This window comes from Schistocerca gregaria, chromosome 5 (assembly GCF_023897955.1).
Source record: "Schistocerca gregaria isolate iqSchGreg1 chromosome 5, iqSchGreg1.2, whole genome shotgun sequence".
NCBI classification, from domain to species: Eukaryota; Metazoa; Arthropoda; class Insecta; order Orthoptera; family Acrididae; genus Schistocerca; species Schistocerca gregaria.
The window spans coordinates 335,924,262-336,068,440 of record NC_064924.1 but is presented as its reverse complement, the minus strand read 5'-3'; positions in this window follow the sequence as shown (position 1 = coordinate 336,068,440).

Here is a 144,179-nt window from a genome sequence, read left to right as displayed (position 1 = left end):
TTGGAATCTTTCCTCATGTCAGCACGTTGCAGGTGTTGCCACCGGTGCCAACCTTGTGTGAATGCTCTGAAAAGCTAATCATTTGCATATCACAGCATCTTCTTCCTGTCCGCTGAATTTCGATTCTGTAGCACGTCATGTTCCCGGTGTAGCAATTTTAATGGCCAGTACTGTATAAACACGTCGTTCTACTTGGTGATGACTGAGATACTATACAAAGTACCTTCAGGTATAGTAAGACATTCTTTTCAAATAATTATTTGCTCTTTATTATTGAATTATTCATAATTTCAGATTGATAATATTTGGAAAGTAATCTACGCCCGAAAAATCTTTTATGTAAACAGCACGGCTCACCTGAAAGAACAGTACCACGAAATCACCAAAAGCTACTGTCATGTGTACTTATTTATAGGCAACCAATATCAGTCAAGCCCCGATCTCCAAGATACCGACTTGTTAACGGAAATGTATAAGGAATAGCAAAAACATCAGATTATTCGTTTGTTGGTTTATGATACTATTTTCGTGACACAGAATGTGGTACAGTGCAATGGACTGCCAATTTTTGCAATGAGTGAGTAACACAAAAATTGACAAGAGAATTGACACATATATAAGAGACTGACACTCGACTGACGTTTGTGTGTATCTGTTACGTGATATGCATGTGTAGTAAGTTTTCACAGTCTTTGGGCCTATTGTGCTTTTCACTACTTAATTTAGTTGGAGCAACTAATTATGGCTGTATGCTTGACGAGAAGGAAACTTCCTTTAACCTACTGTATTTGTATAAATTAATATTCCTATATGCAATAGCCCATTTTAGTTATTTTGACATGTACTATTTCTTATACATTTCTGTTCAAGCACTATGTGATATGAAGTATATGGACCCATATTAGTGGCCATTATTATGTGACGTATCCAGTGCTTGCCTTTATGACGGCTCGGGTGTGATTACAGCACATTCACTTACGTGTCTTAAATATCTGTGGATGACTGGCAGCCGTTTCTTCCTCAAGAACCGAAACCAGAGAATGTAGTGATGTTGAACACTGGGGTCCAGAGCGACGCCGAGAGTGCAACTCACCTCGCAGGTGTTCCATTGGGTTCAACTCTTGGAGTGTGGTCAGGCCAGACCATTTCAGGTATGTTATTGTCTACAAACTGTTGTCTCATATATACCGCTTTATGACAAGGAGTACTGTCATGTAGACACAAACAACGATCGCCTTGGAACTGTTTCTCTGCTGCGCGCAGCGCACAACGCTGTAAAGTTTTTTCACATTGGTTCGCATTTAGCCTTTCTTAAACGCAGTAAGAGTATCACACCCCATCCACGAAAAACACGCCAATTACGTAATACTACCTCCTCCATACTATACAGCTGGCACTAGAAACATGACCGATAACATTCTCCAAACATTCGCCAACCCAAAACTTTCCACCGGATTGTCAGAGAATTCGTCGCTTCCAGACTGTACACCTCATCAAGCGTCCATTCGCAGTGGTTACAGAAATGTGTTGTTTCTTAAGACCTTCTCGACCACTGTAGTCAATTTCTTTGAAGTCCCTACACACAGTCACTGCGCAAGCTGGACTGCCGGTAGCACTTCGAGACTCTTGAATGATTGTCCTCAAAGCTTTACAGTTCCGCATTTCTCTACATTACCTGTCCGTTAGTATATGACGTTTGCCTGGTTTTGGTTAAACTGTCGTTTCTTCACTTTTGTCGCCTCACGGTCACATCACCAAGAGTCGACACGGGTAAATTTACAAGTGTTGAAACGAACGTGATCGGTTTGCTTCTCACTGTGCCATCCAATGCCTAGTTCACGTTTGATGTCTATGAGCTATACTGACCGGACCATAAAGCTGTTACTTTTTCACTAAATGCGACACAAAACCCTCTGTCTCCTATTATACTGGCGCCTCCGCCTCTCGTCAAATCTAGCGGTCAATTCTGAATTACATAGGGGTGTCAAATGCTTCAAATGGCTCTAAGCACTGTGGGACTTAACATCTGACGTCATCAGTCCCCTAGATTTAGAACTACTTAAACCTAACTAACCTAAGGACATAACACACATCCATGCCCGAGGCAGGATTCGAACCTGCGACTGTAGCAGCAGTGTGGTTCCGGACTGAAGGGGTTAGAGCCGCTTGGCCACAACGGCCGGCATAGGGGTGCCGGATACTGTTCATAAGATAGTCACTGTAGGTGACATGAAAATAGTAACCAGGACGAAATTGTTTGTAAATAAATACATTCACTTTAAAGAAGATTTTGAGGTTTCGTAATATGGTGTTTCTCCATGCATTAGTTACCACGCCAGAACAGATTACGATATTTTCAGAGGTGAGTACGGCTTAAAATTAGGAGAAGTTTTGCTCTTCGACTGCAATTTTTCTCGTTCAGTACTAGTTTCAGCATATCAACTTACAGATGCTTACAATCTTATACTTCCATCCACACTTACATGTGCAGGTTCCTTGGTATAACCAAGCGTATTGTGTGTAGTAGTGAGGCGACAATGTTCGTACCTAATAATTCAGTGGTGAACTGTCAACGGAAGTGACAAGTTCGTACATAGACAATAAGAAAAAGAAGTAGTGGATCATTGTCTTTTATTGAAATTTTAGCAGCGTATTCAACCAACAGACGTGAGGTAAAGGAGCAGTTGCGTTCAGGTATAGAATGGAATAATAGTATGATATTCTTCATTGATACGTAGTGATGGAAAGAGTCTAAATGTATTTTTTTCCATAATGGATGCTTTTAACTGGTCCTTGAAAGGGTGATGTTGAATAAAATCTGCTACCACTCACAGCTAAGGATGGTGTATTGAATTCACAACTGATTTAGAGTTTAATCTCATCTTCAGGTGATTATACATTCAGCTTTATATTTCCGCACTTAATGTTAGATTACAGCGTATTCAACCAACAGACGTTAGGTAAAGGAGCAGTTGCGTTGAGGTATAGAATGGAATAATAGTTTGATATTCTTCATTTATATGTAGTGATGGAAAGAGTCTAAATGTATTTTTTTCCATAATGGATGCTTTTAACTGGTCCTTGAAAGAGTGATGTTGAATAAAATCTGCTACCACTCACAGCTAAGGATGGTGTATTGAATTCACAACTGGTTTAGAGTTTAATCTCATCTTCAGGTGATTATACATTCAGCTTTATATTTCCGCACTTAATGTTAGATTACGTGATGTTGAAAAGGGGCACGTAAATGAAAGCATCAAATTGTAAACACTCTGGATGCTGCGGGTTCAAGTGTCATCTAAAGTTAATAACATTCTGTGTTGCATTTTGTGCAAATATCGAAATGTTGTGCTTCAAATAATTACGTTTCTGACAATGCACAGTTGTATTTGGATACTCCATCTAATGTAAGTACATTCTACGCTAATCAGTCTGCCGCTTCCAACAGTTTCTCCTATGCCTCCCGTTTCAAAAATGGCTCTGAGCACTATGGGACTCAACTGCTGTGGTCATTAGTCCCCTAGCACTTAACTACTTAAACCTAACTAACCTAAGGACATCACACACATCCATGCCCGAGGCAGGATTCGAACCTGCGACCGTAGCAGTCGCACGGCTCCGGACTGCGCGCCTAGAACCGCGAGACCACCCCGGCCGGCTATCTCCCTCTTCAATTTGAAATATTTGGTCTTCAAGAATGAACAGTGAACTTTAACGTTAAATGTGGAAACATGAAACTGAATGTACACCTAACGATAGGCATAAACCCGAAACCGATTTTAATTTAAATAAACCACCTCCATTTATGACTGGTACCGCCTTTTACACAAAATTACCCTTGCAAACTGATTATCTGAACGAGTTTCAGCATACCATTATGACAACTAAATGGAAATTACACAAAAAATTCGTAATGCTATCATTTCCGCAAAATATTTTCGCGCTAGCACCGGTATGAACACGATGAAAACCCACTTGTGACACAGTCGTTCATCACGGCTAAAATTAATGTACATTATCTTAAGCGAGATCGATTACTTTTATTGGTTTCCCAGTAAGTCATGCCCAGAGGCCTGTCTGTCCCAGTGTTAAAGGCTGCATTTTCTCAGTAGTGAAAACTATACCTGCAAGGCTCTTCATTACTCTCTTGGAATCCGTGCCACGTTCGTGTTATGTACTGATAGCTATTAGAGAGCCCTAATTACAGCTGCGGCAGCTCTTTATCTGGTGAACACGTTGAGTACTTATGTCGAGACTCACATAGACAGATATTCCTCGTTACCATGGTTAGGTCGAGACTCACATAGACAGATATTCCTCGTTACCATGCTTAGGTCAGGACCCACATAGGCAGATATTCCTCGTTACCATGGTTACGTCGAGACTCACACAGACATATATTCTTCGTTACCATGGTTACTGCAGTCCTGCACAATGCTTGAAGTAATGCTCATTATAATTAGCTGAGAGGGATGCTGTGTCATAAACAAGTTTTCACCGTTCTTAGTCCAGTGACACAAAAGAAATGTACGGTTTTATATGGAATCAAACTGAACAGAATGTTTGTCTTCACAGAATATGGAACTGCAAGTCCTGTTCTCAGATTTATTTAGACAGTAAAATTTAACCATATATTTATTTCAGGCCAGGACCCCCCTTACATCCAACGAGGCATCATTAGTCACTCGGTATTACGTGTAGTACACAGACAATTTAAAGTAATTAAAATAGTAATGATAATATTTACAGTGATAAATATGTGGAGTCGAAAAATATCGGTCTTACAATAACTAAGGGAAGTTCCTCATTTCGTACTTGTTGAATGTGAGTAATGAAATCTGACAAACGCTTAACAACTGCACAGAAGGAACCAGTGTGGAGAGATGAAGTTGGCTGCGCAGAGGATTACGAGATGAAATGGAAGGCAGGAAATTATAATCGAAAGGTATGAGAAAATCGTTTAACAGAGATGCTGATTCGTTGCAGGACAGAAAGTAAAATCTGCTATATGCCAAGAGCTTGGGAAGTTTTGCGATGAAAAGAGATCAGCCTGAAATCTCCATTTGATTGCTGAGTGGTTTTGGATGAAATTAGAGAATAACCTATTCCACAGTCGTATGCCTGTAATGGAGAAGAAGATGCAGAACGGTTAGCGTCATGCAGAAGTACAGTCAAGGCGCTAGGCGTATCCGATCCGATACTGCATTTATGGAATGAAGATAGGTATTTCGTACGTGAGAAGTTGTGCTAAGATTACCAGTGACTAACAAACAACAAAATAAACAGAGTGTGTAAAAATTGTTCCCCGTATATGTTCACTTTCAGCCTAACTGAGTATTGGAAGGACTGATATGCTTAAACATACGTCACGCAAGTGTTAATTAATATCACGTTTTCGCTGGTGATAGTATGCTGAGGTACAGCACAGTAATAATGATAATGGAAGATTAAAGACAGAACTATTTATTGCTCGATGCTAGGTGAAATCTTCTTCCAAGCTTTTGGACTTCTTGCAGGCAGGAGAGAGATATTTTCTTCATGGTGCTGTAGTTTGTTCTTCCAAACTTCGATCCTCCTCCAAGATTACGCCAAGGCCCTTTACTGCTTTACGAAACGGTAACCGGATAAAGTTAAGGCATAATGGAAAAACTGTCTCACAAAAATGTGCGGAGTTTCATTTTCGATTTTAGGCCCAGGATTTTATGACCTTCGTAATAGCATAAAAAGGTAGTCATTCACACAGGATGTGATAGCAATAATGTCCTTAGATACGTGAGTATCGTTAGCTTGTAAGTGCGCCTACCCCCGTCGGAGGTTAGAATTCTCTCTCGGGCATGGCTGTGTGTGTTGTCTTTAGCGTAAGTTACTTTAGGTTAGATTAAATAGTGTGCAAGCCTAGGGACGATGACCTTAGTAGTTTGGTCCCATAGGAACTTACCACAATTTTTTTTTTCAGCTGTAAGTGGTAGTCACAAGAACGAAACACGGATGAAATATCACCGGTATACGGCGAGAAGTATAATGGACCAAGAATGCAACGTTGGTGACTCCAGGGAGCACGTTTTCCCAAGATGACCTCTCCATCCGTAGATGACTCCTAGAAAACTGTTTCTGAGGTGTTCTCTTGGAGAAAATCAGTTTTTTTTATTTTAATAAGTAATATATCGAGTTCGAGGGTGTCAAAAACATCAGTGAAACCAAGTAGCATCAAAATTGTGGCTTCACGTCTGTCAGTGACGTGTTTTATGTCGTCGCGCATTTCGATTAATGTATTTGCTATCCTCTGATACTTTCTGATGCCTCATTGACACTGATCTTGAAGTTTTCAGGTAAGCAGTCAGCTGTCCATGAAAAATTTATTTAAAGAAATTATATTCTGCGTGTAATACGCTGATCAGAATAGACACCTCATGACTTTGGGCGATTATTCTTGGGTAGTGGTTGAATTAAAGTTTTACTTTATAGTTTGTGTACAACTAGGGAGAGATAGACTGGATATTCATGTGAGAAATATAATTACGGTACCAACAACGTTTTACATCTCATGTATGCTAGTTCCATAGTTGATTGAATCCATCATAGTGAACCAAGTTAAGGGGCTATTTTTCATCATATTTGTGGCACTATAAAATGAAGGAAGCTCACAGCACGACCACTTGGCGGCGCCAGATATAGCAAGACAAGTTGCTATCTTCTGTTGTTACTGCAGATTACTCCAGCGAAAGCTAGATGAATGGCGAATTTGTCCAGATGTGACCGGTCCTGTGTTAAGTCCAGCGCCTTTTGCCTCCACTGCTCTTTTCTGTCACTGTTGTTTACTTCTCTTTACACCGAGAAAAATCTTAAGGCACAGGGCACTAATCCGACTTAGACTTAAAGCGAGTTTCCACAGGCGTGAATTTCTTACACATGCATCCTCCCACTTCCACTCTCACATGCAAGTTAACTTTTCTACACGCCGAAGTTGGAAACGTTGCTTGCGTAACTTTCAGGAGCGAAGTTATTAGTTAGGCAGTTGAGCTGCTTTTAGCCACAGAGGCTACAGTGACTTTTACGAAGAACAAACTGACGCACAAACGTTAAGCAGTTACATTGGTATCTCGTATAATTTTTTGTTTTTGCAGTCATTCAATAAGCTAAGAAGGGAGCTACCTGCCAAGAAATACTTTTCGTTCGAAATTCATTTTCGAAGAAGTAAAATCAATTTTGAAATCCTTTTGAAGTACATTTTTAGCTCTGTATGTACAATTTTAACATACAAATGTGAACACCGTGCCAGTTCACTTCAATTTATAACTAACAGTGCGAAATCTAACAACTGGAGACACTGCAGTACGGATATCGCATTCAGAAGAGCTATATTTACAAATTTTTATCTTATCTGCAAGACAGTGAAGGTCCGCCGGATAGTAAGGTTTTGGAGGTACTTCACAAAGTCGTAGTTGTATGTCAACACTGCTACTTCGGTTTTCTTTTTAGAGTTAGTCACAGGTGCTGAAAATATAACGTTTTCTGTACCGATATAGTACTTAGCTAAGTAACCAAACTTTGTACTACCTTGCAGAACAGTGATGACTCAATCATAACGCTTACATCAATACTGTTGTATTTTCATAGGTTTTTAATGAGGGTCAAGAGCAACTAGAAATCTCTCAAACCACAAATAAATTTCCATTTCAGAAGAAAATTGTTATTATACTGGAACAAAATATTCTGTTCCAATATTACAAGTTCTGCAACAATATAAACCTCAGTACATCCAACTTTCAGCAGCAATACTTTGAAAGTCTGTTTCGTCAATTCACGATGGTGTGTTATTCTACTACAGAGTGAATACACTGATGTTGCAGAAGTGGTGGGATTCGTCTCATTATCTTGCCGGATCTCCTTTGCCTCGGCGTAGAGCAGCAGCTCGACGTGTCATGGAATCAACAACTTGTTGGAAGTCCCCTGCAGAAATAATGAGTCACGCTAACTCCATAACCAGCCATAACTGAGAACGTCTTGTCGGTGCAGGATTTTGTGCACAAAATTACCTCTCAATTATGTCCCGTAAATGTTTTATTGAATTTATGTCAGGCGATCAGGATGGTGAAATCAGTTTCTCGCGTTGCCTAGAGGTTCTTCAAACCAATCGCGAGGAATTGTGGTCCAGTGACACGGTGCATTCTCATCCATTAAAATGACCTCTTTTTGTAGTACCTTGCATTCCATGAATGGTTGCTAATAGTCTCCAAGTCGTCAGTCATAACCATTTACAGCCAATGATAGTTTTAACAAGACCAGAGGACCAAATATATTCCATGTAAACAGCCCACAACATTATGGACCCACATTGGCTTCTACAGGGCCTTGTTGACAACTCGGGTCCATGGCTTCGTGTGGTCTGGGGCCACACTCGAATAATACCATCACTTGTTGTTGTTGTTGTTGTTGTTGTGGTCTTCAGTCCTGAGACTGGTTTGATGCATCTCTCCATGCTACTCTATCCTGTGAAAGCTTCTTAATCTCACAGTACCTACAGCAACCTACATACTTCTGAATCTGCTTAGTGTATTCATCTCTTGTCTCCCTCTACGATTTCTACCCTCCACTCTGCCTTCTAATACTAAATTGGTGATCCCTTGATGCCTCAAAAAATGTCCTACCAAACGGTCCCTTCTTTTTGTCAAGTTGTGCCACAAAACCTCTTCTCCCCAATTCTATTCGATACTTATGTGATGTACCCATCTAATCTTCAGCATTATTCTGTAGCACCACATTTCGAAAGCTTCTATTCTCTTCTTGTCCAAACTATTTATCGTCCATGTTTCACTTCAATACATGGCAACACTCCATACAAATACTTTCAGAAATGACTTCCTGACACTTAAATCAATACTCGATGTTAACAAATTTCTCCTTTTCAGAAATGCTTTCCTGGCCATTACCAGTCTACATTTTATATCCTCTCTACTTCGACCATCATCAGTTATTTTGCTCCCCAAATAGCAAAACTCCTTTACTACTTTAAGTGTCTCATTTCCTAATCTAATTCCCTCAGCATAACCCGACTTAATTCGACTACATTCAATTATCCTCGTTTTGCTTTTGTTGATGTTCATCTTATATCCTCCTTTCAAGACACTGTCTATTCCGTTCAACTGCTCTTCCAAGTCCTTTGCTGTCTCTGACAGAATTACAATGTCATCGGCGAACCTCAACAATTTAATTTCTTCTCCATGGACTTTAATACCTACTCTGAAATTTTGTTTTGTTTCCTTTACTCTACTTACTCAATATACAGATGAATATCATCGGGGAGAGGCTACAACCCTGTCTCACTCCCTTCGGAACCACTGCCTCCCTTTCGTGCCCCTCGACTCTTATAACTGCCATCTGGTTTCTGTACAAATTGTAAATAGCCTGTCGCTCCTTGTATTTTACCCATGCCACCTTTAGAATTTGAAAGAGAGTATTCCAGTCAACATTGTCAAAAGCTTTCTCTAAGTCTACAAATGCTAGAAACGTCGGATTGCCTTTCCTTAATCTTTCTTCTAAGATAAGGCGTAAGGTCAGTATTTCTACGGAATCCAAACTTATCTTCCCCAAGGTCGGCTTCTACTAGTTTTACCATTCGTCTGTAAAGAATTCGTGTTAGTATTTTGCAGCTGTGGCTTATAAAACTGATGGTTCGGTAATTTTCACATCTGTCAACACCTGCTTTCTTTGGGATTGGAATTATTATATTCTGCTTGAAGTCTGAGGGTATTTCGCCTATCTCATACATCTTGCTCACCAGATGGTAGAGTTTTGTCAGGACTGGCTCTCCCAAGGCCGTCAGTAGTTCCAATGGAATGTTGTCTACTCCGGGGGCCTTGTTTCGACTCAGGTCTTTCAGTGCTCTGTCAAATTCTTCACGCAGTATCGTATCACCCATTTCATCTTCATCTACATCCTCTTCCCTTTCCATAATATTGTCCTCAAGTACATCGCCCTTGTATAGACCCTCTATATACTTCTTCCACCTTTCTGCCTTCCCTTCTTTGCTTAGAACTGGGTTTGCATCTGAGCTCTTGATGTTCATACAAGTGGTTCTCTTTACTCCAAAGGTCTCTTTAATTTTCCTATAGGCAGTATCTATCTAACCCCTTGTGAGATAAGCCTCTACATCCTTATATTTGTCCTCTAGCCATCCCTGCTTAGCCATTTTGCATTTCCTTCTTACCAACTGAAAACGGGGCTCATCCGAACAGGACACAGTCGACTAGGATCCAACCGACATGGTCACGAGCCCAGGAGAGGCGCTGCAGGTTGTGTCAAGCTGTTAGCGAAGGCACACGCGTCGGTCGTCTGTCGCCATAGTCCATTAATGCCGAATTTCTGCCGCACTGTCCTAATGGATACATTCATCGTACATCCGATATTGGCTTCTGTAGTTATCTTAGGCACTGTTACTTGTCTGTTAGAGCCGACAGCTCTTCGCAAACGTCGCTACAATGCCATAACGTTGTCTGATGTGAGAGGTAATGCCTTTTGGTATTCTCGGCACATTCTTGACACTGTGGATCTCGGAATACTAAACTCCCCAACGATTTCCGAACCGGAATGTCCCACGACTCTAGCCCCCACCACTATCCCCCGTTCAAAATTTGTTAATTCGTGTCAAGGGGACACAATCACTTATGCACGAATGACAGCTCCGGCAATGCACTACTCTTTTGTAGCATGTGTACGTGATACTGCCGCCATCTGTATATGTGCGTATCGCTTACGCACGGTTTTGTCACCTCTGTGTATAAGGAATCACTTAAGTCAAAATTTTAGAAATTTTTGTCACTTAACAAAGTATTTACTTACGTAGTTGGTGAGTAAGCATTGTTAGTGTTGTATGACGCCAGCTTTTTCACGTACATACATGATGCAAGATCAGTGCTGTCGACCAAGTCAGAGCAGAATGAGAGGATATCCACCTGGATATAGTTACTGAAATTTGTAGGTGCGGACATCGTACAAGAAAGTTAAACGCACTTTAGCTTTCGTAGCTTACGGGCAAGTTGGTATGACAGTAGTGTTCCTTTTCTGTACGTTCACCTATTAGCGTAGTAGTAACGGAAACTATGTGTAGGTAATTCGACCCTGTGGAAATCAGGCTTCAGAGTTGTATCACGAAACCTGTAAGCTTCCCTCTGCTAGCTATTCTTGTATCCACTGCGGTATTGTTCTTAAAAGAACATTTCTTCTTTTCAATTAACCTTCAATTTCTTCTTAATTATCATGTAATGGAGTCATTAACCTTGTCAAATGGTTCAAATGGCTCTGAACAATATGGGACTTAACATCAGAGTTCATCAGTCCCCTACAACTTAGAACTACTTAAAGCTAACTAACCTAAGGACATCACACACAGCCATGCCCGAGGCAGGATTCGAACCTGCTACCGTAGCGGTCGCGCGGTTCCAAACTGAAGAGCCTAGAACCGCTAGCCCGCACCGGCCGGCATTAACCTTGTCCAAACAACATTCGTTGATGAATGAAATTTTCACTCTGCAGCGGAGTGTACGCTGATATGAAACTTCCTGGCAGATCAAAACTGTGGGCCGGACCGAGACAGGAACTCGGTACCTTTGTCTTTCGCGGGCAAGTGCTCTACCAGGAGAACTTCTGTAACGTTTGGAAAGTAGGAGACAAGGTACTGGCAGAAGTAGAACTGTGAGAACGGGGCCTGAGTCGTGCTTGGGTAGCACGTTGATGGAGCACTTGCCCGCGAATGGCAAAGGTTCCGAGTCTCGGTCCGGCACACAGTTTTGATCTGCCAGGAAGTTTCAACATTCATTGATACTTTACACGGACCTAACTGAAATAATGATTACGTCTACTTCATTCAGATACTAATAAAAAATGTTAGATTCAGGAAGAATGGTCGTTTGGAAAGACTTGACTGTGAAACATGACTGTAGAAGTGTATACAAGAAGAAGAGACAGTTTGCTGCTACTTAGATTTTGGTATCTGGGAATAGGTAACTGTCAACTGAAAAGAACAATAGAACGGAAACATGTTATGAGTGACACAGATTAGCAATGCAATCTGTAGTAACAAAGTAACTGGGTGTATAAGAAAAGATTAGCATATAAAGGTGTAGAATGCTGGAGAGGAATGATCGTAAAAGCCATATGACTTACTGATTTTAACTGAGTGTCTTGTGGTTTCTAGGGGCTCGGTGGCAACGTTATCAGCACTCTTACTAAAATTAGTAGAAACGAATGTACTTAAAATGTCTCAAATACTATAAAAGAAGTAATAGTAAATCTTCCACAAAATTTCACTCACTCTCTCCTAATCTTATTCACGTTCACGCGCACAATGACAGTATCTCGCTTTCTTTATGATGCTATAAATTTGGTAAAATCTTCTATAAAATTTAATAAAAAAACGTGTAACAGCAGAAGAAAGCTAAAATTGATCCTTAAGTCTATCTTCCTGGCTAGACACTTGTATAAATGAAGCATGAAAGGCAAGCGGGGTAATACATTTAAAACTTTTCCCTAGAGTTTCTAAGACAACTTGGACTTTCACAGAATTTATAACTGGTAACAGGTTAGTTTCACTGTTAGTTATAATAGAGGGGACACCTGCAATTAAATTAACTGCTGCCCTTTTGTCCGAAGATAAAACAGTCAGCTAAGATGTGGGACTCTGTGACCTGACCTGTGCACCACAACCATACAACATTGCACGGTCTTCTCACTGAGGGTAGAAGCTAAGCATCATTGGCCTATGTCCTATGAAAAGACGATTGAGAAGAACCTCATCTTCTACGTTTTATTGGAAAGAGGTACACTATAGCCACGTTGTTGAATTTATTAGGTACAGCTTCTTCCTACATCTACATCTACATCTACATCTACATCTACATGACTACTCTGCAATTCACATTTAAGTGCTTGGCAGAGGGTTCATCGAACCACAATCATACTATCTCTCTACTATTCCTCTCCATAACAGCGCGCGGGAAAAAAGGAACATCCTAACCTTTCTGTTCGAGCTCTGATTTCTCTTATTTTATTTTGATGATCATTCTTAACTATGTAGGTTGGGCTCAACAAAATATTTTCGCATTCCGAACAGAAAGTTGGTGACTGAAATTTCGTAAAGAGATCTCGCTGCGACGAAAAACGTCTTTGCTGTAATGATTTCCATCCCAATTCGCGTATCATATCTGCCCCTATTACGTGATAATACAAAACGAGCTGCCCTTTTTTGACCCTTTCGATGTCCTCCGGCAGTCCCACCTGGTAAGAACCCCACACCGCGCAGCAATATTCTAACAGAGGACGAACGAGTGTAGTGTAAGCTGTCTCTTTAGTGGACTTGTTGCATCTTCTAAGTGTCCTGCCAATGAAACGCAACCTTTGGCTCGCCTTCCCCACAATATTATGTATGTGGTCCTTCCAACTGAAGTTGTTCGTAATTTTAACACCCAGGTACTTAGTTGAATTTGACAGCCTTGAGAATTGTACTATTTATCGAGTAATCGAATTCCAACGGATTTCTTTTGGAACTCATGTGGATCATCTCACACTTTTCGTTATTTAGCGTCAAATGCCATCTGACACACCATACAACAATCTTTTCTAAATCGCTTTGCCACTGATACTGGTCTTAGGATGACCTTACTAGACGGTAAATTACAGCATCATCAGCGAGCAACCTAAGAGAACTGCTCAGATTGTTACCCAGGTCATTTATATAGATCAGAAACAGCAGAGGTCCCAGGACGCTTCCCTGGGGAACACCTGATATCACTTCAGTTTTACTCGATGATTTGCCGTCTATTACTACGAACTGCGACCTTCCTGACAGGAAATCACGAATCCAGTCGCACAACTTAGACGATACGCCATAGGTCCGCAGCTTGATTAGAAGTCGCTTGTGAGGAACGGTGTCAAAAGCTTTCCGGAAATCTAGAAATACGGAATCAACTTGAGATCCCCTGTCGATAGCGGCCATTAATTCGTGCGAATAAAGAGCTAGCTGCGTTGCACAAGAGCGATGTTTTCTGAATCCATGTTGATTACGTATCAATACATCGTTCCCTTCGAGGTGATTCATAATGTTTGAATATAGTGTATGCTCCAAAACCCTACTGCAAAAACACGTCAATGAAATAGGTCTGTAGTTAGATGGATTACTCCTACTACCCTTCTTAAACACTGGTGCAACCTGCGAAATTTTCCAATCTGTAGGTACAGATCTATCGGTGAGCGAGAGGTTGTATATGAGTGCTAAGTAGGGAGCTATTGTATCAGCGTAATCTGAAAGTAACCTAATCGGTATACAATCTGGACCTGAAGACTTGCCCGTATCAAGCGATTTGAGTTGCTTCGCAACCACTAAGGTATCTCCTTTTAAGAAACTCATGCTAGTAGATGTTCGTGTTTCAAATTCTTCTTGCCATCTAGCCATGAGTGTGTCTGTCAACGGCAAGACGATAGCACATCCACACTGAACTATCTGTCACTACAGCCCTCCACGGCTGCAAAATCTCCTCGTCCGTTTCTCTTACTAACAACGTGCTCTGGTAAGCCAAATAGGGTCCTGGATATTTTCTATCACTTTATCCCCTGGATAATAGTGTTGTAGAGAGTGATTGTCACTCAGGGACATGGGATGGACGGTAAATTTAGCTGTGGCAACACATCTTATCTGTTCCAGTGCTCTCCCCTTTTCATACAATTCTGCATCGAAAACAGCGAAGTCTTTAGACATCCATATCTTGAAGACACGAACAGGGAAAACGACAGAGCTTCCACGGGAGTCCCCATGTTTAGGCTCATTAGTGAGTAAATAAACTGGAAGCACTCTTGATCGCAGAAGTTTTTTAATGTGGTGACCGGTTTCGATCGTTTATATGATCACCTTCATACCATGAATGTCTGCCGGAGGCGGTGGCGGATGGCAACCCTCTTGCTTGTGTACTGCAGTACACCACCAGACACAAGCAAGAGGGCTGCCATGCGCCACCGCCTCCGGCAGACATTCATGGTATGAAGGTGATCATATAAACGATCGAAACCGGTCACCATATTAAAAAAGTTATGCGATCAAGAGCGCTTCCAGTTTATTTATAATAATTAAAGATCGCTGTTTTCCTATATAAGAACAGTCCTTTAAAATGTAAAACTCATTGGTGAATATAGGGGAACAGTTGTGTTGCTCACTGAAAATGTAAAACCTATTAAAAACCACCGCACCAAGGCAGTCTCTCCTGTACCTCACTTAATCTAAAATTACTCTATACCTCTTGAGTATCCAGAGTGGCTGTGGACTCTAACCATGGATTTGTGCTTGCACTTGCCCCATAACACCACAACAGTTAACTCTACCTAATACATCACCGCCAATGGCAGGCTTATTGAACATGTCATAACTTAAATCCAAATATTTGTAGTGACGTTTACATGCTGAATGAAGTGTGTGCTCTCAATACTGTGTAACTAATTTACGGTTTTTATATAGTTCAATAACTGTCACCCGGTGTATTGGTTGTGCCCAGTAACGAGAAAATTGTTCATAACAGGTTGTGTTCAAGAAGACCACCGGCAGCCTCAGTACATGCTTACATTCTGGGTATGGAATGACTGCTGCACACGTACTAGCATTTCATCCGAGATGTCGGAGCAGGCTGCAATAATCCGTCGTGGCATATCATTGGGTGTAGTTGGTATTGTACAAGTGTTGGTGTGAGGACTTTCCAAAATACGATATACCGACGCTTCTGCAACAAACACCACCGACATTCTAATTTACCCAACTTTTAGTTAAGCGCTGTCGGGCGTGGTCGGCACTTGGATGGGTGACCATCAAGGCCGCCCTGCGCTGTTGCCATTTTTCGGGACGCACTCAGGCTCGTGATGCCAATTGAGGAGCTACTCGACCGATTAGTAGCGGCTTCGATCAAGAATACCACCGTAACGACCGGCAGAGCGGTGTGCTGACCCAACGCCCCTCCTATCCACATCCTCCACTGCGGATGACACAGCGGTCGGATGGTCCCAGTAGGCCAGTCGTGGCCTGAAGACGGAGTGCTTTTTAGTTTGTTAATGCCAATAGGTATTCTTCCATTTAAAAAAGAGTATGTCTGCACAAAAAGTACACTTTCCATGTCTTGTTAGAAACCTGTTGATTGACTAACAGTAAGAGCCCGTGACCATCAATCCAATCTGTGAAAGCTGCTCATCAATACCATTTTCCATTTCCGCAATATTTGTGGTGCAAGTTTTAGGTGGTCCAACCTGTATAAATAGGAGGAGACGGACTGTGTCCGCTCCCAAAGGCCTGTGGTTAGGGCACTTTAAGGTACTGGATATCTTTGCTATCTTTAGTTCATGTAATTTATGTGCGGATAACATGACGTTTGCGAATTAAAAACGTTGTCCTGAAAATTCTTGAAAATATAGAATGGTGTACCTCATATGGAAGTCAGGTAAAATAAAAATATGACGAGAAAGACTAAAATTAACTCACACAAGCATTTATCAGCAGAAAATTTGTAACCCATAGCGCTAAAAACGTGCTCGCCTACTGTTTGTGTTCGTCGATGATTTGGTCGAGTCTAGTTTTCCCCACTTTCCCCAATGTAGAATGCAGAGGGAACGCAGTACACCCATTAAAAAGTATTATCCTTTCTAACAGTGAATTGCTCCCATATTATCTCATGACACCGAATATACATAAAGTTTACATGCAGCCATTTTGGTTCAGAACTAAAAATCTAAGAACAGTACTTTCGATCAACAAACGTTACGTTACAATGAATGTCGTTCTCAGATACAGATAAATGTGTAAATTAGTCTCCAACACAGAACTGGAAAACTGTGAAATAACATCCAACAATGTAACTTAAAGCAAAGTGCGTGTCTTCATTTCATTTGTCAAGATATCTTTGATAAACAGTTTGAAGATAGTATTAAGTGGTGGTCAAACGCAACTTCCCTTCTCTGAAAGAACACACAACAGGAGAGTGAAGCATTATCTGAGTACCGGATGGAAACAATAAAAACTGCGTGAATAATACGAGGATGCAAACTTACATCACGAAAATATTGGAAAATAATTTCGACTAAAACAAAATTCCTGACCTGCAAACAGAATGAAGAATAACTAGCGAGGTACAGGAAAAAGAACAGTAATGTGGTTACAAAATTATATAACAAAACTAAGGGAGAGACAATGGCACTATAAATTCACATCTGATGTCTTTGCTGATCCACATGTCACTGATATCAACTACTTTACATTACATGTTCGATAATCATGACAAACTATCCTCCATAAGAAGGAGAGTCACAAAGTACTTGAACCATCTGATAGGAACAACTACCATTATTTCATAAATGTCTGTCCAGAGAACGATATTCATTTTGAAAACTGCAGAACTTGGCATAACACAAGATGAGTACTGGAATATACAGAGATCAGTTCAGTATGACAATCATTGCACTTCACAATGGAAACAAATGTTGCCTAAGTCTGAATTAGGGAACCAACAAATTAATTTGAAAAAATATGCTCTGAAATGCGCCACTAAAATGAATAAATACATGGAAATTCTTATGACAAGCAGACAACTGTATTTAATGAACAATAGGAAACAACATTACTAATTATATTTGGAAAATGAAGTGATTGGCTTATGGAAACACGGAAATCCAACGAGTGAGCATAAGCCCCCAACGTTAAAAGAAAAATTGACAATACGAAGTGCGGCACCAGCGTAATAACAGGATTACCACCGTCTAGTCGTCGGGAAATTACACATAACACGATTAAAAGTGACCGTGCGGATATACGTAGCCTCAACCTAAAGAGAAGGTTTTATTTTTGATATCGATCAAATAATAGTGCAATAGTAACATTCTGCGTGAGTTTAGTAACGTCTCGTACTACATAAAAGAGCGGGACAACGTAATGTTTATCATAACGGAATACGATGTTGGTCACACGGTATTTGATTCACTGTTTGTAACAGTTCTCAGATATTTCAACGTGATAAACCAACGATATGGTATGATCTGTCTATATAAACACAATGCGCTTCGAATTTACGCTTTTTTATATTATCTGTCATAAAACTCAGAGAACGTTTGGCTTGCACCTTATAGCTCCACGTTTCCATGAAATTCTGTAGGTATAAAGTTAGGTTTAAATGTGACAAGAATTAATTCACGTTGTAGTCAGCAGCATAATAATTATAATGAAGCGCATCTTTAGTAGTGATATTACATGAAACTCCCTTGTTCAGAATATTGATGGACCTGAGAATCGCTATTTTGAAAGACAAGATAAATTATGTAAGGCTCTTGCTAAAATTACGGACCTTCATTGTAAATGGCCTGATTAAAATAACCTGACACAGTCAAAATTTTATTTCTGGTAATTATAACAACGTAAAAAGCGCAACCCGATGACTCTTGAAAAAGCCTTTGCGGTAGGTGTCCTATTGTGTAAAATACAAATGGAATACATACAGCTAGCAGCCAAAATCCCCGGTGCGATTAACATGTTTTTAGTCCAGTGTGCCTGGAATCAATGTATCTCTGGGAAGAAAAGGGCATGGGTGTCTTGGGCGCATCTCCACTCTAAATGTCTGTAGTACGCAATCCCCAACTTTACATTTCATCAAAAACTGGTCAGAAGGGACATTGTTGACGTTCTACAGTCGACAGCGATTTTCGTATTACATTAGGAACGTAAGGCAGCGGTTCATGTCATAAAATGTTTGATGAGAAGTTGAGCATAATGCACGACTGCAAACGTTCGTGTAGGTACTCGTACTTTCAATAGTTAACCCCCACGTTATGGACGAATAGACTTCAACCGGTTTGGTGAAATGGCCGTTGACGCAACACGATCGCATTGTAAAGTAGGAGCGTACTAATGCATGTACAAGCAACCACATTATATTTTGCACTGTTTTCCCTTATACCTATTAATATGAATCCCACGATGGTCCCTTTGAGAAAGACTCTGTCAATCACTTTCTCACTTGCTGAGTTCTATTCGTAAAGACCCTTCCATCCGCAAAACGTTGGATGTCAAAGTGAAGAATCCAAGTCAGAGTCAACATTCATACTTATTGCTATCTTCTAAACTCTTATTCGCTACTTTAGTCATTTATCTGCATCTACATTTACAGTTCAGCGTGAATGTCGCCCTAACCGCCGTCTGCTTCACGTCTTCTGTGCAGCGAGCTACCTTAATCTAAGTATTATCTGTATTTTTCTTACTTGTCACTTCTTCTTCTGCGTGTTTTTGCTTTTAGGAAGCTTTAATAGTAGAGTGCTATTAAGTGTTCCATAGATCTCGTGTTTGTTTTAAATACAGTCAGAGAGTCCCTTTAGTCAGCCGTAGTGCTAGTAGTGCTAGTGTTTGTTTTCAATACCGTCCAGAGACAGGTAGTGCTATTTTCCTTGTTTCTACAAGAAGTGGTTAGCAATCACAGTTTAGTCAATAATCAACCGCCTTTAGTGAATTAGCAGTCTAGTTAAAAGCTGATTAACACTCTATAGTAAATTGATTTCTTAGGATGGCTAGGATGTGTGGCTGCTGTGTACGGACGCAGGAGGAGCTGGCCACTCTTCGCGAACAGCTGAGCGTGTTGATGGCCGCGGTCAGCCGTCTTCAGGCTGCTGCCTCGGAGTGTAGCGGCAGTGGGGAGTCTGGTGCGTCGCATGGTGCACCCCAGGTGTTAGATGCTTCACCCACTGTCCCTGCTGTCGAGACATCTTCGCGGGTACCGGGCGCGGTTGGGCCACCCTCTCCCCAAGGGGAGTGGCGGGTTCAGCGGCGTTCGCGGCGCACGAGGCGGAGGGTCAATGTGGAGGCTGGCCGTGTGGCATCGCCCGCTCTGCCTGTGAGTGGACATGTGGCTGCTCCTTCAGCAAGGTCCGAGCAGGCACACGGGGGGAGGGGTTTATTAGTTATTGGGAGCTCCAACGTTAGGCGGGTGATGGAGCCCCTTAGGGAAATAGCGGAAAGGTCGGGGAAGAAGGCCAGTGTTCACTCTGTCTGCTTGCCGGGGGGTCTCAACCGAGATGTGGAGGAGGCCCTACCGGCGGCGATAGAGAGCACTGGGTGCACCCGACTGCAAATTGTTGCTCATGTCGGCACCAATGACTCTTGCCGTCTGGGTTCAGAGGTCATCCTCAGTTCGTACAGGCGGTTGGCGGAGTTGGTGAAGGTGGAAAGCCTCGCTCGCGGGGTGGAATCAGAGCTAACTATTTGTAGTATCGTTCCGAGAACCGATCGCGGTCCTCTGGTTTAGAGCCGAGTGGAAGGCTTAAACCAGAGGCTCAGACGATTCTGCGGAGAGCTGGGGTGCAAATTTCTCGACCTCCGCTATCGGGTGGAGAAATGTAGGGTCCCCCTGAATAGGTCAGGCGTGCACTACACGCCGGAAGCGGCTACGAGGGTAGCGGAGTACGTGTGGAGTGCACATCGGGTTTTTTTTAGGTTAGAGAATTCCCTCCCTAGGCCCGACAAGACGCCTCCTGAGACGCGGCAAGGCAGGAGTAGGCAAAATGCAACAAGGAATAACAATATTAATGTGCTAATAGTAAACTGCAGGAGCGTCTATAGAAAGGTCCCAGAACTGCTCTCATTAATAAACGGTCACAACGCCCATATAGTACTAGGAACAGAAAGTTGGCTGAAACCAGACGTAAACAGTAATGAAATCCTAAACTCTGATTGGAATGTATACCGCAGAGATAGGCTGGACAGTGAAGGGGGAGGCGTGTTTATAGCGATAAGAAGTGCAATAGTATCGAAGGAAATTGACGGAGATTCGAATTGTGAAATGATTTGGGTGAAGGTCACGGTTAAAGCAGGCTCAGACATGGTAATTGGATGTCTCTATAGGCCCCCGGGCTCAGCAGCTGTTGTGGCTCAGCACCTGAAGAATAATTTGGAAAATATTTCGAGTAGATTTCCCCACCATGTTATAGTTCTGGGTGGAGATTTTAATTTGCCGGATATAGACTGGGAGACTCAAACGTTCATAACGGGTGGCAGGGACAAAGAATCCAGTGAAATATTTTTAAGTGCTTTATCTGAAAACTACCTTGAGCAATTAAACAGAGAACCGACTCGTGGCGATAACATATTAGACCTTCTGGTGACAAACAGACCCGAACTATTTGAATCAGTTAATGCAGAACAGGGAATCAGCGATCATAAAGCGGTTATTGCATCGATGATTTCAGCCGTAAATAGAAATATTAAAAAAGGTAGGAAGATTTTTCTGTTTAGCAAAAGTGACAAAAAGCAGATTTCAGAGTACTTGATGGCTCAACACACAAGTTTTGTCTCAAGTACAGATAGTGTTGAGCATCAGTGGACGAAGTTCAAAACCATGGTACAATATGCGTTAGATGAGTATGTGCCAAGCAAGATCGTAAGAGATGGAAAAGAGCCACCGTGGTACAACAACCGAGTTAGAAAACTGCTGCGGAAGCAAAGGGAACTTCACAGCAAACATAAACATAGCCAAAGCCTTGCAGACAAACAAAAATTACGCGAAGCGAAATGTAGTATGAGGAGGGCTATGCGAGAGGCTTTCAATGAATTCGAAAGTAAAGTTCTATGTACTGACTTGGCAGAAAATCCTAAGAAATTTTGGTCCTATGTCAAAGCGGTAGGTGGATCAAAACAAAATGTCCAGACACTCTGTGACCAAAATGGTACTGAAACAGAGGATGACAGACTAAAGGCCGAATTACTAAATGTCTTCTTCCAAAGCTGTTTCACAGAGGAAGACTGCACTGTGCTTCCATCTCTAGATTGTCGCACAGTTGACAAAATGGTAGATATCGAAGTAGACGACAGAGGGATAGAGAAACAATTAAAATCGCTCAAAAGAGGAAAGGCCGCTGGTCCTGATGGGATACCAGTTCGATTTTACACAGAGTACGCGAAGGAACTTGCCCCCCTTCTTGCAGCGGTGTACCGTAGGTCTCTAGAAGAGCGAAGCGTTCCAAAGGATTGGAAAAGGGCACAGGTCATCTCCGTTCTCAAGAAGGGACGTCGAACAGATGTGCAGAACTATAGACCTATATCTCTAACGTCGATCAGTTGTAGAATTTTGGAACACTTATTATGTTCGAGTATAATGTCTTTTCTGGAGACTAGAAATCTACTCTGTAGGAATCAGCATGGGTTTCGAAAAAGACGATCGTGTGAAACGCAGCTCGCGCTATTCGTCCACGAGACTCAGAGGGCCTTAGACACGGGTTCACAGGTAGATGCCGTGTTTCTTGACTTCCGCAAGGCGTTTGACACAGTTCCCCACAGTCGTTTAATGAACAAAGTAAGAGCATACGGACTATCAGATGAATTGTGTGATTGGATTGAGGAGTTCCTAGATAACAGAACGCAGCACGTCATTCTCAATGGAGAGAAGTCTTCCGAAGTAAGAGTGATTTCAGGTGTGCCGCAGGGGAGTGTCATAGGACCGTTGCTATTCACAATATACATAAATGACCTGGTGGATGACATCGGAAGTTCACTGAGGCTTTTTGCAGATGATGCTGTGGTGTATCGAAAGGTTGCAACAATGGAAAATTGTACTGAAATGCAGGAGGATCTGCAGCGAATTGACGCATGGTGCACGGAATGGCAATTGAATCTCAATGTAGCGAAGTGTAATGTGATGCGAATACATAGAAAGATAGGTCCCTTATCATTTAGCTACAAAATAGCAGGTCAGCAACTGGAAGCAGTTAATTCCATAAATTATCTGGGAGTACGCATTAGGAGTGATTTAAAATGGAATGATCATATGAAGTTGATCGTCGGTAAAGCAGATGCCAGACTGAGATTCATTGGAAGAATCCTAAGGAAATGCAATCCGACAACAAAGGAAGTAGGTTACAGTACGCTTGTTCGCCCAATGCTTGAATACTGCTCAGCAGTGTGGGATCCGCACCAGGTAGGGTTGATAGAAGAGATAGAGAAGATCCAACGGAGAGCAGCGCGCTTCGTTACAGGATCATTTAGTAATTGCGAAAGCGTTACGGAGATGATAGATAAACTCCAGTGGAAGACTCTGCAGGAGAGACGCTCAGTAGCTCGGTACGGGCTTTTGTTAAAGTTTCGAGAACATACCTTCACCGAAGAGTCAAGCAGTATATTGCTCCCTCCTACGTATATCTCGCGAAGAGACCATGAGGATAAAATCAGAGAGATTAGAGCCCACACAGAAGCATACCGACAATCCTTCTTTCCACGTACAATACGAGACTGGAATAGAAGGGAGAACCGATAGAGGTACTCAGGGTACCCTCCGCCACACACCGTCAGGTGGCTTGCGGAGTACGGATGTAGATGTAGATGTAGATGTAGAATGTCCTTTTGTTCCATTAAATTTGCGTGTTTTTCTCTGTGTACTTCATGATGTCTTGAGGGAGTGGAAGATGGAAGGATTAAGTCTTGTCTTTCTTCTCATTGTGAAGAAGATCAATTATAGGAAGATTACAGGCCTGTGTAATGACTCAATTCTTCACGAATTCTGTAAAAATTTGGAATCTTCATTCGTATTAATCTGCTTTTCGTTTTATCTATTTCTGATGAAATATCATCCTCAGTAGATTTTCCCTTCTTTACACCTCGTTTGTGATTCAGAGTGCCCTTTTGCTCTACATAAATATTTAAGAAATTTTTGACTGCTTGTAAAATTCTCTGAATTCCTGCAGTTATTGTGCCATCAGTCGTCTTAATGTATAAAATATGGTCTGCACCTAATGAACTGTTACCTTATTGTTTCCTTTACACATATTTTATTTCCCAAAGGTTACTTACGTCCTAACATGTCCCAAAAAGGACCATTCTAATTAGTTTAGCTTATTCTTTGATGTTCATACTAACGTAAGTTTCAAATTCTAACATTCTTTTTAGAAACCTCGTAGATATATTGGAAATTTGTTATTTTGTTTATTTTGCCAGAAGAGTTGTTATCTTTAAATTTTTGAATCTTCAAGTAACTTCTTGGCAGACTGTGCTCACTTCACCCTGTTTAATGGTAAAAGATCCCCATATCCCTTGCAGATTTGGATTGTTTAGTGAAATACTGTCGGTTTGATTTTCAGCTCGATTTCATCCTTCGCGAATATGGCTTTCGTTGGGTTCTTTTCCCAGGAGTATGGTAAAGACGTTCATATTTCTTGTCTCAGCATTTTCTACTAACATATGAAATCTTTTTTTTTTTTCTTTTATGAGAATCATGTTTCCCACTGGTTAATATTTCCATAAATTTTGTTCTTCTTTTACATAAAAACCTGCACTATCATGTAGAGGTTTGTGGTTACTTATCACCTTGTACAACTTTTCATAGGAGGAGACGAAACATCGACAAAAAAATCAAAGACTAAAGAAAAATGAAAGCTGTAGTTGTGGCAGTTACGATCATCGAACGAAAATAGGGGTAAAATGTAGCCAGGCGAATTGACGATGGACGAAGGGATTTCTTTGCTTCATGTTACGTGATAAAATTCCGAGATGCTAAGGAGATGCTTGGTTGATATGAAATTAAGAAACCAATAACACGGATGCGTGTCAGTGAAGAACGTCTTGCATAGAAGGATCTATAGCAGTCATTCTTACAACTAAAGATGCATATGTCGTATGAAATGTATGTATACAGCCACTTATTTGTTCACGGTAAAAAATTTTATTATAATGGGCACCACAGAAATATAATTTTATTGGACAAGTCATCTCGTTAAAGACACCCCAGCAAGAAAAATTATTTAGTTCACCAGGTTCTCGACTTTTTTAATGCTCTCCTCTATTTTTCCTGCGCAGTTATTTTTTTTCACTCATACGTAATTACGAGGCCAAGTGTTCTGTGTGTTGTGTGTATTACTTATTGTCTATCCGTACCGACATCCTCCTCCCTCTGTTGCCTTTTCTAGTGCCAAGTTAACCAATCTTCGATATCATAATGTCTCACTAACGTGTATTATATCTTGATTAGATTTCATTCCATACGTATTGAATTTAATACTCCACCATTTCGTACGCTATTTGTCCACTTAATTGTGAAAACGCTGCAAGAGCGCCACGTCTCATAATCTTTCTTTCCATTCTTCTCTGGATTTCCTACTTCAGATGTATACTTTCCGCAGTTATAAATTGCAAAGGGAAAGTATTAAATCCTGAAGCACAAGTCTGATATTTATCAAACTTTTTGCAGATTTTCATCAAGTTACAGGAATTAAAGGATTAGACTTCCACTCGAATTGGAAGTCATGTCCACCGTCAACATTATTGCGAATTGCCCCCACAAACGAATGAATATACTTTTGTATTCGTTTTTTATTGAGGCTAACAGCATCATAACGTTATCTTGAAGTGTTTCTCGTGCCTGAAGTACACGATGTGTTATTTTATGCAGATTTTTGCTGGATCGTGGTATTCCCATCACATTTCACACCTGCCCTGTGGATGACAGGAAAAGGGATCGGGCAGACCAGTAAAGCATCCTCACGTTTTTGAAGGCTTTTGTTCGTGAAGTGTGAGATTTTGTATTATCCTGCTTGAGTATGTCATTTCTTACTGTGGTTATGAAGGGTACGGCATAATGGCTTAGCAGTTTTACGACATACTAGGGAGCATTCAGCCTCCGCTCAACAATTACCAAATCAGTGCTGTCGTTATATCCAACAGCTCTCAGTACCTTGTTTCCAGGAGAGGGAGAGATATGGCTTTTAAGGATCACTCCTTCCTTTTACCTCTCACCAGGAAGTTCTACTGACAAGCTAGGATCTACCTGACCATCACAGACAAAAGCGAGACCTATCGAGGAACACCACAGAACGCTGAGCACACTTTTCTTTCCACTGCTTCACTTGGTCCCTAGTAATACCAGTTCACCTGTTTTAAAATATTTAGTTTTTTACACGTTTATGGCATAGTTCAACATAAGGTCACCATATAAATTTACTTTATTCGTAGTATTGACTTACACGAATACAAAATTAACAATGACACAATACTACGTATAATGTCCTTTGTAAGATGCAGTGAAGATGCGCTGATCCCGGCAAACATAAGTAAACGAACATTTTAAGGACAAGTGAACTATTGTTATGAGCAGCCGGACTAGGAAAATTTGCGTACCATGCGGGGTAGCCGCACGGTACCATGCACCTTGTCACGGTCCGTGTGGCTCCCTCCGTCAGAGGTTCGAGTCCTCCCTCGGGCATGGGTGTGTGTGTTGTCCTTAGCGTAAGTTACCTTAAGTTAGATTAAGCAGTGTGAAAGCTTAGGGACAGATGACCTCAGCGTTTGGCCCCATAAGGTCTTACAACAAATTTCCAATTTCCAAAAAATGCGTGCTCTTTAATGACCTAATGATCGCAGGTCTCCTGCGCGACTTAAATGCTAGAGAGCTGCTCCATAATCCAGTTGTCTTCTCTTGCCTGTGGTGTGAAATCCGTGCTAAAGGAAGCAACACTCTGCGTCTCTACACAGCGCCCAGTGGTCTGTTTCTGACGGTTTGCGGTGACACTCCAGGGGAACTTCCAAGGTGGAAATGTTGTTCATGGGGGAGATGACATCCCTAAAAATGATTTCAGTAGCAGCGTAAACGTCTTACGTGTACCAACTTCCGAATTTCGTAGTGAACTTCCATAGAATGAAGTAGTATGGGAACTAAGAAACTCAGAAATGCCCATGAATTATGCTGGGTGATTCCGTGACGTTGTTACAAACTTTCAGTGATCATGGAGAGGGATGAAGTACCGCTCTTAGGTAAGGGACCTGGTCCGGTAATGACTGAGTCGAAAGGTGTTAGTGAAAATCGTTCTATCGTTCTGATACCTCTGAGAGTGGCCTCTTCTACTGCAAACTCTTTGCTTTCATATTTTGGAAGAAGGTAGTACGGCATACAACAAGGAAATACTGGCTCCAAAATGCATGTCTAAAGAACTGTCAACACTTATTTAGTGAAGGAGATGTCTTTCACAGTAGCGAAGATGAGCACGTGCTCGTAGCTCTTAAGGTATGCACTTTAGAGCTCATGATTATGAGACATGTTTTCCTGCTTTGGTCTATACTACCTCCTCCGAAAATAAAATAAGCAAAGAGTTTGTAGGAGAAAAGGTTCAATGTCAGAGGTATCAGAACGTCTATCGCTTATTACTTTCTACTCGTCGTTTCCAGACCAGGGTCCCTTACCTCAAGTAGGTAAATTTACGCTTCTGCGCCGTCCCTGATAGTTTGTAACGTCATCAGGGAATGAACCTGTATGAATTAAAACATTCGTAAGTACAGGATACAGATGAATAGTATGCATTTCTCCATCATCTTTAAAGTTTGTAACATCATCACGGAATTATCTTGTATAAATTACAAGTTACAGATTAATTTTCCGTTGCTTTTGGAGGATCTGACCACGTGGGCGGACTTACTATGTTACCGGTAAAGTTGTGGCCAGATAAAGGAACACATTCTCACCTTGACTGTACCTTCACAGTTATAGTCAGACATTCTTCAATAAATGCTACACAGAGTTCTTGCTGCGTCAGATTTTTCAATCTCGAGCTTTCGGCGACATCCACCGTCTTCATCGCTAGGAGTAACGTAGTTCACTTACTCGAATTATGCCATGCAAACGTCACGAAATCACGGAACTTCTGTACCCAACAGGAGATTATATTATGTCTTTAGCTGAAGAGCAATGATAACGATGCTTACGTCGTTACATAATGGATGACTCGTGTGATTCCTCTATTGCCTCTGAGCATCAAGCGTCCGTTCCACGCGCCGCTAAAGTTGTAGTCACTGTCTCCGTTATTGTTACACATTCAGACCTTCAAACTAAAGAGATTCCTGTGATCGGTAAAAGACAAGTTTGGTCTCTGATTTCATGGAATTTATAAAACACGTTCTGAATGTGGTAGTAGTTCCGATCGTCAGTTCAAACGACTTCAGAACGCACGGACGCAACGTTAACTTCAGCGATTTCGGCAAATCTACTGTTGCCGAATACAGCCTCGTGAACAATCATACCTTTACGTTTCATGAAACGCAATTTACTCCCTAGCGTCTTACTGATGGGTTTCTGTCATAAGAAACCCTTTGACATCAGAATGTGTAACAACAGTTTTAAAAGAAACGGCTATGCCGTTAGTGGTGCAGGGAAACTGGGATTTTATGGTGAAAGGTAACAGAGAAATCAGCTGACATCCCCCATGCCACGAAATTAACACTAAATGTACCACGTGAGTCATTTTTGCCTCCCTCCATGATAGTCGCAGGACCAAATGCTCCCATGATTTTTCATTATTTATGAGGTTGTATGCCTCACAAAAATTTATCCCCCAAGCCCACGTAGAAGTATGAAACATTGACCTATTATGCCATTAATACCATGTGGATCATTTTAGAACCATACATTTTAACGCAATTTGCTATCAGTAACACTGATTTTCAGACACTAAATAGTTTCTTGACCTGCCTCGACATTATTCACGAGACGTTAGAGTATACAACGACACTTTGGGCCAAAAAGAAGTGGAAGAATGGGGAGGTTTAGCGACACTTTATATCAGCGCCGTTTTCTGTTTTCTGCCGACTGGTAACATGCAGGCCTAGGAAGTGACACTGAGAAATCACAGAATAACACATTACACAGTGGACCCCTGCTAATCGTTCACTTACACGACAGCAGACGTCAGGCGCGTCGCCCTTACGGAAGTTTCCTGTCAGTATGTCATTGTCTGTGGTCAGGCCAAGCTGGCTAACGCGGTCTTGACACCAGCGACGTGAGTTTGCAGTTCATTTTCCCAAGTTCGTGTCATGATGATACGACATAACCTTACAGAGGCCGAGATTCTCTACGGTCTGGAGAACGTTTCACCGATGCAATCGAGTGATGAACCCGGTAGGGAGACGAATGCAGAGGAGGACAACGATTCCGTTCCAATGGAAACTGTCGACCAAAATGATTCAGACGCATAAAACAGTCAGAAAGCGGAATCTAATCCATCTGACGACGACCTACCTCTTGTATAACGTATGTTTCAACCATTCTACCTACGTTTTTCAACAAATGGCCCACAGTCAACTGTATCGCTTTCTTTATTCTATAGGTGTCGGATTTACAGAGTCTACCTGGGGGCGTCATTGTCCCTCCAAATGACGAGCCAAACTCGGGTGCCACTCAGGTTGGGGCCTTCGAGGATGGCTGGTCGGAGCAGTTATTGGCCAGGTAACTGATGGAGTCGTTAGGTCACCGATAAAAATTCTTTACTGAAAATGCAAACGCAATGATCGAGGTGTTGTGAACGACTCACAAGGTGCCGACGGAGTGGCAGTCAGTGCAGCTGACGCGGTTGTAGCACACTCGGTGTCTGACGTGGCGCAGCTCATCATGGGCAGCGAAGAGGAAGCTCCACGTAGCCTCCATTCCCTGGCAAGAGGTGGACGGACTGAGCCAGGCGACAAATCAGGTAGGCGAAGCATCCAGCATGTGTTGTGGGAGATATCCAGGCCGAGAGGACGTGCCACAAACAAGTTGCAGACCACTCGTCAGTTTCTGCTTTGCAGCTAAATATCATCGGTGTGATCCTGAGCCGGACGTAGTGGTCGTGCGGTTCTAGGCGCTGCAGTCTGGAACCGAGCGACCGCTACGGTCACAGGTTCGAATCGTGCCTCGGGCGTGGATGTGTGTAATGTCCTTAGGTTAGTTAGGTTTAATTAGTTCTAAGTTCTAGGCGACTGATGACCTCATAAGTTAAGTCGCATAGTGCTCAGAGCCATTTGAACCATTTTTTGCGATACTGAAACTGATAGAAAAGCACACTGAGGAGGCTCACAGCACAGTTGGTAATCATGGGAATGAAAGAACTAAATGCTAGCATTGCATTCAAATGGTTCAAATGGCTCTGAACACTATGGGACTTAACATCTGAAGTCATCAATCCCCTACAACTTAGAACTACTTAAATCTAACTAACCTAAGAACATCACACACATGCATGCCCGAGGCACGATTCGAACCTGCGACCGTAGCGGTCTCAGGTCCCAGACTGAAGCGCCTGGAACAGCATGGATTACTCTATACTAGTGTAACATATGGTGCTCAGCGTATTTCATACAAAGACTTATGGAGCAAAAAGTGGGGACCTCGTCACTTTCAAAGGAACATGCCACGGAAAAGGTTTGCAGAAATATGCAGTAGTCTTAGGTTTAAATGTATCTCATCAAGAAGACAAAGTAAGAAAACTGATAAATTTTGCCTTGTTTCAGAATACTTACATTGCCTGCAACAAGCCAGGTGGGAACATGACTGTTGATTTGCAATTGTTCCTGCAACTGCAGGTGCCCACTCATACAGTACATGCCAAGTAAACGTAGTTAGTGTGGCATATTATACTGGCTTTTGTGTGATGCTTTCAAGCTCTACATCGTGCCAGGTTTCCTTTGCCTTCGAAAACATGACACTCATGATCCATTCAAGGGCCTTGGTCACCATGTTGTTATGAGACTAGCACAGTGATTCCTCAGGTGTGGTCATAACATCACAATTGAGATCTTCTTCACCTCCATGAAACTGGCGGATGAACTGAAACAGAAAGAAGGAAGTTTAGTTGGCACTCTTCAGACATCACTCAAAAAGGTTCCTCCTGCAGCGCAAAGTGGAGACAGTGAACTTTATGCTACACACTTGTACAGGTCAGATGACAATCTTCTCACCATATGAACTGGAATACCGAGAAGAAACTTGCAGAAAATATAACGTTTTATAATGAAACTAACAGTGGAGTTGATGTAGTTGATCAAATGTCTAGACACTACAGTGTCCGAGCTTGCACCCACCAATGGCCTGTGCGGGCCTTTTGCTATCTTCTGGACGTTGCCATGATCATAATCACACAGTTCTTAACTTACTTACCTTTGAGAAGATTTCTGGCATAGACTTTATCCTGACAGTAGCAGACGAGCTTCCTGACCCCTACAAACTGCAGAGTGGAGCTAATATTCCCTTCCAGGCAATCGATATCAGCTCTGGGCTCTATTGAAGCAGGTGGTGTTGTCAAATTCAGGTTTTGTGCAAGCAAAAAAAGGGGAATAAAACATAAAACGTAGACTTCAAGGGCAACAAGTATGTGTGCAATAGCTGCCTGCCAAGCAGAAACTCTTGTCAAATGGTAGAACCATGAGCCTGTCCCAGCTTACATAAATCTGTCAACTCTTTGTTCCTAAATATTTCGCAGTATTTATAATTATAGACTGAAGCTGTTTGTTTACATGTTTAGTTCCTTGACTTCAATAAGCTATACACATGCAGAGCATTTTATTCGCCTGCTGCGTTTTTGAGTCTTTCACAAATAGTTGGTACTTACCTCTTATGTCTGTAAAAGTAAAAGTACTAGTAATACACATATAAAAGGTATGTTTTTACTCTTTTTGACTTGTTTTAACGATGACTGATGAAAGACTGCGGCATTTATTCTGTAAAATTTTAAATTTAAATAAAAAGTTAATTTCTGAAAATTTATGTTTGAGAGTGTACTTTTCATTTTAGTGTCCAAATTATCTTTTGGTTTCACGTTAGAGTCATAATGAACCCATTGTCAGCATGGTGACATTAAAAACACTATCGAAATTGGAATTGTTGTGTACATTGTTCCACGTAGTCAGCATGTACACAACTCTCCCACAAGAGCGCGCCCTGCTAAGTACAAAAGCGCAGGCGCAGTGTTCGCTCATCTCCGCACTACGAGATGGCGCTGCCATAGAGATGGACCAAATTCTGCTTCCGCCGACCCGTTTATTAATATGTAATGCAGCCAATGAGATTGCTGCTAACGTAGAACCTTTTCTCCTCGCAGATCACTCTCACGCAGTGATACCTGAATGCCTGAGGTATTATAACGAGTGTACAGACCTCAGATAAGTCAATCTACATTTTTCTGTACCAGGCTATAGCCAAGTTTCAGTCTGCACCTAATAAGATTACCATATTCCTGTACATAGCCATGAAGATAAATATATAGGCACTTTTGTCAAGTATCAAAGATATATGTGAGAATAAGATTAACATACCAATACCAAAGGAACTTCAGATTGTCAATTGTAAATTGCATCCAGAACCAAGTTAAGGAATTTTTATGTTTGTTATTATTTTAATAAATGCATGTGAAAATTAATCAAGTTCTGTTTAAAGTTGGTCACCATCAATCTGCTACTCTAAGCGTGCAAGTGGCATTTCTATCGTCTGACCTAACGGCAAAAGATAAACATGTCACGATAAGACCACGAGTCATATTTCTGACACTCGCCTACTTCGTTAGAGTGACAACTCAAATAATCTGATGGTGTGTGTACTGAAGGTCTTACAGTACGCACACCACAGGAATAAAGCTGGGGTTTGATCCTGTGAGTCAGAAATGACCCATACAGTACTAATAGGGGTGTGGCGATGTCTGATACTTCTAGTGCTAATATCGCTGCTCATGTTCATCAGTCACAAATATCGACATACTCTCGGTAGCATATTGATGTTCTGAGACATCGTGAGGTCTCCATGACATAATCATTCCAACTAATGTACCTAAAAATCTACTGAAACCTCGTGATGGAGACGACGGAAGGTGTTGCCGAAAGATCGCGACTAACGAATCTGAAGCGACAAGTACTCCTTGAAGAACACATTCATTTATCTACTATTGGACTGTCTGGTCACATTAATAGGACCACATCTCACAAGCGTGAATAAACATCTCCCAGAAGAGTCAATAAGGTTCTGGAAGGTACAGACAGGGATGTGGAGCCATGCCAACCTGACTAACTGCTCTACGTTTATGGTTGAGGATTCATGGCATGAACGCTCCGATCAAGGTCGTCTCCAGGATTCCCAATTTGGTTTAAGCCTGGGAGGTTAGGTGAACAGGGAGTAGCATAAACTTATCCTGGTGTTCTCCAAGCTACACACTTGCACTACGAGTTTTGTAACATTTTTCATTGTCCTTCTGGTAAATACCATCATGGGATGAGATAAAACCGTATGCATATGGCGTTGGACGTTATACCCATGGATAGATGCACCCTTATATTGATTCAATGTGTCTCCCAGGATTACGAGATCAGCAAGGAAATTTACAGAAACATTCCCCAGACTGTAATGCCCTCTTCTCAGGCTTGGAAAGTTCTGACAATTGTTTCAGGTCCCTACACGCCAATGGCCATCTGTCCAATGGTGCATAAAACCTGATTCATCTAAAAGGTTATTTACAACCACGCAGCGAACATCCAGTTGCGGTACTGGCGTTCATATCCCAGGCGATGGAAAACGGTCAGCATGGGTGCTTGAACCAGGCTCTTTTGAACGTAAAATCATTCCCTCCTCTTTCGCGTTACGAGATAGAGTGCAGCGTTATCCACGGCCCCCTGCCACCCCTTACAAACCCTCCACTGCTCTTGTTGCCACCTGTCGTCTATGCTTGGTTATTGCAAATGACTTGGAAGATAGGCAGTGGTCATATTAATGAGGCGGGACTCTGTTTTAAGTTGGCACATTTTATATATTGAGAATTCCTGGCAAATAAAAATTGTGCTCAAGACTGGGAGTCTAACTATGCATTGGCAAGTGCTCTAGTGACTAGAGTTGTTGAAGCACTACTCACGATTCACCCTCACGAGTTCACTTCCTCCACTTCCTTATCCCCTACCTTGCAAACATCACTGAGCTATCGAAGCATGTCTCTTAGGTTTTAGGAGATGAGGTATTAGCAGAGGTGAAGCTGTGATGATGGGTCTAGAATGGCGCTTCGATTGCTCAGGTGGTAGTACACTTCTGCGCTAAAGATAAACATCCCAGGTTCGAGTTCCCATCCAGCGCACTCTTTAATTTGGGAGAAAGTTTCAAACTAGCTCATGGTCCTCTGCAGAGAGAGAATTATTTTGGATTTCACACATTACCCATATGCAGTTGGTAGTCCCCCATCACGAACGTTTCCGGGTGGTAGGTGGGGAAATGTCTCACAGATATAGTCGGTATCGAGGAAATCAAATACTCGCAGCGGACCAGGAATACCAGCGGAGTGGTAGATTGATCACCACAGTCTAGAAGCGAAGAAATCCACGAAAAAAAAAAAATCTGTGCGTCCTGGAAGAATCTTGGAGCGTTGAATCTGCACCTCATTTGTGGAAAATGATGTGCTTCCATTCAGTTTCTATCACAGATCTCATACAACAAGAATTGACAGACTACGACTTTTACTTTGGAAAACAACAGTTTTTCTTAGAATTTCGAATATTTGCAGGTTACTGACATGGCTATGTACGTAAGGATAATTGATAATTTCACATCACATAATGTCCTGTCAAATATACAGTACAGCTTTAGAAGTCGTTTAACAACTGAAAATGCAATATTCTCCTTTCTCTGTGAGGTACAGGATGAGTTACACAAAAGGTTTCGAGCACTAGGCATTTTTTATATTTTAACAAAGGCGTTTGATTGTGTTGATTGCAAAATATTGCTCCAGAATTTGAGCCATTACGGAATACGGGGAGTGGCTCACAACTGGTTCCCGTCTTACTTTAGCAACACACAGCAGAAGGTCGTTATTCACAGTGTTGAGAAGAACTGTGATATTGGGTCTGCGTGGGGTATTGTCAAATGATAAGGGGGGAGGGTCGTGGGGCGGGCGGGCGATGCCCCAGGGGCCGCTCCTGTTCTTTATTTATATAAATGATATGCCCTCCAGTATTATGGGTAACTCTAAAATATTTATGATTGCTGATGACACTAGCTTCGTAGTAGTGGATGTTGTGTGCAACATTGGCTTGGTTTCAAACAGTGCACTTTATGACCGAAGTTCACGGCTTTTAGAAAATAAACTAACGTTAAATCACAGTAGGACTTAGTTTTTTGGAATTTCTAACACATAATTCAGGAAGACCCGACATTTTTATTTCACAGAATGCGCATATGATTAGTGAAACTGAGCAGCTCAGATTTCTAGATGTTCAAATAGACAGTAAACTGTCGTGTAAAGCCCACATTCCAGATCATGTTGAAGGACTTAATAATGCCATTTTTACTATTTGAACGGTATCTGACGTAAGTGACCGTTCGACACGAAAATCAGTCTATTTTGCTGAATTTCATTCGCTAATGCCGTATGGTATTATATTGTGGGGCTACACTTTTTGCATTCCAAAAGGATTTTTTCGGCTCGGAAACGGGCAGTTGGGACAATAAGTGGTCTAAATTCTGAATGTCTTGTCGACTCCTATTTACTAGTCTGGGTATTATGACACGGGCCTCTTAATATATATACTCCTTTCTGTCGTTTCGTGTTAAAAATATCAGCATATTCCCAAGAATAAGTTGTATTCAGTCAGTTAATTCTCAGTAGAAATTCAACCTGCATTTCGATCGGACTTCCTTAACATTTGTACAGAAATGTGTGCAGTATACTGCTGGATCCACTTTCAAGAGGCTACCACAAGAATTAAAAAATCTTAACCGTAATCCACGCGCTTTTGAATCGAAACTGAAGAGTTTCCTCATAGGTGTATCCTCCTATTCTCTTGAGAATTTCCTCGAAAAATTAAGTGGATTCTTATGTTATATTGTTTACTACGTATACTGAAACTTATAGCTTGAGATTCATAAACGTTTTATTTATATCTGTTATTACTTTTATGTTGTAATTTCTTGTAATGACACGTTCCATGACCTTGAAGAAGGCTTGCTCATCAATTTGGTCCTACGGAACTTGACGTGTATATAAATAAACAATACAGCGATAAAATGTTTTACCTAAATAGGACCCAGAGTTAACATAGAAAGGACAGAAGATTCCACTCCTATGCACAAACACCTGAAACTAAGTCTTTTGGAAGCAGCAAGAGAAGCTTTTTGAAAGGGTGAATTTAATGAGATATATGTAAAAGAGTGTTCCAGTTAGCTGAGAGACACGACCCAGGAAAAGAGAAAGGCATGTATGAAATGATTAAGTGACATGATTTGGTTATTAAGAGACATATGTGTAAATATCGGACAACAGGTTCAGTGGGCGGAAAGGGGTAAACTCTGGGACAGCCTGTGTAGGAACATAGACGGGACAACAGGTTATAATAGGTCTATTGAAGACAGAACATTATTCAACATTATTACAGGAAAATAGGATGGATTACAGAGGAGAAGTTAAGATCATAGAAGAAAACAATATAGAATTAACGGAGGAGGATGTAAAAGAAGCGCTTCCGAAAGCAACAGTAAATAAAGCCGAAAGACAAGGCAATGTATGAATTGAACTTCCGGAGTGTGGAGGAAGTGTAGTTGCGGCATAACTACATGAAAGTTTTGGGAAAATGGAGGCGAGAGAAGATTCACCGATATTACGGAGTTTTCCATATATTAGATCATTATAAAAAAACGGGTGGCAACGGCGTACAATCAAATTACGGAGGAATAAGTGTTCTGCCTGAAACAATTTAGCTCTTCTCCGGTATTTTGAGTAAGAAAATAGAAAGCACTGTGATGGATTTAAATGAAGAACAAAATGGTTTTAGCCGAAGAGAATAACGTCTTTACAATATTCATAAAATCTGGGAGCTACTGGAAAAATGCAGCGAATACATTACCTTGATGCAAAAGACTTATGACTACTTTCTACAATAAAATTATGGGAAGCAGTGAGGATTAATCTGGTTAACAAGTTATACAAGAACACAAAAATAATGATTAAAATGTGAAAGAAATTTACCCGTAGTATTTTCGCCCTTGAAGGTCTAAAGCAAGGGTGTCGAATGTTATTTGCTCTGCGTAACATTCAGTTGGAATTAGCAGTGAATGGCTGGTACTGGAAATGCTCAGGCATGGGAATAAAGATTGGTGTCTAGACTCTCCTCTCTTACGGATGGCCAGGTAATATTCTCTCAAGATGAATAAAATGTGGAGTACATGCTGACTAAGCTTAAAGAGAAACATAGTGAATGCTGTTTGGGAATAAATATGGACACAACGCAGTGTATGCGTGTGGGATTAGATTTGATGAAAACTGACATAGATGATGGAGAAATAATGTCTTGCAGACGCTACAAATATATGGAAAAAATAGTACTTAACTCCGATACATGGAAAAAGCTGCTAAAGGAAAGGGTAATACAGAATAACAATACCTCTCACTACAGTAAGAAAAGAATATTTCATTTGATGGTGGAGAACATAGTTGTATAGGGAGCGAAGACGTGGCCTCAAACAAGGAAAGTTAAGGAGAAAATTACAACAGTGGAACTGGCGTATGTGAGAAGATGTCTGTAGTTAACGAGGCAAGACAGGATGCGGGATGAGGAGGTATGGAGGCGAATGGAGAAAATGTGCTCCGTGAGAACAGAGCGCCAACGAAGATTTCGTTGTGGGAGCCGTCCTGAAGGAAAAGCATAGGAAGGGCAGTGCTAAGATGGGGAAAGAGACAAAGAGGAAGTAATGGAAGACATTAATCTGTGGATGACTGGAACGAAAGAGGCCTGTGGATGTCGAAAGACTGTAACACCTGTAACACATCGGCAGGAAGGGTGGGGGGGGGGGGGGGGGTGGGGGGGGGGAAGAGTACACGCCGAAGAATAAGAGAAGATGTTGTTATTGATCTTATATTCATATGCGTCCGTGTTACGTTAAAAGCGTGGATAACCGCAAGTAATATTTTAGCGGAGACTAGGAGAGACAAAGCAGTGACGACCCTGGATCTGCGCCTGTTGTCACTACTACTGCAGCTTCTATCTAGGCATCAGCTGTTGCCAGCCACTAAGTCATCAGGGTCAAGTCGGAGAACGCCAAGCTAGGCTGCTATCCTCTCATCATGCACTCCTGGAAATCGAAAAAAGAACACTTTGACACCGGTGTGTCAGACCCACCATACTTGCTCCGGACACTGCGAGAGGGCTGTACAGGCAATGATCACACGCACGGCACAGCGGACACACCAGGAACCGCGGTGTTGGACGTCGAATGGCGCTAGCTGCGCAGCATTTGTGCACCGCCGCTGTCAGTGTCAGCCAGTTTGCCGTGGCATACGGAGCTCCATCGCAGTCTTTAACACTGGTAGCATGCCGCGACAGCGTGGACGTGAACCGTATGTGCAGTTGACGGACTTTGAGCGAGGGCGTGTCGTCTTCAGCGATGAGAGTCGCTTCTGCCTTGGTGCCAATGATGGTCGTATGCGTGTTTAGCGCCGTGCAGGTGAGCGCCACAATCAGAACTGCATACGACCGAGGCACACAGGGCCAACACCCGGCATCATGGTGTGGGGAGCGATCTCCTACACTGGCCGTACACCTCTGGTGATCGTCGAGGGGACACTGAATAGTGCACGGTACATCCAAAGCGTCATCGAACCCATCGTTCTACCATTCCTAGACCGGTAAGGGAAATTGCTGTTCCAACAGGACAATGCACGTCCGCATGTATTCCGTGCCACGCAACGTGCTCTAGGAGGTGTAAGTCAACTACCCTGGCCAGCACGATCTCCGGATCTGTCCCCCATTGAGCATGTTTGGGACTGGATGAAGCGTCGTCTCACGCGGTCTGCACGTCCAGCACGAACGCTGGTCCAACTGAGGCGCCAGGTGGAAATGGCATGGCAAGCCGTTCCACAGGACTACATCCAGCATCTCTACGATCGTCTCCATGGGAGAACAGCAGCCTACATTGCTGCGAAAGGTGGATATTCACTGTACTAGTGGCGACATTGTGCATGCTCTGTTGCCTGTGTCTATGTGCCTGTGGTTCTGTCAGTGTGATCATGTGATGTATCTGACCCCAGGAATGTGTCAATAAAGTTTCCCCTTCCTGGGACAATGAATTCACGGTGTTCTTATTTCGATTTCCAGGAGTGTATATTGCTTCTGGACGGTCCCGTGTCAACATCACTGTTGTCCTGAGTCCATCTCGAACCCATTCGCTATGCAGTTAATATACGACAGCCAGCTGTCATACGATCTGTGGCTATGATGCCCCCATGTCTCTCATCCCAATGTCTTATGACTAGGGCCTCTCGACGGATAGACTGTTTGCCGGGTGCAAGTCTTTCGATTTGACGCCACTTCGGCGACTTGCGCGTCGATGGGGATGAAATTATGACTATTACGACAAGACCACACCCAGTCCCTGAGCGGAGAAAATCTCCGACCCAACCGAAAATCGAACCCGGGTCCTTAGGATTGACATTCTGCCGCACTGACCACTTTTTTTCTTTATTTTGTTTTTAGATCTCAGTTTGTTCTATAATGTTCGTTGAATTTGTTCGGGGCGAATGTCCGAGGTTACCCGTTCATGTTCTTGGTTGATTCGTTCACTCTGTTTTTTTTTATTATTATTATTACAGAGGGTAGCTAACCCTCTGACCGAACACGCTGAGCTACCGTGCCGGCACCACTCAGCTAACAGGGGCGGACTATCATTCCAACGCTTTAACTTTTATCAAACTACGAAAAATAGTGGTAATCTGCACTTACACGTGCTAAGGAGAAATAAACTGAAGCATTTGATACTGTTTCGCCACTTCGCAACCAAAGTGTGGCTTTTAAACCTAACGTATGCTTAGACCTATGGTACTGATCGATTTTAAACCCCAACAAAGACTGCGTGTTCCCATTCCTTATCTCTGACATCTCACAACAAAGCTGTGTCCTGTCATCCGATATCTTGGCCTAAGCTACTCATTACTCTGTCGCCAGAACCAGCATTGAAAAATGTAAAATAGACGCAAGAAGCTATGCTGTCAGTATCCTGTGTTCTTCCTGTTGGCGCACGTATTACTAAATATACCACAATATCATCAACATCATTGTGTCACGTGATGAAACTGACATCCGATATCGCTAGGTTCAGCGGACCCCTCTGTGACTGCTGTGTTGCAGTTGTTACCCAAAACGATCTAGTAAAGTTAGTTTGAAAGATTGAAAGGTGACAGAATTGTCCTAAAGCTGTATAGAAGGCATAAGTTATTCCTACACTCAACACTCATCACGTACACTATTCGTCATCTTTAGGAATGGTTCGTATCTATAACCAAAACACGCTCGACTAAGCATTAATTTGAATAAACTTATCCCACAATCAGCGTCAGTTTAAAACGACATTTGACAAGAATAATGTTCTTTTGTTGTATTATTAAGGAAGAATGTTTCGCCTATGTTAATCTGCTAAGGTAGAACAGAGATACTGAAAAATTGCTGTTGTGACTGGCCATAATGATTGTGTGTGACAGTGTTGGAGACTGCGTTAGTCCGGTCTCGGCGCGAACCGTCCTTCTCAGGCGGCCTCTCGGGCGCAAGCGGCGAGTATGTACTTTGCGCCCGCATGGCGCGCCCGCATGCTGCCTTGCTGCCGGATTCAAGCCAATCAGAATGATCACACAGTGCAGGCGGCCATCAAAGGTTAACCGTCCATTACTGCCGCGGGCGGCGCTGTGCATTAGTCGCCGCGAAAGTGAATCCTGTAGCACGGCGTGCGGTGCAACGTGGCTGAGAGGCGCATGCGCGGTGGTGCGGTGGCGGCCGCTGGCCAGCACCTCTGCGCCCCGCTGGCGTGGCTGGCTGCACCCCTCCACCGGCCGCCAGCGAGCTTGCTCGTCCGTTTGCTGTGCGCACCAGGCCGGAAACTCCCCTGTCCAGCTGCTCTCCTTCTCTCCCCCTCTCTACCTGTGCTAAGAGTGATCGACCGTAAACACGCAGCGTCAGTGTAGATCTACGCGTTGGCCATTCTGTTTAGGTCGCAGCAGAAGGCAAGTGTTACAGAAATAATGCAGGAAACAGAACGACGGACGGACTACTTGTTTACGTTTCGTGGCAAAGTTTTTCCCAAACCGCTCTCACGTTAGGAGCCTCAAAATCCTGTTGGAGATAATTTCACAGGTACTATACAGAGTGTCCAGATAGGCAATGGACAATCAGAATGGTTTGAAACAAAAGGAAGTGCCCTATCACCTCTATTGTTTGTTATAGCAAAGAAGAAGATCCTAAAATGTATCAAGAAAATAGACAACGATCCAAATACCCCAGTTTTTGATCTTGATTTGGTAGTATGAGGACAGACAGAAGCTGAAGCCCAGAAGAAACTGATTGACTGAAACAACAAATTCAAAAATTTCGGAATAAAAGCTTCTATAACAAAGACAGTAGAAATGACCATCAACAGTCAAGGTGCAATCTCTAGCATATTTCTAGAAGGAGTCAAAGTACACTAGTGGCCATTAAAGTTGCTAACCCAAGAAGAAATGCAGATGATAAACGGGTATTCGTTGGACAAATATATTATAGTCCTACTAGAAGTGACACGTGTTTACATTTTCACGCAATTTTGTTGCATAGATCCTGAGAAATCAGTACCTGTAACAGCCACCTCTGGCTATAATAAAGGCCTTGATACGCCTGGGCATTGAGTCAAACAGGGCTTGGATGACGTGTACAGGTACAGCTGCCCACGCAGCTTCAACACGTTACCACAGTTCCTCACGAGTAGTTACTGGCGTATTGTGACGAGCCAGTTGCTCGGCCACCATTGACCAGACGTTCTCAATTGGTGAGAGATCTGGAAAATGTGCTGGCCAGGGCAACAGTCGAACGTTTTTGGGACAGGATCTGCAACATGCGGTCGTGCATTATCCTGCTGAAATGTACGGTTTCGCAGGGATCGAATGAACGGTAGAGCCACAGGTCGTAACACATCTGAAATGTAACGTCCACTGTTCAAAGAGCCGTCATTGCGAATAAGAGGTGACCGAGATGTGTAATCAATGGCACTCCATACCATTACGAAAGGTAACAGGCCAGTATGGCAATGACGAATACACGCTTCCAATGTGCTTCCACCGTGATGTCGCCAAACACGGATGCGACCATCACGTTGCTGTAAACAGAACCTGGAATCATCCGAAAAAATTATGTTTTGCCATTCGTGCACCCATCGTGCACACCATCGCAGGTGCTCCTCTCGGTGATGCAGCGTCAAAGGTAACCGCAGCCATGGTCTCCGAGCTGATAGTCCATGCTGCTGCAAACGTCGCCGAACTGTTCGTGCAGATGGTTGTTGTCTTGCAAACGTCCCCATCTGTTACTCAGGGATCGAGGCGTGGCTGCACGATCCGTTACAGCCATGTGGATAAGATGCCTGTCATCTCCACTGCTAGTGATACAAGGCCGTTCCGTATTACCCCCCTGAACCTACCGATTCCATATTCTGCTAACAGTCGTTGGGTCCCGACCAACGAGAGCAGTAATGTCGCGGTACGATAATCCGGAATCGCGATAGGCTACAATCCGACCTTTATCAGAATCGGAAACGTGATGTTTTCCTGCATTTTTCTTCCTTACAAGAGGCATACAACAACTTTTCACCAGGCAATACAGGGCAACTGCTGTTTGAGTATGAGAAATCGTTTGCAAACTTTCCACAGCACGTTGTAGGTGACGCCACCGGTACCAACTTTGAGTGAACGCTCTGAAAAGCTAATCATTTGCATATCACAGCATCTTCTTCCTGTCGGTTAAATTTCGCGTCTCTAGCACGTCAACTCCGTGGTATAGTAATTTTAATAGCCAGCAGTGTAGAATCGGTTTCCCATTTCAAGTAGCTAGGAAGTTTGATCTCGAAAGACAACATCATTAATAATTAAACACTCAGAAGGACTCAGAAACCATCAATTTTTACAGTCACATCAGACAGCTTCTCGAGGATGATAAAATGCTATGAAGTTAAGAAGGGACCATGTATCACACCTACTTCGCATCAATCCTAACTTATGTTAGCAACATGTACTCCACTAAACAAAGACCTCAGCAGTATTCATGCAGCAAAAATGAGAGTCTTTAGAACTGTGGACCAAACGACTAGAGAAGGCGAAATCAGGAATGAGGTGAATAGAAACGTAGCTGGTATTGAGGTTCATATTATAAGTGTCATAATGAAGCAGCTTCAGTGGTATGCGCACATAATCAGAATGAACAGCGTAAGAACTGCCAAAACGTATTTCAACCAGAATCTAGTAGGAAGGAGATCACGGAGACGATCAAGAGAACGATGGATACGGACTGTAAGATCAGTAAGATCAGATGTAGAGGCGAAAGGACACAAACTGGAAGTTATCCTGGAGCGGAAGGTGTATGAAGACAGAAGGGGATGGAAAGCGCTTGTACACCACACCACGGAAAGCAGAGAGTGTTCTCTGGTTGAAGAAAGAAGTGAAAGGTGTGGATTTAATTTAATTTAACCGCAGTACAGTGGTATGTCTATGCAGTACTGCAGTGCACTGCTAATTATAATTTTAAGTTAACGTTAAACATTGAATTTTAGAGTTTCTGTGAACAGTCGAGCAAGTTGTCTAACATAAACTGCTTCATTTCAGTCTTAAGAATCATCAAATTATCTAGACAATATTTCACCCATTAAGTGGCAGTCTTTTGTCTTCAATGTTCATTTATTGCTGGATTGCCTGACTAATGAAAAAAAATGAAAAAAAAGAAATAATCTTGAAGCAAAAGCTATATTTTAGTCGATCCTCAAATAGAAACCTGAAACATCACTCGAATCAGATTTTCATTCATAGACGGCCATATGACAACAGTAATCGCTTTGGGAACAGCACATGGCTACTATTTGAATCCGAATTTCATTGTTTTCAATCGAATGAATTTCTTTAGATAATAATGTCGGTAATATCGAACCATTAGCTCATCAGACTCAGACTACGAGAAAAAACTTTAAATTTTGTGAAATTATTATTCAGTAAATTCATCAACGGACATATTTTGACAGTTTATGCCTTTCCTCAGCTGGAATTCTGTTCAGATGTATACTGTCGCTGAATTAAAGGTTGCACCTGATTTCCAGATACCTGTTGCAGCTCATACACCGTCGTTAGCACATTCTCTCAAAGTCATCGTCTCTGTTCCATTATTACTGTTCGCGTGTGAGAGCGTGACATCCAGTGAAAAGCAGTATGCTTAAGAATATTCCCATGCATTTCTTGGATAACTCAAAACTGTGATTGTTCTTCTGTGCAGCATATTGGACACTGCCACTGGCAATAAACTTCAGTACTCTTTCTTAAAAACTTCTTCAAAGTACGAAACGGCAGACTTTTGTTTTAATTCTGCTACCAAATGACAATTAAACTGTTCAACTTCTGCTAGATGAGGGATAGGTTTTACTGTAAGCTGCACTTGCTGTTGGCCAATTAAAAATGAAATTAGCTTCCATTTATTCTTGTGATGACCTGAATGTTCTTTGTCCTCCCATTCTTCATTAATATCAACTTTCAAGGTGCCTGAAAGAGTATCTTCGATATCATCTTAGATATTTTCTCGGGCCGACTTGGAGGGATCTCGACATTGTCAATGGTCTCATTCACTTCACACTCATCATCAGAAAAAACCATGAAATTCTGATCATTTACAGCTTCTTCAATTTACGTAACAGAATATGCTTTATAGCGAATCGTTGTGGCTAGGAGAAAAGAGAAACAAAATTTTATTTTAGGCGAGATCTGCCATGAGTTCCAAATCGAAATCGAATTTCAGAAAGCCCTCGTGGGAAAATAAAATATGCGTTAGAAGTAAATAACAGATAAAAATCTTCTAAACCATAACACAACAAGCCAGCACACAGTGCTGTAAGTTATTTACATATTAATGTGATGACCTCAGCAGTTTAGTCCCTCAGGAATTCACACACTTACATAATAATGTAAATTACGCTGTTCCTCTTCATACAAATAATCCATTGCAGTCCAATCGTTCAACAATAACTGACTACCAATAAATATACCAACTTGACAAAGTTCTAGAGGAAAGTGCAAAGTACTCACAACTGCTCCCAAAATAATTACAAATACAAAATTTCTGTTACGAAGCCCCAGATGGGGCTGATGCCAGTTAATGGGCTACGTGCTCTGGTACACTGTGACACTAGCGACAGCTCCAACAATGAACTGACGGGCCAATCATTCAGGGAACACTTTTCTCGTAGCCACTGCAACTTTTCATTATTTGCGTCTCTCCTTCGTAGTAACTTTCATATCAGAAAAGATACTGACGACTCTCTGCCAACACTACATGAAGCAGATAGGGGAGGTGTCAGGACCGTTTTATAGTATATGGAGATTTACAACCATTTTAATAAACACCCAAAAAATATTTTGAACACTCAGGTGGAGTTGAAAAAAACAGTATTTAGAAAATTTCATACAACTTTGAAAACTTGCAATTTTAGGCTTGTAATGTAGTCTCCTACTATAAAAGTATGTAACATGAAACGTTCTATAATGTTGCTTCCTGCCGCAAGTGACTAGGATGTAATTATTGTCATTTATGCGGACCTTCCTGCGAAGAGTGCTATATGATTCCCAGGTACTTGAGGCAGCTATGTTTCATTGCGTTGTGTCCATATCTCCATCCATTTAATATTTTGGGAAGCTACCACGTAGAGACTATATGAAATCATCTAACTGTGGGTGTAATACATGCAATACCTAGTTGAAGCTCGAATTTGTTTTGTATCTTTTACGACACAATCGTAAAGTTAAATACACGGACAAATATGGCATTTGACTTTTAGACGTTGATCGTGTGATATGCAGTTATACTTTAAATGTGTACCAACAGATTTAATGAGGCTGGCGCTCGCACGGCGCAAAGACCCGCATAATGGTTGCAATTTGTCAGATTGAATTCTCATGTGCGTAAATAAGCTGTAACGTCATTTGATGGCGATAGCAAACGAAAGTCATATTATCACAGGGCAACTGTCTTCACTAATGATACGTATGCAAGTTGTGCCCGTTATCACTACGTCCATAGACAACTTTCATGTCAGGTAGAATCAAATGGAGCTTCTTCCACAATAATGCATGGAAAATAAGATATGTGCATATAGTATTCCACTGAGATGGAGGTGTGTAATAAATTATATGTAAATTTCTGACTGTTTTTCTATTCTTGAATCTGCAGTGACTTTCAACATTTATTTCACTACCAACAGTGGATCAGCAGTCGAGCTGAGTGGTATACCATGTCTGATTGCTTGGAATTCTTAGTGGCTATCACTATGTGGTTGACACACAATTGTTACGCCTTGAGTTCTGTCATTCAGATAAGATAAAACATGAACCTTATGCGGCTACTACTTTGTAATATTTTAACTTGTGCTATAGCATGAAACGTACCCTTTCGACAAATGTGATTACTGTGCTGGAAAACTTCTTACGTTATTTGATTTTCAAACAGCTTAGTAAAACTGTACGTACTCAGATGTCTCTCTCTGTACTTATTCTGATCATCACTAAACTGACACACAATATCTTTAGCGCAACGCAATCTGACTTACAATAATCCCCACAAAAGAACTGCCCTGACTAACAATAACCTATACTTTTCATGACTCACTTACTTCACAAAAATGTTTGTTACTCGAACTACTGCAATACAGCGAGCGCCACTACTGCCAGCCAAATAAAAGATTCTAACTACTGAAGGCACTAACTACTGATAGGCGGAGTTAACAAAAGAGAGATTTTGATAGAGAACAAACAATGTATTTATCTTAATAATGTTCAAAAGTCATCATATATATATATATATATATATATATCAATTCATGACGTCCATCTTCACAAAAATCCTTATTCAGGCGGACACACCTCCAGATCGTCCACTTACAGTAAACTCTCAAAACTCCGGCATCTCTCTCTCCACATCCACCACTGCTGGTGGCTCACCTCCAACTGCCCAACGCTACGTGTTGTTCACATCCGTCTGCCCAACACTACACAAGCGAATAGTCCAACACAGTCAGTGATTTTCATATAGAGCGCTACGTGGCGTTACCAACATAAAAACCTAAACAGCCTACTTACAAGCATATCATGGCTCACGCAATCAAATATCATACCAAAGTGCAAAAATATTTCCATTGATGGAATTTTATGATTTATTGGTTCTAACATATCAACTGTCAAGGCAAATACAGCCAGTTCAAGTTAACATTCCTTTATTTTTGAAATTCAACCGGGTTAGTATCGAATATGTTTTCCTGTGTTAAGTGGTAATACGCTAATTTGCAGGTTATCTCGAAAATTTTGGAAAAAAATTTATACTAATGAGATTCGTTGGTAATAATATAATGGCGTCTTCTCGTCCTTTTGTAAGGTTCTGTTTCGCCGTTTCCCTTTCAACGAAAGTGAGAGATTCATCTGCGGTTTCTGATTAATGGTGACCGTCTACTCTAATAAGCGTAATGAGAAACTGGCCATAAAACTTAATTAAATGGATGCGGCTCCGCCTTGCGTTTTACATCACGACCATCATCGTACTGAAAATTTTGCTATGGTCTGAGATGCATACAAAGCGGTAATTACCGTGCTTTATGCACAGTACTGTGGGCCTCTCATTTTTATACTGGAATCACATGATTCTTTTCTCTGAGTTTCTGATGTCTGTCTACTGGCAGGCTTTATCCGGTCCAGTAGGATCGCGTCCTTTATCTCAGGCTATTCATCTCCAAGTAGTACTTCCACCCAATTACCTCCTTTATTTGTTGGATATACTTTAATCTCTGTCTTCCTCCGCGGGTTTTACCCTCCACAGCTCCATCAGATACATGAAATTTATTCCTTAAAAGGAAGGTCAGCGTTGGTCGTAAAAATGTTGTTTTATTGATAGCAGAATCGTGATCATATTCAGACACTGGTATCAAGTTATCAATAACCAAAACTGAGAAGCGATTAATAAAACATCAATATTACGAGCAACTCTGATCTTCCTTTTAACATAACATATATGGTCGTGGTGCGCACAGCACTCCATGGAGTCCTGAATCAATTTATTCCTTGATATTTTATCACATGTTCTATAAATGTACTCCTTTTCCTTGTCGTGTTTCTCGCATATTCCTTTTCATCACATATTTTGCGGAGATTCCACTTACTTTCACCTTATCAGTCCATCTAATGGTCAGCATCAAGGTATAGAACCAAATCGCACGCTTCGCATTTCTTCGTCTTCGCTTCCCACAGTCAAGCATTCACTGTGATACAAAGCTGTGCTCCAGCCTTACATCCTCAGAAATTTCTTCCTTAAATTATTTAAGATATTTAATAATGAAAGATTTATTTTGGGCAGCAATGCCGTCTTTATCCGTCCTATCCTATTCTTTAGGTCTTCCTTGTTTTGTATGTCATGCGTTACATTGCTTCCAAGGTAGCAGAAGTCTGCCACATTGTGATCCTCAAATTTTATATAAAGTTTATCGCTAGCCTAGTTGCTGCTTTTTGTAAGTACTTTCTTGTGTCTTAGATTTGCTCTCAATCCATAGTGTCTTCTCACTTACACCGTTCATTCCATTTAATTGGGCCTGCAATTCTTCCTCACATTCTTTGAGAGTGACAATTTCATCAGCTAAGCTTGTTATTGATGTCCTTTCAACCTGAATTTTAATCCTTTTCCTGAATCTTTCGTTATACCCACCATTGCTTCTTAGATGTGTAGATTAAACAGTGTGGACGAAAGACTTCACCTCCGTCATATACCCTTTCTGGTCTGAGCACTTTGAAACGTCCCCTTAGAACAATTATACAAGACTGTGCTTAAACTGACACACAATAGTTTTTAGCGCAACGCAATCTGACTTCCAAAAATCCCTACGAAAGAATGGTCCTGACTAACATTAACCTATACGTTTCACAAATCACTTACCTCACAAAAATCTTCGTTACTCAAGCTACTGAAATACAGCGAGCGCCACTACTGCCAGCTAAATAAAAGATTCAAACTACTGAAGGCACTAACTACTGATAGGCATAGTTAGCAAATGAAAGATTTTAATAGAGAACAAACAATGTATTTACCTCACTAGTCATAATATATATAGCAGTTCATGACACCAATTCTTACAAATTTCAAAACTCCGCCATCTCTCTCCTCACGTCCACCACTGCTGGCGGCTCACCTCCAACTGCGCAACGCTACGCGCTGTTAGCATCCAGCTACCGCTGCCCAACACTACAATGGCGAGTATTACAACAATGCCAACCAGCCACAGACTGCACACGGCACAGCCAGTGATTTTCATACAGAGCGCTACGTGGCGTTACCAATAAGAAAACGTAAACAGCCTACTTACATAGCCCCCATGCTCCCCACAAAAAAATTTACAAATTGTTTTGGGCAGTGGCGAATACAGGTTTGAAAATTTTTTTTATAATTACAATAACAAAGAAATGAAATGCACACACTTATCGATACAATGTTGGTCAAAAGCTAAAATTTTCTCTCAGTCCATAAAGACAGTCCTGATCATTCATCAAAGTAAAATTGCAGTGTTTTTCTCAAAGTCTGAGCAGTAAAAGAAAATGCACTTGGAAGTAGTGGATTTCCATGCAGTCTTGAGGAAGTGTTGTCCTTCCAACAGAAATGCAGTGCTGACTCTTGATATGCAGACAGGTAATGGGCCACAACAGAGCAAACCCACAGCAGTGTCAGTCGAATTTGAAGACTATTGGTACTTAGGTCATCACAGAGCAGACCCACCATAGTCCTGGTAGAGATTATGGTATTGGTGGGTCATCATAGGTGTAGACCCACTGTAGTCCTTGTAGAGATGACCAGCAGCCACCTGTTTGACTGTGCAGGCGCACAATCACCATTGAAGAGTCTTGCGGATAACAGAGCAAGTCCATAACCCACTACTTGTCCACTCACAAAGTTTTTGGAATTGTCCTTAGAACCAGCAATGCTGTTAACCAGTCCCTTGCTGAATTATCAATACACTTTCAAACACTATCAATCCCTACTTCTCACATATTGTCCATATACTATGACCAACAGAAACGTGTGCAGTGAAATGTAATTTACATGTTACTTAATTTGATGAACTGGTGTCAATTACAATTTTATAACATAAGAATACAATAACAAAGGTACAAAAAATATCATTAAAGAACATAATAGTACAGATAACATTTGCTGTAATACAGACTTTACAAAAGAATCGAAATAACAAATACATACGTGTTACAGGAATTATGACATAAGTACATACATAAAAGATCAGAATAACTTTTGAAACATCAACTTCACACATGAGCATTAGAACAAAACAGAATAAATAATGTGTAAACATCTTTAAAAAGTAAATAACATGTCATTAACGCAAATTATATTTGAGGATAAAAGTATTACTCATCATACTGAATGTAGATTAGTATTAGAAAAATTCTGCAACATAAGTCTTATCAGATAAACATATAAAGCCAGGAAGAACATAAATACACAAGGGTACACAAACACATAGTGGGATAACACAAGGAAAGGACAGGGTTTGTTTTACTGCAGTATTTTGCAAACAAAACTTTCTTTACTTCTCTGAGATCTCCCTTCGTTCTTCATTATTTCCAAAAAGTCCTATCTATACCTGATTTCTGTACTTTTTTCGTATAACTTCTCAATGCATTTCTTCCAATCCATCGCAAATCATTCTCTTATATAGGCTACCCCCTCTTAAGCTAACTTAAATCTACTGAGCTCAGATGCTTAACTAAGGGATGAGGCAATGCAGCAGCACAAAACAGTTTACACAAACAGCAATGTTAAAAAATGGAAATTGGCAAAAAAGGCAGCAATATTAGAACTAATATAAGGCAATGCGCAGCAAACAAGAAAAATAAATCAGTAATAAAATTGGCTTAACCTAGTAATACAAAGTGACATTCAGTAGCACAATGAATGGCAAACAGCTGCAGCAAATGCTATAACTTATACCTAAACATGACAAAGCTCAATCAGAAAAAATGTTACACTAAAGACAACAATGCAGATAAGGACAATGTCTATTCACATATTAATGTCTATGCAATTAAAGTGGTGCACCACAAAAAATTATTGTAAAAAAATATTACCATGTACTTGAAAAGACAATTCTGTATGCAATTTCTGCGAAGGGAAATGTCTTTTTGTGCTACTTCGTTTTTTTTAAGTACATCATAAAGTTATTATTTACTGGATCTGTAGGCATAAAATATTTATATTAGTACATCCATAAAATTTATTTTAACCAATGCTTCAGTGCAGTTAGAAACTAGATATTAAACAAAATGAGTAAATAAATGCATAAAGCAAGCCACATGGCATTTCTCTCAACTAGCAGGACAATAGCCATGAAATGTTTCTCGTCGTTTCATTAGGCATTTTAGTAAGTATCATAAATTAAGAGCTCCACAGTGTAATCATATGCTTTCAAGTTTGGGCCCATAGTATTTGCGATGCTTTCTACAAAGGAATCTCAATAGCGAGGATCATGGCCTCTTTTTTTCCCTCCTGTGTCTCTGACAGGCACACACTAATGGCTTTCTTTTGTCAGGTGGTTGTCGCGCAGCTGGGTGCCCACGACGTATTACATGCTGGTGGTCACTTAACTGTCTTATCGAAATATTTACGACACAAGTTTCCGCTACAGTGGCAGTCTCATATAAAAAAAATTCACAGCTCAAGAATTTGCGTTACAAATCTGTAGAAATAAAATCATTTAAATATAATAGTGTCCAAAAATTTTTGCCAGCATAGTGATACATTCGCGCATATACACTCATTTCATAACTCTTAAAGTACGATTCTCGGTTTCCAACATTCTTTTTCACAAATGAGAGTCCCTAACCACTACTCATTATTTCTTACCTTATTACACATATATATATATATATATATTCGTCGACACTTCTTAAATATTTCAGCATAACAGATACGTAGCATAACCAAATAACTCATATAGCATCAGCTTAAACATACCTCAGCACCATAATTCACATCGTCGTCGTAATAATAACATCATAACACCACAGTCAAATTCTCAAAATCTCCGTAGCTTCCTCCAATAATTTCAAAACCTAAAAAAAATTCTCTGCTCATGTCAAAAGTGTCATCTACCTCAACCGTACTTTAAAAATCATGATCCCATACCAAATACGTCATTCAAAGCTCTCAAAGTATCACAATGGTTCTGGAAAAATATGAACAGTTCACAAAGTACAGACAAAATACAACTTCATAAGTGTGAAGTTATCCAATGATGTAATTACGTAAACATCTGTCACTGATGTAGTAAAGTAAATGTTTGTCTCTCTCAGTTAAATGATCAGATAGCTGTGTAATTTATGTGTTAGAGAAATATGGTACCGATGTGTAAAGTTGTATAAACAAATACCATATTAGCTATGGCTCCTTGTGCTTGCCAAACACATGGTACACAAAGTAAGCGTGTACCCCCCTGAGGATTAATGTAATTATATCTTCAGGTGTTACAGATTACAGCAATGGAATGAAATGTATCACAAAAAACTTTCTTTTTAATTCAACAATATTGATAAATAAATGGTTTAAGTACCAAATTAATCACTCAAATGCGTGCCCTGTAGTGCTAAATGTGCGTTTTGCTCTAAGATAATTCTGTGGAACTGTCGTAGTTACCGTCCTCTGTAAGCAAAGTTGTGCTGAAGTCAATGTACGTACCTCATCATAAACGAAGGTGAAATGCTTTCCGTATAGATATCGTAGTTATTACGTACCTTACCGCGATCAAGAAAGTACTATAATGGAACGTATTGCTGTGCTACAGTAAAGGCTGTCTCATTGTAGCTATACCACCAAAGTTACTACTAAAACATGTTTCAATTTCCAGAATAATACAGAAAAACTGTGCAGATATAAAACAGATAAACCGCAAAAGCAATAATGTAAATCGTGTCACATATTAGTATCGTCTTGATATAATCGTGTAGCTATTGGAGAAACCAAATGCTGAGTCATCTTTAATCTCACCGAATGAACTTCAAATAAAGAATGTGTTTTCAAGTAAACCAAAATGTTGCATTAAAATCTCATTAGCAGGACTGGTACATGTTCTAAGTATGTAAGCCTTATAGTCATTACGTAATCGTGCAACTAACAAGCAAGAATGTACACACACAATAACACTGTGACGTCTGTTCACTATAACAATGCACTCGTAAATACTGTCTAAATAAGTTCTCTAACTTCTAGACTGGATAGTTAACTTCAAAACATTGTTGCATGTTAACAGATTCTTAGTGTGACAAAGTATACCAGAAATGTGAAGTGAAATGTTTTATGGCAAAGACAAAGTTAAAAAGCAGATTATCATTCAATAGACGTTTTTTACATGTAAAATGTGGTGTAAAACTTTACTCTTCCTAGTAAGCAGACTGTCAACTGAAAAGCAATTATCATGTGATTACGTCGGTAAGGAACACTGGAATTCTGCTCAAGGTTAACTTCCGTTATTTTTCTCTGAGCCAGCCGGCGCACGCGGCTGCCTGCGGTGCGAGTCATTGTCTGTTTCTTTGTTGGCGCGCGTCGTTATTGGGATTAGGAGACCTAACTTCTACCAATTCACCTTGCCGAGAGGGCCCTGCTCTGTGTGAATCCCGCCAGTTCTGATGTAATTCAGGTCTGTCGTTACGATCATATCGTCTGTCGTCATGTCGGTAATTTCTGTAATTAATTTCTTGTCGGTCACGTGGTGGAGAATTTCTCCCTGAATCGTAACTGCGCGCTGGACCGTTGCGTCTGAAGTTATTCCGTCTACTTGATAATAATTATTTTGGTTCCCGTATTGTCTGTTTCTCTGATTGTCTCTGTGATATTCATTACTACGGAAATGCGATCTTTCTCTGTAACTATTATTCTGCCAGTGGTTGTCATACGGGTGGTGTCTGTTTTGGTCACGATTTGTGTTGTGAGAATAGCCTTGTCGTGTCCAGTTGTTATTTCTTTCATCGCGGAATTGCGACGGATGTGACCTGTAATTGTTGTGTTCCTGTTTTCGCGTTCCGCGATTGTCAGTATCAATTTCTAATTCTTGTAAGAGTCGCTGAAAAGCTTCAGTGTCGTCTTTGCAACGTCCTACCAACTTAATATTCCTTAAATGTTCCGGCAATTTCGTTAAGCAAATGCGGATGAGTTCTGAAGGGTTGTAAGGGTTTGAAAGGTATTGATTCTTATGCAACAAGTCTTAAAAATATTTGACGAGACTGGAAAATTCAGATTGTTCGAAATGTTTCATCATGATGATGCCATGTTTTACTCTGTCTTGTGTATCTTGAGACCAATATGATAAGAGGAAGGCGTGGTACAATTCTCCTTCACTGTGGCAATCGTGAATGACCGATCGCATTCTTACAGCTGGTTCATTCTCTAAATAGCCACACATAAATTCTAATCTGTGCTCTAATGACCAGTTGGGAGGAAAACAATGAGAGAATTGATGGAGCCACGCTTGTGGATGAATGTCGTTGCCAGAATTCTTAAATGTTTAGAATTTACGTGCAGTAATGAACAGCTTATAGTCAAAATCATCGTGTCGGCGGGTAGCATATCGTTCATTGTTACGTCGTGTCGGCAGTTCCATCTCAAAATTCGGTGCACCTTGCCAATTTCTTTCACAATTTCCGAAATGCCCTGTGTTATTATTTTGTGGCTTTTCCGTATTTATAAGTCCCTCTTCCCGTGTTGGAGCGCGACTGTCCTCTGAAATACGTAATTCTTGTATTACCTGTGTCAGCTGATCTTGCACTTCCCGGATTTCTCTTTGGTGTTGTGTATTAATTTGATTCTGATTTTGTTTGAATTTCCTAATTTGTTCGCACTCTTTTGTATCTTTCAGATCATCATCTACCTTTGTAGATAAGTTAGTGAACTGATCCGAAAGTTCGGCTACTTTCTCCGATAGTGAACACATTTCCTCAGTGTGTTTTTCAGAACCAAGTTTCAGACTGTTTATTTGTGTTGAAATCGAATCTACTGTGACCTTTAAGTTTTCCTGAGTTCTTGAACGTTGCGTAACCGAATCGGTGGATGCAACTGAGTCCATTTTAGCTTGCAAGGTGTCGTGATTTTCACGAACTATAGTTGCATTTCTTTTATAGCTGCTTCATGATTCTGTAATGCATTTTCATGCCGCGAAAAAATAGGTTGAAAATGCTCACAAATTTGTGTTTTTACGTCATTACAGATTTTTTGGCATTTCGATTCAATGTTATGTAACTCAGTAGTTAAATCTTCACGTGTTTGTTCAAGTGTGGTGTCTAACTTTCGAAGATTTTGTTCCATTGTGTCTAACTTTTTGAAGATTTTGTTCCATTGTGTCTAACTTTTGAAGCTTTTGCTGTGTTTGTCTCTGATTTTGTTCCAAGGTGTCTAACTTTTGAAGCTTTTGTTGTGTTTGTCTCTGATTTTGTTCCATTGTGTCTAACTTTTGAAGCTTTTGCTGTGTTTGTCTCTGATTTTGTTCCATTGTGTCTAACTTTTGAAGATTTTGTCCCATTTGATTCTGATTTTGTTCAAGCGTTGTGTCTAACTTTTGTAGCCTTTGTCCCATTTGTTGCATTAACTGTAATAACAGTGCACTGGTGTCTGAAACATGTTCCTCAGTGCTTTTCGGCAGTGCATTTCAACCGGCAATATTCGCATTTTGAAAAGCAGAAAATGTGTCTTGATTTATTTGAGAAAACGGTGAGGACGCAAAATCTGAATCTACAGTATTTGCAAGATTGTGTCCTGTCATTTCGGAATCCTGAGGCGAGCTGTTGCCGACCGATCGATCGATAATGCTTCCCTGTTCACTAATTGTTTCATTGCCTACACCATTATTTGCAGCCCGCTCCATTTCCCTATGCACAATTACCAAATTACTACTTTGAACATTAGTTAATTCATTACATGGTGGCGCTAACACACTGCTTTTGTTTTCACTGTCATTTCTCAGTTTACTTTGGAGCCAAGTATTACGTTTTTCATACGCCATTATTGTCACAATTTTTCACACGACAACACAGAAAAACACAATTTGAAGAACAAAAATAAGAGAACACATTAATGTAACACTGAAAATAATATCTAGTTAATTGCAAGCACAGCTGCGAAATACTTCGTGCAAAACTACATGCATGCCACAACTATTTTGCTGTACAACAATGAAAGACTACAACTGCAAAGGAGATTCTCTCTATGATTACGCGCTAGCAATAAACAAAGGCTACACTAACTACACAAACTACAAGAAAAAAATCAGAAGATTCCAGTGAGGTATCCTTGGCTAAGGGTCGACATATGAAACGTCCCCTTAGAACAACTATACAAGACTGTGCTTAAACTGACACACAGTAGTTTTTAGCGCAACGCAATCTGACTTCCAAAAATCCCTACAAAAGAATGGCCCTGACTAACATTAACCTATACGTTTCACAAATCACTTACCTCACAAAAATCTTCGTTACTCAAGCTACTGCAATACAGCGAGCGCCACTACTGCTAGCTAAATAAAAGATTCAAACTACTGAAGGCACTAACTACTGATAGGCATAGTTAGCAAATGAAAGATTTTAATAGAGAACAAACAATGTATTTACCTCACTAGTCATAATATATATAGCAGTTCATGGCACCAATTCTTACAAATTTCAAAACTCCGCCATCTCTCTCCCCACGTCGACCACTGCTGGCGGCTCACCTCCAACTGCGCAACGCTACGCGCTGTTAGCATCCAGCTACCGCTGCCCAACACTACAATGGCGAGTATTACAACAATACCAACCAGCCACAGACTGCACACGGCACAGCCAGTGATTTTCATACAGAGCGCTACGTGGCGTTACCAATAAGAAAACGTAAACAGCCTACTTACAACTTTATTCTTGGTCTTCCCTGCACATTTTTTACTATTCCGAACATCTTGCATCACTTTACATTGTCGTCCACTTTTTCTATGTTGATAAGCTCTAAAATATTATCTCCACACGACCAATGTGTTTTAAAAAGTTGCTTTGACATTAGGACGACTCTAGCGTGCCTCTGCCTGATGCTTTCCCGAATGAAAAAGGCTTGATATGCAAGCATAACTCAGGAACAATTGTGGTATATGCATGAGAGGTACTGGCGAGAGTAGAAATTCCCTTACAATTCCGATATATCTGCAGGATGAAAGTCACTACAGATAAAGATGGAATACGTGTATAAATATGTGTTTAGTATGTCAAATGTACGCAACATATAAATAACTGTAAAATATATATGATATACATATCCCTTTTGTTCATGTGCACCTGCTCACGAGGAAAAGACGCATAGCAAAGCATGCCGATCATAGCTAGTCCATTGTTTAGTGAATATCTTCAGTTTTTCCCTTCTGGATAATGGTGTTAATATTTCACGCTATTAAGATACAATTACGTAAAGCAGTTATGTCCTGTCAAAGAAGAAACCATCTGGAAGATCCAGTACCTCAAACTATCTGGAAGATCTAGTACCTCTGGCAGCTGGTCGATACAACTTAATTTTTTCTGACATTTATAGAATGATGAAAAGTTTATTTACATCAGTTCTAAACAACGTACCTATGATGTGTACAGCATTAAAAAAATCACACCCATTAGTTAACTAAGTGTGACTGCTACTTTAGCTTTTATGACAGAATGGTGATTATAAACTGATAATAACGATGTCAGATAGTATGGAAAAATCAATAATAAATAAAAACAAAAATTAAGCCGTTTTTGTATCACAAGGAACTGTTCTGCTAATACAAAATCCCCTAAGTATAAAATGAAAATACTGTCTCAGTGACTGTTGAAGTGAAAGAGGTCATATCTGTTTCTGTAAATGACTATGCCCTAGGAGTGGAGGATAAACAGAGAGGAATAAGAATAAGACCAAATGTTGGTAATGAAAACTCTTAAGGTATTTGAAGATACTCTGTGTTCTGAAACTAAGACGTTTAATTTTCGTCAGATTTTGACTACGATGTTACTAAGCTGGTTATGTGATAAAGCTAATTTTTTTAGTGAAGAATGTAACAGAGACGATAGGAATGATCGAAATACGAGAATTTCAACGTAGAGGTCTACCTTGAATTAATAAGGTTGCAAATAAATAGAAAGAGTTGCAAAAATGATCATATGTGAAGTCAGCAATTTTTTATTTGTGTCTGCGCTTGACTGGTGGTATGAAAAATAAAACTGTTATCTCGTTCATAGTGGACAGCTTGTACAAAGCAAAAGCGTGCAGGGACAAACTTGTCGAGTTCGCTAGGGGACATACTGGATATATGTTTGCTCCAGTGCTTAGTGAGTACACTTCCACGTACATACTGCGCAGTCTACGTTCCTTACAGTGCTCTCAGTACTGCCAACGTTGCTTCGCTAGCGCAAGGCAATACATAGCCTTGTGCCACGGCCCTGTCTACCAAACAGACAATACAACGTGTACGTCACAAGCAAAACGATGTTCAACTATATTAATCGACGCAATAATGATTATGGAGTGGTCAACTTAAGGTGTAGTGGTGTTAAAAATAAGGATGACTGAAGCTGTGTGCCAGTTATTATTTTCTCTGTACCAAAATATTTGCACATACGATGAAACGATGAGATTTATATTTCAGCTTTACAACATAACCATTAGTTGATGGATCCAGCTGGCATGAAGTGATATGTCAAAGTCGTTGTAGCATAAAATAACAATAGGGCTCTAATCGAAAACTTGAAGAACTAAGGAGTGAGGAAGGTTCGTTATTTGAACTCTAGCTCCGAGACAGTTTAAATTACACGTGCGTATTCGTTGCACACGGTAAAATACTCTCTTTAATGTGAAGAGAAAATGGACTAAGGTAAGCTACTAGTACTATGAAATGTAATTTTGAAAGATATACATGTTTGATATTGTTACTATCCACAAAGCATTGTGATGCTTCTAGACGCTCATTTTGTATTGTTTTACAAATGCAGGTGTTCGGAATGAAGATCCAGCTATTCTTCTATAGCGAAATCATATACTTTGTAGGCAGAAGAAACATTTCTCCTGCATCTAAGTTGAAAGGTATTCCATTTCACGCTCTAATTTCGTTGTACGTTTGGCCGACGGCTAGCTTGTTTTGCATACCGTTAGCAACGCATCAGCATAGTTACTACAGCTGCGTAATGAGCTGGTATTTATTCACGAGGATCTGGAAAACAGGATGCTTATTAAGTTATTACAGCTGCCCCTTTGCGGAAATTACAGTTGTGCATATTTAATAACATGGGTACAAGCCGTAAGCGGATGTAAATGCAAGTTTGTGGCCTCAGACGGAGAGAATGTCAGAAAATTGCTGACGGTTACATAGTTCAGAGTACACCAAGGCACCCAGAAACATAAAAACTGTTATCTAGGAAATTTCAGCGACCTATATTTAACAACAAACCGGCCGCTGTTTCCTGTCTCCCAGGGTGGTGTATACCGATCACTGATGTGAGCATGAGAAAGAGACACTAAAGAAACATCAAAATATATTTAACTGAGGTCACCATCAGCGTTAAATTTTTCTGGAAGGGGAAATGTCACAAAGGACAATGGCATTACTTGAACAGATAAGAATAAATATGCTAATTACAGTTATTGCCATAAATGTAACATATTCCAGCTCTCTCTGTGATTAACTGGTATTCACGCGCTTCATGTAACAGGATGAATATGGCCGCACTGCGTGTGCGACGATAACTACAGGAAGTTTCCTGTGTAAAACTAATATCCTTATCTGATATGTCCGATAGTTTTACATCCGATTATTCGGAGTTCTCAGTATCTTTCAGTCTGAAAATTAAGTTTCACTCAGTAGTAGAGTTTTCGCTAATACTGGCATTCGTGTAAGGACAAGGATTTTACAGTAGCATGTTAATGAAGCTTCTGGGACAGCGCTGCCTTTTCTCATCACCGATGACGTTACTTACACCAACAATATTGTTGTTCACCCCATCCCCTCCTCTAACGCCTGTAACTTTCCCAAAAGTGCGAAAAAACAAACTAAGAAGGAAAACAAAATCCGTGAAAACAGCTCATTGTTGCTACATAATATTGAAAGATGATGGGAACAGTTGACTTATTCTACATAAAAATAGATAGTAATAAAAATTTACCTGGCGAAATACTAGTATGAAATGCTAGAACTCCATGATTTGCTGTGTGTAAATTATATACTGACCTTCTCACACACTAGACCTACTTCTTTCCAACTTACAGAAATCGTAGCACAACTATATATGTACACCATCAACGTAATTATTTTTAAAGCTCTCAAAATTCACACTTACCATATATCCAGTAGAATTACACTCAAGGTAACAGTATCTACATATTTCATGAATTTAGTATTTTCTGGATACACTTATATACCACAAATGCGTCGTTATTTCAACCGAGAGAGATGAAGTGCCAGTGCTGGAGGTAATCATCAACAATTGCCACTACATTCATAGCTGTCTTGAAATTATTTTCATAATCGCACTTAACAGACATCATAAGTACTTGGTAAAATTGTTTTAACCCACACTGGAGAGCCTGAATTCATAGGAATATTGTACAGGTTGGTCCATCGATAGTGACCGAGCCAAACATCTCACGAAATAAGCGTCAAACGAAAAAACTACAAATAACGTAACTTGTATAGCTTGAAGGGGGAATCCAGATGGCGCTATGGTTGACCCGCTAGATGGCGCTGCCATAGGTCAAACGGATGTCAAATGCGTTTTTTTTAAGTAGGAAAGCCTATTTTTTATTACATACTCGTGTAGCACGTAAAGAAACATGAATGTTTTAGCTGCATCACTTTTTAGCTTTGCGATAGATGGCGATGTAATAGTCATAAACATATGGCTCACAGTTTTAGACGAACAGTTGGCAAGAGGTAGGTTTATTAAATTAAAATACAGTACGTACGTACGTTTGATCATTTTATTTCGGTTGTTCCAATGTGATACATTTACCTTTGTGAATTTATCATTTCTGAGAACGCGTGTTGTTACAGCGTAATGACCTGTAAATACCACATTAATACAAAAAATGATCAAAATGATATTCGTCAACCTCAATGAATTTGGCAATACGTGTAACGACATTCCTCTCGACAGTTCCTGTTTCCTTATGTAACGTTACTATCCGGCGAAGGGTCCGGACACTTGGATGATGTCCAGGATACCGATCAGCATACACGGCACACGCATGTTGGGCATTTTGATCACTGTAGCCATACATCGACACGATATCGACCTTTCCCGCAATTGGTAAACGGTCCATTTTAACACGGGTTATGTATCACAAAGCAAATACCGTCCGCAGTGGCGGAATGTTACGTGATACCACGTACTTATACATTTGTGACTCTTACAGCGCCATCTGTCACAAAGCGGAAAAAGTGCTCCAACTAAAACATTCATATTTCCTTACGTACTACACGAATATGTAATAAAATGGGGGTTCCTGTTTAAAAAAACGCAGTTGATGTCCATTTGACCCATGGCAGCGCCATCTAGCGGGCCAACCATAGCGCCATCTGGTTTCACTTTTCAAGCTAGACGAGTTTCGTTCTTTGTAGTTTTATCGTTTGATGCTTATTTCGTGAGGTATTATGCAGGCAAGGGTGTAGTGCTTTTCAAATTTACTTTTTCTTTGTGCTATCCTCCAGACAGTTCCTATGCTCAAAATAATGATTTGTTTGTAACTGGGGAAGCACAGGAAATGAGGAAGCCCCTATAATTGAAAAAAAAGAGAAAAATTTAGTAAATAATAAACGTTTAATCTAATTATAAACGTTTAATATAAGAAGTGGCAAACACCGACGTCGCTGATTAATAAATTACATTAAACTTAACTATTAAATCTGTTGATTTAACTCTAATAATTCAAAATACAGTAGTTCAATGAACAGTGCTTGTGCGGCAAGTAGGTTGAAGAAGTCAATTTAATTTTTTTAGTCTTTTTTATGCCCTGAAAACTTGTGGTGATATTCCGACCCAACCTGAAGTACATTTACCTTCTATTATTGCAAAGAATTTATTGTATTTCTCCATGAGCTTGACATCTGTTGCAGATTTTACTTTAGTCACTAGATTTTGGGCTTTTGATGATATACTCATTTTCGTGCCACTGCAAAGGTTCTGTCTTAATGAACACGTCACTCTAGACAAATCTGTTAAATGGTCATCATTTTTTGTTAGAAAAACATACTGTGGAATCCCAGTATCGACATTTCTTACATTTGATTCCCTTCTCTTTTCAACCTTTTAATGTTTTCGTCTGATTATTCTGCCTTACAACTCGCAATATGACTAGTTTAATCAGAAGACAAATTAGGATCAAAGAAAGCAAATACAACAGTTTCTGGTGACAGATAACATAAAGGAAACCATAAAGAATGCTTTGCTGTGCAAATGGCAGAGAATAACTCTTCGAAATATACACTGACAAGGAAATCGAACATCTCAAATCTTGTGATAATATTTCAAAATCCTCGCATGGTGGATAGTCCCAGCGGGACGAGAAGTTACTGAAAGACATTTGACTTCGCCATGGAAAATTAGAGTTATCTCTAGAAATTCACTATAATCCTCTCTAGGTTTTGTTCTATCAAGGCATTTAAAACAAATGTGATCATTGCAAGGTGTAAGGTAAGAAAAGACGGCCTCTTTTCCTAACAAGTTTCAAATTAAAATCCACACCTTGAAAATTCCAGTTTTTGGTGGTGTTGCGTCAAAAACTATTTTCTTTAAACTTCGGTCTGAGTTGCCCAATTGGAGGACACTTGACACGCTGTTGCAGCCTGCACTTTGCCAATAGCAGATCACGAAGTAGACACCCCAAGAAATTTTCTCAGTCGCACAATTTGAAACTTTCACAAAACGTCTTTTTACCATATAGTTCCTTATTAAAGTAATAGTAACTTATCAATTTAACAGACGATAGCAAACTGAAATTATTCTTAAATTGATTCCTAAGTCCAGTAGGCTTTTTCTCGTGAAGTTTCCCTTGGGAGTAGTGGCTATAATTGCTGTTCACTGAAGATATTCAATACCTTGGCCTGGTGTTTATATTAAAACAGAGATGGTGCTGATGTAAATGTTGTCATTTTTATCTTTTGGGTAGTTTCAGGTTTTTTCCTCTCTTTTTACAATATTTAGAATGTTTTAAGTATAGGGTTGTTCCTCTTGCCTTGAGGTTTAAAACGAGAATGATGAAACTTGCCTTATTACCAAGATGTTTAGTTTCATGGGTGTGGTTGGCTACTGCTGATGTATGATGCTTTTTGTTTCTTGGTGCTGCTATGTGTTCCTTGATTCAGATTTCAAATGATGTGACATATTTAGAAACAGCCGCTGTCGAGACATTCAATTTTGCACATACTCTTATGGTATAATGTGATTCTTGTACTTATGCTATGAGGATATAATAGCAACAAAGCTACCAGATAAAATAATCCGCGAAAATCAGACATCCGCTCCGGGACTCTCTGCTCATGACGTAATATTCTTAAATTACTCAATGCATACTACCAAAGAAATATCTCACCTGGTAACCTACAGAAACTTAAAAAATGTTAACCATGACGCTCCTAAAAGGATTGCTCAGACATCCCTTGGCATGATTTAAGCAATGAACGGAAAATTTCGGCAATTACGTCGCAAAATTATTGCACTGTATGATAAACATGCTCCTCAACGCACTGTCAAGGTAAAGAGAGCTCCCGCTCCGTGGCTCACCACTGCATTACGCCAGTTAATGAATAAACGTGATGCTGCACATAGGGCCTTCAAGCGTAACCCAACTCCCGAGACGTACGAAGCTTATAGGAAACTCCGAAACAGAACCAAGCAAAGCGTGAGGATTGCCAAAATCAGACATGCCCGCTCTATCGTATGCGGCATATCAAAACCTGCTGCGCTGTGGAAAAAGCTGCGCAGTTTCGGTATAGGGAAGCGAAGATCTGACGCTGATTATCAAGCGTCTGCAGAAGAATTAAACGATTTCTTCTCAACAGCTGTAAACTGCCACGTAGCGACAAATTACCAGCCCCAAGATATCAATCTCTCGAGAGACAAGTTTTTCCTAAAACATGTCACTACCAGCACGGTACACAAGGTAATTATGAGAATCTCTTCCGAGGCAGTAGGAAATGATGGTGTGAGCATTAGCATGATTAAGGACGTCGTAGACACTATTATTCCAGTTATCACAGACAGCTTCAACCTGTCTCTTGTCAGTAGTACATATCCTACTGACTGGAAGCAAAGTTTAATTCAACCTATACCCAAGACTGACAACCCTAAGTCACCAGGTGACTACAGGCCGATCAGCATACTACCTGCAATATTTAAAGCCCTAGAATACATCGTCCATGAACAGCTGATGGATTACCTCAAACCTCATAACATCCATGACGAACATCAGTCAGGCTTTCGAAAGCACCATAGTACAGCAACTGCATTAATCAAAGTAACTGATGACATTAAACATGCTATGGACAGACGTGAAGCTACTATCCTAACACTGCTTGACACAGTTGACTTCGATATATTACTAATTAAAATGAAACAGCTAAATTTCTCAAACAGCGCAATACACTGGTTCGACAGCTACCTCAAAAACAGAAGTCAACAAGTCATCTGTGGGTCGGAAAAGTCATCATGGAAAAACGTGCGCTATGTCCTTGGTCCATTACTCTTCTCACTGTACATTAATGATATTTCTTCAGTGATTCACTCCTGCAACTACCATCCATATGCCGACGACATCCAACTGTACATAAGTGCAAGCCCCAAGAACATTGCTGACGCAGTAGCGAGTATGAACGCAGATCTTTGCTCGGTTTCTCGATGAGCACAGAACCTAGGTCTGAAACTAAACCCCAAGAAATCCCAGGTCATACTTATATCTCATCCAGAGTTAATCAGCCGGTACTTTCGCGAAACAGTCCCTCAAATACTCCTCAATGGTACCCAACTACCATACCAAAAAACAGTAAAAGACCTTGGAATAATCTTGGATGAACACCTAAACTGGGAAGAACAAACAGTCACAGCTTGCCGGAAATCGCTCTCCTCCCTACATGCAATTCAAAACTTTAGAAAAATATTTCCAACCCATGTTAAACAAAAATTAGTCCAAACACTAGTCTTGCCTAATCTTTACTACTGTGATGTACTTCAACACGGCACAAACAGTGAAAATTCTAGATGCCTAGAGCTAGTGATGAATGCTTGCGTTAGATACGTATGCAATATTCGGTTGTATGATCATATCAGTCCTTCATACTTCCAACTAGGTTGGATACGCCCACATAAGGCACGCGATCTCCACACGCTGTGCTTACTTCATCGATTTCTTAGCCACTGGTGCCCCCAATACTTATCTTCCCACATTAAACACCTATAATCATTCTACACTCGCAATACCAGATCGGATACGTCTAGCATCTTGGCTGTACCTTTACATAACACAAAATCTTTCTCCGTGTCATTCTCCATCTCAGTCATACTACTATGGAACGTGCTCCCCTGTGATCTGCGTCTTATCCAGAACCACTCAACATTCAAGAGGGAACTCAAAACTTACATATTAGGGACGGTATAGCCACCATTGTTGTGCCCCTCTCATCTCTTTCTTTCTCCTCTCCATCACAGCTTCGAATTTTACCATTCTATTTCTCTTCCTCTAACATATCTACCTCTTATATATCTCTTTCACCCCATTCTATCGTCTTATGCCTCTGCTCGATGAGAATAACTCACAAGCTGCAAGAACATAACGAGAAAATTCCCAACTAGCAATAGGACTGACATTCACAAAAGAAAAGTATGTTTACTTTCATATACATAGTCATTATTATTATTATTATTATTATCATTATTATTCTTGATTGTTATAATTATTTTTTTCGATTGTTATAATTATCATTGTACTAATGTTATAATCTCAATTTTTTTTTCTTTAACAACAATACTGTATAATACGTTATATGTCCTTAATGTTCTGTAGAAACTGTAACTCGTTCAATCTGAGTATCCCTGGTTAGGTGTAAGACAGGGCCTGAAGGCCCTAATCTTGCCAGGTAAAATAAATGCATAAATAAATAAATAAATAAATAAAATAATTTATACCCAATCTCGTTATCACTGGTAAAATTTATGTTTATGCCTTTGCATTTAAAGCCATTATCTATCTCATACAAATTACTTGCCACGAATGGGATTGTGTGAAAGATCTTATTCTCTGTCGGTTTCTTGTGGTTCAAATGGTTCAAATGGCTCTGAGCACTTTGGGACTCACCTGCTGTGGTCATTAGTCCCCTAGAACCTAGAATTACTTAAACCTAACTAACCTAAGGACATCCCACACATCAATGCCCGAGGCAGGATTCGAACCTGCGACCGTAGCAGTCGCACGGTCCCGGACTGCGCGCCTAGATCCGCGAGACCACCGCGGCCGGCGTTTCTTGTGGTGTGACTATTTCGTCGTTGTTGAGAGATTCAATGTGTCCGCTGTGGAGCTGCTATAACCGTTTGAAAATGGCTGTTTATTATTCCCAATTCCGGCTGGTATTTCTCTTCAGAGACGGCCAGTTAAACTGCTGTTTGGATCAGATACAGCAATTCTGCCATTATGTGGTTGTGGGGTGCGTTGCGGATGGTGATGTGTGGTGTTGTAAGTATCATACTGGTGTCATTAGGCAACACATTATTCTAATGGTCAGAGCTAGAAAGCCTGTGCTGTCATTTACTTGATACCCATCCACAGCTTTACATTTTTATAGTTGCTGTTGAACAATTGGTTTAACTCATTGATATCATCATTTGCTCCAGTGACTAAAAGATGGTATTATCGTAATAACTGTAGCATACAAAAAACTGAATACAGGTGATAATGAAACCACAACTGATTATACTGAGATTGGGAGCCAGTGGTCGGAAATGCACATTTATTATGTTATGGACTGTATGGAATGTAGTCGAATTAAGTCGGGTGATGCTGAGGGAATTAGATTAGGATTTGAGACACTTAAAGTAGTAAAGGAGTTTTGCTATTTGGGTAGCAAAATAAATGATGATGGTCGAAGTAGAGAGGATATCAAATGTAGACAAGCAATGGTAAAAAAAAACATTTCTGAAGAAGAGAAATTTGTTAACATCGAGTATAGATTTATGTATCAGGGAGTCGTTTCTGGAAGTATTTGTGTGGAGTGTAGCCATGTATGGAAGTGAAACATGGACGATAACTAGTTTGGACAAGAAGAGAATAGAAGCTTTCGAAATGTGGTGCTACAGAAGAATGCTGATATAAGGTGGATAGATCACGTAACTAATGAGGAGGTGTTGAATAGGATTGGGGAGAAGAGAAATTTGTGGCACAACTTGACTAGAAGAAGGGATCGCTTGGTAGGACATGTTTTGAAGCATCAAGGGATCACAAATTGAGCATTGGAGGGCAGCGTGGAGGGTAAAAATCGTACAGGGAAACCAAGAGATGAGTACACTAAGCAGATTCAGAAGGATGTAGGTTGCAGTAGGTACTGGAAGATGAAGAAGCTTGCACAGGACAGAGTAGCATGGAGAGCTGCATCAAACCAGTCTCAGGACTGAAGACCACAACAACAACAACATGGACACGCACGGCATACTCCGTGTACAACAACAACGTAGCTCATGGCAACTGTTCAAAGTGACGACTTCCCGTCTTCGTGTATGCATATCAACGGCTTATGAAGTTACAGACTTTCTGGGATGCCGGGACGAGGATAAATGCCACAGTTTGAAGTATAGTACCTGGTCCGGAAACAAACGATTTGAAAGTTAGAAGTGAAAAACGTTGCCATACCTCTGACAATGGCAGACCTGTACTGGTACTGTTGTTGCTAAGACTGTGCGGTAGACGACTTACAACGTGGTAGTAAGGATCGAAACTAGAAAAATGTCAAGTAAAATGCAGTCTAAAATGATTACTTAAGGGTTATGAATAGTTGTTCAACAGAAGAGATTCGTTTCACAGCAGCGAAGATAAGCAAGTGCTCAAATCTCCTCAGCTGTATACATACACACAGTCGCCGGCGCCCATAACATCGACATTCTGTAGCGCATTAGATGACGTTTCCGTGGGAAGGTTCCAATCGTCATTTTGTTCCTGAAACTACCTTCCGCATCCCCTCGAAATAAGATGGCGTAATTTTGAAACAGACTGTATAATCGTAGGACACCAACGATCAGAATCTTACTGGAACTATCGATGTATAGAAACCAGTAGATCATCTTTGGATCAACTGCTAAACAATGATGAGCTGTGTAGAAGGCAACATATAGAATGACTCCATAGGGAACGTTAACGCATGACAGCGTGTACTGTCTGAAACATGTCATGACTGGGGTGCAGTTTATATTACTAGATGACAACAGGTATCTATGCATTTATAGCGCACTTTTTTCATATATGGTTATAGTATTCTATGCATATATTTATTTCGAGTGACGAATCCATTATATTATCTGTCACCACTCATTTTGAATAACCTAGTAAGATGATGTAAGTGCTTTTATGTGCCTGACACTTTATTACGTGTGTTCGTTCGTTACCATGTACATCAGTTAACAGATTTGTGGTACTTTAATCTTGTAATGTTGTTTATACGTTCTTCCAATTGATGTACGGATACCTGATGATGGCCCATTGACCGAAACTGGTTGTTCAATAAACAAATTGTATCAGCAGCTCTTGGCGGTAAATCATAAAGTTCTGAAAATATTTAAGAGCAGTGAGGCACCATATCCAGCAAATACACGTGAATATTATTGCGAACCACTTCCATGTCTTCATACTTGATGTTTTCCCCGACGCCGATGGCGTCTTCCAGCAAGATAACTGCTACAGCCACAAGGCCAGAGCCGTAGTAAAGTGAACTGAGAAGCGATGTACTGAACTCACTTTGATGTCTTAGTCACCAGATTCACCTTATCTGGAAGCTATGGACTACATCGTGGAGGCTAACGGCCACCAACTCTGTGTCCACAAATCACTGGTCTGAAAAATACGGGAACTCCACGACGTGTGCGTAGACCTGAGGTGACACATACCTCCGGAAACTTATCAAGGTCTGGTCAGATCCGCACCACGAAGAATCGCTGCTTTATTGCGTTCCAAAGATGGAGCCACATGGTATATTAAGCAGACGCTCATAACGTTTTTCGCACATCAGTGTATACGACTGCAAGTTCCATTGTGTTCCATTCCGTAGAATTCGATAAGCAGCCAAGTGATGCTGAGGACATTGTGCCCATCCTTACAAATTCATACTTGCCTTTCCTTTTCTTTCACAGACTACGACGTTTGCTTCTGACTGTAGCATTTGTGTCCACACGTGAGGCATAGGTAAGCGCATCTACATTACAAAATAGAATAGTTTTTCGGGACGCAGGTTCGAATCCTGCCTCGGGCATGGATGTGTGTTATGTCCTTAGGTTACTTACGTTTGGGTAGTTCTAAGTTCTAGGGGACTGATGACCTTAAAAGTTACGTCCCACAGTGCTCAGAGCCATTTGAACCATTTCTTTCTTTGTTTTTCGGAAAATCTTTCTGTGACAAAGAACAGAATGTCGCCTCACTAAGGCACCACAGATCGCGTCTGTATGCCGACGCCAAGGTGCCATTCTTTACAAACTAACGATACATAAATGTCTCTACAAAATTTCTTCCTATGTATAATTCCGTAGAAAATGAACGTCGAAGAATGACAATTTGGCAACGCAGTAATCACGTGGAGGAGATGTAACTATGTGGCCGAACGGTTCTAGGCGCTCCAGTATGGAACCGCGTGACCGGTACTGTCGCAGCTTCGAATCCCGCCTCGGGTATGGATGTGCGTAATGTATTTAGGTTAGTTAGGTTTAAGTAGTTATAAGTTCTAGGGGACTGATGTCCTAAGAAATTAAGTCCCATAGCGCTCAGAGCCATATTTTTTACTTGTCTCTGCTGCATAATTAGCGCAGCGGGTAGAGTTTTGTATTTGATTCCTGGTATATTAGTAACTTCTTAATTTTCTAATATTACATTGCGCTACACAGCATATGGCGTCAGTTTGCCGATCTATAACTGAGCAAAGCGCAGGATCACAATCCGTTGACCTAAATTCATCGTGCTTCTACACTCCGACCCCATCCCTCAAACTTGTTACATTCTCTGAACACAAGGCCACAATGAATCACTCAATACAACTCTGGTTTTCTTTGAATAAGACATACATTTAATATTTGTTCTTAACCCTTCTCATTTAACAATAAAAAGAAATCTAATACCATTACGTATACTATATCTTAAGTCAACATTCCTTTTCTCAACACATACTTATCTCACAGGATTGAATAAGATGTCATTAAAAAGGTTTTCTAAACAGATTCTGACACTGCATGCCGATTTTACACTACAACTTACTATATGTGGAAAATTTTGAAGTAAAGGAGACTTTTAACTATCGTAGGAGAAAGGGTATATAGAAGACCAGTTTCATACCTATGTTTTACGTACCTATGTTAACAATTACAAATGAAAGACTTCTTTTCCATACTATATTGTCACAAACTCCATCGTATTTTATATGAATTAATTAAATTAATGATAATGAGCGTACGACATTGTGGGCCAGGAGTGCCCCATTCGGGGAAGTTCCGCCGCCGAGGGCAAGTACTTATTGCATTCGACGCCACATTGGGCGACTTGCTCTTCGGAGATGGGGATGAAATGATGATGAGAACAACAAAACACCCAGTCCTTGAGTGGAGAAAATCTCACGCCTCAGCCAGGAATCGAACCTGGGCAGCCCTGACCACTCAGATAACTGGGGAGGACAATTAAATTAATAATTTGTATACAGTATTGTTGTAGATAATAGCCTTGACCACTGAGGTTTTCCATTGTCCCTGTCGCCCTATTATCTGACTTTTCTAAATGAACATACTTTCCGAAACGACAAATTCGTGATTTGCCTTTTGCTCCTATAGCCTAACGTGCCTACTGAAACTGAAAATATTTGTCAAGTTAAATTTACAGGTTATGTGGCCCTATTGCCAGTCCCTTCTCTGCCCGACGTACAAAGCGGAACAAACATTCCGAATGCAAAACACGTTTTTGAGCACATGGAAATTTATGTACAAGGATGTATAATAAATTCATGCTTATTATTTCACATCGTTCGGTTTATTTTTGGAGACGTTTTCTCTTAATTGTAAACAACTGCCCTTACCTAACGACTACATTTATTCCCAATAATGTCATTGTTTGAAACTATAAAAGTATGCAAGTTTTGCACGTGTCCCCTGGTAAAACACTACCTCAAATAATCTGCCGGTTTTCCATCCCAGCAACCCGGAAACTATTATCCCCAGAGAAAATAATCAATGGGATCTATTCACAATAAAATTTTGTATACTTCAAACTTGCACTGGCAAACAATTCGCTGGAAGCCGCCGGTTTGAAGTTATTCAAGGAAACATTAGAAAGTGGTGGTTAAACGATCCCCGCTCCCCTACATCCCAGCGGTCATACCTCATCCTGATGGATTCTACCGTCGTACAAAAAGTTGAAATTACACCATTTTCCCCTACTTTTTCTTCGTTGAATGAACTCTGTAGGGGAATGCCAGTTCCTTAGCTTGTACGTTCCACTGACTTCAGCCTATTGGATTACTATCGATTGTCTCTCCTTGAACAATCGGATTATGCAGCAGAAATTCATACATCAGAGACACTTCATCAGAGGATCCTGAAAGCCTCCACAATCATATGACACTGACCACTGGTTTCCGAAAGGCTGCGTTGGTCCATAATGCGACGAATACATGCATGTGTAGACACAAGAAGAATACGGATAGAACAAAGGACGCGTACATGATGAAAATGATGTGTGCTGATCTCAGTCAAATGTTCACTCTGCTACACTGTTCGTAAGAAAGCTTAATCAGTCACCCAGCTTCTACGTAAGACAACAAACCGCGCGGAAAGCAATAATACCTTGTCCACATTGCTAAGCAGAATAAGAAAAGAGGAGCGTAATGTACTTTTATTAATCAAACCTAAAATATAGCTCTATCTGTCAAGATATAATAGTGTAGCCACTTCCAATACCATTTCCAATATTTTGCACTGTTTCTGATATCTGAATGACAATAGAATCATCAGACCACAGCCTGTTTGATACAAACTACTTCCAAACGGCCTCTTCCGGCTAGTGCTCCTTGCCCGCACAAACACAGAATAACAGGTTCTTCATATGTAGAATTACTCAGCGCTGACTAGTTCGCACTAAAAAACACTGCATTACTTGGCGAGGCGACTTAGCACTGCCGACGTCTGACCACAGTAGGCTTACCGACTACCTACAACTGGCTCTCCCTCTTCCTTCCAATTCTATCTGCTCAAGTGGCATGACTACGCCCTAGCTGTTCATTGACCAAGCGACCGACTCAAAAGACACGTAAAACTTCAGTACCTTCCATGCAACAGACATAAATATCGAAACCGCTCACTGTGCGACTGGAAAATAAGGACAAACAGCTCTCCCGTAAGCGCTGCGAAAAATAAATGATCCAAATGAAGGGTGTCTGGATCAATAGACACCTTTCTCCGCTTGCCATACACTTCACAGTGGTTTGAATAGTGTAGATACAGCTGTAGAAACAGTGTCCAATTTTTCTTCTGTTAATTTCGCGCACAGCCATTATCGAGCAGCAGTGAAGAACATGTCCTACGCCCTGGCGAGCCAGACCTTGTCACAGATTCTCGGATACCCATCCCGTTGCTCACCAGCGCAACATAAGCACTGCTGTATTATAACACATGATAAACCAAAATTCACCCGCTCGGACGCCACAGCGCGATTTCTTGAAGATTAAAGCTACAAAAATGTAACGAAACTTCGTCTCATGCGTATTTTCGGTAGAAAGTGGACTTGCAAGATAGATACTTTGGCAGCATTGTAATGACATGTTTGACAAGTACCTTCATTCAGTACGTACTGATGTTAAACCCATTTGTGTTGAGGTTAGATTTTTGTGTGTTGGTTGGTTGCTTTGGGTAAGGGATCAAACAATGCGGTCATCGGTCTCGTCAGATTAGAGAAGGATGGGGAAGGAAAGTGGCCATGCCCTTTGAAAGGAACCATCCTGGCATTTGCCTGAACCGATTCAGGGATATCACGGAAAATCTAAATCATGATGGCCGGACGCGGTTTTGAACCGTCGTCCTCTCGAAAGTGAGTCCGGTGTGCTAAGCACTGCGCCACCTTCTCGGTTTAGAGTTTTGTGTTAGAATTCTCGAGTCTTATGTCAATGCGGTAGGTGGATGAAAACAGAATGTCCAGACACTATGTGTCCAAAATGGCACTGAAACAGAGGATGAAAGACTAATGGCCGAAATACTAAATGTGTTTTTCCTAAGCCGTTTCACAGAGGAAGACTCCATTGTAGTTCCTTCTCTAGATTGTCGCACAGATGACAATATGATAGGTATCGAAATAGATGACAATTAAAATCACTCAAAAGAGGAAAGGCCGCTGGATCTGATGGGACGCCAGTTCAATTTTACACAGAGTACGCGAAGGAACTTGTACCTCTTATTGCAGCAGTGTACCGTAGGTCTCTAGAAGAGCGTAGCATTTCAAAGGGTTGGAAAAGGGCACAGGTCATCCCAGTTTTCAAGAAGGAACGTCAAACAGATGTGCAGAACTATCGACCTATATCTCTAACATCGATCGGTAGTAGAATTTTGGAACACGTATTATGTTCGAGGATAATGATTTTTCTGGAGACTATAAATCTACCCTGCAAGAATCAGCATGGGTTTCGAAAAAGACGATTGTGTGAAACGCAGTTCGCACTATTCGTCCGCGAGACGAAGAGGGCCATAGGAACGGGTTCAGAGGTGGATGCCGTGTTTCTTGACTTCTGCAAGGCGTTCGATACAGTTCCCCACAGTCGTTTAATGAACAAAGTATGAGCATATGGACTATGAGACCAATTCTGTAATTGGATTGAAGAGTTCCTGGATAACAGAACGCATCATGTCATTCTCATTGGAGAGAAGTCTTCCGAAGTAAGAGTGATTTCAGGTGTGCCGCAGGGGAGTGTCGTAGGACCGTTGCTATTGACAATATACATAAATGACCTTGTGGATAACACCGGAAGTTCACTGAGGCTTTTTGCAGATGATGCTGTGGTATATCGAGAGGTTTTAACAATGGAAAATTTTACTGAAATTTAAGAGGATCTACAACGAACTGACGTATGGTGCAGGGAATGGCAATTGAATCTCAATGTAGACAGATGTAATGTGATGCGAATACATAGAAAAAAAGATCCTTTACCATTTAGCTTCAATATAGCACGTCAGCAACTGGAAGCAGTTAATTCCATAAATTATCTGCGAGTAGGCATTAGGAGTGATTTAAAATGGAATGATCATATAAAGTTGATCGTCGGTAAAGCAGATGCCAGACAGATTCATTGGAAGTATCCTAAGGAAATCAATCTGTAGGAATTAAGTTACAGTACTTTATTCGCTCATTTGATAGAAGATATAGAGAAGATCCAACGAAGAGCAGCGCGCTTTGTTAAAGGATCATTTAGTAAGCGTTACGGAGATGATAGGAGAGACGCTCAGTAGCTCGGTACGGGCTTTTGTTCAAGTTTCGAAGTTTCGAGAACATACCTTCACCTAGGAGTCAAGCAGTATATTGCTCCCTCCTACGTATATCTCGCGAAGAGACGATGAGGATAAAATCAGAGAGATTAGAAACCACACAGAGGCATACCGACAATCTTTCTTTCCTCGAACAATACGAGACTGGAATGCAAGGGAGAGCCGATAGAGGTACTCAAAGTACCCTCCGCCACACACCGTCAGGCGGCTTGCGGAATGTGGATGTCAATGTAGATGTATGCATTTTCGACTCTGTGTGTAAGTGTATTTCCTTTTCTAATTTCGGTCTTCTAGATAAAGCTGTACTACACAGTTTACTAAACGATACGTGTCCTATAAATATATTATTTAAATACTGAACATAACAGTCTGTCCATAAAAGTGAAAAAAATGACTGCATTCTCATTTTTGTGTTAGTACTAAATAACTGCACGTGTTTTGCATAAGAGCTTCTGTAATTGTTGCATAACGATTAAGAATCCATAAAATGGCAGTAACAATAATAATAAACACTAGTAAACGATCTCATTGTACAAATCTAATCAAAATACTGAGAATTTAATACACCATGTAGGTATGTTTCAGAATTATTCGAACACAGTGAAAACAACATCGATAATACTGCATTAATATTTCTGTTCGTAACCATAGAAAATGATCCCCAGTGAGCTTAGATTTACCAAAAAAGATAAAACATGATTTTCTGTGGAGGAATAAAACTATACAATAGATGCTGCAAGGAGATTGAAGAGATTACCAAAACTTATTAATCTGAAAAGGCAGTTAAAATGTACTTGTTAAACAACACATTCTACAGAGTAAAGAATGACTTAGAAAATGTAGAGTAATAGTTTCGTAAAAAATATGATACAAATAAGTAATTACAAAAATACTGAAACATGTATCATATCAGATAACACCTTAACAATACATTTTTGCGTTTTTTTCTGTTTCCAATTTTGTTTTCGGAAACCCTGACTGCCAAATCCATGCACGAATATAATAATATTTTATCTTCAGTTCAAACACAACGATTCTTATCTTCTGGATGGTCATTCTACCAGTTTTCCTAGGTCAGCCTAGAACCCAAATGAGTGCTTGATTTTACGCTTCCAGGTTAAGTTATTTATGTTCCAGTTACATCGGAAACCTATGTAGTATGAACAATAGTTTCAACGTCTGTAGGCCATACACAGAAAATTTGGCCATAGGCATAGGAGCGATCCCTGTCTCCTCATCTTGCAACAAAACTGACTGCAGTCACTCTCGACGTAGAGCCGGTATTTTAGTAGATGAATTCATCAAAAGACTCAGCGACATCAACGAGCATTGGCTAATGTGGTTGTCAGTCCTTCTAAAGCCGTCTGTTTGCGACTGCCCCACTGAAATTTCCTTCTCTTCTTGAGCAACTCTTTCAATCAGAAGCAATCTGTACAAAGTTAGAAATGAATTTCTGAAACAAATTTACCACTGCTATAAACTACTATTACTTTTCTAATTTTTCGAGATGGAAAATTCACATTGGATTCAGTGTATGGCTAATATACCTTAATCCCACGTTGGGGGCCACTTGTTTTAAAGAGAACATTTCTGTGTGGGCTAAGGTGGAATTAAACAGATCCACAGTAAGATGCCTTCCTTAATCATTCAAAGACTTCCTTTATATGGTTTAAATATTCCTCAAAATATTTACTAAACATTACATCATATGTATAGTGGCAACAAACTAAACCTTGCTATCATCGTATCTGGACTGGGAGAGACCACTGTTACCATAGAAAGTACATATAGGACACAATGAAGCTCATGATATATGCAGAACTCCATTACTGATTCAGATTCTTCAACAAACAGCATGAAGTAGCACTCTTTATTCAGATTTAACATTGGAAAATACTTTCCAATATGGAGTGTGTATTTCAATGTGGCAATGGTACTGACTGCAGTACAATTTTATTATTCAGGTCCCTACAGTTGTAGACAGACTATCTCATCTTTTTTATGATACTAAAGACGTTCAGGAGGAGAACAGCTATTTCGATGGCCAAACAGCCTCCAGTTAAAGTACTTGATCAATTATCACCCGATGATCCTTCATGAAAAGTGGATACGATCTATATGGTCCCTGCCTTACCTTTTAGTCATCAATCAGCAGTATTTTATTTCCTTCCATGTAAGTAGCCGTTTAATTAAGAGTGAGATTATAAAGGATATTTTACACATTCCCTCAAATTACTCGCCTGCTGTTGTGGTAGATATATTACCATAATTTCCTACGTTATTCTTTACTATACTACTTACCAAACTAGAGGTGTAAATTGTAAAAATTTGTGCACATTGCTATAAAAAAACTTTTATCCTGTCTTACGGAAGAATAATGTCCAGTTATTATCAGTGCTCATAGATTCCCAGCCACAATAATTCTAACCACCCACTTCAGTTATTGGATTCTAACTTCCACAAACAACACGCTATTGAAGTCGTCGCGTCCCATTGACGAGTCCTGAGAAGTAGTAGGAAGGACTGCATCAATGCGCGTCATGGAACTCACCGACGTGGTACGTCGAGAGCAACTTCTGCTAGTGGGCCGCCTGCTCTTCACTTGTTGGCTTAAAAGTAGGCTTTTGATGGAGTTAGAGTACGAAACTCGGTAGGAATATCGGTGATCCGAGAAGAATACCATAAAACGGGAGATAGTATTACTATTACTGGAAGCACCCCCTGGAATATTTCCTATGTACAAGTCTGTCTACAAAGTGTCTTCATGTCCTTATAAGACTTCCTGTTCTTCCCTTGGGCGTACGTCTTAAGGTGCAGAGGTGAGCGACGACATCAGCTTCTTCCAAGTCCAGCCCTTGCCACACAGTGACACTCACTAACCTCTTCCAGATGACTATGCAAGAAACGACCCTTTCAGTAGGGAGGGTAGCCCTTTTATGGGCGTCGTTGGGCACGGCCTTATCCTTTGGGAAGTTTCTTCTACCCTTACGTACACGGGCGCTGCTGATCACGCGGGAGCGCGTGACACACGCATGGCGTTGACGCATGATATTTCCACGCTGACTGTGTTCAAAGGTCACTTTTCCTCACTTACTCTGAGCCTCGTGATGCTACAAAGCCCGTCCTTGTTGGCAGAACAAACAGTAAATAGTGGCTGCATCAGGTCATGTACGCGCCTCTGGTGCTCTGGCTAAGAATTTATGTTCTACTTTACTGCTGAATTTAGCTTGTTTTTCTGCTATTCGCGACATCTCCGTTCCCGAGGGGAAAGTTTTGTAAACTCGGACGTCAGATGTTGGAAAATTTCTTTCTCTAATATTGGGGGTCAGTGAAATTTGCCAGCCTTTATTTTCAATTGTTTTGCTATATTCAATTGTTTTGCTAACAATTGAAAATAAAGACTGGCAAATTTCACTGGCGCCCAATATGAGAGAGAGAGAGAGAGAGAGAGAGAGAGAGAGAGAGAGAGAAATTCGACTCATTCATAGATAGTACATAATTTGACATCGGCAATTTTTCGTTGTTCTGCATTTATATGCATTTATATACACGCTTGTCACATTATTTTTTAGTATGTCACAAAGTAGAGTGTATTATTACTTCGTTTTCACATACAAAATTACAGTTTTACACCGTATATATTAATGCTCAAGGTTTTACATAACATTTTTGCACATTATACTTTAATGCTATAGACTTCACAATACACTACATTATTACACCGCATATTCTCTCCATTGCTAAGTCAATCCTAGGTACTAATGGCTCCACTATAGAGACATGTGGTTCATTCTTTTTAGTGAGTCATGGTGACTGACTGTGCTCACTCCACTGCACTCTGTCAGACAGAGGAGTACGCTATGTATATTTTAACTCGTATTCTCCTACGCTCATATCCTCTCCGCATCGTTCAGAATGTAGGGAAGGAGTGTATAGTCCATTTCCTTTATAACGGCTATCAGTTTTCACTGTATTTGCAACAACACTAAGGTATAAAGTGTTCCTCCCGCTTCACACAGTTTTCTACCACACCTTCTGCAACACTTACAATAGATACGTGACCAATATGTTGAAATTATTATGGGTATTGTTACTACCCTCGTGTATCCCCACATGGAATACCTACTCTCTGACCATCCTAAGAAGGTCGTTCGTTGCTGGTAAGTTATTTCATGTTGTAGTTCATTTTTTTATGGCCTGCTATCTTTAGATCCTTTAAATGTCTTACGATATGCTCTAAAATTAACACAATAGGTATTTGGGTGAATTCTTGCTTCTCAATATCTATTATACAACAATCTATGTCAAAATTTAACTTAGGTTCTATGTCCGTTTCACTGATATTAATACTAATAGCATGGTCCGCCTGTAGCATGATTTGCGCTACATGCCCTTTGCACTGGCTAGTAAAGATTAGCTTTCCAGTGCCTTTTATAATAAGCTTGTTTGGGCTTAGTTCATTACACAATATGGTTTAGCCCTCGTCTTTTGGTTCGACGTACAACCATTCACTGTTTTGTATCCGCGTCCAGATACTGTCGTTTAATATGTTTTAGATAGCAATCCTTTCGAATTTCTCGAATTGGTTGTTGCATACGAGCTTCACACCGCTCGCAGTCATAAACGGACATTAGAACAAACCTTTGTTTGCAAATCTGATGCCTCAGCGTGACTACTGTACACTGTAATTGATCACTGGACAGTAGCACACACTGTAGTTTCGGTTCATCGATAATTAGATACTTTTTCTCAGGCGCTATGTAAGCGAAAATTTTCTTTGCATTATGATACTCCGTGGGTTATGGCCATATTCTATAATGTAAATACCTTACTATCCATTAACGGTACATTTAACACATAGCTTAACATATTTCGGGCTACAAATATGTGTAAATCGAAGATATGAAGTAACTGATACCCTTAGTCCTTGGTGAGGTCAACTGGAAATTTTTTGCTTTTCAAGTCTTCTTTTATTAGCTCCAGATACTTGACTACTTGTGCTGGATTGATTGAATGTGGCTCTAACAGACCTTCCTGCGCGTTCAAGATTACAGGGATCAACAAGTCATATTTCTGTTGAAGTTAATTAAACATTCATGTAATCTGTATTAACTGTTCGATGATAGTTATGAGAATCAGAGCCTGCCGTATTCTTTTCCTACACTATTCTCATAATCTCCCAATGAATACTCAGCTTTCTTATCCTATCTGCAGTTACGTGAGTATTATTGGTTACTACGTTAATTATTTGATTTACCCCAGTCAGTGAGGCTGTCACTATTGTTACTTGTTCTTTGGAGAGCCGCAACACCTCTGTCTGTTGCTCTTCTATCAGATCTGCTGCCTGACCAGAAAACTGAGACACTCATGCCCCAAGAGGGTGTGGGCACAACTGACTGGCATGGCAAGTCAGCAACTCCTTATGGACATCTACAACAAACAATTGCCAACCTTCGTGGCCAATCATGACATCCAGCAACGATCCATATCGCCTGCCAAACGATCTGTCCAGAATTGCATACCAGTGTGGTACCTGAATTCAAAAACTTCCATTCAGGTTCCTCATTTTGTTTGAGCACAAGCGAAAGACGTGCGAGTCTCATAGTGGAGCAACGTTCTGTAATATATTGTGCCTTTCATTCTCTTACAATCCTTTGTGCACTTAAATATACGTCAGTCATATCACACACTTTGATTTTTAATCTAGTCTCGCGCAATTATGTACTAAATAATTAATGTTATCATGCTGACAAAGCCTCCTAACCAGTCCCTTTGAGGAGCCACTTCCACTGGTGAATAGTAAGATGGCTGTTCTCCAGATTTATTTTATTAATCGCTGCATTTCATCCCATCATTCTGATGGCTGATTTGCTGTAACTCCCTGACGGCAGTGGGGCGAGGCGCGATAAAAAGCAAAATCGATTCGTGAGTTTTGTAACCGCAAAAATGTTTTAATTTTTTTCCTCTTCCCTAACGTTATATACAGTAATTTCACTTCGCTCTTACTTTCATATCAGTAATGACCTGGTAAATGTTTCGTTCGCACCTTGCAGTAAAGATTCAGTCGGCTTGCAAACCTGCCTTAGAAATGCGGGTCCACCACAAGACTATGCACTCATGAACACAAGTGAGCTGACATTCATGTCCCCCCTCCCTCCGGCCCCCTCCGGCCACTAGTACACTTGTGAAGGGTTCCACCAGTCATCGATATATCACTTAATCGATAACCATTAATATTTACGCCGATAACAGCGGAAAAAGGCCCATTAAAGTTTGAGAGAGCGCCAAAATGTAGAGTACATTCCCGCAATAAGGCGACAGCAGCAAGGACGATACGTTGAATCGGTTGAATCTGCCAAGAATAACTTCGTTCCAAAAATTTGTAACACTATCTAAAACAGCCGTCAAAGCCTACACATAGAACTAATACAAATGCTGCGAGATATAGACAGACCTTTAGTTAAACTCTTAGTGAAAAACTAACAGAGCCAAAATACTTTAATATAGGACTTCCGCAAGAATGCAATACTGTCCCTGACACACATCAATGACCTTTCCAATAGTGCTATTAGTAGAGGAAAAGATTCTCTACACTGATGACAATAACATTAGAGTCCCTGAAAAACAAGAGAATTTCTCGCAGAGGAAGCGTATTTCCAGCTGCTCTGTATGTAGTAACGTGCCATTAAAAATAAAGAAATCAACGGTCGTGAATTTTAGTTAGAAGAGGTAAAGTGACAGTCGCAACAAACAGAAAATTTCTAGTAATAAATATTGATTTTCAGTTGAAGGGGTGTGAACACACTAAGAGACTTTCAAGCATAATGTCACCACTATGTCATGGCCCTAGTGTCGTGTTATCAGCGCCTAACATCTAGGATGTTTTAGGTAAAAACTATTCTTATATACACTCTATTAACACATACGGAATTCTTTTCTGTGGAACAAATGGACGAAATATGAAAACTTTTATCAAAACACAGGAAAGGATGATAAGAATATTCAGAAACAGTAATCGAGCTCGTTGTAAGAATCTGTTCAAACTAATGGGAATTTTAACTACACCATCTAGTTACATATACCAGTTAGTTGTGCTCAACAACACTGACATCGATAATTAGTGTACAAACGTCTCTGTCCACTACCATCGGAGAAGGCCTAGACGAAAGTTAGAGTTATCGAGAAACAACAAACATAGTATTAATGAAGAATTTTTTTACCGAGGAATAAGACAGTACAATAAATTTACCAAGGAGATTAAAGAGATTACTACAACAAACTTACCTGAAAGCAGGTGAAAAGCATCTGTCAAGGGATAAATTGTGTTCAATAAAGGATTTCTTATAAAACGCACACTAAGCGTTGGGTACCACATGTAACACAGATAAATAATAATAACGATAACAAAACATGTAACATTTGAAGCAACACTTTCACCCATGTTTTTATGGTTGCGTGCCTCGATCGGTAAAAATCCTTATAGGATGCCTCCCTTGTTCGTCTCTCTGTCTTCTGTCTGTCTGTTTGGCCGACTGTTAGAAACCCTTTTTCTCAGGAATGGGTAGACGTATCATGTTGAAATTTATGTGACATACTGAGGTGAATGGCCTTTTGACGGTGTATGAAATTGAAACTTTGAAGTTAAGGTAATCAAAAAATTCGACCATTTATGTAACATACTTATTATTCACAAACCCACTCATCAAAACCCTTAGGGTACTTTTCATTGGTCTAGCACCATGAAATTTGACAAAAAGGAGTATTTGACAGTACATCCAAATAAAAAGATCAGATAGCCGTAAATCTGTAATTATGCCGCACGAAAACAAATTTTTGTCATTTATTATCTGACTCTTTCTGCTAAGAGCACTTTTTGTAAGAAATAAGTAGAAGCGTTAAGTTGAAATATGTCACAAACTAAGGTCTATGGTCCCTTGGCACTATAACAAATGTTCTATTCTAAGTCAGTGCAGCCTACAGGTATTTTGATATTCGCAAACTCAGTCATTAAAACCTATAAGGTACTTCCCGTTGATCTACAATAATGAAATTTGGCAAGTAAAGGCCAAAATCTGAAAACTGTTATTTTGTAATTGTAATACACGAAAAAGATAATTCTTTCGACATTTGCTATCCTACACCAAACTAGAAATTAAAGCAATCAGTAGTTCTAGATTCAGGTGACTGGTTGGCAATCGTGAAAGTCAATCATCAAGAATGCAATGACTTTATTGCTCAAATGACGTCTACACGTAGATATGGCGTTGAAAGTTTTATGTGAAACAAACATTTGCAGATTAGTCTGCGAAACGGGTTATACGAGCAATAAAGTCAATCCCTGCCTGATGTTTCACTTTTACCATAGTGAAAAACTCAGCCTGAATGAAGAACAACTGATTATTATAATAACGGTCGCCTGCCTCCTGCATGAATTTATCGTATTTATATTCTTGTGAAATTAAATTCTTGAAAAATCTTATATCCCTGGGACCCATATCTTGGTAGCATCTATGTCGAAAACGGGGAAATAATGGTCAAGATACTCGGTTCCCGGAATGGATGATAATTAGGTTTGTAAGAAACCCTCAGTAAGTGAGTACTGCTCATTCCTGGCCAATTTTTTCCTTCCCTTTTATTTGTTTTCTCTTTTTTATGTTCTGGATAACATTTTTCCGGAGGCTATTCACCGTGTAATACTAACCTTAGCTTCTTTTTGAGCTTATTGTCTCACTCATTATGGGAGGATTCTGACTCAGTTTTTCAGGCTAGGAAAGGGAAGACTCTGTCCTGAAATAATTTGATGGTGTGTCTAGCGTTGCATTATGAAACAATGCGATAATTGTGCGTGTAGGGTGTGCAGTGACTGGGAATGGGAAATGTAAGTGCAGTGTAACACAAGCCTAACACATTAAGTAATTTCTTTGTAGAACTGTTGTACGCTGGAGATAAACTGAATGACGTCCTCCATTTTAAACGGTATTCAGGAAATTGGTTTCCTTAGATTACTTCAGACAAGGGTATATTGGTTCCTACTAGGAGGTCAAGGAAACTGACTATCACATTCTTACACGTATGTACCTCACATTCTTGTGTGTAAATACCTGTATATATAAATTTTGTAAGCTGTAATCGTTGAACATCTTTAGTATTCTTGCAAAAGCGAAATGATAATTAAATGGACACCCTAGCTGCAAACAGGCGTTGATGTACTTCATTAGGGACACGTTGAAAATGTGTGCGCCGACCGGGACTTGAAACCGGGATCTCCTGCTTACATGGCAGACGCTCTATCCATCTGAGCCACCGAGGACACAGAGGATAACGCGACTGCAGGGACTTATCCCTTGCACACTCCCCGCGAGACCCACATTCCCAACATGTCCACACCACTACATTCGTAGGCGCCTAAGAGATGTTTACCCATCATGGTGTGGACATGTTGGGAATGTGGGTCTCACGGGGAGCGTGCAAGGGATAAGTCCCTGCAGTCGCGCTATTCTCTGTGCACTCGGTGGCTCAGATGGATAGAGCATCTGCCATGTCAGCAGGAGATCCAGGGTTCGAGTCCCGGTCGGGGTAAACATTTTCAACATGTCCTTAATGAAGTACATTAACGCCTGTTTGCAGCTAGGGTGAACATTTAATTATCATTTCATTTCTAGCAAAGCTGCATCGTCATCTACAATAACTGTTCTCTCGGGAACAGATACTAACGTCATGTATAATCTTGTAGATGCATTATAAGTTTGAACTAATATTGTTACACGTTATTTAGTGAACATCACTTCCTGCCATAAAAGTAATTTATATTTTAGTCATAAAAGTAAAACATCAGGCAGACGAGCAGCAAGGGACGCTGCTTCGAAAATTATTGCATAGCACCAGAGTAGCGGAACACAACACGGCGCACGGTATGTGCTCCAGCGCGGACAGCAGCGGCTGCATACGGTCTGAATACTGCAGGAGGTCTGCAGCGGCACATCTGCATAATGGACGTCAGAGGACACAGCCTCCTCTCTGCACGCTGCCTCTGGTCGCTCAGGCGCAGCCGCAGCCGCGCGTCTGGTAGGTCGCTGCAGGCTGTGAACTGAGAGGACACCCAGCCGCTGTCAGTAGGCTGAGCGTTGGGTCAAGTGAGGCCGAGACATATCTCTCTGCCTGTGAGGAACGGTGTATTTAAATGCTCTTATATTCTGGATAAATATACATCTTGCAACGCTTTACTCGTTATTGGATTCCATAAATTACTTTAGTATGCGTCAGATATTGTACATATAACAATTAAGGAGACATACTTCAACAGTAAACCTTTAGAGGACGGTGAGACATCCTATTAAACACCTTACACATCTTGTATGGCAGGAACATACCTAAACGAATTAATACTGTACCGATAACATTTAAAGCTATATAAATACCCCGCAAGTCAGCTGACGATAGGTATCAGAGGGTACTTCTGGCAGCACTAACTGATCCTCATTGCCTGTTACACTCGCAAATCACGCGTTGGAAAATGACTGTCGGTAAAGCGCTGTATTAATTAGGTCAAATTTCTTGATATTTCACATGATGTGTCTGGGAGAAAACGATAAAACAATGTGTTGTCCAGCTCTTCCCAGAAAGCAATAGTAAACCTCTCCTTGAGGCACTCTGCCGCTCTTGCAGTGCCTGTTACTTGAGTTTGTCCTCTCGCGCCAACTAAATAATTCCGCTCTCCATTGAATCTTCTATAACTCTTCTACCAGTCCGACTGTGTAACAGCTGATGTATCTAGTGCCATTCCAGTCCACTGTACGCTTGCCAGCGTCATACTGTTGAACACCCGCATCACCTTATCGACCCCACCAGCACAAGTGAACACAAGCGTTCCTGCTCCAGGGTGCCTCTTCTTTACACAGTGGCGTGGGAGAAGTTCCACCAAATTACACCAGACCATGCTCCTGAAGAATATAGCGGATGTACTTACTACTTCATTCGCAGCTGGACAGGCAGCATGGATGGAGGGTAGGGGTGATCTGTAGGTGACACATGTCCAGATTCAGGTAGTCAGTAACGACCTAAGCCATAATGATGCACTACAGCCTCTCACAACACTAAGATGTTCCGGAGACCATGTGTTGTCTGAAGACGTGATTCGATTCTAACATCCCTTCGCTGATGGAAGCCCCATCTAGTATCTGCCGAGGGTACAATGCCACTTGACCAGCGGCTCGTTGTATGGATACACCGCTGATGATGTGGGTCCTCGTATTCTTGGCGTTGCGTCCTGTGCAGCACATGAGTTTCATCCTCAATCTCGTCATGGTGTTCAGTTAGTTGGACAAGTTTCTGATATGAGTGCGGATACACTGGATGGACGGTCTTCTGGTAGCCATACCCAACATCTAATGGCTGCTTACACCTTCTCGTCAAATGAAGAGAGCATCTCAAGGGGTGTGCGATCCAGTGCCCACGCATTATGGATGCCTCGTAAGATGTAAGTCAGTTGTTCTTGGAGACGTTGCTGAAGCTTCGACGGTGAGCTCCTCATTGTCTCCAAGTCTCTCCCTATATCTTCACGCAGATTTAATGAAAGTCGCTCGCAGGCATGGAATGGTGGACTAGCGATTTGTGAAGGTGTCATTATCATCAAACTTTATTATCTTCTCACTCTCCAAGGCGACAAGGAGATAGGACGAACAATCCAGGAGCTGAGTCAGCCATCTACGATGGCTGCAACACTAACTCAGCGGCTCAAGGTCAAGGCAGTAATATGGTGGGAGAGCCCTAAAAACTTACACCCATGGCTGTCAACCTCTCAATTAGATTCATAACACTTATCAACTACAAATTTCATTACATGTGGATTTAGGTGAGACTGTAACGATGCAATGTAATGTGTATGTCTCAACATTTTCTGAAGTACAGCCCTTAGTCCTCATGTTGACAATGCATCGTCCATGGCGTGTACATCGTCGTCATAGAATACAGTTTTATTCTTTCGCAGTCAAGGCCACAAATTAGATGCTGTTGTGACTGAAAATTCGCAATTTATCACAACACAACTTTTATTGATGTAAGTTCTCCAGGTTGATGACTGAACGTACAAACGAAAGGTAACAATAACGAAAAAATTCTCCTAATTGAGGCAAACAAAAGTTCACTTCTTATTTTCTACAGAGGTTCTTTGTAACCCACCCACACACTAGTTACCGTCCAATTCCGAGACGAATAAATTATCTCCGACGCTTGCAGTGCACGAGGTCGGCATCTGTCGTGAACTGAATTTCGGTACTGGTTCTAGCCCCTAAATAGCTGGCTCCAGCCAATCAGATTTCGTCGTAGTGATACTTCCTGCAGGCCGCATCTCGAACTCCCCCTGCAGGAAGTAATGCTCGGAATGACTTTTTTTCACTATCTTGTGTGTAAATATCCGGTGATTACCACGGTGCTTTTGCGTTCACCTTTGAACATAGACAACCTCGTCCTCTGTGGTGTTGTATGGCTTGCCCGCCCTCAGGAGCTACCTTGGCTCAGGTATAACACATACTCTTCTATCCAAATGCGACAACATAGTATGCGCAGTTTCATCAACTGTCGTTTTACCTTGGAAGGCAGTCAATATGATAAACTCCTTTGACATCTTATAAAACATCCAAACGACCCTTCCAGCAGAAAAAATTGTAATTGTAATCATTATTGCGACGCATAATCTTCCACCCACTGCTTTGGCAGCAGTTCCGCGTCATATTAATGTCTACTATTGGGTCTTCCTCAATAATGTATAAACTTATCGAAAGAGGATGAAACGTGGGGTTGCCAACCATAGGTGGTAGCCATATAAAAGGAGGCTGGAAGCAACTAATTGTCAGTAGGGAAGCAGTAATAGGAGAAAGAGTCGTTCAGGACACCTGAGTGACTTTCGAATCTGGACGGGTCAATCGGTGTCACCTGAGTAACAGTTTCATCAGGGACATTTCAACCCTTCTATAGCAGCCTAAGTCGACTGTTGGTGAAGTGGTTACAACGCCCTCTGTGGCACTGTAGCGAGAAGGAAGCGACTCTGCCTTACTTTTCTTGTTTCTTTATTACTAACATGGTAGTCCGTCCCTCGTTGAACAGTAGCACCGCTCAGGCGCCAGGTTCAATGTAGATGATCCTGAAGTGAAGTGTTTCGGGATGCCAGTTGTTAAATGTCAACATCGATTTGTACTATACTTGTTTGAATGCGGAAAATACTGTGACACACACTTCACATAATTTCCAATATGGCGGCTCTTGGCTACGCCGTTATTCGACCCTTTACAACACATTAACGCCTTTCTGACTTTCCAGAATCGTGATACACACTGCCCACGACGCGTGGCGTTCACACATAACTAACCTTAACTTTATCTCAAGTTTCACAACTTGAATGTTTACTCGAGACCGTTCTTTTAGAGCCGCCCCCGGTTACTCGACCGTGCTTTTGAGTGGCGCCTTGCTACTAACTCGCCCTGTCTTCCAAGACGGACAAGAGAGAACCCCCCACCTTTTCTCCCCTCAACCAATAAGGACACTTTTGTCGTTTCCTTTATATATCCAAATTTTCAGCCAATGCGCGGTAATCACAGTTGCTAGGCAGATCTGACGTCATGTTTGCGGACATTGTGGTGGAAGTTTGTTTCGGAACACTGTCTCAGATTGTAAGATTCTTCTCCCAAATAGTCGGATCTGGTCACTACTAAGGTTGCACAACATTGCCTCCTATGATTTCATCACTAATGCCCATTGCTCACGCTTAATTATCAAATGTACATGTAGCCTGGCTGCTATTGAGCGTTCCTGATTGGCTTAAACACTTGAAGGGAATGCACGAATGCATTAAATGGTTGTGAAGTGTAAACGCGATAACCACAGTTAAATTAACTCCAGGGAGGTCTCATGTGCTGACGATAAGGGCCTGTCGATCACTGCGGAGGATAATTGTAAAATATCTAAAGAAATCAGAGGGCAGAATCACTCGTGAGTTCCGAAGTTCTAGCAGTAATCTAGCTGGCACAATGACAGTGCGTAGGAAGTTAACAATTACGGATTACAACTTCGAGCAATGCCTGATAAGTCACACATTTGTCTAGTCAACGCAGCATAATAAAGTTCCCCGTCATAAAGCAGAATTTCTGAGGCCATAGTATGTAGACAAGAACATCCCTAAAATATACTGGTCTCCTCACAATCCCGATCTGAACCGATTTAAATACATAGAGAATGAGTTAGAATGTAGTCTTGGCTCCAGATCTCAGCGTACCACAGTTTTGCCTGCTGTGGTTTAGGCTCTTGGAGAAGAATTAGCTGCCATTCAAAGACATCTGATTACAAGGGCCCTCAGTAGAATTTAAGCAGTCATAACGGGAAAAGATGGACGCACCTCATATTACTGTCCACTAATAAGTGTCTGGATCTATTTTATGAGACTCTAACATTCTACGTGGTGTCTATTTGATCTATATCGTGTCTCCCTACCACTTTAGCGCAACGACCATCTGAGCGTGTTTTTTAGGGAATTGACTATTTTGAACCTGGGACCTGTTGCTGACAAGGAGACGCCAGACCACACATGACATGTAGAATTCAGAAGAGTTCAGAGACACTAGCGATGATATAACCAAAAACTTAATGATTTCAGCGTCAGCTCCATTGCACTCCCTGTGGAAGAATCTTAATACTAACTAAATTTAGTGGAAGGGTTTCAAGGCTTTCCTATTTTTAGTTAGCTGGTAAAATAACGTCGAAAAACCAGTTAAGTTTACCATTGGAAATTTTATTCTACTCACAAAAACATCCTTTATAAATTGCACTATTGATAAAAGGAAATGTTTTAATACAGGATGGTAAAAACCAACTGCGTTCAACAAAAATGTGAACGAATATTCCCTGAATGGGTTTCCAAGTCCTATAATGGATCGAAGGATGACCTATGCCATATCACATCTATAATCTAGGTTTAAATTAAGTTTCACAAGAGAGAAAAACTATCAAAATGGTCTACAGGGACCCTCAATTATCTTTAATTACTCATCTAACTTGTCGTAAATTACAGTGGCTGATGTGGCTTCTCAATAACTATATAACAGAAAAATCATCGCGTTTCAGATTTTTACTTCAAGTGGCAAATGTAAACACCTTGAGATTTAATTGACGATCGACACTAGTATTACGTAAAAAGGGGATGTAACAGACGAGACATCTGCAGTTCTGAGTCAAGCCTTATGCGCTCAAAAATGCGGCATCGTGTGCGTTCAGTACCTTGTCGGTGTTCGTCAGGGGGCGGCGGCCGGCGCATCTCCGCTCACCTCGCCGTCTCGTAAGCAACTCTGTCTCCTAACTTCTCCTTACTACAATTTACCGAAGTTGGTTTAATATATATATATATATATATATATATATATATATATATATATATATATATATATATATGGCTGTGTTTCCAACTGACCAATCAGGGTCTCAATGTTAACCTTAAGTTCCGCCTACAAAAATTCTGTCTATCCAATGAGAAACGTTATACTTTTCGTGGTGGGACAATATTTTTTAAAGTTTGCAACGTAACAGAGACGTGAAAAAGTCTCTCGCTAAAACTTGCAGCTGGTGTGGTCCTTTTAGCGTTATCGTAAGATCTATACTGTTCTTCTGGAGGGCTCTAGCTTTTAACATGGGCTGAGGGGTGGTCCGGACGTAACAGAGACGCAAAAATGTTCCACGCTAATACTTACAGCTGGGGTTGTCCTAATGGTTACCTCGCTACGTGGGTGTCCAGTCCGTCCCTTATCGTAGGGCCTTCCAGCTTAACACGGTTCTACTCTCGGCTTCTGTTCTCGTTTCTCCCTTCGGAACTGCGTCTGCCTCACGGTGGGAAGGTACGACATGCATTTAGGCATTCTTGTGTTAGTCTGTGGTATTCCATTTGCTCACTCGTTACTCGTATTACTTAGGTTAATTTAAGGTCACGATTTACTCGTAGCTATGTGATATACTACTGGATATGCTTATCATGTCAGAGTTTTCATGAAAGGTGTTGGATTTGCCGGACACCTTACAAGACAGTGTATATTGACGCACATAATCTGAAAGATAACGGTTCATCGTAGGGAGAAACCAACTAATGTATTGTTTCCGTTACTTTAATTCAAAACCCTTCTACATTAATACTGTTTCGAGTAAGTATGTGCGTATGTGTAACTGTGATGTGTAAGTGAATAACACTTCAGTTTGCTTTTACTAGTTCTGACCCAACGTTATCATCTGGCAGACTGGTGTTTACTTGAACATAAAGGGTTGTTTCCGCTCTAAGAATTTCTTGTCCACAAGTATGTTCTTGATCATTTTGCTAATTTTAGTTTTAACCGTTGGTATGACAGTACTGCATATCTCTCCTCTCCAATTGAAGTCCATGGGTGTAGGTAGTAAATATAATGAATAAAATGTCTTTCACACAAAAATATCGAAGCAGTGGAGGACAGTTGATAAGAATTTTAATGGACTTAACGTTTCCTGGCTAGATGTGCTGTGCTTACTAAATTAATAGGACCAGAAATTGCGTTGAAAATGGACTCCTAGCACTTCGAAACACTTATTTTGAACTGACTGGAGCTAAAATAATTTCCTTCCGCGACAGTAAATCTCTGTTACAGTCCAGGTACATTCGCTCGAATTTTTCGGAAAGCAACATATGTACCCTGCATTTTTTGTTCGCAATCCTGCCTCGGGCATGGATGTGTGTGATGTTGTTGGCTAGTTAGGTTTAAGTACTTCTAAGTTCTAGGCGACTGATGACCTCAGAAGTTAAGTCAGATAATGTTCAGAGCCATTTGAACCAAGTGTTTCGGTGCACAGCGTCCGGTGCGTATTGTTGAGCAACACAATGCGCAGCAGAAGATACGTGTTCCCATGTTTACCCTGCGACGTCGTCAGTTACGATTACAGCGGGCAGAGGATCATAGCGCTTGGAGTGCAGGTCAATGGAAGTGTCGTCTGTTCCGATTAATCATATTTCTTGATACACTATATCGAAGGTAGTTTCCGGTTATACGAACGGCTGATGGCAACATCTAACAAGTAGTTCAGTGCAGTGGGGGAGAGGGGGGTGGGGGGGAACATTAAATTAGGTTTCCATGGCTCCTTTGGCAGTAAGCGAAGGTGCCATGACAGCAGTCGATAACTACGCCAAGATAACATTTTTTTAAATTATTGGTTACTACTTTCGGACCACTGACGAGCCATCCCCAAGTCTAAAATACAGAAAGACACATATAAGAAATTAACAACAAAAATGCATTGAATATTTGAATTTATTCAATACAAAAAGTCTAAAATTTTGTTCAGTGTGTGACAATCGGTACAAGTCGGCTTATTCTCAGAGGTAAGTCACTCAGTTTAATTAAGGAAAAATATTGAAATGTGACACAAAAATCATGAGAATGTATATGGTTAGTGATATGAAGTACCCTACCTAAAAATAATCGTTGTTATGTAAATTGATAACGTTAAACACTAATTAACTATTTTTACAGTGCCCATATTGCCACACATACGTACAAACCATGAGCAGCAATAATAGCTGCGTCGCCTATGAGTGGATGTAAACAAGCTATCACTTCTAACATTCATAACAGGACAAGGAAGTGTCTGTGTCACAGCTCTCAGCCAACTTGTCAGTGTGTCGCCTTGCGCGTCGAGCCAGCAGATCGTGGTTAACGTCAGCTTGTGCCGCGGCGCCGCTTGTGTCGAAGCTACTCAGTCTTGTTGTTGTATCGGCCGGAGTCACATCATAGTTGCAAAGCAGACTTTTTTGTCGTTTTCCTTTGGCAGTGGTGTTTTCTGCCCGCGCCTTGGTTTCCGTCGAGTCTCCTAAGTCTGTTCCTCGTCGAGCTACTGTACGTTTCCGTTCTTGCAAGAGTACGCGTCGTGTTCAACCTGGCTCTTTAGAAATTCGCAATTGGTTGTCTGATGTTATCCGTGTTACACCTGATCAGGTAGATACTGCTTACTTTGATTCAGATTTGTTTGCATTCTTTGTGAAGTTTTGTGATCCCGTTCAAGTACAACGGCTTCTCTCTCCGGTTGGTTCCAAAGTGTTGTTTACACATCGAGATGGTTCAGTTAGACAAGTCCTTCTTGAAAATGCGGCACTCGAGTAGGCTCCGCTTAGAATTTATAACCTTCCTCCTGAAGTGGACGATTCATTTCTTAAGACAGCGTAGCTTCCGTTTGGAGTACTACCACATATCCGATGGGAACGATGGTCAGCACAACATCGCTTCCAGTGTTATAAAGGTATCCGGACTGTGGACATGTGCGTTAAAAAGAATATTCATTCCCACTTAACTGTTGGATGTTACTGAATCCATGTTACGTATGCAGGGAAAGAAGGAACATGTTTTCTCTGTAAAGAATGCTATCATCTGAGATCTGGTTGTCCGCGATGTACTACTGTTCTGACGCCGTGTTATCAAAAACGTCTTTCTTTCACGTTAGCAGACACAGTCTCATCGTAGTTAGCTGTCAGTCAATCTCAAGATTTAAGCGATTTGGGGGAAACGTTAACCTCTACTCCTCGCAAATTTACACCGTTACCGGCGCGTCTCAGTGCAGCCTCTGTCCATGAGGGGACGACAGCTCCTACAGCGCAAGTCAAACGCTGGCGGACTGAGGACGATACAGATTTCGAAGACGTCCCATTGCAGTCTCGTTCTTCTGATACGGCATTGACAGAGGGTGCACCTTTTGGCGGAAATTATTTGTCTAGTGACGTTAATTGTGAGTCCAGAATTACCAGAGATGATGTAGCTGCATCTGTTGATGTTGAAATGTGTGTTGAATCCACGTCCCCCTCTTCACCTGTAGTCGTGACGGTTCCCGTGAGTTCAGATATTCCCGTAGAGACTTTGCCTGCTGGCCAGTCTTTACAGTGTTCCAGTTAAATACCACCCCTTCTCCATGCTGAGACGGTGGAGCAACCGGATTCTACGGGTTCTCTTCTTGATGATCAGGAGATGCCATCCGACACCAGCACTGCATTGCCTGTCTCTTCTGTACCTGATGTTGCTGTTGGTCATTCTGAGACGTTTTCCCCAATTTCCGATGAGTGCAATAGCGATGGCTCCTCTATAAAATTTGCGTTTGACGTGCTCCCATCCATTCCACATCAAGAGTGTATGTTTTCACGGAGTGGTGTGAGGCAGCCTTTTCAACTTGCACGTGCAGCGGCGCGTCGTAAAACGAAAACCAAGGATTCCTCGGCTCCAGGTTGGGAGGATTAGAAGTATACTTTCTTTCCACCGCCTCCGGACGTTAAAGAGAAAATGGCGTGATAAGCGCATTTTCCTTGGTGCTGTTTCATTGACCTTACATGTGCTGACGGATGCAGGCATATACATTTCTTACCCTCAATGCTTATAGGATATGTTCCCAAATACCACTTACTGCGTTACGACCGTTTAATTACGATTCCCAAGCTGATATCTTGTGTTTACAAGACGTATTATTTGATGTGTTTTGTCTTCCTCGATACTCTATGTTTTTCAATGTCGCGCTTGAAAATTCTACGGTATGGCTTTTCTTTATCGAGATGGAATCCAGTTGACGGACTTCAAAAAACTAGATGATGGTCGCAGTGTAGAAGTTTTTTTTTATGAACTCACCTTAATTTTTTTTACGCTCCGTCTGCATCCGGTCGTTCATCCGATAGCGCTCGGTTTTATAAGGAAGAAGTTGTTTATCTACTCCGATGGAATCAGCCCAAGGTTTTGTTGGGGGCCAGCCGCGGTGGCCAAACGGTTCTAGGCGCTTCAGTCCGGAACCGCGCGACCACTACGGTCGCAGGATCGAATTCTGCCTCGGGCATGGATGTGTGTGATGTCCTTAGGTTTAAGTAGTTCTAAGTCTAGGGGACTGATGACCACAGATGTTAAGTCCCATAGTGCTCAGAACCATATGAACCTTTTTTTGGGGGGTGGGGGGGGGCAATGTAACTGCGTGTTACGTCGTGTAGATCAGTCCGCCAATTATACATTTTGTCGTGAACTTATGAAATGGTGACGTCCTTTCATCTCGAAGATGCTTCAGTTTGCAGATACCCCACATCGGAGCGGGTTACGTTTTTTCCAGCTACTTCAAGTAGCCAATTGGACAGCTTTTATTTATCTGTCCTCATATGTAGACACCTTCTACCGATTGATGTCATGATTCAATGACTTTTAACCACGCCCCGCAGCTGGTCCATCTTTCGAGCCCTTTATGGAAGCTAAACACTCTACATCTCACGCACCCCTCTATGGAAGGCATCATCGCAGACTTATGGGGGCGGACAACCCAGTCCCAGGCGCGTCATTCCTCACTTATAGAATGGTGGGTTATCTTTGCTAAACCCCGGATTCGGAATACACTCAAGCATTTTAGCGCCGAAAAAGCGGCTGAAATAAGGCGAACTAGGTAATTTTATTATGGTGTCCTTCGCAATCTTTACGATAATGCTCGTGATGCCCCGTTCAGAGTTGTCGACGTCCACCGTCTACAACTCAAACGTAGACAAGTGGATTGAGTCCGACTGCGTTCCCAGCCTCGTTCAATCGTACAGGATGAGTTGACCTCTCTCTATCATCTTCTGTTGCTTCACAAGCAACCACAAAGGATGTGTCTTCCTACCATTCGTGAGTGGTCCTCCCAATCTGATATCATGCGTGAACTTTACCAGTACTTTTCCAAACTTTATACTGAAGTGGATTCAGACGGTCCACCATCTGTTGATTTTACCTCCCTCCTTGATAGTGTTGTTATGCCAGCCCTCCAGGAAGAGTTTTTGTCTGTATTCCACTGCGATGATATACTTGATATTGTGCCTCTTTCTCCAACCCATAAATCGCCAGGCTCCGATGGCCTTCCCAAAGAATTTTATATTCGATTTTGGCCCCTGTTAGGACATACGATAACTTCCATGGTGAATAAAGTATTCCACGGAGGTCTTCTCCCTCCCAGCTTTAGGGTTGCTAAAATTGTCCTGATCCCCAAAAAGACGGGACTTTTGCCTGTGGATCAGGTCCACCCGATAACTCTCTTCAACTATGATTATAAAATAGTGGTGCGAGCAGTAAATAGCCGTCTATCGGTATTGTTGGCTACCATCACAGCGAGCCATCAAAGCGTTTCCCGTGTCGTACTCTCCTGGTTCAAAATGGTTCAAATGGCTCTGAGCACTATGGGACTCAACTGCTGTGGTCATTAGTCCCCTAGAACTTAGAACTACTTAAACCTAACTAACCTAAGGACATCACACACATCCATGCCCGAGGCAGGATTCGAACCTGCGACCGTAGCAGTCGCACGGTTCCGGACTGCGCGCCTAGAACCGCGAGACGTACTCTCCTGATTCCCGTTGCTGAATGTAGTGATTTAATTTCGATTGCTTCCACCATTCCCGTGCCAAGCGCTTTGCTTTTCATTGATTTTCACCAAGCGTTCGACCACGATAATCATGGATTCCTTATGCGAGTGTTGACGACTGTTGGTTTTAACTGTGCTGCACGACGGTTGTTTAGCTCTCTAATTACTGATATTTGGGCGTCCATTGAAGTAAATGGCCGTCTTACTTCGGTGTAACAGGGTGTCCATTATCTATGTCGACCTACATGCTGTTTCTGGAACGCTTATTGCGATCTACAGCTGCTCGTTTCAGTGACTGGTCGCTGTTGGGAGAAAAGTTTACCATTCGTGCATATGCTGATGACGTTATGGTTCTTCTCCGTACCCATGATGATATACCGCTGCTGAAGGACATTTTGGATGCCTTTTGTCGTCTTACGGGAGAGCGGGTTAATAACCAGAAATGTCGCTTACTCATCTTGTAGGATTTGACGTTGTTAATATTCCATGAGCCTTGAATGTCACCCGATATAGATCGTTAGGTATTATTATTGACAGTCGTCCGCTAAAGATGTCTACGATAAACTGGAAGTCTGTCACGGATAAGTTTCAGGGAGCAATTATTGAACACGAGCGTCGCTCCGTCTCACTTCTTCATAAGTTACTGGTCATGGAAACGAATGTGTTAAGTAAGGCTTATTTCATTGCACAAATGTTTCCACTTCCTGCGATGATGTACTGCAAGTTGCAAAGTTTAACTGGCAGGTTTATCTGGCGCAACTCTATATTTCACGTGCGGTATGGGGTCATTCGCGCGCCCCCGCTGCTGGGAGATTTGGGCATCCCTGACATTCCAGTCCCTCACCCCCCCCCCCCACCTCCACCCCACCCCAGTCACTTACAGCTCGCTTTCATGACTGTATCCGACCGGCGAGCTTAACACCTTCAGTAGATATTGGTAGGATTAATTATAAACTACGCCACGTTTAGGAATTTTTTTCTGGAAGTCAGTTATTTAGCAGTAAAATATCCTTTCCCAAACGAATCTACCCCAAAAAATGCTGTTAAGCCGCTGGCCAATTCCTCATAGTATTTCCTGTGTGGAGGACCTGTCGCCAGAAACGAATTGAAAGAGTGTTTGGTCTAACGTTAGCCTCCCGATGTAAGTGGCACCCTCGTGGTACAAAGTTGTTCATGGTATTTTACCTACCAGCGTGCGACTTTTTCGTATTCGTCTCAAAGTGACGGATCGTTGCAACCGTTGCCACAAAACTGGTACATTGTATCATCGGTTGATCACCTGCGGTCATGGCCATTGGAGATGGCTTTGCCGATAACTGGCTTTTCTCCTCAGGATGTCGGAGGCGGTAATCTCGGGGGCGATTCATGTGCCTCCCGATTCAACCTTCTTTCCCCGATCGAAGAACAATGCCATCATGTGGCTTGTTGAACGTTATACCGAATACGTGATGGTGAGTGGATATGACGCAGATCCATGTCCTTTTCCCAATATATGGCCACAGCCCATTGGAGTGGCTTAGGATGCCACGTTATCGTGAACATTCTTCTATTCATCGACAGGCAGTTGGATGAGTTGACATACCCCCCTTTTTTGTGGAAACTATTGTTTGGATATAGATGTTCCACGATGTAGAAGTGACAAAGGACATATTTCTTCATATACGTTTTTCTGATTTAACCCTTTTGTTTTTCTAGAAATGACTTCATTTGTTTTATTTTAATTGATTGCCTTAAATAAGTGCTTTGAAGAAAGAAAAGAAAGAAAGTGGTAGAATGACTGCCGTTCTCTAGAAACCTTCTCAGAAAAAGAGGAGTACTCTCCAGTTCTGTCACAGATTTGTGCTGTTAATCACTTGTTTCTCTTGGATCCATGTTTGTAATCAACTAATCCTGTTCGCTGTACGTGAAATACTATGTCAGTTTCAGGTTGGCTATCTAATGGGCTACAGGGATACAAAAATTCTATTTTCAATATTTCGTATAATTACTGACCGAATTTAAAATGGTGTAGTAAAAAATTAAAAAAATAAAAGACATTGCTGAATTGTACCGTCACTGCTACACGAAAACACTGAATACTGGACGGTGCTATTATTTAACTAATTTAATACAGACTGAGCCGGTGGGTTTCTGGCGCCAGGCGATATCGATTCTTACTTCCATCTTTCATCATTGTCCCTCCTTGTTCTCTTTGCGTCTTTGAGGCAGGCTATTTATGGTGGCTCGTTCGCGCATGAGCCGAGTCAGTGACATGACGTGCTTTCGATGTTGTCGTTGTGAGGAGTTGACGACACCATGTCGCGTGGCATGGCCGTATACCGTGAGGACCAGTTGAGTTGGAGCAACGAAGAAGCATGGGCCGCTGCCGGACAATATTAAAGGTGTACTGACACGGCTGACCAATGGCGACCAGGATTTGCTGATACCTCTAGAGCTATGTGGATGGATGGCATGTGAATTTCACATGAAGAAGAAAAAAATTAATCTCCAAGCTTTCGTGGTGGGTTCCTCCTTCTATATATAGAGAATATCATTGTGTGGAACCGCGCGACTGCTACGGTCACAGGTTCGAATCCTGCCTCGGGCATGGATGTGTGTGATGCCCTTAGGTTAGTTAGGTTTAAGTAGTTCTAAACTCTAGGGGCTTGATGACCTCAGATGTTAAGTCCCATAGTGCTCAGAGCCATTTGAACCATTTATTGTTGTGTACTTAAGGCTGTTGACTGTTGCAGTTGCTCGTGCTATTGGGCAGCAAAACATTCACAGCAATGGTGGCCAGGCGAGTTATGTTCTGGAACGGCCATGAAATTATGTTACTAAAGTGGCTAGAAATAGCGCCTCGAATTTGTAAGTTTGGATTTGGTGTTTAGTGACACGCTGAAGGTAGCTTGTTCAGTTAAACGTCATTTCTTGATTTAGCTACATATTTAGAATTTTCTGGTATTACTAATTAGAGGTAGTTGTTGTTTCTTAATAATTTTTTTGTGTGTATGGATTTTCACGTTAGGTACCTATTATCTAGATTTTTTTGGATCAAGGGAAACTAAGCTGCTTAATGTTGTTCATTTTTTAACTAGTAATATGTTTATATTAAGGTATTGCATTTCTATATATATATATATATATATATATATATATATATATATATATATATATATATATATAATATTCGTGTAACTTGTACATACAACAGTGTGTGTGCCGCTCATATTTTCCTGTTTTCAGAAACATGTATAGTGGTCGACGAGAGCAAACCTCGCCCCACGAGCTTGCAGTGTGACGGAATTCTCAGGATTTGAACTCAGGGCCGTCCGGACCCGGTCAACGCGCGATTTCTCTATTCCATTCAACGAGAGACTTGTTGTAGACAGAAGATTTCCTACTGCCCAAAGTTGAGTATAATTTCACCCTTTGGATCGTGTGTTTGTGAATTGGTAATAGATTAACGTTTGCTCGCGGCCATCAAATGTTTATCAGATTGACACTTTGCCTTAAGCTTGCGTAAGTGTAAAACTGAGTGATAATAAAAAGAAGTCAGTAAATCTATGAACATAAACACACACAAAGAGTAAATTGTACTCTGGTTGTGCCTATGACAGAGTGGAGGTCTGTTGCGTTTTCTGATGAAAGCTGGTTCTGCCTCGGTGCCATGGCCGTGTGTTGGTTATAAAGAGGCGCGTTGTGGGATTGCAGCCAACCTATGTCTGTTAGACACACGACACCTACATCTGGAGCTATGATTTGTCTCCAGTACAATCCACAAACAGCATTAACATTCTCTGTACTGACCGACCTTATGCAAGAGGAATGGAACTGCGTTCCACAACTGACATCTGGCAGTCGTACGATGCAATGTATCAACGTTTGCTTGCTTGCAACCAACATATTAGCGATCACATCGGTTATGAATGTAGTAGCTTATTTCACATTTAACCTGTGATCTTGCAGTGTTAATTACTTAAATACCTAGACTAAGTATTACAGAAATTTCATTAATTTACATGAATTACTTTCTGAGCTGCAGCTTTTCCCGTCAGTGTATTTAGTCCCGTTAGCATATACAGTGACACTAAAGCTGCCATTGGACTTGTTCATACCCAGCACTACAATGAGAGTCGCATTGGAGCACCGACATCTGAGGGTAGCGGCCAGTCACTAGACATCTACCACTAGAAGCCATAGGGGCTTGACGGTGGTGTCTGCAGCCAGTGAAAGATGCCACAGCAGGACACCCAAGTTTCACCTGAAGGGACAGAGACGCCACCGAATATTGGTCGGCTATTATAACGCATACAATATAGGCGATAATACAACTTCGCATGACGGGTGAACACGCTCAAAAGAAAATTGTCTTGGCGAGTGTAGGTGGGAAAGGGAACCTTAAGCAGCAGTTGTGAAAATTACTGATGAACAGTTTTACTAGTGAGAAAGAGAACATGGCCTGTCTCATGAAGTGTATAGACATACCTATAGATATCTTTACGGATTTGAAGAACAGAGATCATCTTAGTGTGGTATTCCTCTTGCTTTACTCCAGTGTAAAGACACCTGAGTAAAGAGTTCGGTGCCGACCTTGATGAGGAGGGATGCTTCGCTACGGCTCGGAGGTCACTCAATTCAATTGTTTCGAGCACATTGATCACCAGATGGTCATAATGAGATGGTCCGAAGAGTGGTCGCCAGTTTACACCCCATTGCGGTCATGGCAGTTATACAAACTTCGCTTGCTAGATCCATGCTGCAAATCCCAGATACTGCCAAACAACTCCAGTAGGGGTTAGCTGGCGCCGCCTACAGTTTGGTTTTTGTTTTGGGGCGCTCAACTGTGCGGTCATCAGTGCCCGTAAAAAGCCAAAGAATTATACACAGTCTAATTATTTGCGCTGTCACGAATGTTGATGATGATTAGGAAACGAAGAGGACAACGAAAGCAACCAGTCCCCGGGCTGAGAAAATAGCCGACAGGGCCAGGGATCGAACCTGGGAACCTACGATCCTGTCATTGTCTGGTAATGACAGCCAGTAATTCGCTTCCGTCATAGTTCATCGGTCTAAATCACGCCTCTGTCTGAGTAGCTAGTATGAGAAAATAGTAAGAAGTTGATGAGACTTTCATCAATATATTTGGCATTCTAATCACATTGATTCATGTGTATTGTTCTGTGTTAATGTGTTCTGTGTTAATGATATGTAGCGGATGTTGTTGTTGTTGTGAACTTCAGTGCGAACACTGCTTGGAAACGTATCTGCATGCTACTCTATGCTGTGCAAGCCTCTTCATCTCCGAGTAAGTACTGAAACCTACATCCCTCTGAATTACTATATTCATACCTTGGTCTCCCTCTACGACTTTTACCCACAACATTTGTCTCCAGAACTAAACTGGTGATCCCTTGATGCCTCAGAATGTGCCCAACCAACCGATCTCTTCTTTTAGTTAGGTTTTACCACAGTTTCTCTTCTCTCCAGTTCTATTCATTACCTTCTCATTAGCTACCATCTAATCGTCCACATTCCTCTGTAGTACCACATTTCAAAAGCTCCTATTCTCTTCCTGTCTAAACTGTTTATGGTCCATGTTTCACGGCCATGCATAGATACACTCCATACAAATACTTCCAGAAAGGACTTCCTGACATTTAAAACTACACTCAATGTCAACAAATTTCTGTTCTCCGAAACGCTTCTCTTGCCGATGTTAGTTTACATTTTGATGCTTCCTACTTCTAACACAATTACGTATTTTGTGTTCCAATTAGCAAAACTCATTTACTACTTTAAATGCCTCATTTCCTAATCTAATTACCTCAGAATAGACTGATTTAATTCGACTACATTCTATTATCTTCGTTTTCCTTTGTTGATGTTCATCTTGTATCCTCCTTTCAAGACAGTGGCCATTCCGTTCAACTGCCCTTGCCAAGCCCTTTGCTGTCTCTGATAGAATTGCAATGTCATTAGCAAAACTCAATGCCTTTGTTTCTTCTCCCTGGCCTTTAGTTCCCACTCTCAATTTTTCTTTTGTTTCCTTTACTGCTTGCTCAATATATAGATCTAATAACATTGGGGATAAGATACAAACCTCTCTCACTCAGTTCTCAACTACTACTTCCCATTCATGCCCCTCGACTCTTATAACTGCCATCTGGTTTCTGTACAAATTGTAAATAGCCTTTCGATCCATATATATTATCCCTGCCACCTTTAAAATTTGAAAGAAAGTATTCCAGTCAACATTGTCAAAAGCTTCCTCCAGAATACACACTGATCTTCCCCGAGATCGGGTTCTACCAGTTTTTCCTTTTTTCTGTAAAGTATTCGTGTTAGTATTTTGCAGCCGTTACTTACTGGTTCGGTAATTTTCACACGTGTCAGCACCTGCTTTCTCTGGAATTGAAATTATTATATTCTTCTTGAAGTCTGAGGGTATTTCACCTGTCTCATACATCTTGCTGACGATGTAGAAGAGTCTTATCATGGCTGGCTCTCCCAAGTCTATCAGTAGTTCCAAAGGAAATTGTCTAGTTTCTGGGCCATGCTTCTACTCAAGTCTTTCACTGCTTTGTCAGATTCATCACGCTGTATCACATTTCCCTTCTCATCTTCCTCTACGACCTGTTTGATTTTTATAATATTGCCGTCAAGTACATTTCCCTTGCATAGACCCTCTATATACTCACACCTTCCACCCTCTACATCTACTTCTACATGGATACTCTGCAAATCACATTCAAGTGCCTTGCAGAGGGTTCATCGAACCACATCCAAAATTCTCTTTTATTCCAATCTCTTATAGCGTGCGGAAAGAATGAACACATATATCTTTCCGTACGAGCTCTGATTTCCCTTATTTTATCGTGGTGATCGTTCCTCGCTATGTAGGTCGGTGTCAACAAAATATTTTCGCATTCGGATGAGAAAGCTGAGACGACATTCCATAAGCATGCAATTTCACTACGAACCGCTTGTGTGGTACAGTGTCAAAAGCCTTCAGGAAATCCGGAAATACGAAATCGATCTGAAATCCCTTGTCAATAGCACTCAATACTTGATGTGAATAAAGAGGTAGTAGTGTTTCACAGGAACGATGTTTTCTAAACCCATGTTGACTGTGTGTCAATAGACCGTTTTCTTCGAGTTAATTCATGATGTTCGAACACAATATATGTTCTAAAATCCTGCTGAAATTTCACTACGAACCGCTTGTGTGGTACAGTGTCAAAAGCCTTCAGGAAATCCGGAAATACAAAATCGATCTGAAATCCCTTGTCAATAGCACTCAATACTTGATGTGAATAAAGAGGTAGTTGTGTTTCACAGGAACGATGTTTTCTAAACCCATGTTGACTGTGTGTCAATAGACCGTTTTCTTCGAGTTAATTCATGATGTTCGTACACAATATATGTTCTAAAATCCTGCTGCATATCGACGCTAACGATATGGGCTTGTAATTTAGTGGATTATTCCCACTACCTTTCTTGAACATTGGCGTGATCTGTGCAACATTCCAGACTTTGCGTACGGATCTTTCGTCGAGCGAACGGTTGTGTATGATTGTTAAGTATGGAGCTAATGCATCAACATGTTGACAGCTGTTCTCGATACAAATTCTGGAATATTTACTTCGTCTTCTTTTATGAAGGCATTTTGGAAGGCTGTGGTTAATAACTCTGCTTTGGCAGCACTGTCTTCGATAGTATCTCCATTGCTATCGCGCAGAGAAGGCATTGATTGTTTCTTACAGCTAACATACTTCACATACGACCAGAAACTCTTCGGATTTTCTGCCAGGTTTCGAGACAAAGTTTCGTTGTGGAAACTCTTATAGGCATCTCGCATTGAAGTCGGTGATGAATTTCGAGCTTCTGTAAAGTATCGCCAATCTTTGGGCTTTTGCATCTGTTTAAATTAGGCATGTTTCTGGAACAGTGTTCTAACCAGTTTTGTGTACCAAGAAGGATCAGCTCCGTCGTTTGGTAATTTATTTGGTATAAATCTGTCAATTTCTGCCGATACTATTTCTTTGAATTTAAGCCACATCTGGTGTACAGTTATATTATTAACTTTCAATGAGTGGAGATTGTCTCCTAGGGAGCCGTCAAGCAAATTTTTATCTGCTTTTTTAATAGGTATATTTTTTGATTATTTTTCGAGGATTTGGGGATTACAGTATTCAATCTAGCTACGACAACTCTGTGCTCACTAATCCCTGATTCAGTTTTGATGCCACTTCCACTTTTATGATTTCCCTTCTTTGTTTATGAATGGTTTTCCATTTGAACTTTTGATAATCGCCGGCCGCGGTGTTCTCGCGGTTCTAGGCGCTCAGTCCGGAGCGGCGGGACTGCAACGGTCGCAGGTTCGAATCCTGCCTCGGGCATGGATGTGTGTGATGTCCTTAGATTAGTTAGGTTTAAGTAGTTCTAAGTTCTAGGAGACTGATGACCACAGATGTTAAGTCCCATAGTGCTCAGAGCCATTTGAACCTTTTTTTTATATTCATACAGGTTGTTATCTCTTCTCCAATGGTCTGTTAAATTTTCATGTAGCCACTATCTATCATACCCCTAGTGATATAAGAGTTTACATCCTTACGTCTGTCCTGTATCTACTCCTGCTTAGCCATTTTGCTCTTCCTGTCGATCTCATGTTTTAAACGTTTGTATCCCCTCCTGCTTGCTTTATTGATTGAGTTTTTATATTTTCTCCTTTCATCGATTAAATTTAATCTTTCTCTTGTTACTCAAGGATTGCTACTGGTTCAAATGGCTCTGAGCACTATGTGTCTTAACTTCTGAGGTCATCAGTCCGTTAGAATTTAGAACTACTTAAACCTAACTTAAGGACATCATGCACATCCATTCCCGAGACAGGATTCCATCCAACGACCGTAGCGGTTGCGCGGTTCCAGACTGTAGCGCGTAGAACCGCTTTGCCACTCCGGCCGGCGATTGCTACTAGCTCTCGTCTTTTTATCTAGTTGACCCTCTGCTACCTTCACTATTTCATCTCTCAAACCAACCATTCTCCTTCTACTATATTCCTCTCCCCCGTTGTTGTCAAATAAAAACGGGGAAACCCAGTGGTTCTTTCAATTTATCTAGCTCTCCTCTCCTTAAATTCCTGCCTTTTAGCAGTTTCTTCAGTTTTAATCGGAAGTTCATAACCAGTAAATTGTGGCCAGCGTCCACATCTGCACTGAAAATGTCTTAAAATTTAGTATCTGGTTCCTTAATGTCTTTCTAACCATTATATGATCAATCTGAAACCTTCCGTTGTCTCCAGGTCTCTTCCACGTATAAATCCTTCTCTCATGATTCTTAAACCAAGTGTTAGCTATGATTAAGTTATGCTCTGTGCAAAATTCTACCAAGCGGCTTCCTTTTTCATTCCTTACTGCTATTCCACATTCACGTAATAGTGTTCCTTCTTTTTCTTTCCCTACTATCGAATTCCAACTCCCATGACTATTAAATTTTCGACTCCCTTAACTGTCTGAATAATTTATTTTATCTGATCATGCGTTTCCTCAATCTCCTCCTCATCTGTGGAGCTAGTTCGCACATAAACTTGTGCCACTGTGGTGGGTGTGAGATTCGGGTATACCTAGGCCACAATAATGCGTTCACTACTCTGATCATAGTGGCTTATCCACATTCCTACTTTTTACTCATTATTAAACCTACTCTTGCTTTACTCCTATTTGATTTTGTATTTATAACCCTGTATTCACATGACTAGAAGTCTTGTTCCTACTGCCACCGTACTTCACTAATTCCCACTGTATGTCAAGAAAACATTTTCCAGACAAAACGCTCTCTTCTACAATCTGGACCCTTCCGACAATTGTTGCTGAGTGTATGCTTTCAGACTTTCACGTTCCGTTGAAACAAAAAATGTGATTCATCTGAAAAGGCTACCTCTCGCCACTTATTGGACGTCCATTTGCAGTAATGTGCAAATTGCAGCCTTTACCGCCGATGAACAGCTGCAACAGGGATGTATAAGCCACATGCGCAATGTGAAGGCCCTTATAGAGCAAAAGTTCGCAGAACGGTTGTTGAGGGAAACTGCTGGTTGCCCCTTGGTTCATCTAGATAGTCAGTTGCTCAACAACTGTACCTCTATCCGCCCATACACATCACCGCAGCCGTCGTTCGTCTCTGGTATCTGTGGACCATTGTACAGCGGAGCTTCCACCTCGCCGGTTTTGGATTTCGACATTTACCATGCTCGATATATCTTAACCTAGGCGGAACGAACTTTTTACAGATACAGCCGTTTCGGAAATTGTTTCTCACTTGGTCCTAAAGCCAATCAACATACATTTTCGGACAACGACTGCACTGTTTCCGCGTCCTCATCCCCTCTCCGCTCTGACACGCTTTATGCACTGCTAGTGCTCCAACCTGTCGTCTGTAAGTCGTAATCGCACGGTGACGTCGAACATGGGCGGTGGTGTATAGGGGTGGGTGGGTGGGTGTGTTGGTTTGTGGATGTGTGTGTGGGTGTGAGTGTAGGTGTGTGAGTGTTCGTTTCTCTGTAACGTGCAAAAAATAAGCGAAGGAAAATTTGTGTCAAATGCAGTTATGGAGCTAAGAACGTTCAGTGTCGTGGATGAATACAACGCCCTGTACATGATCAGCTGCGCTCAGATTGATGTTCTACTGATTGAATGCCCATTTAAGAGAAATGTTCAAATTTCTGACAAATTACCCGAATTTAAAATTCAGTTCACCGCGTGTGAATGACCTATGGATGACACGTAAGGTGATTGCTGTCACAGAGCGACAAGTTTCCTTGTTACGCTGTTTGAAGTCGTCTGAGGTTGTGTGGTCGGTGACAAAAACACAGTTCTTTAGAAAGACATATCAACATCGCTGAAGGACGCAAGTTGCTTCTGCACAATGTGTCACTGCCAAGTAATATAGCTCGAAGTAACTTTGACCATTCATAGAAAGAACTGCTGCAGTGTAACGCAGAGGACAACTGAAGAAATCAGGTACTGAAAAGAAAACAAATGACTATTTTATTCGAGGACAATAATTACACACCAATCACAGTGATTTATAACTTTCCGCTCGATATTGCTAACCGCGGGTCATGGTTCTCAAAAGATCTGCAACGAGCTTTCATGCTGACCACATGTATGGTAAGGTTTTTTAGTGGACAGCGTTCTATTCCTCCGCTAGTGCGATTGACACTTGCTGAATGGTCATTGCGCATGTGGACGTGCTGCAACAGTTCTTCACAAAGCATCCCACATGTCTCGACAAGGTTTAGGTTGGGTGAAAGGGCAGGCCAGTCCTTTCGCGTCATATCCTCTCGTTTCAATAGAGCAGCTTGTGGTCTGGTGGCTAGCGTTGCTACCTCTGGATCACGGGTTCCCGGTTCGATTCCCGAACGGGTTGGGGATTTTCTCTGTCCGGGGACGGGGTGTTTGTGTTGTTCTCATCATTTGATCATCGTCCTGATCATTCGTGACTGTGGCTAGACTGGACTGTGAAAAAAATTGGACTGTCAAAAAAATTGGGACTTTGAACGGGCGTTGACGACCGCTCATTTGAGCGCCCCACAAATCTAAAATCATAATCATCATCGTTTCATGAGCTCCTACATTTGGGCAGTTCGATAGGTCGCGCATTTTAATTCATTAAATTGAAGTCAGAGGCGAATGCACTCCTGAAAAGAGGCTCATGAGGAAGGAGTAAAGTGTCACGATAATGATTACCATGTGTTCAAACACTATGTCTCCCCACACTAGAATACTGAACCACCAAAACGATCATGTTCGGCACTGTTGGTGGGTCCCGCAGGAAAATTGTCGAACATCATAGTTTTCGTGGTCTATGGGAGTACTGACCTCGAAATCTTTGGAGACGGCGCACTCAGAAGTCAGTGTTACTGGGACTCCTTCCCCGTGTGCCTTTTTTCATGGATGCTCTCGGCTGTGACTCCACTTTTGTGGATGACAATTCACTACCGCACAGAATTCGTTGAATGGCTTGGCCTACCTGTTCTCGTGACTGAAATCCCATCTAGCATGTGTGGTATGCTTCGGGGAGACGAATTGCGGGACGTTCACACATCATCTACGAACCGGCACTTGTCGACCGCTCTGGCGGATGGATGGAACGCTGTACCACAGAAAATCCTTAGAAACGTTTCAGAGCGTACATTAAGATGGCGGTGATTGTGGTGATCGCCAGTCTATTAAGAACTAGGTTCGACCCTTTTAATGTCCACTGTAGCATCATAAATCACGCTCGCGTCGAGTAGCTACTGTCGTTGAATAAAAGGGTCATTTCTTGTCGAGTCACTGCATACTTGTTTAAGTTATCTTCTGTACTTTACTGTACTGTATTGTAGCAGTTCGTTCTACGTACCGTCGAAGGTTCATCGAGCTATGTAACTTGGCAATGATGCATCAAACAGAAGTTAATTTCTTTCTTAAATTTTGCACGCCATTGAACAACAAATAAAAGCAAATATACTGGTGTTAACTGATGCGACGGAGAAGGCCATTGCTGAGGACCGCAGCGGCCTCAACATCTTCCAATCAACATGTTTAGTTTATGCACGTCAGCAGGCGCAGAGTGGATTGAGTGACCAACGCGGTGCATCTAAATATGACCTGAAGTACCTGGAATTACATTTTTAAAGTTAGCACTTAAATTGTCGACTATAAAAACTAGATACGTGACACCTTGCAAAGCTCCAAGTAAATAATGTGGATCGACGGTTTCATCTCCAAGAATTCCACACCACAAATTAATGAACCACGCCTTCTGACGATCGACATGACGCACCGTTCCATGTTTTTCTATGGCCCAGCGATGCATATTAAGACGGTTCTCTTCAACATAATTTGTGAACTTGGATTCAGCAGAATATGTAACGCTTTCTAAGCCGTGTAGAAAAAACTGCTCATTCACAGAAAGCAACTCACCAATTGAAATCGATTCCATGCATCTCCTATGTCAATGACAAGCGGTCCGTGTACTACCGGCAACACTCACGTTAGGCTGATGTCAGTAACTGCAGCAGATTCTCGTAAGCTGCCAGAATCGTGGTGTATTGCAGCTAAACAAACTTTTCAGAATCCTCATTTCTTCCTGTTCTTTGTCTATTACCTCTGCGCCTTCTCAAACTACTTCTTGAGTCTGTAGTATCCGCCTGAGACTATACTGCTGCCTGCACCAGGTGCGTATTGAGGGCTGCCGCCACTCCAGGAGCACGCGAGTAAACAACTCATATCATCATCGTGCTGTTTACAAGCCTGGCCCGGCTCGGGCTGTTTACGTCGTAGCCCTATAGAGCCTCCACGGCGACGTCGACCTGGCCAATAAGCAGCGTGCCTAGCGGTGTAGAGAGCGCTGTACTGTGGTGTCGTTTTCTTACGCCATGTCATGAGGCCACTGGTATCCCTGCACTGGAGAATATCGACTGCCGAAGGACCACGCTCCAAACAGTGTCTGTTGTGACCAGGCGAAACTATTTTCATCCGGCTTCAACATGGGCTCTTTATTGCTGTAGGACAAGGCTCGTCATGCTTGAAAACTGAAAAAATTTGTTAATTTTATTATTGAGCCGCAAGTGCGAGACTTATCCCACAATCAGCTTGTCAGCTCAAGCACCCAACCTGCTGACAAGACTTGTATACACAATAATGGAAAAGAAAATCGGCGATCTACTAGAAGACGATCAGTTTGGCTTTAGGAAAGGTAAGGCAACAGAGAGGCAATTCTGACGTTGCGCTTGGTAATGGAAGGAAGAGTGCAGGAAAGTCCAGACACGTTCAAAGGCACTGTAGTGTTGCAAATTGGTGGAGGATGTTATAAATTCTCAGAGAACATATACGGAAAGACGGGTAATATACAATGTGTACAAGAACGAAGAGGGAACAATATGTGAGAGAAGGAAGAAGGAAGTGCTCGTATTAAGAAGGGTTTAAGACAGAGACGTAGTCTTTCTCTCCTATTGCTCAATCTGTACATCGAAGAATAAAAGAAAGATTCCGGAGTGGAATGAAAATTGAGGGTGAAAGCACATCAGTGATACGATTCGCTGATGACATTGCTATCCTGAGTGAAAGTAAGGAAGATTTATAGGATCTGCTGAATGGTTTGAACGGGTAGGAAAATAACCGATGACAGATGGAGCAAGGAGGACATAATGTGCGGATTAGTAATGTCAAAAAGAGCCTTCCTGGCCAAGAGAAGTCTACTAGTATCACTCATATGCCTTAATTTGAGAAAGAAATTTCTAAAAATGTACTTTTGGTGCAAAACATTGTATGGTAGCGAAACATGGACTGTGGGAAACCATAAAAAGAGAGAATCGAAGCATATGAGATGCAGTGTTACAGGAGAACGTTGAAAATTAAGTGGACTGATAATGTAAGAAATGACGTCATCTCTGCAGAATCGGTGAGGAAAGAGTTATATGGAAAACATTGTCAATAAAAAGTGACCAAATGGTAGGATGAGCTATCATGTGACCCCTTCTTATTGTCAGTATTTTTTATTTATGAATAAAAAATTTAACTTTCACATATTTCTTTGCTATAGAAGTACTGGACAATTTACAACTGACAACTGTCATGGACTAGCAAAACATCACTTCATGCAATAACTAACAAACTGTTGTCTTGTGGTACAACGTTTAATATCGACAATACCACAAGTTCATATGTAACCAGCTGTCACCGTACCACTCGATGATGTTCAGTTGCTGTTCAGCAATAGCTCTCCACAGCTCGAGACGTCAGCTAAGGTCTCGAAATGTGGAGAGCTCCTGCTTTCTCGACAGTATACTGGTCTCAAAGAGAAGATGTTAGTATGCTAAGAGGAGAAGTGTGGTCTACGATAACATCTCCTATGCGTCATTACAGACTGCAGCGAGCACACGTTAATGTCTGTGGTATCGATTTGCGTTGCAAACTTTGGTTTAGAAACGTGAAGTTTGTACGAAACCACATCCCCCAGCCCTCCGTCCCAAGCCTCGTCGTCGTGTTTGGCGAATGTATGGAAAAGACTGGATGCGGGCGCAGATGAGGAGGCATGGAGCTCATAGCTTGGTATCCACGGCGAGGGCGTTCGGAAGCACCAGCCAAAAAACCTGTCGCGGAATGCCCGCCTGCATCCGCAGATGTAAACACTGTTGGTAGCTGGACGACCAGGGGATCTTCTGGAGCTGCATGATTACCTTATGGAGGCGTCTCATCCACGGAACAAACATTCAATGGCAGCATTATTGGCATTCTTGTATGCGCCGTGAAGGTGGTTGCTGTGGCGTCCCAGTAGCCCAGCAGAACAGTGAACAACGTAAGATGAGCATTCTGTCGCCTTGGTAGTAGCTTCACGGTCCCATCGCTGTTTCGTGCCGAAGACTTTGTGAAAGACGTTATTCTGCGGATGAAACTTTGTCAGGTCTGGCGGAATGAATTGTTCACGCAGCGGCCACAGAATATGTAACAGAGTATGCTTCCTTCGACGGCGTAACAAATCTGCCGGGGATATGCCATCACGTGGAAGGTACGAAATGTGGACAAAAAAATTTCAATGCCGGTTCCCGTGTGCAGGAGGAATGGAGTCTTTCTATGTCACTTTTGAACGTTGAATGAATCGTTTAGTCTCACCATTTGACTTGAAGATAAAGCCGATGCAGTACTCGCAGAAATGGTGGATCTCATGTGGACAACAAGAGGAAAATTATTGTAAGCATCCACCACTAACAACCATAGCGTGTCCAGAATTGATCCGCGCAATCAATATGAATGCGCTGCCAATGTCCGGAAGGATGGAGTCACTCAAAGAGGCGTTACGGCGTTGCAGTCTGGTTTCCCGCGCAAACGTTGCAGCGAGCAGTCATTGTCTCAGTCTGAGCAGCGAGCAAAACGACCGAGGGCGAGTTGCTTCACGCAGTCTACGCCCTAATGACTTCGGTGCAGTAAAGACAGAACCTCCCGCTGTAGGGACTGAAGAATCACACTCCACTCATCGTCGTTCTCTGTATGCAATAGCACAACACCTGATCGTTGTGTAAAGGATGTGACAGTGTACTGGGCAGTGAATTTCTTCTAAACTATATGGTCACACATAGCGGACATACTGCTAAACAACCTGGAGAGCTGCATCGGAAGCCGTTGCAGCGGCAACACTGAGAAATTGAAACGAAAATTTTGAAGACGTTCAAAATCCCGAGAATCGATTTGGAAACATTATTCTTCAGATAAAAATGTCAGAGTTCTAATGTAGGGCAGTGGGCCCCTACAAAAATCGATAACGATAGTGTAAAAATAGAAGTAAAGCTTCTAACATCCAAGATCGTTACTTTACAGCATTCATAGTGAGAACAGGTTTCGCAAACTATGTCGCCACCATCAGATCATTTGAAATATTATTCTATGATACAACACGACGTAATTTGCGTTTAGTCAAGACACACTGAAATGTAGTACAAAGGAGATGATAAGGAAGTAGTTTGCTGAAACCGGTCTTCACAATAAGTACTGCACTATATCGATCTTGGCTGTTAGAAGTAGTACCTCTGCTGTTACATTAACCTAGATCGCCCTCTAACTTGATAATGTCAAGCACATATCTTATTGATAACTAGACGACACCAGGGCCCCACGTGGCAATTTTTTATCTGTCTGACGTGGAACAGGCTTGGCAGGATTAAATAAGGCCTCCAAAGGCCGATGATCTGTCAGAAAATAGATTCTCCAGAAATTTCGTAACATAATATATAATGCCGAGCACCTCTTTCTCAATCTGAGTGTAGTTAGACCGCACTTAGTAGAAAGAGTTGGAAGCAAAAGGAACGGGCCTGTCAGAAGAACCAGTTTAACGCGAGAGCACCACTCCAATCCCATAAGAAGATGCATTAGCAGCTAACGTGACATGCTTCACAGGCTCAAAGTTAATCAAACATCTACGCGGTAACAATGACCTTTGCAATTGCTGATATACACTACTGGAAATGTAAAAAAGAACACATTGACACCGGTGTGTCAGGCCCACCATACTTGCTCCGGACACTGCGAGAGGGCTGTACAAGCAATGATCACACGCACGGCACAGCGGACACACCAGGAACCGCGTTGTTGGCCGTCGAATGGCGCTAGCTGCGCAGCATTTGTGCACCGCCGCCGTCAGTGTCAGCCAATTTGCCGTGGCATACGGAGCTCCATCGCAGTCTTTAACACTGGTAGCATGCCGCGACAGCGTGGACGTGAACCGTATGTGCAGTTGACGGACTTTGAGCGAGGGCGTATAGTGGGCATGCGGAAGGCCGGGTGGACGTACCGCCGAATTGCTCAACACGTGGGGCGTGAGGTCTCCACAGTACATCGATGTTGTCGCCAGTGGTCGGCGGAAGGTGCACGTGCCCGTCGACCTGGGACCGGACCGCAGCGACGCACGGATGCACGCCAAGACCGTAGGATCCTACGCAGTGCCGTAGGGGACCACACCGCCACTTCCCAGCAAATTAGGGACACTGTTGCTCCGGGTGTATCGGCGAGGACCATTCGCAACCGTCTCCATGAAGGTGGGCTACGGTCCCTCACACCGTTAGGCCGTCTTCCGCTAACGCCCCAACATCGTGCAGCCCGCCTCTAGTGGTGTCGCGACAGGCGTGAATGGAGGGACGAATGGAGACGTGTCGTCTTCAGCGATGAGAGTCGCTTCTGCCTTGGTGCCAATGATGGTCGTATACGTGTTTGGCGCCGTGCAGGTGAGCGCCACAATCAGGACTGCATACGACCGAGGCACACAGGGCCAACACCCGGCATCATGGTGTGGGGAGCGATCTCCTACACTGGCCGTACACCTCTGGCGATCGTCGAGGGGACACTGAATAGTGCACGGTACATCCAAACCGTCATCGAACCCATCGTTTTACCATTCCTAGACCGGCAAGGGAACTTGCTGTTCCAACAGGACAATGCACGTCCGCATGTATCCCGTGCCACCCAACGTGCTCTAGAAGGTGTAAGTCAACTACCCTGGCCAGCAAGATCTTCGGATCTGTCCCCAATTGAGCATGTTTGGGACTGGATGAAGCGTCGTCTCACGCGGTCTGCACGTCCAGCACGAACGCTGGTCCAGCTGAGGCGCCAGGTGGAAATGGCATGGCAAGCCGTTCCACAGGACTACATCCAGCATCTCTACGATCGTCTCCATGGGAGAATAGCAGCCTGCATTGCTGCGAAAGGTGCATATACACTGTACTAGTCCCGACATTGTGCATGTTCTGTTGCCTGTGTCTATGTGCCTGTGTTTCTGTCAGTGTGATCATGTGATATATCTGACCCCAGGAATGTGTCAATAAAGTTTCCCCTTCCTGGGACAATGAATTCACGGTGTTCTTATTTCAATTTCCAGGAGTGTACATTCTGCCATTCTTTTGACGACAGAAAATGAATAGTTTACCGACGCAGCTAATTAAGTAGAGCAGCAATTTGCACAACGTTAGGAATTTTTTATATATGAGGGGAACATCCCCATGACTAATTGTATTTCCTTAACTTTATGGGGCACCGGCAGATCTCTAATTGCAACCAAACGTGAAAGGAGGTACACCTCGGGCATTTATCACGTGACCTAAATAATTCAGTTCTTTGTAGAAGAAAGAGCCCTTCCGATTATTGTACTTTAAGGCAGCAGCAGAGAGGAGATGAAACAAGCTGTCTAAATTTTCTAGATTTCAGTAGGAAAATGACCTGCTACGACAGTATCATCCTGACAAATTTTACAACAAAAGACTTCCGCTGTTGCCTGTTCTAGAAACGGTTTAAAATTGCTGGAGTAACGCACTTCCAGATGGTAGCCTTTGAAACCAAAATAAACCTAAACTAGTCTTATTACGAAGCATTGCTCGGTTGTTCATCGAGTCGTATCTGTACTTATGTCTCTTGCAAATTTTTGTAAAGTATGTGCCCTGGCATAGCTTATACATTAATTTCTCCGAATGTGGAAGAGGAAAAGAATCGACTACGGTTTGTGGTTTTACTGCGCCCTTAAAAATTATCCACACCACCACTAGCCACCTGAAGGCTTTTTCGGAATAACCAAAGGTGGCGCCCACTGGCATGCGGACATGCGCTGGATACCCCCATTATCTAGTCGTTTCTTCAGTTCCTGAGCATGTTACTTATATAATGCATGGGGAACAGTTGTGCACGAAAAAATCGCGGCTATGCATTGTCTTTCGTAGTGATGAGAGTGTTGTTGTTGTTGTCTTCAGTCCTGAGACTGGTTTGATTCAGCTCTCCATGCTACTCTATCCTGTGCAAGCTGCTTCATCTCCCAGTACCTACTGCAACCTACATCCTTCTGAATCTGCTTAGTGTACTCATCTCTCGGTCTCCCTCTACGATTTTTACCCTCCACGCTGCCCTCCAATGCTAAATTTGTGATCCCTTGATGCCTCAAAACATGTCCTACCAACCGATCCCTTCTTCTAGTCAAGTTGTGCCACAAACTTCTCTTCTCCCCAATCCTATTCAATACCTCCTCATTAGTTACGTGATCTATCCACCTTATCTTCAGTATTCTTCTGTAGCACCACATTTCGAAAGCTTCTATTCTCTTCTTGTCCAAACTAGTTATCGTCCATGTTTCACTTCCATACATGGCTACACTCCAAGCAAATACTTTCAGAAACGACTTCCTGATACATAAATCTATATTCGATGTTAACAAATTTCTCTTCTTCAGAAACGCTTTCCTTGCCATTGCCAGTCTACATTTTATATCCTCTCTACTTCGACCATCATCAGTTATTTTACTTCCTAAATAGCAAAACTCCTTTACTACTTCAAGTGTCTCATTTCCTAATCTAATTCCCTCAGCATCACCCGATTTAATTTGACTACATTCCATTATCCTCGTTTTGCTTTTGTTAATGTTCATCTTATATCCTTCTTTCAAGACACTGTCCATTCCGTTCAACTGCTCTTCCAAGTCCTTTGCCGTCTCTGACAGAATTACAATGTCATCTGCGAACCTCAAAGTTTTTACTTCGTCTCCATGAATTTTAATACCTACTCCAAATTTTTCTTTTGTTTCCTTTACTGCTTGCTCAATATACAGATTGAATAACATCGGGGAGAGGATACAACCCTGTCTCACTCCTTTCCCAACCACTGCTTCCCTTTCATGCCCCTCGACTCTTATTACTGCCATCTGGTTTCTGTACAAATTATAAATAGCCTTTCGCTCCCTGTATTTTACCCCTGCCACCTTTAGAATTTAAAAAAGAGTATTCCAGTCAACATTGTCAAAAGCTTTCTCTAAGTCTACAAATGCTAGAAACGTAGGTTTGCCTTTTCTTAATCTTTCTTCTAAGATAAGTCGTAAGGTCAGTATTGCCTCACGTGTTCCAACATTTCGACGGAATCCAAACTGATCCTCCCCGTGGTCTGCATCTACCAGTTTTTCCATTCGTCTGTAAAGAATTCGCGTTAGTATTTTGCAGCCGTGGCTTATTAAACTGATAGTTCGGTAATTTTCACATCTGTCAGCACCTGCTTTCTTTGGGATTGGAATAATTATATTCTCCTTGAAGTCTGAGGGTATTTCGCCTGTCTCATACATCTTGCTCACCAGCTGGTAGAGTTTTGTCATGACTGGCTCTCCCAAGGCCGTCAGTAGTTCTAATGGAATGTTGTCTACTCCGGGGGCCTTGTTTCGACTCAGGTCTTTCAGTGCTCTGTCAAACTCTTCACGCAGTATCGTATCTCCCATTTCGTCTTCATCTACATCCTCTTCTATTTCCATAATATTGTCCTCAAGTACATCGTCCTTGTATAAGCCTTCTATATACTCCTTCCACCTTTCTGCCTTCCCTTCTTTGCTTAGAACTGGGCTGCCATCTGAGCTCTTGATATTCATACACGTGGTTCTCTTCTCTCCAAAGGTCTCTCTAATTTTCCTGTAGGCAGTATCTATCTTACCCCTAGTGAGATAAGCTTCTACATCCTTACATTTGTCCTCCAGCCATCCCTGTTTAGCCATTTTGCACTTCCTGTCGATCTCATTTTTGAGACGTTTGTATTCCTTTTTGCCTGCTTCATTTACTGCATTTTTATATTTTCTCCTTTCATCAATTAAATCCAATATTTCTTCTGTTACCCAAGGATTTCTAGCAGCCCTCGTCTTTGTACCTACTTTATCCTCTGCTGCCTTCACTACTACATCCCTCAGAGCTACCCATTCTTCTTCTACTGTATTTCTTTCCCCTATTCCTGTCAATTGTTCCCTTATGCTCTCTCTGAAACTCTGTACAACCTCTGGTTCTTTCAGTTTATCCAGGTCCCATCTCCTTAATTTCTCACATTTTTGCAGTTTCTTCAGTTTTAATCTACAGGTCATAACCAATAGATTGTGGTCAGAGTCCACATCTGCCCCTGGAAATGTCTTACAACTTAAAACCTGGTTCCTAAATCTCTGTCTTACCATTATATAATCTATCTGATACCTTTTAGTATCTCCAGGGTTCTTCCATGTATACAACCTTCTTTCATGATTCTTAAACCAAGTGTTAGCTATGATCAAGTTGTGCTCTGTGCAAAATTCTAGTAGGCGGCTTCCTCTTTCATTTCTTAGCCCCAATCCATATTCACCTACAATGTTTCCTTCTCTCCGTTTTCCTACACTCGAATTCCAGTCACCCATTACTATTATTTTTCGTCTCCCTTCACTATCTGAATAATTTCTTTTATTTCATCGTACATTTCTTCAATTTCTTCATCATCTGCAGAGCTAGTTGGCATATAAACTTGTACTACTGTAGTAGGTGTGGGCTTCGTATCTATCTTGGCCACAATAATGCGTTCACTATGCTGTTTGTAGTAGCTTACCCGCATTCCTATTTTCCTATTCATTATTAAACCTACTCCTGCATTACCCCTATTTGATTTTGTGTTTATAACCCTGTAGTCACCTGACCAGAAGTCTTGTTCCTCCTGCCACCGAACCTCACTAATTCCCACTATATCTAACTTTAACCTATCCATTTCCCTTTTTAAATTTTCTAACCTACCTGCCCAATTAAGGGATGAGAGTGTTATCTCTCACTATTCATGTACATAATAAGTAACACACTTTGACACATCTAGGAAAGATACTGGCAAAGTACACACACAAAGGACTGGGGTTTATTTTCAATTATAGTCAGACAAAATAGGTGTAGGCTGTTCTGGCAGTGGATTATCGGTTCTGGCAAAAGTGTCTTTATTCAATAAGGAAGAGAACATGAGGCTTACAATTAATGCCCCAAACTATTTTTAGCTTTTTATTTTGATGAAATGAAGTCAAAATAGATCTTTTAAGAGATCCAGCATCCATTAATGAGTAAAATGTTACTTTTTTTTAATTTTTACTCTGTTTTATCTAATATGTAATAAAACATACGATAGATATTAACATTTACAGTTGAATAGAACAATGTAATCTTTTATGTACCAAGAAAACCATGTTATATCTAATTTAATTCATAAAAACCGATACATTACTCTTGTTCCAATTTCCATTTCAGTCAATAATGACATTCGGAAAATAAAATCAAATTGGGTGATGTCCAACATCACACCATATCAGCGATAAGTTCTCCCTCCATTTTGCACAGTGTTTACCTGTGATAATGCAAAACAAAAAAACAAACAAACAAAACTTGGGGAAGACTAATATTACATTTTATGAAACGGAATTTTGCGCATTTTTCACAATTTTTACATCTCCTCTGAGTGAAAATTTGGTCCACTAAGCGTCCAACATTGTCCTCTGCAGATATTATTTCGTGCCCCTATGCTGGGTTTCAAATTGGACCTCGAGGTTTATCTTTTACTGGCGACGTCAGTAGAGACAGTACAACACTTCGTCGGAGCTCCAACAAACTTTTGATACTCACCTTTCTACACAGCACCAACATGTTGATGAGGCTGAATTTAACAAGAGATCAGTACAATTTTTTGGAGCAGATCCTGGTTCTAGACAGACCTCTCAGTTTGTCTCAAAGATCGAAACCTCCCATCCCTTTGTTGTAGGATTGTACAAATGGTTGAGGCATGCTCACATGCTATTGTTCTGCTCTACACCATCTCTTGCTGGTTGCCTTGTAAAACCAATCACTGATTTCAGATCTGTTGCCAATTTCGCTTGGCTGTTGTCATACCACCTTAACAACATAAGGCGTTCACCTTAAAGAAAATGATTTGATCCAATAGATCCCTTTTTTAAGTCTTTTAGTTGTGCTTACTCAATCCTGTCTTTCCAGATAGTGCCAATGGAGTGCAATTCATGCCTTCTTAGTGGTTCCCACAGTGGTAGAATGTTGAAACAGCTGTCAGCAAAGACAAATAAATTAGGAGGAAGAAACACTACACAATCTTTTTCATGAATTGAAGTTCGCAGTATTTTTCCTTCTTCTTTGTGACTAGTATCAGAGTAAGGACTGAACTTAAGAACATAGCTCTCAGATGTTCCAAGGCACTATAACTTGAAACCAGAGCGAACAGGTTTTCCCCTTACGATTTGTTTCATGCTGTCATGTTCATAATAGGGCTCCATGGCTTCATCTAAAGAGACCGAACGTCCTGGTGTCTGAATATGCTGCAAAAACATTAATTTGAGGTCTTTTAAAAGCGGGTCAGTTTTGTAAGTCTTATTACTTGGATCTGTAGTTGTGATTGAAATACTAAAGTGACTGATTTGTTCAAACCTGTTTCTACTTATTAAATTACTTACAATTTAACTGTAAGTACTGCTATGTCTCCCAATACATTCTTATAAAAGGGACTGTATTGCACCAGAAATAATACGAACAGTTGTATAACTCATCAACTGAATGAATTCCACTACCTCCTTACAAATGTACTCCATAAAGTCTTCATTGAAAACTTCCTTAAACATATCTACAGGTATTTTAGCCGCAAGAAAAGGCTCTGACGTATCACCAGTCAAATCTTCTTAATTGCCAACATTCATGGTTTCCAATTCCTATCATATCCACTTCCTTGGTATTGTTTTATTTCTCTTCGACAGTTCTGGTGTGTTCTTATCTCCGTGGCTACTTTCTTTCACAGGCTGTACAATAACATCATTTATGTTTCCTTCTGAAGTGGTTTGTGCTTCCATTGGCTTCAAAAGAACTCCGTTACCAATGTCTCTGAAACTAATGAGTCTTCCACCGTCACTAGGAGCATCATTACAATCGGAATCACTTTCATCACGTGGTGGAAGAAGAACGAAGGCCATCTAACCAGATTTTTCTATTTCATCACAAATGTTGTCTCCATCGGCGAGATCCTCGAGTAGAATTATGACCGTACTTATTTGTTCTGAGAAATGTTGCCCGAATTACATTGAAAAGTAGCGATAAGTTCCCATTGTATGAAACATCATATGACAAAGTGTTATCCTATTACGGAAGCGTAGATAAACTTTTACAACCAGAAACAACATCTTTCTTAATTGTTATTCTGACCTAATACTAAAGCCACGAGCCAAATATATAAAGCAGTTTCAATATAGGATGAAGTTCTTATCTGACACACATTATGTCGCTGGTAAAGAGCAGCACTAAGAGGAAATGGTTACCTGTGCAACAATGTGAAACGTCCCCTTGGAAAAATTATATATGACTGTGCTTAAACCGACACACAATATTTTCTAGTGCAACGCAATCTGACTTTTAAATATCCCTACGAAAGAATGGCCCTGACTAACATTAACCTATACCTTTCACAAATCACTTACCTCACCAAAAATCTTCGTTACTCGAACTACTGCAATACAGCAAGCGCCACTACTGCCAGCTAAATAAATGATTCAAACTACGGAAGGCACTAACTACTGATGGGCATAGTTAGCAAATGAAAGATTTTTATAGAGAACAAACAATGTATTTACCTTAATAGTCATCAAAAGTCATAATATGACATCCAGTTTTACAAATTTCAAAACTCCGCCATCTCTCTTCTCACATCCACCACTGCTGGCGGCTCACCTCCAACTGCGCAACGCTATGCGCTGTTAACATCCAGCTGCCCAACACTACAATGGCAGACAACAATGCAAACTAGCCAAAGACTGCGCACATCACAGCCAGTGATTTTTCATACAGAGCGCTACGTGGCGTTACCAATAAAAAAACATAAACAGCCTACTTACATAGCCCCCATGCTCCCCACAAAAAATTTTTGGGCAGTGGCCAATAATGATTTGATAAAAATTTTCATAATTACAATAACAACGATATCAAATGCACACACTTATTGATAAAATGTTCTTCAAAAGTTAAAATTTTCTCACAGTCCTTAAAGATAGCACTCATAATCCATCACAGTAAAATTGCAGTGTTTTTCTCAAAGACTGAGCAATAAAAGAAAGTGCACTCAGAAGTAGTGGATTTCTAAGCAGTCATGAAGAAGTAGTGTTGTCCTTCCAACGGAAAGACAGTGCTGACTCTTGACATGCAGACAGGTAACAGGTCACAACAGAGCAGAGTCAGTCGAAGGTTTGAAGAATATTGGTAGGTAGGTCAACACAGAGTAGACCCATTGTAGTCCTGGTAGAGATTATGTTATTGGTGGTCCACGAGAGGTGCAGACCCACTGCTGTCCTTGTAGAAATAATGGTACTCGTGGGCCATCAATGATGTAGACCCATTATAGTCCTTGCAGAGACGGCCAGCAGCCATCTATTGCGACTGTGCAGGTGCCCAATCACCATCAAAGAGTCTTGCGGAGAATATAGCAAGTCCATAAACCACAACTTGTGCACTCACAATGTTTTTTTAAATTGTCCTTAGAACCAGCTATGCTGTTAACCAGTCACTTGCTGAATTGTTAACACACGTGCAAACACTATCAGTCCCTACTTCTCACATATTGTCCATATACTATGACCAACAGAAATGTGTGCAGTGAAATGAAACTTACAAGTTACTTAATTTGATGAACTGGTGTCAATTACAATTTTATAACATGAGAATACAAAAACAAAGGAAAAAAATACATCATTAAAGAACATAACAATACAGATAACATTTGCAGTAATACAGGCTTTACAAATGAATCGAAATAACAACTACATCAGTGTTACAAAAATTACGACTTAAGTACATACATAAAAGATCAGAATAACTTCACACATGAGCGTTAGAACAAAACAGAATAAATAATATGTAAACATCTTTACGAAGTAAATAACATATTATTAATGCAAATTATATTTGAGGATAACAGTATTCCTCATCATAGTGAATGTAGCTTAGTATTAGAAGAGACAAAATGTTATGAAACAGTACACAGAGACAGGAAGAAAATAAATACACAAGGGTACACAAACACACAGTAGGATAGGGTTTGTTTTCAGGGTAACATTTGGTACTGCAGTCCAACCCAAAACTTCATTCCATGGATCGTCCCTCTTATTTCAAAATTTGCTCCAACCAAAAAAAAAATTTTATCCAAGCATGCTTTCTGTATTCTGTTTACATCCTCTTTCAAAAATAGTTTTTCTCCACTGTACGCTACTTTTTTGGCCAAACCATTTTCTTATAGCTTCTCAATGCTTTTTTTCCAATTCATCATAGTTAGTTTCTTAAGCTAACTTAAACCTACTGAGCTCAGATGCTAAACTAAGGGACGACGCAATGCACCAGCACAAAACAATTAACACAAACAACAGTGAAAAAAATGGAAATTGTCAAAACAACCAGCAATATTACAACTAATATAAGGCACTGTACAACAAACAAGAAAAATAAATTCGTAGTAAAACTGGCTTAACAGAGTAATACAAAGTGAAATTCAGTAGCACTACGCCTGGCACACAGCAGAAGAAAATGCAATAACTTATACCTAAACACGACAAAGCTCAAGCAGAAAAAATATTACAGTAAAGACAACAATGCAGATAAGGGAAATGTATATTCACATCTTAATGTTTATGTCATTAAAGTGGTGCACCACAAAAGCTAATTCTACAAAAAATTACCAAGTAGTTGAAAAGAAAATTAAGTATACAGCGACTGTTATTAATCCCTTCTTATTGTTCTTTCCTTTGGAAGTGCTCCTTTTTCGAAGAGCGTGGATCATAAAATGATTATTTAACAGATCTGTTGACAGAAAGTGTTCACAGTAGCAAATGCATTTAATTTTATTTTATAAAACCAATGCTGCAGCACAGCTGGAAGCCAGATATCAAATGAAATAAGCAACTATGAAAGGCAAAGCATAAAAATATCATTCAGTAGACTTGTGACATTTCATCAGTTAGCACAGATTCTCTCAACTCTCGTACAAAGACGCTTATCATTATCAGGTGTGCAGATGTAAGAAAGTATCTTTCCAAGTAATGAGCGGATCGTTTTTGCGATGCTTTCTATAAAGGAATGTCAATACCGAGGATAATGGCCTCTTTTTTTTTTCTTGTGCCTCTGGAAGGCACACACTACTGGCTTGTTTCCAGGTGGCTGTCGCGCAGCTGGGTGCGCACGACGCATTACGTGCAGGTGGTCACTTAACTTTCTTACCGAAATATTTACGACAGCTGTTTCCGCTACAGTGACAGTCTCATATAAAAATATTTCACAGGTCAAGAATTTGCGTTACAAATCTGTAGAAACAAAATCCTTTAAATATAATAGCGTCCAAAAAATTTTCGCCAGCATAGTGATACATTCACGCATTTACATACATTTCATAACTCTTAAAGTACGATTCTTGGTTTCCAACTGCCTTTTTCACAAACCAGAGTCCCTAAAAACTACTCGTTATTCCTTACCTTATTCATTGACACTTCTTCAATATTTCATCATAACTGATACGTAGCATAATCAGATAACTCATATAGCATCAGCTTCAACATACCTCAGCAGCATAATTCACATTGTCGTCGTAATAATATCATAATACCTCAGTCAAATCTCAAAAACGTCATAGCTTTCTGCAATAATTTCAAAACCTACAAAAAATTCTCTGCTCCTGTCAATAATGTCATCTACCTCAACATACCTTAAAAATCATGATCTCATACCAAATATGTCATTCAAAGCTCTCATAGTATCACAATGGTTCCGAAAAAATATGAACAGTTAACAAAGTACAGACAAAATACAATTTCGTAAGTGTGAAGTTATCCAACTGTGTAATTACGTAAACATCTGCCACTGATGTAGTAAAAAGATTTTTGTTGCTCTGTCAAATAATCAGATAGCTCTGTAATTCTGTGTTAGAGAAATATGGTACCGATGTGTAAAGTTGTATAAGCAAATACCATATAAGCTAGGGCTCCTTGTGCTTGCCAGACACATGGTACACAAAGTAGGCGTGTACCCCCTTGAGGATGAACTGGCAATATTCGCAGTTTGGAAAACAGAAAATGTGTCTTGACTTATTTGAGAAAACGGTGAGGACGCAAAACCTGAATCTACAGTATTTGCAAGATTGTGTCCTGTCATTTCGGAATCCTGAGGCGAGCTGTTGCTGACCGATCGATCGATAATGCTTCCCTGTTCACTAATTGTTTCACTGCCTACACAATTATTTGCAGTTCGCTCTATTTCCCTATGCACAATTACCAAATTACTACTTTGAACATTAGTTAATTCATTACATGGTGGCGCTAACACACTGCTTTCGTCTTCACTGTTATTTCTCAGTTTACTTTTAAGCCTAGTATTACGTTTTTTACACGCCATTATTGTCACAATATTTCACACGATAACACAGATAAGTACAATTTGACGAGCAAAAATAAGAGAACACATTAACGTAGTGCTGAAAATAATATCTAGTTAATTGCAAGCGCAGCCGCGAAATACTTGGTGCAAACCTACATGCATGCCACAACTGTTTTACTGTACCACAATGAAAAACTACAACTACAGACGAAATTCTCTCTACAATTACGCGCTAGCTATAAACAAAGGCTACACTAACTACACAAACTACAAGAAAAAATCAGAAGATTCCAGTGAGGTATCCTCGTCTAAGGGTCGACATATGAAACGTCCCCTTAGAAAAATTATATATGGCTGTGCTTAAACTGACACACAATATTTTTTAGCGCAACGCAATCTGACTTTTAAAAATCCCTATGAAAGAGTGGCCTTGACTAACATTAACCTATACCTTTCACAAATCACTTACCTCACCAAAAATCTTCGTTACTCGAACTACTGCAATACAGCGAGCGCCACTACTGCCAGCTAAATAAAAGATTCAAACTACGGAAGGCACTAACTACTGATAGGCATAGTTGGCAAATGAAAGATTTTTTATAGAGAACAAACAATGTATTTACCTTAATCGTCATCAAAAGTCATAATATATACATAGCAGATCATGACATCCAGTCTTAAAAATTTCAAAACTCCGCCATCTCTCTCCCCACATCCACCACTGCTGGTGGCTCACCTCCAACTGCGCAACGCTATGCGCTGTTAACATCCAGCTGCCCAACACTACAATGGCAGACAACAATGCAAACTAGCCACAGACTGCGCACATCACAGCCAGTGATTTTTCATACAGAGCGCTACGTGGCGTTACCAATAAAAAAACCTAAACAGCCTACTTGTGACTAGGGCCTCCCGTCCGATAGACCGTTCGCCGGGGGGCAAGTCTTTCGATTTGACGCTACTTTTCTTCACTGAGAACTACCATCCTTATAGAGCGGCACCCACTGACTGTTCACAAAAACAATTATAATCATTCCGTCTAGTGGTAATAATACACAATAAAAACACGTGTCAGCATATGATATAACATACCGTGGACATTACTGGGTTAATTGTGTTTCTTCGCATGCCTCGTATTGCAGCGGCAGACTTCCACTATGCGGACGTAGTTGGTTCGGCTTGCGCCTGAGTGAGTAGCGTCGCCTGCATCCCAAACACTTGTTGACAGCCGCCTTGCGCTACATCGACGACGGCTGTCACCTTTGCCTTGTCTGCGGCGTAGACACACATTTTGAATGTGACCTGTACGTCCACTCTGAACACAACAATCATTATAATATCGACAGTTTTTCCGGTCATGCCTCGAAATCACTGAGGACATAACTTTCTCCTAGAGATTTGTGAATCATTCCGTGTGCCACGAGACTGAAGTTTGTTACTTCTAATGCTCTTACTGCTTTTACTATTTGTCTGAGCACTATTCTTAATGACTTGAAGAATATTCCGTACATGAGACTTGTGCATTACCAATAAAATAAATACAAGAATCCTTTAAATCAACTCCTGTTGAGCCCACAATTGTTTCCGATTCCACAAATGACAGTACTGTTTCTAAATCAGGGTCAGGCAGTTTTACAATTGCAGCGAGCATGCATGTATCTGATAATTCTGATTAATGGCGTCACGTAATACTATAACTCATTATAGTTAATTCCATATGAGCATTTAAAGTTGCAATTCCTAGTGTGACCTCAGAGTTTCTTTATCCATTGTTTGACCGTCTGAACAAGCTGCTGTTTCAGACCAAAAATTTAAACCGAGTAGTTGATTAATGGATTTGACTCTCAAAATAATCGTCTAATAATTTCACAAACTCGTCGTACATGCCTTTCTCGGGAACAGTTTCGGCATGGACCTCCACACAGAGGCGGCACACTGCCGAACCAATAGTGCGAAAAAAGTAAGCGCTCTACACATGTTACTTTGTAGACGATGAAGTGTGCCTTTAATTGCTCCCTCTATTCGGACAATTCTTCGTCTTGGCTGTGGTATGGAAGAAATTTCGGAGCAACTACCGAAGTGCGGCGCTGGTTTTTTGTTGAGTAAGGACGTCTGATGTCCAATGTTGAGCAGCAGGCGTTGTGACTGCGGCGCCTGAAACCGTGCAATTTAGGTTCCAGACGCTTCCATTGGCGGCTCAGACAAAGTGAAATATAAGAGACGCAATATGACAACAGAAGCAAACATGCAACGATAAATAAAACACGCGCAACTCGAGCACAAGCAAGCAGCTGGCGTGAATTACGAACAGGTTAAACGCAGATCATCGAGGTCAATTTTTGTGATCAAGCGAAAGTACTTTCTTTCGGCCACAACTGAGGGTTCTTTGATTGGTATAGGAGAAGACTTCTCATACTAGAATACACACAAACAAATAAAATAATGGTTTAGGTTTGACACAATTCTTTATCAGAGGGGTATTGGATAATTTACATTTCTGATGGACCAGCTAAGCACAGCCTGATGCACGAATTACCATACTGTTCTCTTGAAGCTCAAATTTAACAATGACTACACTGCAAGTTCATTCGAAACATCGTCATTGTCCAACTCGATGATGTTGACTGCTCTAGCTGAGGTCTCGCAGTAGGGAGACCTCTTGCTACTTGGCACTGTTTTGACCTTAGCCTGAATACGCTGTTACGCTGAGAGGCCAGGCGTGGTCTTCAACAGCGCGACCCGTATGTCACTGCAGACTGGAGCGAGTCCTCACTACCGTCTGTGGCATCGATTCGTGTTGCGAACTATGATGTGACAACGCAATCTCTGTACGATACCACAGTGTCCACTTTTATGATATGTCCTAAAAATTTTACTATCATATGGCTGAAGTGCGTATACTTGTATCCTCTGACAGCCCCAAACCCCGCCCGTATGGGCCGAGGAGGAAGATACACAGTAACGGAGAAAGAGCATGCTGTAGCTAGCTCATATTCCGGGCTTCACCCCGACAGCATCAGCGGCCTACCAAACGCGGAGATCGCTATCGCCGCGAGCACCAGTCGCCGACGCTACGCTGGACCGCCTTCCGCCACTCCCAAGTTTCGCAGCTCCCGCACGTCGTCCTAGTGGCAGCCGCTGTCATCGAGCTATCGCCGCCGACCACCGACGTCCAGGAAGCATCGTCTTCTCAGCGGCAGGTATCAAAAATGGTCCTAATGGCTCTGAGCACTATGGGACTTAACATCTGAGGTCATCAGTCAACTAGAACTTAGAAATACTTAAACCTAACTAACCTAAGGACATCACACACATCATTGTCCGAGGCAGGATTCGAACCTGCGATCGCGGTCGCGCAGTTCCTGACTGAAGCGCCTAGAACCGCTCGGCCACAGAGACAGGCGCGGCAGGTTTCGTCGTGGAGTTGTGCCTCCATCAGCCGCCGACGCCCGACGTCCCGGTAGCATCGTTGCCACTGTCATCATCGAGTCGTCGCCTCTGACAGCCACTAATTCCCGACGTCCGGAAACCCGTCATCCTCTAGGGCACACTCCGCTCGCCAGGCTGGATACAAACGTCGATCATCTTAAGCCTCTGCTGATCGACTTCTCGGCTTCCTCATGCAGGCATATTGCAGGCGTCTATGGGTGACATTTGTGTTTATGTTGTAGTAGTGCGGACGGTTGTCCACTGACACCACGTTTGAGTTCTGTTCCTCTTAGCGGTAGCGAACGGTTGTTATGGAACCCGTGCATTTTATTCGTAATCCATGGAACCCCTCGGCCGCGTACGTAAATCTCTCGAAATTCTTAGTCACGACACAAGAATACCATGGCTGATGGAGCTCTGTGACCCAGATACCTCACAGAAAATGCCATACTTGCTTCATTGAGATCGTGTCAGAATTAGCGAAGCATCTGCAACATGTCACTGTACACGCTGGTTGTGTATACCATGTTCATTGTACGTCAGTATCCATGTCACAAAGAACCTCGTTTGTTTTGGGATTCTCATCTGTCTTGTATATGGCTGCATAAAGGTCCACTTTACACTTTAACCAAACAAGACTTCTAACAGCACATCGAGGAAGACTTTTATTCTGTAACACCGTAAATTTGCATCTCGGCCGCAGGTCGTGTAGAAGGGACACTGGTTTGCGCATTCAGGTAAACACTCACTCGCTCGAACACCTCGCTTAAATGAACACTCTGCTACTACCCCTAGGTATCTGTGTTGTCAGCGTGCCAGATTTCTAGCTGAAGGGTTCCGGATTAGATTCCTGGCCGAGTCAGAGATTTTATCCGCTTGGGAATGGGTATCGTGTTATACCCACTTCATATCGTCGTAACTGACAAGAAATTAGTCTCCAATACATTGTCGTGTATTATTTCCATTAGTGAGGTGGGTGAGTGGACGCGAACTGGAAGCTACTACATTTAAACAAAAAATTTGAAAAATGGAAAGAAAATCGGCCATTCATACACCCAGCTTAACTAAGCCAATAATATAAAGCATGTAGCATCCACTGGTGAAACTTGACCATTTCCAGCTCTGTAACTAAAATTGAAAGAAATTTCATTAATATTGATTTGTACTCAGCTGGTATAACAAAACAGTCTCATATTAGAAAATATAACGTTATAATAAAAATTATGACTCTCTGGGAAATAACGGAATAAGCTATGTTCGGCATTCGTAGAAAGAGTATATGTTCTCACGTTTACCTTTTAAGTAGTTTATAATACGAGTTTCGACTTGCAGCTGTCAGACATGAATTTCCAGTGGTAAAGCCATTGGAAAATAGAGGCTGGCTAAGCGGGCAATGGAGAGACACGTGATGGAAAATACTTAAAAAACTAAGGAAAGATATTAATAGAATAATAATAAGGGGACAGAATAGATGACGAAAGTGGATTAAGTAACTGTCACAGCAGGTGACTTAACTATGACTGCAATAAAATGATTAGGATACCGAGGTACTTTGCCAGGCTGGTGGTTGGTGAATGTACTTTGCTGTATTCCCAGAAATGGGAAGAGACCGAAACAATCCGCTAATGGTAACATCTTAAATGAGACCAGTAGACATTCAGGGTCCATTTGGATAAATGTAATTGAAGAAAATAACGAAAAGGAACATCCAGAGAAATTTTCCAGCTGTCAGTTGATGTAGTATGGCTGGTGACGATGACTATAATTATGGCTTAAAAATAAGCAAAGCCACAGGAACGCGTAGTTACAGAAAACTGAATATACTATTTTCCCCTTTATGTGCAATTTTTTCTAACATTTCAGATCTGAAGAAGGCTTATTGCTCAGCCGAAATTGTTAATCAATTTTACGCAAGAAATCTTTAACGTTGGCGGAAACTGATTTGTAACAGGTTTAACGTTCAAGCTGTGGAAGATATAGATGTAGAAGAGGGTGGAAAGACCTTCTGTACAGAAAAAAAGGTTATAGAATATCGATGCTAAGAAGATACCAATAATTTTGTCCAAATGTGTAAATTTTTCATCTCCATCTATTAAATTAAGTTTCAGGGAGAGGAGTCATCGAATCACTTTCAAGGTATTTCTTTACCGTTGCACTGTCGGATAGCGGGTGGAGAAAACAAGCACTTAAATCGTTCTGTGTCAGTTAATCATTTTTTAATGATGAACGTTTCTCCCTATGAAGGTGAGACCCAACCAAATATTTTTCGAAATCTTAGAAGAAAGTTGGTGAGTAAAATTTCACGAGAATATACTGTCACAACTAAAAACGCCTTTGTTTTAAGAATTGCCTCCCGAGTTCACATATCATGTTCTTGGCACTCTCACCTCTGTTTCGCGAGAATACAAAACAAATTTGAGAAATTTCTTAAAGAGTGTCAATTACACCCATTGAATTTTGAGACAGAGGAAAGGACATTTGATCTATATTAATACAGAATAATTTTGAATGGTATGCAGACATCTGACCTGCATGAAACAGGAAGTAATAAAACATCTATATATTAAGTAATTACCAGAGGAGGGCATTAGTTTGTGGGATAACCACTACAGGATAAAGAGTCGTATATGCAAAATAAATTGAAATGATATTGTATTTATTATTCAGAGATAGAAAGAGATACTCTACAAGTAGGGGAAGATGGATGACAGCAAGAAGTGAAAAGGTTGGTGACTAAAATGCTCTTAACTTGATGGAAAATAATGTGGATGACATTCAAAACGGCTATTATTTTAACGTAAATCGTGTATGAATATTGTATAACATCACACATATACATTATCTAGTACAGCTAATGTTTCTGGTATAAGTGTTCAATCAAATTGAACTTTTAGGTGATTGCAGAGAGTCCAGCATTGTGTAACTCATTTGGCATTACTCTCTTTTATGATAACATATACGCCTCGTTAAGCATTTAAAAATACTTCTTCGTTATAATTACCGATCTCTCCGATTCTGTATTCGACTTTCAGTTCATGATTACTAGCCCAAATTAGTCAGTACAGAATATTATTAGTTTATCTTAACATTTTTTTACCCAGTATTGAAACTGCGTCATCATGCGGGGCTGAAGTGTGTCAAAACAAAAGATTGAGTAATGAATCTATTTCTCTACCTTAAACCAGCATCGTCTGTTTATTTATCATTAATACAACCCGTACTTGAAATAAAGTTGATTATTTAAAACCACATAGTTTTGCCGAGGCGGGTAACCCATTTATGCCGGCACGCTTGAAATCTGTGCACACGTTCTCACAATAAAATTGTTTAACCGTAACAGTTAGTTCAAACATTTAAACCGGTAGGAATTCCACTCCGTGCCCACTCCATGCATTTTGACGGCTTAAATGTAGTTAAAAGAGTTTGAAACAAACAGAAAGTGATTCAGTATTCGTTATCAACAGATCTGTAGTTAAAAACGAAAGTACCGCAAACGACACGAAATAATAAATTTCACATCAACATCTCAGTTCGTGTATTAAGTATTCAATCTGCACTTTTTTACAGATTTCTCTATAATGCCCGTATGAAGTATTCACGTACAACAGTGAAGCTGTTTGCTTGAAGTAAATTTTATTTTCATTATATAAAGTAGCTTTATGCGGTTACTTCGTTTCCAAGGGTCTAAATAAGTTTTACTTAAAATGAAACCCTTATCTCACTCGGATATCCTTGTGTCTCCTCTGATTACAATATGTTGTTTCTATTACATATACGACAGATCCATGTATTTCTCGATACTGAGTCGGAAGGGGCGCAAATACATCTGTCATTTAACAGACATCTGCTCTTGAATTCACATCCCTCTTGCTGCACCGGTGTGCATTATTTGCGTAGAACTCACCGGAGAATTCACAGTAATTGTCGTTTCGAAGAAACTGCATTATGAAAGCTTAATAAAACAGACCAAACGTTTCGCAAATTAGGCACATCGGAAGATTAAGTTGCACGCTCGGAGCGCGAGCAAATAAACGCGGTGTGGTGCAGCCTGTTAGAATGCAGGCCGCCGCCTCAAGGTCCATATTAAACATTTTAATGGCCGGGTCCACGAACCGCTCACACTGCGAGACTGGGAGACCGCCGCGCGCATACTAATGGGCCATTAGCCCGTGACGTAAGCCTTATCGTGATGGAAGGCCCTGGCTCGCCAAGGTCGCTAATGTAATTACAAGCAGGTTTGTTTATCAAAGAGGAGGAAAGTGTCTCTTACTTATTGCTTCGCCATAAAAATTCCGGTAGTCTCAGTAACACAAGTTAGTGAAACGCGATACGTGTATTGGCTCAAACGCAAGTAAACTGGGTACAGTTGTACAGTCCAAGACGCACACAACGGGTTCAAAGTAAGCATTTATAAGTCTTACATTAATTGAAGCCAAACGCATGCGACATACTATTTTCGGAAATCGTTAGGTAATTCAATATTCCGAGATGCACGGTATCAAAAGTGTGCCGAGAATACACACTACCTCTCACTACAGACAACACAGTGGCCGATGGCGTACACACAACGACCGAGAGAGCAACTATTGCGTAGAGTTATAAGTAATAGCAGGCATGCAATACAGCGTTAAATAACGACAGATACCAGTATGGGATGTACGGCGAAAGTATCCGTTAAGACAGTTCATCGGAACATGGTGTTAACGCGCTTTGCTACCATACTACCCAACGCGAGTGCCTTTGCTATCAGCACATCACCTGCACCACCTTCCTGGGCTCGTGACCATACCGGCTGGGCCATAGACGACTGGAAAACTGCGGACTGTTCAGCGGAGTTTCGATTTCTATTGGTAAGAGCTGATGATGGGATTCGAGCGCGGTGCAGACCCCATGAATTGATTGGCCCACGTTGTCAACTGGCAAGCCGGCAGTGACTCCATAATGGATTGGGTACAGGTTATGTTTGGCTATTTGGAAGCCATCTGATTTGGCCACCCATACCATTCAACCTGAATCGCATGTGACATTTAGGGGACAAAATCTAGAGGTCAGTTCTACATCTACATCTACATCTACATCCATACTCCAAGCCACCCGACGGTGTGTGGCGGAGGGTACTATGAGTGCCTCTACCGGTTCTCCCTTCTATTCCAGCCCCGTATTGTTCGTGGAAAGTAGGATTGTCGGTATGCTTCTGTGTGGGCTCTAATATCTCTGATTATATCCTCATGGTCTCTTCGAGAGAAATACGTAGGAGGGTGCAATATAATGCTTGACTCTTCGATGAAGGTATGTTCTCGAAACATTAACAAAAGCCAGTACCGAGCTACTGGGCGTCTCTCCTGCAGAGTCTTCCACTGGAGTTTATTTATCATCTCCGTAACACTTTTGCGATTACTAAATGATCCTGCTCTTCATTGGATCTTCTCTATCTCTTCTATCAACCCTATCTAGTACGGATCCTACACTGCTGAGCAGAATTCAAGCAGTGGGCGAACAGGCGTACTGTAACCTACTTCCTTTGTTTTCGGATTGCATCGCCTTAGGATTCTTCCAATGAATCGCAGTCTGGCATCTGCTTTACCGACGATCAATTTTATATGATCATTCCATTTTAAATCACTCCTAATGCACACTCTCAGATTATTTATGGAATTAACTGCTTCCAGTTGCTGACCTGCTATTTTGTAGCTAAATGATTAGGGATCTATCTTTCTATGTATTCGCAGCACATTACACTTGTCTACATTGAGATTCAATTGCCATTCCCTGCACTATGCGTCAATTCGCTGCAGATCCTCCTGCATTTAAGTACAACTTTCCATTGTTACAACCTCTCGATACACCACAGCATCATCTGCAAAAAGCCTCAGTGAACTTCCGATGTCATCCACAAGGTCATTTATGTATATTGTGAACAGCAACAGTCCTATGACACTCCCCTGCGGCACACCTGTAATCACTCTTACTTCGGAAGACTTCTCTCCATTGAGAATGACATGCTGCGTTCTGTTATCTAGGAACTCTTCAATCCATTCACACAATTGGTCTGATAGTCCACAAGCTCTTACCTTGTTCATTAAACGACTGTGGGGAACCGTATCGAACGCCTTGCGGGAGTCAAGAAACACGGCATCTACCTGTGAACCCGTGTCTATGGCCATCTGAGTCTCGTAGACGCATAGCGCGAGCTAGGTTTCACACGACCGTCTGTTTCGAAACCCATGATGATTCCTTCCGAGTAGATTTGTAGTCTCCATAAAAGTTATTATGCGTATTCCAAAATTCTACAACCGATCGACGTTAGAGATATAGGTCTATAGTTCTGCACATATGTTCGACGTCCCTTCTTGAAGACGGGGATGGCCTGTGCCCTTTTCCAATCCTTTGGAACGCTACGATCTTCTAGAAACCTATAGTACACGGCTGCAAGAAGGGAAGCAAGTTCCTTCGCGCACTCTGTGTGTGTCCGTGCACAAAATCCTACACCCGCAACACTTCCGCTGTTGTGGTCGGCTGAAGAGGCAGTATGGTCCAACGACTTGTTAAACCCATGCAGTATCGAGGTGCTGCATTACGGCCGTTAAAATTAGGCCCAGCACATATCAGGAGGTATCTCATTACTTTGGTCACCTCGGTGTACAGAGATTAATAACGATAAGAAGGGGGGAAGTATGGCGTTGTCTGCTGGCAGACCTCTAGGGGAGGGTACCCCCTTCACAGTATGTAAGATTGGCTTCTTAAGTGTTTCTGTTGACTGCAGATGACTTGAATGGATATGTGTATGGTGCGGTATGAGGTCAGTGGTTTGTGATCAGGAGCACTAGGAGATTGTTAAAACTTGTGAGAGCGTTTAGCTTACTCGAGTCTTATAGCATCATTGGGGCAGTCGAGATTAACGTTACCAGCGCAGGAAGGTAGAAGTTTAAAATTAATACAGGACATTGTGTGGCACAGCAATGTGTAGTTCAGCCTTAGAGGCTGTCCTTTGTCTTTGTGCTCGCTCTCACACAGTAAAAATCGTCATCTAGCGTCCTGAGGTCCGTGGGCATGTAGCGAGGCGCTATGTCATACGCCAGCCTGTGATCCCACTTACATCAGTTTTCATGAACCGATATTAACGAAACATTATACCACATATTATTTAGAAATCTGAGTTCAGCATATTAATTTCAGTTCCTTTTAAAATTTTAGGGAGTTAGACATCTTTAACAGAAAAAATTTCAGCAGTTAAAAACAAATAACAGTATTCGTATTATTAGACTAGGTCGACAGTGAATGGGAAGGGTACATGAAAAACGAATCTCGAATTGATGAGCAATTAAGAAAACCTTGAAGTGTGAAAAAATGTTGTGAAACAGTGTAGTGTGTTATGTACACTGAGGGAAGGAAAATTTGATGAACCCCGGGAATCATTCCAGAAAAGCTAAATCTTTGCGCCAGTCAAAAATGGTTCAAATGGCTCTGAGCACTATGGGGCTCAACTTCTGAGGTGATTAGTCCCCTAGAACTTAGAACTAGTTAAACATAACTAACCTAAGGACATCATACACATCCATGCCGAAGGCAGGGTTCGAACCTGCGACCGTAGCGGTCTCGCCGTTCCAGACTGCAGCGCCTAGAACCGCACGCCCACTTCGGCCTGCTTTGCGCCAGTCCATGAGATAAGTAGATATATGGTTCTCGAGGATTACTTGGCATATTTAAACAGGATTCTGGAAATTAAAATAAATTACATTCGTGAGTTGTGATAGGTCAGTTAGGGCATTATCTTAGTAATATGAGAACATGTAAAACTATCGTTGAACATCAACAGAATTAGATAACCAGAGATGAGCGCGTTCCCGCGTTCTGGAGCTTGAATGATACAGTTCGGATAACAGTAGGGAACTGTAATCTAGTTTACCAGAGCATACAGTGTTTCGGATCATTTATTTAAAATGTTGCTAAATCACGATTTGATGAAAACAGAAGTCAAAAGTGGACATGTACAGTGTCATCCGATTTGGAAGACTGTCCTAATAAGTAATTCTATAAAAGTGAAAGAGTCCTTCTAATAAAAAGTAATAATTCCAGGTGGCATCATATTATTAACCTCCTTATCACTGAATTTCAACAATACCCAGTACAACAGCTTCAAAACCGAAATGAACTCTATAAAAGGAAACAATATTGTTTGAAACCAGGTTGCTTATACTTATGAAACATGCATTACTGATTCTCTTTTATAAATCCCTGTGTAAACGGTAAGCAACCATTAACAGAGAAACCTCTGGTACTGTATTTGTCTGGTAAAAATTCTCTAGGTGACAACCCGCTTGCCACAATAATTAAATGCTAGATTTCCTGGGAACTGAGTAAAGACCAGTCTAATATTTTTGCCGAGGGTAACAACGTATTCCCCGCATGTACCATGGACCCTGCCGTTGGTGGAAGGCTTGCGTGTCTCAGTGATACAGATAGACATACCGTCGGTGCAACCACAATGGAGGGGTGTGTGTTGAGAGGTCAAACAAATGTGTGGATCCTGAAAAGGGGCAGGAGTCTTTTCAGTAGTAGAAAGGGCAACAGTTGGGATGATTGACTGATCTGGCCTTGTAACACCAATCAAAATGGCCTTGCTGGGCTGATACTGCGAACGGCTGGAAAGGAATGAAAGAGTGAGCCACATTGTATGATTTTGCACAGAGAATAACTTATCGTAGCTTGGTTTAAGAATCATGAAAGAAGGTTGTATACTGGGAAGAGTCTGTGAAACACAGGAAGGTTTGAGATTGATTATGTAATTGTAAGAGCGAGATTTATAAACCAAGTTTAAAATTGTAAGACATCTACTGGGGAAGACCCTGACCACAATTTATTGGATATGAACGGCAAATTAAAACAGAAAGAACGGAAAAAGCCAGAAATTTAAGGATTTGGGATCTGAAAAAACTGAGAATTTAGAGGGAGCAATAGGGAACAATTGTGAAGAAAAGGGGAAAGGAATGTAGTAGAAAAAGAATGGAGAGCTTTGAGAGATGAAATAGTGAAGGCAGCAGAAGATCAAGTAGTTAAAAAGACGAGGGCTAGTAGAAATCCTTGACTAACAGGAGAGACATTGAATTTAACTGATGAAAGGAGAAAATGTAAACCTGCTTCAAATAATAATAATAATAATTTCAAAGGGAATACAAACACACACAAAAATGAGACTGATAGGAAGTGCAAACATGCTAAGCAGGAATGCCAAAGGACAAATGAAAGGTAGTGGAAGCATATATTAGTACGGTTATGATGGCTACTGTCTTCAGGAAAAGTTAAAGAGACCTTCGGAGAAAGGAAAACCATGTCTAAGAATGTCAAGAGCTCAGAAGGAAAACCAGTCTAAGCAATGATGGGAAAGCAGAAAGGTGGAAGGAGTATATAGACCTTCTATACAAGGGAGATGAACTTGAGGGTAACATTATGGAAACGGAAGAGGACGTAGAGGAAGACGAAAAGAAATAATAACTTTGAGTTTTCCCGATGACATTGTAATTCTATCACGGACTGCTAAAGACTTGGAAGAGCAGTTGAACGTAATGGACAGTGTCTTCAAAGGAGGATACAACATAAACGTTGAAAGGTGGCTACACTGTGTCACAGCGCCAGAGACTGCGCCAAAGAGTATTATTCCGCCGCCTCCACTGGCACAGTAGTTGTTCACAGAATGTCGAGGGCAGTTGTAGATCAGAGGTTGCCGTGGGAAGTGCTTGTTGAGTGGATGTCGAGAGCAGTACTAGTTGAGAGCATGTCATGTGCAGTTATTGTTCTGTTGGGCGAGAGAGTAGATGGTGTTCGGTTGGTGTAATGTATGGATGGAAGATGTTGCAATGATCACAGTGTATTTTTCGTCAATATATATGGAGGTAACAAAAATTCTTTTATTTCAAATTTCCTAAATAACAATGTCTCTTGGTCACAGGTTCAGTCAACAAAGCATCTGGCTCGTGTTCATGTTTTAGACTTGTAATTCTGGTTTCTATGTGCGATTACGGTATTTCTGGTTTTTCAATTAGTTCATTGTAAGTGGTGTTTAAAATATCTTGTCGTATTAAGGAAGAACAGTGCCAGATACGTGTACGTTGAATCACACTTGCACACGTAGAACAGTTACACTTGTGTTTGTTGTTTCGTAGTTTTTATAGTTGCTAGGGACTTAATTAATCAATTGTGTTAACGGAAATTTCCTTTAATTCTTTATTGTTATTTTATGCAGTCAGATTGCGAACTAATACTAGTCAGGGCCAACCGGTTACTAGAGTTCGTAACCGGACAGACAGCTACTAAAATTATTTTTATTTTTTAATTAAGCCCCCATGCACGTGGCGACCGCTGCTTCGGATCGTCCCTCGGAATTCTTTTGACAATAAAATTAGCAGACAGTAGCATTGTTGTAGTAATTTGTAGTTTAGTAATTGTAGTCTGTATTGTATGTGTGGGTTTGGTAACTGAACATTTGTAGTCGTCTTGTCATTCTTCTAATGGTATTTGTGCAGAATTAAATTTTTGATGTCTCGTATACGGGTTTGACAATTTTGTGCAGTTGTGAAGGTTTTAATTATTCGTTAATCGTGTTTGTTGGGAAGCATTTAGTGTGAATAGTATTTTTGGTGATTAACTGTTATATTGTGCGTAATTTTCGTATAGTCACGAGTTTTGTATGTTTTGTAAATGATTACGCGATCGATGAAAAATGCAAAATTGATGGATAGTCAGAATGACGAAATTGTTAACATGGCGAACTCGCCAACACAGGAGAACAGTATGATGAATAATGAAGTAGGAAACAATTTAATAAGCCGGGAAAATAGTCCGGACCCAGTTTAAAATTTTTCACAATCAAAAAATTTCCAGAATATGAGATTAACGATAGAACATTCTGAAATAGTATCGACCACAGATAGCTATACGGCTATGCCTAAGGAAGATAGTTTTACGGGAAATGTTAGGGGCAAAAGAATTTCGAACCAGTTTATATGGAGCAGTTGATGAGGGGATTATTAAATTTGGGATCACAAATAGGAACAACTAAACTGATATGGAAACATTGGCAACACGGTTAAACTCACAAATAGGAACAATTAAAACTCATATGGAAACAATGGAAACACGGTTATACTCGCGAATAGGGACATGTTTGAAAAACATGAAAGGTGAATTAATGAAAGAAATTAGAGAAGAATTACAACCGATTTTCAATGCTCACAATAATAAATTAATTTGAATAGAAATTAGACAAAAGGAAAGGGATTGCGCGATGGCACACAAATTTTGAGTTAAATTTACAACGTGGACACGATAAGGAAGAAATATTAGAAAGAATGGAAGAATCCGTACCAAATGACAGAATAAATAACCTAACACAACAATATGAACAGTTAACTACTAAATGTGTCAATACTGAAATCCGAGTCGAAACACTTACGGAAGACGTAAATAAACAGAAAGAACAAATAGGTGACTTATCGGAAAGAGTTGAGGAGATTTCAGATAAATTTAGAAGTCATAGTTTAAATGGGCACAGAAATTCAGATGATACTGCTCCATTGCCATTTGCAGAAACCGAAGAGTACCGGATCATAAATAAACATGTTGAAAACCAGGGAAAATTTAATGAACGCGTTAACAGGGAATTTGAGGCGTTACGAAAGCAAGTCAAACAAATTGAAAGCGATATCGTAGTAAAAGACAGTAGAGGAAATTTAAAATCAGAGATAGCAGCGGTTTTTGAAGGAAATAATTTATTTCATTTACGAGATGCAACAAGAGACCGCCAGTCGCGCGAACTTGACGACAATCGACATTCGGACTGGGACAGACGGGGCAGGTCTTTGTCGCCACGAGGCGAAAACTTAGACTGTAAACACTTTTTGACTGTTCGGAAATTTAAGTTCTTTCGCAATTCTAAGAATGACTTACATCCATGTTCATGGTTAGATCAATTTATGTGCGCACTTCCACCAAACTGACCACTAAGTCACGAACTGGAATTTATGTGTGGCAATTTAGATCGTCAGGGGATTCGCTACACTATGTGAATATGTGCCGTAGCGTGCACAGGGCACCGAGCTGTAATGGTGCTATTTCCCTTTTAGTTTTCTGCACCGCATCCTACTCTTTTACTATTCTTTGTATCTATCAAAACAACTCGTCAACTATCAATCTATCTATAAAAGGAGTCAGTAAAGAATAACCGTATATGACTATTTTACCCAAAAGTGACAGTTTTCATTATATTTAGAAAACAAATCGGCGACGCTGATGCAGGCACTTATTAGAGACTGTAATAATTGATATGATTTCTATCAATTATTTCTTTCGGCATATTGGCCCGACAACATGCAAGACAGAGTCAAACATAGTCTTATTATGCAGCGTAATTTTAAACAGTTTGAGTTCCGCAAGCCGGCAGAATACTTTGAAGACATGATTCGAAATAATCTATTCCTTTCCAACCTTTAAAACCCGACTGAATTAATTCGCATTTGTTTAACTAAGCTACCACAATCGATAAGACAAATTGCTTTAGCCGGAAGATGTAAAGGCGACATTGAGACTTTTAAGACTTTGCTACAAAAACTTGAGTATGACAACGACGACGGGACTTCTTGCAATTTTTTCAGTAACAGTAATCACAATAGATTTTCAGAGAAAAGGGATAGTAATCGGAACGGACGTTATAGCGGTAATTTTGAAAATGACAGACGAAACAGAGAGTACAATAGATACCAGCCTTATGACAAAGGAAAACGTAGTGATTGGACAGTATTATTAGTTCGCAATGATATTCTTTTGAAACGAAAATAGGTTAACAACTCTGTTTGGTTAGTTTGCATTCCTGATGAGTGGATTAATAAATTGATTTGGTATACACATTTCAGTTATGCACATTTGGTCCCCGAAAATGCTTTCATGAATTAGGAGAAAATTGCTACTTCAGTAATATGAAAAAACGTATTCGATCTGTTCTTGCCAAATGCAAATTATGTCAAAAGGCTAAGCCGCCAACAATTTCTCACAGAGCACCCTTGTTTCCTCTCATTGCAGCGAAATTAAAGGAGATGGCTGCAGTCTATTTGTTCGGTCCAGTGGTTCGTTTTACTAATGGTTTTGCATACATTTTGGTAGCAGTGGAACTGACATCAAAACATGTGTGTTTTACACCTTTACGCAAAGCAACAGCTCGTTCAGTATCTAAGGCTTTCATCAAACATTTTCTTAAAGAAGTGGGTAATGTTGATAAGGTTGTATCAGATAATGGATCACAGTTTCGCTCTAAAATTTGGCTTCGTACTCTACGGCGTCGTAAGATTAAACCAATTTTCCTATCACTTTTTCACCCTGAATCTAACGCTTCAGAGAGATGGATGAAGGAAATCAATAAAATGTGTCGTGTTTATTGTCATCATAATCACAAAACGTGGGATCAGTATCTTCATATTTTTCAAAACATTCTGAATGAACTCCCAAATGATTCAACTTCTTTACCACCTATATTGGTATTAAAAAATAAAGCTCCGACAAATCGCATTTCTGAAATAGTTCCTTTTTCGCCTACACGGAAACTGCGGCATTCTGAAGTTGTCAACCTGGCTCTACAAAATATTGCATCTGTGGCTGCTACAGGAGAGAAATCAGCTAAACGTGCTGGTCGTTTAAAAACCTTGTCACTTGGTCAAATGGTGTTAATTAGTGTCATCGTTTGTCGCACAGAGGAAAAGGCTTGTGTCGCAACGGTCCATAAAGAGTTCGCAAAATTATTCATGATAACACTGTCGAAGTAGAAACTCTTAAATCTCGGCGCTCCTAGGGAATACATCATATATCGAACGTTAAAATTTTTGTGGAATGACATACTTTTGAGAAACTAACAGTTACATGTAAACACGCAGAGAAATAAGGATACAGCACCGTGCTCTGGCGGCGGCACATACTCAAAGCAACAAACAGTCAAGTACGCGCGCCGCACAAGACAGTCGTTGACCGCAAACAATTACTTCCTACGTCACGCGTACCTACAGCTGATCGAGCGCTCAGTGCGAATGCATTGACAGCACAGTCTAATTTCTCCGATTAAATTCAGCATAATGCTATAGTGACTTAATAAATTATGTTATTAACGTTCAGTTTTTTTCAGGATACAGTTGTATAAAATATTTAAGAACTTCAGGTAAATTCTGTGTGTGCCCGACGTTAAGGGGACTTGCTATCGAGAAAATTTCAGGAAGAATGTAATTTCGAAGAAGAAAGTAATAAACTAAAAAGGAAGTATTAATTGCGCATATTTTTCAGGTTACATATTTTCACTTAGGGACGTACTTTAGACGTAATTTGCTGCTCGCCATTACGTGATTTATACTTGGTGTTAACTGATTTTGACAATGATTGATTAATGAACAGGTTTCTTACTTATGTATATTATGCATCGCTTGACTGCTCTGCTTTTTTACTGATGTCACATTTTTTATTATTATGTGCCTGCTGTGCTTATTTATTTAAATTACAATTGTCACCTGATTAGTTGTGCTGAATGGTGATGTATGTAACTCATACTTTGTGATTTATCTGCTTGCGCCTTTATGTTTACTTATTAAGATTACATAAGAACAATTATTTGCTTATGCTGATATGATGCTAATGACCGGTTTATTATGTAAGATATATATTTGCTGCTTTGCATATTGATTGCATATTTTGACATTTTTGTGTTGTTGCAAGAACTACTCTTTAATTTGGTATATAGAAATGCTGATATACGGTGTACGAACATGGAGTTTAGGTCACACTATGGTATTAATTATAGATTGTTCGCTTGGCAGAGCCTAGTTCTAGGGACTGTGCTACATCCATTTGTTGACATTCTGTTCTCTACTGATATACACTCCTGGAAATTGAAATAAGAACACCGTGAATTCATTGTCCCAGGAAGGGGAAACTTTATTGACACATTCCTGGGGTCAGATACATCACATGATCACACTGACAGAACCACAGGCACATAGACACAGGCAACAGAGCATGCACAATGTCGGCACTAGTACAGTGTATATCCACCTTTCGCAGCAATGCAGGCTGCTATTCTCCCATGGAGACGATCGTAGAGATGCTGGATGTAGTCCTGTGGAACGGCTTGCCATGCCATTTCCACCTGGCGCCTCTGTTGGAACAGCGTTCGTGCTGGACGTGCAGACCACGTGAGACGACGCTTCATCCAGTCCCAAACATGCTCATTGGGGGACAGATCCGGAGATCTTGCTGGCCAGGGTAGTTGACTTACACCTTCTAGAGCACGTTGGGTGGCACGGGATACATGCGGACGTGCATTGTCCTGTTGGAACAGCAAGTTCCCCTGCCGCTTTAGGAATGGTAGAACAATGGGTTCGATGACGGTTTGGATGTATCGTGCACTATTCAGTGTCCCCTCGACGATCACCAGAGGTGTACGGCCAGTGTAGGAGATCGCTCCCCACACCATGATGCCGGGTGTTGGCCCTGTGTGCCTCGGTCATATGCATTCCTGATTGTGGCGCTCACCTGCACGGCGCCAAACACGCATACGACCATCATTGGCACCAAGGCAGAAGCGACTCTCATCGCTGAAGACGACACGTCTCCATTCGTCCCTCCATTCACGCCTGTCGCGACACCACTGGAGGCGGGCTGCACGATGTTGGGGCGTGAGCGGAAGACGGCCTAACGGTGTGCGGGACCGTAGCCCAGCTTCGTGGAGACGGTTGCGAATGGTCCTCGCCGATACCCCAGGAGCAACAGTGTCCCTTATTTGCTGGGAAGTGGCGGTGCGGTCCCCTACGGCACTGCGTAGGATCCTACGGTCTTCGCGTGCATCCGTGCGTCGTTGCGGTCCGGTCCCAGGTCGACGGGCACGTGCACCTTCCGCCGACCACTGGCGACAACATCGATGTACTGTGGAGACCTCACGCCCCACGTGTTGAGCAATTCAGTGGTACGTCCACCCGGCCTCCCGCATGCCCACTATACGCCCTCGCTCAAAGTCCGTCAACTGCTCATA